This window comes from Serinus canaria, chromosome 15 (genome assembly GCF_022539315.1).
Source record: "Serinus canaria isolate serCan28SL12 chromosome 15, serCan2020, whole genome shotgun sequence".
NCBI classification, from domain to species: Eukaryota; Metazoa; Chordata; class Aves; order Passeriformes; family Fringillidae; genus Serinus; species Serinus canaria.
In genome coordinates this window covers 6,524,555-6,647,442 of record NC_066329.1, presented here as the reverse complement: position 1 = coordinate 6,647,442, position 122,888 = coordinate 6,524,555, and the positions used below count along the sequence as shown (strand labels likewise).

General features: G+C 45.7%; 2 protein-coding genes across 11 annotated transcripts; one reads left to right on the top strand and one right to left on the bottom strand.

The window, feature by feature from the left end:
• Positions 1-1,591: 1,591 nt before the first annotated feature.
• On the top strand, positions 1,592-53,237 carry GNB1L (G protein subunit beta 1 like). 8 transcript variants are annotated; one of them, XM_018916552.3, is made up of 8 exons: positions 2,380-2,487; positions 8,994-9,122; positions 28,622-28,749; positions 28,993-29,118; positions 31,106-31,268; positions 34,979-35,077; positions 39,797-40,012; positions 44,647-53,237. In XM_018916552.3, exons 2-8 carry the CDS (start codon positions 9,120-9,122, stop codon positions 44,911-44,913), a joined length of 1,002 nt encoding a protein of 333 aa, XP_018772097.1. In that variant the 5' UTR covers positions 2,380-2,487; positions 8,994-9,119; the 3' UTR covers positions 44,914-53,237. The 8 variants fall into 8 exon arrangements, with proteins under 8 accessions (XP_050836727.1, XP_018772099.2, XP_018772097.1 ...); XM_018916553.3 differs by having other exon boundaries at positions 2,381-2,487; positions 8,997-9,122; XM_050980770.1 differs by lacking the exon at positions 8,994-9,122 and having other exon boundaries at positions 1,592-2,487; positions 34,979-35,032.
• Positions 53,238-54,640: 1,403 nt separating this feature from the next.
• On the bottom strand, positions 54,641-68,721 carry TBX1 (T-box transcription factor 1). 3 transcript variants are annotated; one of them, XM_050980769.1, is made up of 9 exons: positions 66,869-68,721; positions 66,438-66,563; positions 64,807-65,272; positions 61,537-61,638; positions 59,981-60,152; positions 59,575-59,730; positions 58,115-58,182; positions 57,808-57,908; positions 54,641-57,062 (listed from the first exon to the last, which is right to left on the bottom strand). In XM_050980769.1, the coding sequence occupies exons 2-9, from the start codon at positions 66,469-66,471 to the stop codon at positions 56,626-56,628; spliced, it is 1,536 nt and encodes a 511-aa protein (XP_050836726.1). In that variant the 5' UTR covers positions 66,472-66,563; positions 66,869-68,721; the 3' UTR covers positions 54,641-56,625. The 3 variants fall into 3 exon arrangements, with proteins under 3 accessions (XP_050836726.1, XP_050836724.1, XP_050836725.1); XM_050980767.1 differs by having other exon boundaries at positions 66,438-68,721; XM_050980768.1 differs by having other exon boundaries at positions 64,807-65,221; positions 66,438-68,719.
• Between the last annotated feature and the right edge of the window lie 54,167 nt (positions 68,722-122,888).

Genomic DNA, 122,888 nt, shown 5'->3' with positions numbered 1-122,888 from the left:
ATGTTTTCTGGTATTTTGCCAAACACCTGTGAATCAGTGCACAACAAAAACTCCTGCCATTTAATTTAGCCTTGCACAGAAAGGCTATATTAGGCCTGATGCAGACCTAATCCCAAACCTCTAAAGAGGTTTAAGGCACTCTGGTTTCACCTAATCCCGAAACCTAAACCAGAATCATTGAAAACCTCCATAACACCGCAGGAATGGGCAAATAGTGAGTTTCCACTATTAATTTATTAAAAGGACACAGTGTATCTTTTGGATTTGAGACCTAAAGCTTTGCCTAAGGAGCTTGGACTGTCCACAATAAAAGTGTTTATTTTGAAGTTCGGAGGTTGAAAGGTTTATTTGACTAGAGGGCTGGTTTCACCCCTCCCACCCAAAAAACAAAGAGGGGTGATCACCCAGAAGACTGGAAAATAGGAAAAGGGATGAACAAGTAACAAGGGAGGGGCAGCCCAACAAAACAGTCAAAGATGAAACCCAGGTTTCTCTTTAAGCTCAGTCATGTCCCCTTGTGAGAAAGAGCAAGAGCACAGCCCCTTATGCACAACTGAGCTCTTGGGACCTGAAGTTCCTCACAGCAAACTTGTAAGGAAAGAGTTATTTATGATATATTAAACACATTGCTGCCGTTCAAAATAGAGGATTTGCTCTTTTGAGATCTCTTACTGATAGGAGATAACATGTAAAAACATGCTGTAATGGAACTTTCAATTCCAAACTGCATCCAACTGTAGTAAATTTGATCTTGCATTAACTCATGTTAAATTAATTGGATTTTGTCATTCCTGAATTCTGGTAACCACCTTATCTTGCAGTACAACTCATTATCTTTGCGTTGTGAAAGGGGTATTTCATTTTCAAGGCAACTGCAGGGAATAGTAACTGAATCATAGTCTAATAATCATTTAGCCCCTAACAAATTAAAGACCTGAAGTATACTGCACATGTGGTTCCATTATACATAGCAATTTATAGCAATGATCTGCTGCTCTAAATCTCTTAATTCAAATCATTTCAGCAAAACGTATCAGGAAATATGGGGCTGTACTTGTGCATTATACAATACAGAATGCATTTATCTGTGCTCGGGACATTCCTCCTAATGAGAGGCATAACCTCCTCAGTGTACTGTGTTCTCATAACCACCAAATGCCTTTTAAAGCCCTTTAGAGCAAGGATTTAGGAATCCGTGTTCCTACTGATGAGAAATTTGATATGGGTAGAAAAGCAAGCTCCAGATTTACCTTCCCAAATTCACAAGAAGTCTCCATGCCTTTGTCTGCATCAATAGAAGCAGAACATCATAGAACAGCACTCATGTAACAGCACTAGATTTAATTTAGCTTTGAAAGACTCTGGCTCCATGGGCACAAATGGTAGGAAAACTGAAAAGCATGTTTTATGAGGTACCAAGCTTTCTAGCTGGAACTAGAGGACAGCTTCCTGAAAAACTACATAAATGACACAGCTTTTAACTCCTAGACAGGTGACACAAGCAAATGATGGTTTATTTGCTTTCCTTGAGCAAGTCTTGGTGTGGCTGGAGAGTAACAGGGGCATGTAAAGGGGGATGAGTACATCTCTGTTCACACTGCTGTCATTGCACACGTCTGCACTGCACTCCCCAACGTCCTGCTGGGGATGCATGGGTACAGTAGCAGGGTACAATTCCAATCCCACAGCAGTTTTGTTCCAACAATACACACAGGGGTATTTAACTGTTGCCCTATTCAGTTCAGTTGTGACACCTAACCAGTAACTTCCATTGGGAACCATTTCAGGAGGCAACTTTTTTTCTCTAAGGAAGCTCTCCTGCAGGACCTGGAAAACTTTGTATGGCTGTGTTGAACTGAAATAACAGGGTCTTTATCCCGCAACAAATCCAAGTTCACAGTGGCTCCTAGAGGAGACAAATGACTTCAGGAATGCGCTAACCCCAAGCACGGCAGAGCACCTGATAAATGGATGCTGTGCAAGCAGAGAGCCCAGTGCGCACCCACTGATCCGCCTTCCCAACCAGCTGTGGGGAATCGTCCTAGTCACACACGGACTGGTGGCAGCGACAGCCCGGCACCACCGCCCGGCCCAGCCTCTGCCGGCTGCTTCAGAGCCCGTGGCGGGCTCCCGGGGAAGGCCGGGTTCTTCTGGTTACGGAGCGTGAGGAAGCGGACAGGCGCCAAGACCCTCGCAGGACCCTCGGAGCGGGGCTGCTCCGCGGGGGCTGCGCTGCCTGCCGGTGCCGCCGCCGGTGCTGCGGGCTGCCGCGAGCTGGAGGCCCTGACGGAGCCCCCCGAGCAGATCCGCGCCCGGTCCCTGCTCGCCGAAACCAGCGGCCACCGGGACCGACAGCGCGTGCGCGCCTTCCGCTGGCCCGTGACGTCACGCGCGGGGCTCGGCATTCCTCCGTATCCGCCTGGTTCCCGCGGGGATCGCCGAATAATCGCTACTACGCACCCGCCCCGCCGGGCGGAAGAGTTCTCGGTGAGCGGGGAAAGGGAGGACGGGGGAACCCCGCGCTCGGCCGCGGGGGTGCGGCGGGGTCGGATCAGGCTAGGAAGGCTCCGTTGTCACCGGCGCGGCACCGCCTTACGGGCCGGAGGAGGCGACGGTGCTGTGCGCATGCGTAGGGCGTCGCCAGGACAACGATGCGCTGTAGGCTCGGCCGCCGCGTGCGGGACGCGCGACGGAGGCAACGTCACCTGCCGCTCGCGGCGCGCGGCACCTGAGGGCCCTTCAGAGCCACTCACGGCCCCGCACGGCCCCTCAGAGCCACTCACGGCCCCTCAGAGGCACTTATGACCCCGCACGGCCCCTCAGAGCCACTCACGGCCCCTCAGAGGCACTTATGACCCCGCACGGCCCCTCAGAGCTACTTATGGCCCCTCACAGCCCCTCAGAGCCACTCTCGGCTCCAGATCCCCTCATGGCCCCAAAGCCCCTCACGGCCCCTCAGAGCCCCGCACGGCCTCTCAGAGCTCTGCACGGAGCCTCAGAGTCCCGCATGGCCCCGCATACCCACTCATGGCCTCACGGAGCCGCTCACGGCCCCTCAGAGCCTTGCACGGCCCTGCAGAGCACCACACAGCTCCATTCCAGCAGGGGTGGGAAGAAGCTCAAGCCAGCACAGTGAGGGAGGTGTCGCATCTGTAGCTGACGTGAGGCATCTGCTCGAAAAAAGTGATATTTCATTACGGTCTGCATCTCCTTGATGCTCTGCAGCAGTTTGCTTGGACAGTCCGTGCAGGAGCTCCTCTGGCAGCGGTCATAACAGTGTGTGTGCCTTGAGTTCAGGATACACCCCATCAGACATCAGTATTAGCGGTAATAGAGCTCACAGTTCTAGTCTACTGAATTTTACAACTCCCCATAATAATCCCAGTACTTTTATGACCAACAGAAATAGATATTTTTTAGGTATTTAAGCGACACTACACTGCTTGAGCAGACAGAGGTAAGGCAGGAGCAGCATTGGCTGAGTACTGAATGCGAATCTGTCGAAGGGAAGGCACAGCCTCAGGTGGGTCTCTCCTCACCATTTGCAAAAGAATCGTGGCAGTCCTCAGGAACACCTAAAATTGCTTTAGTACCTTTCAGTTGGAAGCATTTACAACAAAAAATATATTATTGTCAAGTGCAGTATGGTAATATGAAAAACAATGTTGTATTTATCAACTGGTCGGACTTCAGGCTCTGATGGGCCGGGTCTGGGCTCGGAGCTGGCTCTGCCGGCTCGCTCGCTGTCGCCCTCTGGCGGCAGCGCGAGCCCGCGGCGGGGCAGCGCCCGTCACCGGCGCGGGCAGCGCGGCCGCGTTGTGCCGAGCGCGTCCTGACCTCCGGCACTGACCTCCGGCATGGGCGTTCTTTTGCTGTGTTTTTCTCCTCAGTAGTGCTGGTTGTTTAAAATAGCGAAACTGCCTGGTACAACTCCTTTAAATGCCAGTTTAGAGTAGGAAACAATCCCGGTTCCAGATTCAGCACCTTCATTTTGTAATGAAAAAGGTAAAAAGCAAGCATGGTATGTGCTCTGGAAAGGACAGACCACACGGGATGGAAATATGTGTGTAACTTTTTCCTCTGGGAATTGTTTTGAGGAGCATTTTGCCACACTTTTTAGCACAGTCTCTTTCATCCTTTTGAAGCTCCTTCCAGTAACCCCCAAGTTTAGCAGCATTTCTGTGAAGCTTTTAGAAAGGGCTCCGTGACTGGGAAATGTCATAAAAAATGTGTCCCTAAGTGACAGGAAGTGCAAGGAATCCTTAAAATTTTTATTTGTAACTAAGTTGCTAGATTTTTTAAAAGCTACTGGAGCAACTTCTTGTTTTTTAATGAATCCTAATAATGTTTCCATCGATTTACAGGTAAACTAGTTTTTTCTTGTTTTAAAAATACCCTGCGATCAGCAAGTCTAACTCTGTTTATTCTGGCTTGGGTGTGTGATTATCAGTTATTAAGACTCTGCAGATGGAAATTATGTTGGTGCATGCACTGGAATAGATGCCTGTTTCTAAAATCAGATAGATTTTCTGATTTTGGTTAATTGGTGTAGAGACTTATTTTTAAGCACTGGAATTACAATGTTGGAATTGTAAGGTATTTGGGGAGCAGAGCTGTTGACTAAGTATGTTTATGCCTTTTCTGAGCATTTTAGAATACTGTGAGTTTCTTTTTGCAAAGAACTGCTGAATTACTGACCCATGTATGTTATTACATTCTAAAGAGACACATTTTTTGGCTCTCTACCACAAAGTACATCAGGCTGTATTATGCATTGTGTTTGTATAGGTCTTATTTTTAATTTGAGTACTATTTCTCTACAAGCTCAGCCATAACAATGTACTGTTTCATTGGATCAGTAGTAACTGTAAACCAGTCATTGCTAATTAGCTAAGATGGGAAAATTAACCCTGAAGATTCTGATTTTTTAAAATTATATTCTATGAAGCACTGTCTTCATTGGGAAAAAATAGCTACTATAACAGCTCTTCTGTAATAAATTGTCTTGTTGCAGCTGGATTATAGATGCATGCTAGTGCTATTTCTGGCTTTATGAAGACAAACTTGATTAAAAAAAGGGTTGAACTTTGCTTTTTGGACATCCTTTTCAAGTTGTAGTGCTGACACTTCTGTACAAACCTGGATTCTCAACACAGTACTACATGTTTGTTGTGTTTGTATGTTTTTATAAAGGAAAAAGGTAAGTCTAGTGGCAATAATAGTGTTTTCCTCCCCAGAATATCTGTGTGAATGCCTCTGTGCTCTCTTTGTAAGAATGCAGTTTGACTGCACTAAAATATACTTGGTAGTACAAAAGAAGGATTTCAAATTAGGTTGAAAACTCTTCAGCTACTGGAGTTTTAGTTTCCAAATTACTGTTCTCTGTGGAGCAGTGTAAATGATCACAAAACAATGAGAATGAAACAAATCTTCAATAAAAACCTGCACAATTTTTTGCCCAAGCAAGCCAGCTTCCTTTTGAGCACTGTGCTGACACAGTTGTATCATTAAAAGTGCACTTTTTTTTTTATTTTCATAAGCAATAAAATAATTTCACAACTGTAATGAATGCACTTCCTTTGGTACATTTTAATTATATGCAGCTAATGCTCGTCATTTCAAAAATTGTCTCACTGGCATTTATGACTTGGTGTAAACGCTCATAGATCATGGGATTATTTGAAAGAACTGAAACTTTGAGAGATGTCAGGTTTGCTGTGTTGAGGAAAGTGACTCATTAACCAAGAGGTGCTGGTTAGCAATGGGAGACTGTAGAACACATTTGATTCAGAAGCGTTTAAAATAGGAATCAGTCTCTTCTGCATCTCAAAAGTGAAAGTTCCAGAGGAAGTCACCTTTTCTGTAAATGGATTTACCAGCACAGGTCTTTAGAACCGTAACATGATACTGTGAGCAAATTAAGAGTTTTAGGAGAAAAAAAATCTTTTAGTCAGCAAATCTTCTTTCTCATGATTTATTTTTAAAGGTCATAAGGTGACCATTACAGTAAAAAAATAGTTGTTTGTACAGGATAACCTTCCCAGATGAGATGCAACCCTGTCCTAAACCTCTGGGTCTGCAGCCTGAGTTTCCCAGAGCCACTGGGTGATAGTTGAGTGTCAGGTAAAGCGGAGCAAGAACTATTTGAAAAATAAACTAATGTTTCAGACTAATGAAACAGACTAATGTTTAGCTTTTCTTTTTGTTTTAGTTATTCCATAGTTTTTCAGTAGATGCTAAATTTCTTTGATTTAGGGGAGGGAAGGATTTTGCTTTAAAACACCAGATAGAAATCTTAGGACAGACTTTTCACACTCAGACAGCTGGAGCAGCTGTAGATTCCCCACTGAAATGAAAATGCAACAATTCAAGATTTAGAAAGGCAAAAAGTGTGACCAGAGCATTAAATAGAAGGGCCATATGATACCAAAATTAAGCTCTGTGTTTATTATAAAGAAAATCCTTGTTTTAGAAGGGAAAAAAATGAACTTGTTCCACCACTTTCTTTTTTCCTCAGGAGAAAACACAGAATATATCCTAGGTAATAAATCTGTTTTATGGCTCACATGAGAAAGGGTGGAGAAACTCCCATTATTTTCTTCCCAGAAATTGAAATACACATGAGCTAACATGGGAGACACTGGGATTTTCATCCAACAAATGCACAGCTGGCTTCTGCTTTCATTATTTTTCTAAGCCTAATAATTTTTCATTTGATTAGCTGGTGGCTGACAAAACTATCACTTGCACAGTGTTTTGTATATTTAGTAGAGTAGGTGTGATGCGAAAAAGACACTGTAATGTGTGCCCAGAAGCATAGCACGATGTGTTCAGTTGATGAGAAATTTCTGCTTGCCTCTTCTTAAAATGCAATGACATTTGAGTTTGAATATCCAGAAAGGAGCTTCTTGACCTCTAGAAAAAGGAGAATTATGTACGATTTGAGGATTATTTTTTCTTAATTCACGTTGTAGAATTGTATGATGCTGTACACATAGAAATAAATTGTTAGGAGTCACTTGGCAGTCCACAGTGCCAGTTTTGCTGTGAGAAAGTAGTTAGACTATTTAGGAGAAGAACTGTCCTAATCAGTGTTAGGAGGTGGGTAAAATAGAGCTGCCAACAAAATTTGCCAAGGACTTTAAGTGTACACAGTGTGAGCTGTGGAGAGACCCATGGACACACTTAATGTGAAAAAAACAACAGCAGCCAACCACATACCCACCCAGACAATGAGATAAATTGAGCACAGACAAAAAAGGTGGGAGAATAGGACCCATCTAGGAATGAGGTTCCTCAGAGCCATGTCTGAGCAGATTTCTGTAAAGCCATGGATTCTCACTTTGAAATCAGGAGGGAGAATGGCATATCAGAACTCCTTCATGTGCCTTCTGCAGAATAAAGACATGTTCAAGAATCCAGTATCCTGTTTTGCATTGACCATTAATGCCAGGGACAAAGCAGGCTGTTTTTTCCTGTGTTGACTCTCCTGGTGTTTGAAGTGCTAATCTTTGTTGCTGTCTGTGTGTTCTGGGCAAAGCAATTATAACACCTTCCCTAAATAAGCAGCAGGGGAAGAAGACTGCAGTTTTATCCCAGACTGGTAGGTCTGTGTTGTTCTGTGTTGTTCTTGTTATTTTCAAAAATTCCAAAACAATTTGATGTGTTCTGGGGGCTGGAGAGAATGTGGGCTATCTGCTTCCACTTGAATATTGTGTGAGGTCATCTCTGGTTTTCATTTGTAGTCATTTACAAGTGATAGATACACAAAACCATGTAAGAAATTTCTAAGTGAAATTAGTTTGAAGCTACAGGTTCAGGTAGAGGTTTGCAGACCCAAACCTCTATCTTTAATGTTCTTTCACACTGGCTGCTGGAGAAGGAATGGTTTTGTAAGGACTAGTAGAATCATTGGATTGTGTATCTGCATTTTGACCTAGCTCCATTACACTCACTAAATAATTATTGACAAGTTCAAGCTCTGTAACTAGAAGGTTGTGACTTTGCTAAATGCCATGAGTCAATATATGTTCATGGACAAGGGAAATTACCCTAATGGAAAAATACAAGACTACCGTATTCAATACTGCGATCATTGTGGGAGCTCTCTTTTGGTTGTACCTGTTAGAGGCTTTATGCTGCTAGGGATCAGAATACTGTGGTGTATGGGACTGTTTCTTGGGGCATGGAAGTGCCATGAGCCTGTATGGATGGCTGTTCCAACTGAGTGTTGCCCAGTGCAGAGAGCCAGGAAGCAGTCTCTCCAAAGGACGTAAAATCAGCGTGGCCATCTTCACTGTCCACCTCCTTATTTCTCCGTCTGCCTTGTTTGAATTTGCATCTCTGTCCTGCCAGTGTTTAACTATTTGTTCTAATAAATCTGCTTTTCTGTAATGAGCCTGTTTCACCTTCTGAAGCTGTACTTGGAATTCTTGCCTCTGTGTGCCACACTGGTTCTGAGCTGGGTGAACCACGTTCCTGTGGTGACTATAGAACTTTTTTAATTTAAATTTTTTTCTAGTAGTGTGCTTAGGCCTCCCTGCTTTCACTTCAACAATTGAGGGTGTTGGTTGCTTCCTCATGTTTGTGTAAGAAAAGCTTTTTATAGTCCATTTTTCCAGTTGGCGTATGTACTTCCTCCACTGGAGTGTATCACATCATTCTTCCCACTCCCTCCCAGCCTCTGAAGCTAATGGAAGACCTTCAGGGTTGTTTTATTTGCAATAAAAATGGAACTGTGGGGCTGGGAATGGTCATTATTCTTGCTTTAAAATGTGTTCTTCAACAAGTTTTGTTTTGTTCTTGGTAAATGAGAAGGCGGTAAGGAAGCAAGGAATAATCAGCTGTATTTAGTTTATAGGACATTTAGTTTGAACTGGAAATCTCTAACTCAATTTTTGTTTTAGCTGAAAATCTATCAAGAAAAGCAAAAGTTTGTCAGAAACATGAATGGAAGTAGGCTGCATTCCTTTTTTTTTTTTTTTTTTTGACAGAAGAATTCTTAGTGTAATAACAAATATCAAGAATTTTTGAGTATCATCCATCCCAACTTCTGCAAGGTAACAGCTGGAGTGAAGGCAGCCCAGAAGCTCCACATCTGTCTGTTATTTTGCCCTGTAATGGTGAGTCTGGCACACTGACAGCACTTGAGCCTTGCAAATTTGGTGATGTGCTGGAGGTCTTTCCTTGGTTACACCAAAAAGAAAGGAAGGTAGCATGGCCACTTTCATATCACTGTCAGAGTCCTGTCCCTGGTCAGGACAGTGAGCACTGCATCCTGCTTGAGGATAGTACAGCACCTGGTTTGCCACAGCCTCATTCCTGCTTGCTGGTTGTTTTTATCACAAATTATCCAGGAGTGTTACTTAGCCCCAAAACAGAATTAATAATATTTAATGTGGAAGCCTTTTTTCTGCTGTCTATGACAGATAGATTATTGAGAATATCTACTGGGAATGCCCTTAATTTCTAGTGATTTGAATGCTATTTCTCAAGAAACATTATGTTTTGGAACTATATTTTAAATTTTATATATTTTTTAATATAATCTTCCAAGGTTTTCCAACACTAATGAACACAGCTTAGGTCCTTCAGTGGAGGGGCATGTGCAGACATTGCCCATGTGGATTGAACTGCCTCACTGCTTCAGATCTTCACTATTTTTAGCCTCTCTATATGCCTTTGTTTTTTCTGAGTGTCTAGTTCTAAGGTGATATGGTAACTAACCCAGGGGCAGGAATTCACTCTTTTCCCATATACTAGCTCTACTGTAAGCTTGTGCAAAAAAAAAATGGATCTGAGAATCCTTGCAGCTTAAATGTTACTATGGGATGTCTAATGTCCTAACAGGTAATTTTTTAGCTATTTTTGTATTCTGCGATTTGTCTATGAAAATGATGTTTTAAAGGTATTTGCTTATTTTATTGCTCCACTGCTAAATAATTGAAATCAGCACTTAGTATTTAATTATAGTGATTTTTTAATCATAAATATTGTATAGTGCCTCATGGTGTAATTGGGCATTTTTATAATAAGACCCTATTTTTTAAAGCAAGGGAGAAATCTCTGAAATTCATGCCTTCATGCTTGTGCCCATTAAATGTGGTTATCATTATCTAGTGACGACATATGTTCTTTCTAACTAGGATTCTCTTCTCTTTCATGCTGATGCTATCTCCATGCTAGATTATTTCTGTTCCTAGTAGCACCCCGGGGCAGCAGTGAGAAGTAAATGTGTCCCATATGGCTGCTTTAGACAGCAGTTTGGGTGTGGGGAGATGGGAGAGGAGAGGCACTGGGGTGAAGAGACAGTGGGGTCTGTGTGCCCTCACTATCCCAGAAGCAGGGCAAGCAGAGGGGAGCAGGGCTGTCTGTGCTGTCAGGCTGGTTGGCAGTAACGTGGGAGCGCTGCGGTGGGACAGGGTGCAGTTATTTGTTGTGCCATGCAGGAGGAAGGAGCCAGGGAGGAACTGCGACTGAGTCACCGGTTCTTCCTGGAGCGCCTCCTGGGGTGGTGCTGCTACAGGCAGCCCAGTGCAAGACTGAGCCTGAAGGCTCCAGCAAGCTGATTGCAAATATTTTGCAGAAGTCTTATTTTCTGGTAATTACTTTAACATGATTCAGTGTTTTCTCTTTTGTCTGATCTTGTTAATGAGCCTTCTTGCCTGATCCTTCGCCTGCTGTCGTGGGAGCAGGGCAAGTGTTCCCACACCACATGTTCCATTCCTGCCATCTTTGGCCTCTCAGGTTCAGTGGCTGGGAGTAGGTGCTATTCAGTACAACTGACCAGTGATATGCCCTTTTGGAACAAAGGCTGATCCTGGACCTGTTCCTATGAAGCCTTTGAAACTACTAAGTTGTTTCAGATAGTGGGGTTAGAGCAATTTGTAGAATTGGGGTCCAGGTACTGTTTGCCAGTTCATGTTTCTAGTGATTTGTGAAATTAGAGCTCCTGTGGAAACCTGGAACCTTGCTTCTGAGGCAAATGTTGTGTATGAACTGAGTCAGTCTTCAACGGATATATGAAGAATGGCTAGGATTTAGGTTCCAGTGGGTCACCAAGAGTGTTTATTAGAGACTAATAATAACAGTGAACAGACTCATTCCATTCCCAGTTCTCTAAGGCTTTAGAAATCCAGCAGAACCAGCAAAATACCTACAGCCCAGCCACTGAAACCCAGCCAAGTTTTGTAAAAATTACAATGGTAACTTCAAATAAATATAAATTGTCCTTTTTAAATGTACATTTATTTAAAAACAGTTATTTTGCCAAACCGTAAATGTACCCAATAACTAAACCAAGAAATAACCAAGGTTAAGAAACCTAAGGTTATAAGGTTTAGGAAAAACCTTTCTGATATATTTAGTTTAACCATGTGATTTACATTTAATTCTAGTTAGACTAACTAATACATACATATCTTTATAGCAGACTTCTCATAAGCAACTGACTGGTTTGTGTTATCACATTTGTTCAATGAGGTTGGAGGGAGAGAGGTATAGAGTATTACTCACTTGCATAATCTTTTGCAACTAGTAGAAAAAATATGTCTCACAATATAGCTACAAGAAATACATGGGTGCTCATAATTCATATTATCCCATAAAATTTAGAAGAGCATTCAGAGACTGCAAATGAAGGTAATTTATGTGTAAAACCTCATCCATGAAGAATTTATTGCCATAGTAGGTATAATATACTTTGGCACAGACTTCTTCCGTGAAACTAGTACTTGCAGATTTGAGAAAGGAACATACCAGAGACCTTGCAGGTTAAACTGTAGTCTGGTTTTATACAAAACACATTATAATGAAGACTTTTCTGAGAGAGCTGAAGTCAGTTGGTAAGTTAATATGCCATGGCCGTTGACAATGTGTTTGAACATCTTCACTGTGTGAGCAATCTCTTTAAAATCAATGTTAGTTTAGTGGTGCTACCTTTGCGTAAATAGTGATGTTTGTAAATATTTTGAACCTTAGAGGGAACTGAGGAAACTGCAGAAGGGCTTTCCTACAAAACATTTTAATTTGCAGTATCTAAAAATGAGTATATGCTTTGCAGAGGTTGCTTGCTAACCATGACATGAAGCCCAGACCTCATTCTTCTTGTGAGGACTGCACTGGGACACTGGGCCTCATCTTTCTCTCTGCTCTTGAGCAGAACTGCCAGTTAAAGGCCCTGGGATCCATTCATCTCATTGCCAGTTTGACTTGGGCATGTGGTGGCTGAAGTGAGGCCAAGGCAAGGTTGTGGTTATGTTGCAGTGCTGTTGTGCACAGTCTCAGGGAGATGTCAGCACTGTTCTCCTCAGTGCTTGGGTGGCTCATGCAGCTGGAACAAAGATATATTTCCTTTTGTTCCTGCTGCTGGATTCTGATTTCTGGTTTTTTTTGAGATTACATTGTGCACATATGCTTTTATAGTTGCTGCCTCTCTTTGACCCAAACACTTCCATGGAAGTTAATGACATTAAATGAAAATCAATGCAACCCATTGCCACTCCAAGATTTCTGCTTAATACAAAGTAAATTTAGAATAGGGGAGGATTTGTTATACCACAGAATATGCCATTTAAATCGATGTAGCTGGAAATGGAGAGAAGCAGCTCCTAGCATGATGTATAAGAGGGATTTTGGCCCACATCAGCAAGGGAAGCTACAGGGCATATAGCTATAAAAATGGACCAGAGTTCTCAAGCATTTTTGTAGAGTAGATAGGACCTTTAAAATTCTTCCCTGAAAGGTACACAGTGGTGTTGGGCAGCAGTCTGCTAGGCTTGGGTTGTCAAAGAATGTTATCAATTCTTCTGGGATTTTAACTGTTAATTCCAGGAAGTCTAGGTGTTTCAGGAAGTGCTATTCAAATATTATGCTATTTCTTCCGGATGTAGCTCCTTGGACAGTACACTTACACTTAGCCTTTTCTCTGTTGGCTTGCTCTGCAGGAGAAATCCCAAACTATTGAGAACAAAGATAACTTCCCGTGCCAGGTGTATTAGCTGGAATTATCTCTGTTGTACAAAGTAATAACTTTTCTCTTGAAAGTGACATGGGATTTTTGACATTAGTCAAGATTTATCTCATCAAGGATGTCACTGTGCTACTAAGAAAAGCTCATTGGACTCATATCAGAAGTACTGTGTTCAGTTCTCTGCTTTTCCAGATGGATTTAGTGAAGTTACAGATGGTGCAGAAAATGGCAACTGAAACAATGTGGGGAACTGGAACTGTCATATGAGGAGACATTGAAAAGTCTGGTATTCTTCAGTTTAGAGAAAGACAGATATTTATCGTTGAGATTTACAAAACCATGAAAGTGATGAAAAAGCCAGATGTGAAACTGCTGCCCTCCAGATCCTGCAATGTGAGAACTAGAGGGCACTCAGTGAAGGTAGGAGATCAGGTTTAAAACAAAGAAAAGAAGATAGTCCTTCATTTTTTGGAACTCCAGATAGTGAAATTTTTTGCCACAGTAGGTAGCAACTTCATGGACAGTGAAGTTGTGTGCCCTGTAACATCATTGTGCATGGGGGGGGGGGGTGCGTGGGGGGCAGGAGGAATGGACCCCCAAAGCATCCAGGTTTCTGTCTTTTCCCTAAGCAGTATCTCTAAATAGCATGGCACTGGTGGAAGTCAGGTACTAGGCCAGATGGGGCCAGTCATCTGACCTTGCAGGGCATTTTTTTCTGCCATAAAGTACCACACTATGTTCTGCTTTGAAAGGATTTTATTGTTAGTGCGTTGAATTCTCATAAGGATAATCCAGAAAAAAATGGTAGCATGTTAATACTCCATTGTTGATACCTGAAATATTAATGTGTTTTTAAGTCTGATCCATTGATAGTCAAATGCCTGCCTGTTACTGTGCATGTCACTAACATGGCATTTGTTTGGAAAATGTACAACTTGGAAAGTGAATTTTAAGTTTGTGTGTTTATTTTTCTTGGCACTGAGTTTTGGTTATCTCAGAAGGGAAAAGCTATCCAGGTGCAGTGAAGCTGTGTGGTGCCATGAGTGCTCTGGCAGGAAGGTATGCAGGACAAGTATGCAGGGAGCTGGATCTGAGTGGTTTCTTCATGCTCCAGTACTATGTGCTACTGAGCTGTCTTTGTGCTAGTTCCAGGTAGGGTGAACTGAACCAAGGGATCAACAGGGACTTAGGGCCAACCACATCCACAGATCGGGGTCCCAGAATTTGGGTCATGGTCCCTATTCCAGGCACTGGGCTTTAATGACACTCAGAGCTGGGATGGCATCCCTGCAGTTTGGAGCATCCTCCCCAAGCATCCAGTTCCGTGCCTGCCCAACTCTCCCATAGGCTTCAGGCTACTGCTTGCATAGCAGCTCACTCTTTTATTACATCTATAGCATTTGGAGGAGACCTGCAAAGCAAGTGCAGAAATCACTATTTAACTTTAAATAGGACACAGAAAAGTTCCTTAATATGTGTTTGGGTGGAGGTTTTTTATAAAAGATATATGTAAAAAGTCTTCTGTATGCTTTGCTTTTTTTTTTTTTTCCTGGTAACGTTAAGGATATTAACAAAAACATTCTTTGCTTTAATCAGACAATGTGGGCTTTGTTCATGTGGAGACTTTGGAATATTATGTGTAGCTCCTGTACTGCGGGAACAAGCTTTTAGCAGGAATACTTAGATGAGCCATAAACTGAGTGCAGCTCAGGTCGACTCGTGTCGGTGGAAACTGGTGGTACTCTGCCGTTGATGAGAAATCCACCATAAACAAATCCTCACTCCTGGTCTCAGGTGTCTAACTGGGAAACACATTTGGCTCTTAATCAAAAGAAATGGAGTGTTAGGTTCTTAGGAATATCTTTTCTCTTGTTTCAATGAAGTAAATGTTAATGCAAATAAAGAGCTTAAAGCAGTCTGACTAAAGCCTCAGCTAATTGAGCTTTGGTTCTGTGAGAATTTGGATGTCATCATCCTTTTGTTTTCCACTTCTCTGGGGAAGTACTTCAGCTATATGGCAAAAATAAACAAAAGAAACCTTTTAAATCTTCACACTTAAATACATTTATGAATATTTTTAGTAACTGTTTACTCCTTGCAAATTTATCTTGGTCTGAAAAAAAGTTTCAGATGTATTGTTTTCCTAACAAAGATTTGACCTTCATCTTTATACATGGTTTCACTATTCTTCCTATCAGCGTTTAGTTCAAAGGAGCACTTCGAAGCACGCAGGCAAAAACCAGTTCCATTGTGTAAAATAGAAATGTGTGTTTTATATCACAGGAGTTTAGAGAACAATGCAAAGGTCAATTGTGTTGCTTGCTCTCCTGTCACATGATGTGGGTGTGTATATGAATGCATCCCTGGAATTCCACTGTGGGATCTGCATCTTTGAAGCTGATGCTAAAATTACTGCGGAGGCTCTTCCAAAGGCGGATACTGATAGAAGATTCAATGAAATCGAAGGTCGCCAGTCTGGTAGGCGTTGAAAGATACCTGGCTATGATACTATTTCTGATTTAATAATGCGAATGGGAGGCTAGCCCTTTGTAATAATTAGGACTAATTACTGAAGAGGTGTTGACAGATGGGCTAAGAGGAAACAAACTGCCTTTATCCAGTGGCTTAGAGTCAGATTACTAGTCTTGTGTTATCTGTTTCTCAGAAAGTAGAAGCTTCAATCATTCACTAAGTCTTCAAAGGGAAAAGGGATCCTAACAATATACAGGATTTGGGATGAAGCTATGAAATAAGTCTTTGACTCAAAATGGCTAAATTAATCTCCTTTCCGTAAATTATCATACTTTTAAAGTTTGAGTTACAGATCGAGAATCTGATTGTAGCACTGAAAAATATGCAAAATCAGTATTGATGACTGTCCTGTCGCTGCTTCTGCTCATGGATTAGTCTAGATTGGTTCCTTGCTGTTAATTTTATTAATATGAATTCTTTGATTCCTTCTTATGCCATGCTTGTTGTCCAGCTGAAACTGAGGCAAGGGAAAGTAGTAAGTACGCTTTCGTTCAGTGTTTGGTTTATGCAGATGTCATATCTGATCAAGAAGCAGAAAATACATCTGCTGAAGTTAATTACAGTTATTTACCTTTTTAGGAGACAAGATCATGCATATTCCAGGAAGAAAACATGTATTACAATACAGTTGCATTTACTGAGAATGATGGATTTTCTTAGAGGATTTCTTCTCTCCTTTTGAATGTAGTGTCCATCCAGCAGATCTGCATGAAATAGATAAAGTTGTCCAATGTGAATGGAGTTAACAAAGACATTCAGGGATTAATGCTTTGTCACCAGAATGAGCACTCCATGTGACTTTCTTTAGGCAAATGATTTAAAAGTCTAGCCACCCTCCATCTTCTCAAATGATTTAAGTGCTTTTCTCCCCACTCTCCACCATTTATAGAACCTGGTTTTCTTAGAAATGTGATAAATGTGGTTTCATTTGATAGCACTTATAAGCAGAGGTAGCTTTCAGTTATTTATTTACTTTTAACAAAAGGGGCCATTTAATTAATGTTTAAATATTTATAACAGTTTTATTGTGCTGTAAAATCAGTTATACTTTGATCTAGATTTTCTGGTTTGAGATAATAGGGTTGGTAAAAGTTTTCCTAATGAATTTGGTCAGAACATGACATAATCTGATTATCTGACGAAAGATTGACACTTCAGTTCCTGCCAGCATAAAAGCGCGGTACAATGGGGGCTGTTCAGCACAAATTCAAAGGCTGGGAGTTCAAGTTCAGGTACGGCAGAATTGTTCAAAGTTTCAAATTAATGTGGTGAAACAGTGTTGCATTTTTCACTGTATTTTTGGTCAGAAGTAATTTATGGTGGATGAGAGGAGTGAAGCTTGAAGTTAAATATGTAAACTGCAATTCCAGTCTGTAACTTTGGGTTAATTTCCATCTGTTTGCTAAATAGTAGTTAGTGTTACTAGTTAGACCATAGAAGAATTAACTGGAAGGAACATCACAGACACAGGAAATATTTCCAGAAACTGGAAATTAAGCATCATCAGTATTCAACCTGTTAAATGTGGAACCAGTTTTTTATCAACATCCCTCACATTTTAACAGTTTAACTATTTAACATATGAGCAAATGCTCGTATGCTTGGAGGTGAGCATATTTAACTAATGCATCCTACACGCTTGTGTAAAATAGATGTAGATTTATGTGATCAAGCTGGCATTAAAGAACAGTTATGTCTAAAGTGTAAGCTTAGCCTAAACTGTTAAACATAATTTTTTTTTCATTTGATATTCAGATAGTATTTGCTTTGTAAATGTCGTTCCTCTTTGCAGTGGAATTAATAGTGATCCCTACTAGAGTTTTTGGACTGAGATGCTGTCCAGTAACTTGGCTTATCCAAATACTTAGGCTGTATGGAATAGGAATTCTAGTAGACAAATGATACATACTATTAGTATGTACATATTAATGATACATACTATTAGTAATTAAGCTTGCATTTTGGGGGATATTTCATAACATAAAAATACTTAATAATTGTCTATTTTGAGTCATATCTTTAAAAGTGGTGTACACAACACTAAGTCTTTTCTTTCTTTTTAATGCTGACGGGGTTCTTGGAGAAAGTAAAGTACTAAGTACAAAATGTGATGATGGTCTTTACTGAAATGCAGTTTGTTTCTGACCTTGAGAAGATTTTTTTCTGACCTGAATAAAAATTTAAAGCTTTAATCTAATGAATTGATACAGACCGTCCACATTGCTTTGTTTCTTAAAATACCACACGGTGCGTGAATCTCTGTGTCCCTGGGAAGGGACTGTCTGTGCCTGGAGTCAGTGAGTGGAGTTCTAATCCCAGTTCTGGGGACTGGGGCACCTTGGGAGGTCACTTATTGTCCCTGCCACAGCTTCTCCGTCTCTAGAGAACGATGTGGAATAACACTAGTCTCGGAGATGTGTTGTAGTTTACACAGAAGCAGAAATCTCCCAAGGAGAAAATGCTTTATGAAATACTGGTGTAATGAACAGACCCTGCAAACCCGCCCTTGTTTGAGCAGTCTCACCGATATCATCTGGTAGTTTGGACAGGCATAGATCAGATCCAAAATTTGGATTTCAAAATACAAGCTGGTCACAAACAGAAATTGCCCTTGGTTATTTAATATTTCTTCTGTGTTTATGTCAATTTATCTTGTTTGCTATTTGCAGTTTTAAAGTATATATTTTGGCTGTTGTGAAACAAATGACAATATAAACATGGGGTAGGAAATAGGTAAAATCTGATATAAATGCATCTCCCATCATATGCTGGTGAAGCACGTAACCTGTTCAGGTAATTGCAGAGTCTTTTTTCTTCTTTTAATGAATATGTATTTTGTGAATGTATTTTGTACCTGTCTTTTTAATTCTATGAAAAGTAAACTGTGTCATTAAAGTAAAAGAAATATTTTGGGAGGCACTGTCAGAGCTCAACTTGCAGTGTAGTTTAATTTAATTGCCTACCTCTGCACGGCATCTCTCCCATGGTGAGGTGTACACAGCACGGGGGTATTTCATAAGCAGAGGGAAGCATGCGGCCAGGAACACAAGCTGAAGTTTTAAAAGTACATGAAAAGCAGATTGCTTCATTGTGTCTTCATAAAGTGATACTTCTCACTGTCTCCTCCCATCAAATGAGTGAGAACTGGCAACTTCAGGGATGTTCATATTAAAAAAAAAAAAATTGCAGACTTCTGACTGTAAACAACAGTCATTTTTACCTCACGTATGGCCAAAGCAAAATAAAATACAACACAACTAATTCCATGTGTAATAAAGTATTTGTGTATATTTATTTTATTGCAGCCTAATTCAAATATAATATTTACAGAATAATAAAAGAATGTATAATTTTGTTTTAGTTGAATCAAAGGTGACTTGATGCAAAATTAAAATGGAGTGGCTTTTAAACTTAGGAAGATACTGAATTAATTTAATTTTAAGATTGGTATGAAAATGGGATTTGGTCACTTTTTCCCTTTTTGTTGACTGTATCAATCCAGATCCCGAGCAGACTTAAATGTTCATGGAAACAACTCCATTTCTAGCAGCTCTGGACATACTCCTGTACCTCAGGAATAAATTAATAAGTCATTAATAGTGGCATATTTTAGAAGTAGAAATTCATTTACTATTGGTGGTATTTGATTATGTAATATCATGTCACATATACTTTTCCTTAATTCTGAAAACTCTTGTTATACTTCACACTTCTTAGAAGAAAGTATAGAAGACAAAATATCATCTGATTTGTACTGTGTTTCATGTTCCTATGCCCTGTGGGAGGAAAGGAAAAGTAATAGAACAGACAAATAAATAAACATGGTGTTGAAACTGGCATGACAGTTTCTGCTCTTGCACAAAGGAACTGCAATCAATTTATTGTCTTCATTGGTCAAATGCCAGAATAACAGTATAATATTATACAAGAGTAGCTTAATTAAAGTGTAATTAGAATGGAATAAATTAAACAATCATAAAAGTTTGTCATGGGAAAAATATGTGTTTAGAATTAATTAGTTTTCAAATAAAGTGATATTTTAATTGCTCAGAGTTACAGAATCCTTAATTGCAGACATATAATTCTGGCCTAAATAACTTCAGTTGCTGTAACAACTTGATATATTTCTTCTCTGTCAATTCTTTTTAATAGTTTGTTACCAAACAAGATTATTGCCGGAATGTCTGCAAAAATGTCTGGAAGACGTTTAATTAAGCCCATGCTATCTGAGGACATTATTAGCTCTTGGAACCAAAAGATTTGTGGCTGATGCTGCTCTATGCAGCACCCCTAATTAAGGAGGATGGGCAGACAGAGCCCCGTGGCTGACAGATTGCTATGCATGGCTGAACTGGAGGCTACTCAAAACAGTCTTTTGATGGTCCTTGGCTCATCAATTTTCTGCTAGATTTCAATGATTTATCACATGTACAAACTTAAATTCATTCTAGGTCTGACGTTATGGTGAAGAGAGAATTATATAAATCCTTTTTTAAAAACTTATTTTGTGTATATATAAATGCCTATTCATATTCTTCAAGTGTTCAAAGTGATTAATCATTTATTGTCTTTTGTGTCCCCAGTAATTTTATGCAGGGTGTGTTGTAGAGCTGAACTCCTGTGGGCTTTTATGCTTTCTTTCTCCAAACAAGGCTGGCTGTAGTTACATCATTGCACTTTTCCAAGCAATTAATGGTTTCAGAAAGTAAAACAGATGGGTGTCTTTTCCCTCATCTGCAAATTGAACCTGTTTATGAAACACTAGAATTTCCTCTGTTTCAGCTGTATTTCACGCTGAATTTTAGGCTCCCTTATTAAAAGCTAGTGCAATAACATGAGAGGGAAGGGCTCTCATGTTTTCAGATCCCATATTTTTGGCATAAATGTATCCATGACATTTGTCTGTCTCCATAATGTTTACTTCTGTAAGATTTGCAATGCCCAAAATGTTTAATTGTGTTAAAAAAGGTCAAACAGCCGATAGCTGAAGGCACATATGTCAGAATGAAAGACTGAAAAAAAATTATCAATCTGACACAGGGGGAGTATTAGAATGATTAATGTTTTTGTTAATTTATGGCTTTTACATATTGATTAATAGCTTTTTGTTCCAGTGACCAAAATGTGTAAGTGGCAATGAGATCCATATGCTAACTCAGTGTCTTTCAAATGATTATAATCATTCTTAGTTTTGTTCCCATGCTGAAGCTATGTTTTCATATAGAAAGTAATTGTTGTACAGTGACTTTTTTAAAAATTGCAGATGGAAATATTTGAAATTGAACCTCAAGACACAAGCTTGGGTTTCAGTATTCTTGAAGGTTACACACTGACCTTTATATACATTTTTCTTGCAAACTTCATTACTTAAAATCTTAGTATATTGTGGTTTAGTTTTTTTTCAGGTAAGGAATGCTTACAGACAAAAAGGGTGCTAATGGTGGGAGGAGCCATTATCTGAGTGGAAATCATTAAAAATGCGTTGCGTTGCATGATGGTTATTAGTCATTTTCTCCCCTGCTCCCTTAAGATTTCTTGGCATATCACCAGTTGCTGATAAGCAGTTTTGTTTGCTATCTGTCCATTGACTAATACAATTAAAATGTGGAAACCTCCATCATTCATTGTCTAAATGTCAAGAGAGAAGGTAATTTTGGGGATCTCCTGAGAAAGGATGAACTCCTAACTTTCCTAGCAGTCAGTGGGAAATGGAAGTTCTCAGCACTTCTCAATGGAGACTTTTGAAGTGTTTTTTTGAGCAGGCAGTGATTGTTAGTTATTAGAACTTGATTTGGTGACTATTTAGAGTGAAAGCTCTGACAGTATTTAGTGTACCAACCTTTAAGAGGAAGGACTCTTGTCAGCTCTAATGTTGGCTGTGTGGCAACAGGTTTATGATATCAGCTAATGAAGGATTCTGTAACTAGGTCATATAAATCACTGCATTCTCTTTGACATTGATGTGTTGCTAACTAACAAGTTTTGCAAGCAAGATAGAAATCTGTCTACAGTATCTGGATATGGTATTTTCTAGTGCAAGCACAAAGTAATGAATGCCCTCAGTCCACTATTGTGGTTTTTTTTAAAATTAAATATTGTTATTATTATAATTAATTTAATTTTGAAGTCACAAATATACATCACTGTGCTTAATCACTAGTTTAGCAATCATAAGTAAATAGTAATATGAAAAAGAAGGAATTCAAAAGAAAGCATTTTGTTATCCTTACCTCTGAAAATTAAGAGTGTTTTATTAATACATTTACTGGTTAAATCAAAAATGTCCACTAATTTTCATTTCTGCTTGACATCAATTTCTTGGTTTAAAAATTTTGTACTGTTTTCTAATTTCCACTTGAAGTAAATTATTATTTAAATTTGCTTTAAAGAAACCCTAGAAGTATAATACAATTTCTATTTCAGTTTAGCACTGAAAATAGAAATGAGAGTTTTAAACTGAAAGCTGCATTGTTATGTGACTGACAAATGAATTTTCATTTCATTCTGACCTTTGCAACTGTTTGTGTAGTACTCCCTCATCTCTTGATCGAGCTTCTGCTGGTTTTACTTTTGCTAGTGCACATTTCTGTCTTTTCACACAGAAATGTGAAAAGACAGAAATGTGCACTAGCAGCTGGGGTAAGAATTGGAAAAGCAGGGTGCCTGGGTTTTAGTTTGGGATTTTCACTGTTCTCTAAGTGTTTTGTGGGTGTTGCCTTGCTGCAGGACCCAGAAAGGCATTTCTTTGTATCGCTGAGTTACTTTTCACCTCGGGTGCAAAGAGATTTCTTCAGTTTCACAACATCTCTTTGTATTGCTGACTTTTCTGTTTCACTGTGTTCTGATACTTTTTGGTTTGTACATGCAAAATGAAAAGCTGGGCTTAAAAATCTGTCACAACATGTCTGAAGAATTGTTTACCAAATCATATACCTGCTTTTAGACAATTTGTAGTCAATAACCTATAAAAATTTCACTTTTCCAATCAGTTGAGGTGAACTTCAGCTCGTTCAACTTGCGTGGATTTGTCTGGCGTCTCTTTTACTGATGTATGAAAATGTTACTGATGAAATGGGTTCTTGTAGTGCTAAATTCCCATTCTCTGCTTCTGAGAAGTTCCGTAGAACCAGGCAGCATTTTGTGGCAACCAGGGATGTGTAAGATATTTCCAAATGCTGCTGTGTTCTAGCACAATTCATTGAGGGGAATCAGGTGCTTTGAGACCCTCGGGTTCTGTTGAGGCTGTTGAGCCCCAAGGAAAGGCCACGGCACTCCCAGCAGCCCTGGCGCGGGGCGTTGCTTGGGCTGAGAGTAGTTTGTGGTTTCACCACTGAGAATCCTCATTGTTTGCAGTGGTTGGAGGCTGGAAATGTGGGAACATTGCTTTTGGAAAGCTCATACTGCAAGGGCTGCCCTCTGGATTTTAATGGTGGAGATTGCAAATGTAATGGAACAAATGAAATTGTTTGCATTGCACCTTTAACTTCAAGGAGTCTGTTATTTGCACTGAATGCCTCTGCAATTGCAGCTCAGGACCCACTTCCTAAACACTCTTGCACTAGAGCACAGAGTGCTGTGACACGGGGCTGAGTTTGTCAGGGGATGCAGGTAGGCACAGAACTGCAGGCTAAAAAAGGGCTTTTGTATGAATGAAAAAGCCTGGAAAGGGGGAAGAACAATTTATTCAAATCTTTCTCAACTCATTCTTTGCTCTGATTTTTCCGTTGGGAGGGTGTCACCTGGTTGACTGGGAATTGTCAAAAAATAACAGGGATTTCATGTATCTGTTTGTGAGCACACCTGGATGTGTTGGATATTTTGCAGTAGTAATTATGTCTGCACACCTGCTGGTTTCAGTCCCAAATCAGTTTGCCAGACATGCCTAGGGAGATTTATTTCTCATATACCTGAAAAAGCTCTTTTACCACTGAGGTTTTACTACTCTAAATAAGCCTAAAGAAAAATAGAAGAGGATTTTTTCCTGTCTTTGCTTGAGCTGTTGGTATCTCAAAGTGAACTGTGGAGTTTGTTAGGGGGAGGAGGGTGTTTGGATGATATTTTAATAGCAATTTGTTTTTGCTTCAATGTGTGATAGAAATATAAGTGACAGGAGTGGGAACAGGAGAATTGCTGAATTCTGCTGGAATTTTTCCTGTGGGAATCTGTTAATGTTTTTAATTCTCTGAGAGATTTTTCTAAGGTAATCCTTTTGACATTTACATATTTTAAAGGACTCTCATTAAATAAAAGCTTAACTTTTTTATATCAAATGCTGAAGTGATGATGCTGAAATACCACTGCATAGACATTCAAGTGGTTTGAGGATTATTCTAATTGCAACCTAAGCAAAGTAAGATTTGTGAGGGATATTAATAGTGAATTGTTCTTTAAAATAATGTGATTTTGAAGGAAATGTAATTGTGCAGGCATTTAGCAGATGCATTTTCTTAGACAAAACCCTTTTTGGTACCTCATGTGTGGTGCACTCAGCCATTCACTAATTGAAACCCTCATTTGAGCAGCTGGGTTTCCACTCCCCACTTGTGTAGCTTGTGCAGGAGCCCAAGGGTTTGCAGTGCACTCTGTGAAAAATCCTTCTCGTTGTCTGTGCCACAGCAGTGTAACTCAGCTCCTGAAGGACCATGCTGTTACCAGCACAGGGAAGGCTGGAAGAAATAAGAAGTGGAACATCTTTTTTAAAAAAAAAACAAAGAGCCTGATGGTGAGCTGTTGCCTCTCTTGCAGGTGATGCTGTCTTGCAAGCAAATACTGCCATGAGCAAAATGATTCATGTGTTCATGTCTTTTCACTCTTTTCACAGGAGGCAGGAGGACAATAACACAGGGACAAACATATAGTGTAGCCCAGAAATGCCTTTAAATGAACTTTATTCTGTAGGTTGCATTTTGTTTGTTCAAGCCCTTGAGCCAGAATTTGCTCTCAGACCAGACTAAATACTAAGCAAATTCATTTAATTAAATTTGTTGCAGATATCCCCAGTTAACAAGAACAGATTGGTCTCCCTGAGGCTAGATGGAATTAACAAGAAAATAAATGTTGTGCTAATTAGAGAATTCATTTTTAGACACCTGGGGTGAAACTTTAAAAAGTCCTAGAGATGTAGGATTGAAAATTCATTTGGAAATGAGTCTTAGGCTTCTAAATCACTTGTACTTTTGAAAAATTTCCCCAGAGGCTTTAACCATCTTACAGTCATCATATTTAGCAAGTTTGTAGCTGTCTGCTTAGCAAAGCACTGTATAACTATTATCTGTTTGAATCAGTACACCACAATGTACTTCATTATCCCTGTAAGGTAGAGACACTGAGCTACCCAGTGAGTTGAAGGTAGGCTAAGTGTCATTTTTTTGAGCATGCTTGTATGTCAATAGGAGCAGATTGATGCTTTCTTGGAGGTATTAAACTACCAGTACCCCAAATTTCCATCTCTTTGCAACCTCATGGGACTTTCTGTAGGTACCTAACAACTTTTATTAAATCTTAAGTCACTTGTCCAAGCTCATGGATAAAAAAGACAGCAAAGATGAAATTTTATAGTTCAGCACTTGCCAGAAGAAAAATGAGACATTAAATACTGTCACACTGCCATTCATCTGCCAAATCATGATAGGAAGTAATAAGGACTCAATAAACATTAGATTCAATATTAAGCCAAATTTCCAGATTCTCATATAGGATTAGCAGAAAAGCAAGGAAGGAACCAGGCTCTGAGGAGCAAAAATTCCCTTCAATAGCTTGCAGCTCAGAAGTATGTTTTCAGTAGGTTTTTTTTTTCCTGTAACTGGTCTGAGGATTTTTCTGAAATATCATCCTTGTAAAGACATGCATTAGTAGTGTCTGCTTCATGCCAGGTAAAACCCTTCCCACAGCCACGCACACACTTGCTGTCTGTCAGCAAAAACTTCTGTGTCAGTAATTAGAAAAATGCTATTAAAAACCTGCCTTGTAATCCCAGGTAGCCTCTGGGTTGCTTCAGTTCTATTTCCTCGCTCAGTGCAGTGAGCCAGAATTGCTCCTCTGTGAAGTGGGACCCTCTGACAAGCTCTTAGCTACTCTTTCATTTATCTGGTTCTATAAAGTGTGTTGAGGGCACCAGCACTCAGCTGTAGTGCCCCAAAGAGGTTTCACTTGGTGACAAAGTCCTTGGTCTGACAGGTTTATAACTCAGGTGGAGCATGTTGCAGGTGGGCACTTGGGAGCTTCATTTCGCCATGGGGATGAATGTGCACATCATGTACATCCATGAAAATTCACTCCAGCCTGCCATGAGTCTGGATCATCCAACAACTTCATAAAAGAGATGACTCAGGGCCCTAAAACACAGAGGGTATCCACTGAGCTCATTATTTTCATACCTAATTACACAGTGCTATTGAGAGAGAACTGCACATTACGCTGAAAAATCCTGTTTCATCACTAACCCTAAAAGATAATTGCATTTAATTAAAACCTATAGATACCATGGTGATAACTGATCTATAAACACTCAATGTAGACCTGCACATGAGGTGCATTAGCAGCGCATCCATTAAACACAGTTGGAAAGCTGGTGCTGAATTGAGATGGCAATGAAAAGTTGGGCTGTTTTGCCATGGAACGCGTAGCTCTCACTCTCCATTCTGATTCTGTGCAATTCCTCTGCTGTGTAGGCAAACACCTGCTGATCATCCCTTACTGAATTTTGAACACTTTTTGTTTAACCTGGGGTAATATACACATGAGTGGGAAAAAGTGATGACAGGTGACACTTGCAGTGGCAGAAGCTGACCTTTTCTTTGTGAAGTTAGGTCAGAAAGGAAGAAGCAAATATACAAGTGTGGCTAGTAATGCCACAGATCAGGGAGTAAACACTTCTTATGGTAAAATATTTCCTGTAATGGGCATTGTAATGCATTTTCCAATGAACTGCAAATTATATTTCCAGTTGAATCAGCTGCTGGTTGCCTTGTCTCAGCACAGGTCTGGAGGGTCATTTGCAACAAGTCAGAACACAAAATTTGTCCTCATCCTTCGCCAGTGTTTGTGCACAGCTGCCTGCAAAGCTGTTAATGTGAAGGGAAATACCTGGTGAGGGGCCAGAGCAGTGAGTGCCCGTGGGGATCACACTGGCTGTCCCTGTGAGCTCATCAGGAATTGTCCTCTGCCAGGAGTTTCCTGTGTGGGACAGGGCAGCCGCTCCCCCCATATACTGGTCCTGCTCTGTGCTGACTTGGACCACATTTGATAGGAAGCTGAAAACATCCGTCTCTTGATCCTTTAGGGAATACAAAACGCTTGGAATAAAATGTTTAGCACAGTAGTCATTCAATTAATATGAGGTACTGCATTTCTTTTTTCAAGAAACCATGCTTAGAACTAAAAATTAAAATACTCTGGAGTAATGAGATTCTTGTGTAGAAATGATCATCACTCCCATCTCATTGACATGGATGAGGCTGTTGAGTCTTTCATTAGCAAATTTGTGGACAACACTAAGCTGGGAGCATGTGTCCATCTGTTGGAAGGTAGGAGGGCTCTGCAGAGAGACCTGGAATGGTTGGATAGATGGGCAGAGTCCAATAAGATGACATTTAATAAGTCCAAGTGCCAAGTCCTTTGGCAAGTCCTTTGTAGTCTTTTGGCTACAATAGCCTCGGCAACGTTATAGGCTGGAGACAGTGTGGCTGGACAGTGCCCAGACAGAAAGGGACCTGGGGGCACTGGTCAACAACCAACTGAGCATGAGCCAGCAGTGTGCCCTGGTAGCCCAGAAGGCTGATGGCTCCTGGCCTGGATCAGGAATAGTGTGTCCAGCAGGAGCAGGGAGGTCATTATTCCCCTGTGCTTGGCCCTGGTGAGGCCAAACCTCGACTGCTGTGTGCAATTCTGGCCCCCTCAGTTTGGGAAGGACATTGAGATGCTAGAACGTGTCCAGAAAAGGCAACGAGGATGGTGAGGGGCTTGGAACACGAGCCCTGTGAGGAACAACTGAGGGAGCTGGGGCTGTTTAGTCTGGAGAAAAGGAGATTTAGGGGTCACCTTATCACTCTACAAGTTCCTGAAAGGTGGCTGTGCTCAGGTGGGGGTTGGTCTCTTTCTCCAGGCAGCAGCTGAAAGAAGGAGAGGACACAGTCTTAAGCTGCACCAAGGGAAATACAGGTGGGATGTTGCAGGGACAATGATTTTAACTACCTGGAGTTCCACCTCTGGCTCGGCCTCTAGTCAGCCTCCTTTACGTCCTTCAGATCTTCCTCCTCAAGGTAGTCTTTCTTCGTCCAGGCTCTCCCCATCCAGCCAAACCAACCTTTTATCACACACATATTTATTAGTCACAGCTGTGACCCATTAAGGACAAGACTGGTCTTTGGTAATTAGTACAACTGTGACTTACCAGGGGCAAGGACACTTGTAATCCCTTCTTCTACACCTACAGTTTGGATATTAGGAAAAATTTTTTTACAGAAAGAGTGATAAACTACTGGAATGGTCTGCCCGAGGAGGTGGTGGAGTAACCATCCCTGGATGTGTTTAAAAAAGACTGGATGTTGCACTTGGTGCCATGGTTTAGTTGAGGTGTGAGGGCGTGGGCTGAACTCAATGATCTTGAAGGTCTCTTCCAACATAGTGATTCTGTGATCTGAAATTCTTTCCAGTTGATATATTCACTACAATGCTTTTCTGAAAAAACACAGTAGTAGTATTTTTGTGGGGAGGAAGGGGAAAGACTTAGCCAGGGGGCTAAAGCAGAATGATAGATTGCTTGCCCACTCAAATTAGGGGTGTCAAGTTTCTTGTATTTATCTCCCTTTAGCACTGGGAGAGCAGCTGACCGATTTGGGATTTACAAGTGTGTGAGAGGTGCCTGTGCGTGACCAGCTCAGCACCTTGCTGAGAGAGGAATGCAGCAAAGAGCAGGTTGGACACCTGCTTCGTCAGCTCATCTCAGGACGAAATACTTCACCCTCAACTGGCTGGCAAATAGAAAGAACATACAACAAAGAAAATTCAGAGAGGAAAGAGCAGAAGCGAGTGTTCTGCTCAGAATATATTTAAAGTTGTCATTTCACTATAGGCTGCTTTACCATCTGTGATATCTGTGTCTGCTTCTCACCCCCCCAGTTCACTGCTCTGATGGCTCTGCCACCTCCGGATCCACAGTTTGTGCTCAGAGGTACCAGTGCTGCTGTCCACACTCTGCATTTTTCCTGTGGAGGTCCAGAACCTGATGCTCCCCTTCTTTTCTCTGGGTAAATACACCAGGATTTCTGGCTCTGCTGAATGTCATATGGTTGTTTCCTTTTGAATTGAAGTGTATTATTTTGGCAAAGTGTTTCTGGGGAAAACAGCAGCATTCATGGTTTTGCATGATGGGTGTGTTACTTGTGCATACAGCTTCAGTTTTGGAAACAAAACAAAACAAAGTGAAAAGCATCAGACTCTGATCACCTCCATGCAGTGCTCACACTAAAAGCATCTCTTCCTACTGCCAGGTCTGAGAATGGGTTTATCCATGTCTGGAACCTGAAAACACACAGAGTGGACACAGCATTGGATGGCCATGGAAGAAAATCTGTCTGCTTCGTGGAGACAATGGGTGGTAAAGACTGGCTTCTCAGGTTAGCAAAGCAGACAAAAACCAGTGAAATTTTTCTTGTCTCTTATCTGTGATTGAAGGAAAAAAAAGAGGGGTGGGGACACAAAGGATTCTCTTAATTCTGGAGTCACCTAAAGTTTCTCCAACACATATGGAAATGTACTGAAGTAAAAAAAAGATAGCAAAACTCTAGAATAAAAAGTATGGGGGTTAGAGGGGGAAAGATGCAATTAATTTATTTATGATGTGTGTTATGATATCATAACAACTTGGGACCTGTAATGTCTCTTTACTAAAAACAGGTGAGGTCTTTGGGTCAAGGAAATACACATGGATTTTAAGTTGATGAACTTTTCACTGCTGGTTCCTAGGGAAGATTGAAATAAAGAATTTATAAATAGAGGCAAGATGGAGAAAAGGGTAGGAAGAAAGAAAAGAATCAGAGATGGAGAGTAGAAGACTGAAAATGAGCAAGAATGCTGAGTTTCATGCTTTTGCTTTGTTGCAAAATACCTTCTGTTCTTGTTTAGCAAGGGAAGGTCAGGAAGATTTGTGTACTTTGGATTAGACAGGTGATCTAGAGTAGATGCCAAAGTGTCTGTATGATTAGGAGGTGTTCTGACATGTTTATCTAGAGAAGACATCTCATAATATGCAGGGGAACTCATTAGCATTTATATTTCTTATCTGCTTAAGTACAATTATCAACATTCTCCCCCATAAAATCATATTGAATGAGTATTGTTTGTATAGAGCTTTTCTGTACCTCTGTTTTTACCATAGAGTTCTAACACGTCACATAGCAGTGCAGTTTTAGGACAGCATTTATCTATATTTTATATATTTTCTCTCTTGTAAAGCTAAATCACAACAATTTCTTGCAGTATCACACTGTTTGTATCTTCAGTGCTATAAATGTTGTGTCAGTTTGTCACTCAGCTGAACAGCACTGATGTTGAAGAAGTCCCAACACCCTGTAGATTTACATCTCCTCTGTTTTGGTTTCATGCTTCTTCAGGTGATACTGCTAATTAAAGTAAGACATGGGTAAGGGATTTTAGATGACTCCTTGCCCAGGTGATAACATGAGGACATGTATGCTGTGCTGAGGTAGTTTATGGATTGGAAGTTTCTGCACAGTGCTACTTTGTTCCAGAGCCAGTGGGATCACATAAATCTGCAACAATTCCTGCTGTGCCCTTTGTGTGGCCTCCTCGCTCTGTCTGCCTGGGAGCAGCACAAAAGCACAAAAGCCTCTGGGACGGGGCTGTGCCGAGCAGTCCGTGGGAGCTGCGCTCGTACCTCGGGTGCAGCTGCTGCTGCTCTCTGGCCTTGGGTGTTGCAGCCACAGCGTTTCCTCGAGCAATCGCTGCCAGTCTCTCTCTGTTGTGTCTCCCCACGTGCACGGTCCTAGGAGCCCTCTGTGCCCGTGGCTGTGAGAAGTTGACCACTGAATAACTGTCACTTTTTATTTACCTCTGATGAGGTCTTGTCTTGCTGTTTGTCCTTCCGCTGTCAACACATGACATTTCCATTTCATTGCTAGTCTGAATGAGCGTTACATGTGTAAATCTTGGGATACTTTTGTTTCCTTTTAAATTAGATCTAATCAATTATAAAATGTAAGTATTTTTTTACTGTGTATATATTCAACTGCTCATAAGAATTTATAAATATATTCTCACATATAAATAGCACAACTCAGCCTGATCAAGTCTCTCTGCTCAACAAAACAAACCGCGATTGCAGTGTATCTGACTGGCTCCCAAGGTCTCCCCTTCCAGGGACAGTTGAACCTCTTGGCCTGTTCCACAACTGGCAGAAGGGTGGTGGTCTCGGGAACATTGAACTCCCCCACATTTCATAAAACACTCAATTAACGCCCCCACAGAAGCTGTTCGATGTTTGGTCCTTTACTGTCTGTTAAAGACCCAGTTCAAGTTACTGCCCTGCAGGCAGCCAGGCTTCCACAGACTGCAGCTCATGGATAACTTGTTTTACTGTAACAGTCAGGGGCGAGACCAGAGGATCTGCTTGTGGGATTTAGCAGAGGGACGGACTTCAGTGACGGATTCTGTCTTCACGGAGCATGTGGGATTCTGCAGATGCTCTCTGTTACAGGTGGCGCAGGGACGCTGGCTAATGGCCATGGCAGCCAGAAGCCTGGAGGAGGTAGGAAGTGTCTCTTTCTCTGTGCTTGAGAGGTTGCTTTTGGTACTGAAATGACATAGTTCAGAAGGGGAAACATCTGTGCCATTGAATTCTCTGCTCAAGAGCAGGCAGCACAATAAACTTTTGGGGGTTTTAATCACTAATTTTACTGCCACAAGGATGACTGAATTATATAACTCATGCTTTAATAACAAGGATACCACCCCAAGATTTGTCTAGCGTTTAAGTATTTGCAGCTGCTGGTGATCTTGACATGCAGGAGTTTTGAAAACTCTTCTGGTGCTGCTGAATACTGGGAACAAGAGTCCTTCTGGGGAACTAATGGTCCGCAGGTCTGTCCTCAGATGGAGGAGCTTATATTCCATCTGAAGCTGAATCGGGTTCGGCAAGAAGAGGGAGGTGCGGGTAATTTGTAATGCAATACGTGGTCTTTCACCCGAGGCTAATTCCTTACCTGGAACTGGGGCTGGAAATGGTTGAAGTACTATTACCAGCCAGAGGTTTGCTCTGTGTGAGATAATTGCCGGGTCCATTTCAGTTCCTGCTGGGTGCGTCCACATCTAATGCCACTATCGCAGCACTCACTGACTTGTTGCTTTGTTGGCAATGTCCAGTTCTGCTTTGTAGAAATTAGAGTTTTGTTTTCTACAACGGACTGTTCGAGGATATCACACAAAAATAATACCAAATACTTGACATCAAAATACCAAAATTATGAAGGAAGAAAAAAGTGGCATAAATATGAAATGAAATACAGTAGCTAAATGCAAATGGCTGATGAGCGTAAAACTTCACATGGTTTTCTGGACTATAGGTTGTGTATCTTAAAACTGAAATTTGCATATTTTATACATGAAATAATAAGTGCCTGTATTGCAAGAAAATGTGATCTTTTTATTAAACAGAAGTTAAGCATATTTTTAAGTACTTTGTTGACTCACAGCCAGAATGTTCACCCTTTTACAGAACTATATATGCCTGCGGACACAGACACTGCACCAGTAAATACAACCATTCTAAGTCCCATACCTTGTTCTGATCAAACAAAGAACTCCCTCCATTTTAAAGCAGTGCTCAATAATACTTAAGTTAAACAAAATTGACAAGTGCATTCTCATGTCAGTCAGAGAAGTCCTGCTAATGAAGAATTAAATAATCAACTGACCCAAACAGAAGACATTTACGCCGGTGTCGCTTACAACTCATCTCTGTTTTATTCTCATTTGTTTGCTTGGGCCCTGCAAGAGGAGAATGATTTGCAATCTCCTGAGGTAGAAGAGTTCCACACACTCTGTGTGTGAACCTTTGCATTAGAACTGTGTCATGTTTCAAAAAATTCACATAAGCTCCCATAATATATAGTGCTTCCAAACAGGCAGCACTGTGTGAGACACAGTACATTTGCAGCTTATGATTAAAATTAAGACTTAATAAGTGTTTATGCTTGGCTGGTGTCCAAAAAAAGACTAATTTTGTCTTGAAGGAGGTTCAGTCCATAAATAATGAGATCTGAACAGGCATTTATTTGTTCATGATTGCATTTAAATCACCAATTATGAGTTACATGCACTTTTCTTGCCAATTTGCCAGAAACATGTTAAAAGCTTTATTAATGTGAAAAAGAGAAAGGGTGTGTTTCCTTGTGGCCAGTTTTAGCCACCCAGGAACACTATTAACCTCAGGCAAAGGCAAATCTTTCTCCTATTAAGCAAAACCAGTATAAACACGGAACTTCAAGTTTTAGGTTACAGTTGTCAAAATATGTGAAATAGTATTTATTTCTAAGGCTCAGTTGCCTTTAATGCAGACAGTCTCTGGAACTGTCAATCCAGCTCAAGCAGCAGGTCATGCCTGCCTGCCTTCTGCACAAAGCTTTTCTCATTGTTTTTCTTTGGCCTTTGCAAGCCCAACTGTAGCCCTTGTACCAGTTCATCTGTTTTTAGTCAAGGTAAAGCAAAGAAGGTTTGGTTTTTTTCTTTTAACCTGCAGAAGTGAATTTATCACAGCACACTTACCCTTCTTTATTACATAAAAGTTGCAGTTTTGGTCTTGCCTAGGAGGCAATGCCCTTTGGAGAGACAGTGATGAAAGAGGCAAGATGAGGGCAGGTCATCTCCATATTTATAGCCTGTTTCCTGCCACAGCTAACTTGGTCATTATGTTGATAGCAAGAAAGTTGACAAGAGAAAAGCATCTTTTGTTAAGAGTGAAGCTCCAAAGAACCAGAATTCCCAGATGATCAAACTTTGGTCTGTTCCCAGGTTTGGTCTGCAGACTAGATGGCTCTTGGCTGTAGTCACTATTCCTCAAATCTGGAAAACAGTTTCCTGCTCTATTGCTCAGTGGCTTTTGAAAGTGTTCTGTATGTTATGTGCAGTACACTGTACTCACAATCTTAGAGTGCAGCTGGCTTTTGGCAGGCTGGCTGACAGCCTCTAGAAATAGGAAGATGTTCTGGCAAGCTTTGAACTAAAGGTATGGGATTAGAAAGCCATCACAGCTGCCGTGGTCTTGATTGATGGTTCCCAGAGGAGCCATATTTGTGTAATACCTCATCTCAGATGCTTAAGGAAATTCGCACGACTGGGGCTGTCCAACAGTTCTGTTGGGCTCTTGCACATTCTGGAAGAGCCTAGAGTGGCTGGTGATGCTGGATTTATCAAATGTTTCAAGTAGTTTAATTTTACCACATAATGCCAACCATTGTTTATTTAATTAGAAGAAAAGATCACCTTGTTGATTAAGTATGCATGTGAGAAACAGCAACGTTCCTGGCAGCAGGTTTTTGATACTCAAGAGCTTCTGTTTCTCTAGAGTTCCAGGCTTGAGAACCAGCCCAGGGCTGAGGCACTGCCATGTCAATCAAGAGTCTCAAAATCTTCCAGTACCAAAACTATAAAGGCAGACTCCCCTGATCTTGCCTGCCATCATCCTGAGGTGGAAATGAGCTACTTTCTTGGCAGAGGAACAACTTGCCCAATGTTAAAACAAAAGGAAAAAAAATGAAACCCACACAAACCAGGTCCATGATTCATTACCATCAGAGCAAGCAACAATGGAAGCTGCTCTGAAGAGAGAGCAGGTGTTTAACACAGTATATTCTGACCCTGCTTTAGACAGGGTCAGACAGGGTTGTGTTAGGAATACTTGTGTGCAGACGTGGCTGCAACTGGCCTTAGCTGGTAATTGTGGGGTTACGATTTGTTAGTGCAGTCAGCAGTAAATAAAAAATCCCCTTTGCATGTACACACTGCCTATATTTCCATGCAAGCTCTGTGTTACCACAGCAGCACAGAGGAGAGAGTGTGACTGTTCACAGGTGAATACAGCCAAAAAATTAGCAACAGAGCTGGAAAAAGGGGAAAGAAAGCAGGAGGGGAGTATTCAGATTAAGCAGTCTGCAGTATTATCTGCTGTGTGCACAATGTCATCCACTGTTTGAAAAGAAGGCTGTAATTAAATAGCAGAGTGGAAGAAGAGGATGTGTTCACTCTAGCAGTTTTGTCTGGTCTTTCCTAAAACAATGCATTTCTTTAGCTAGCTGTAGATTCCCCTTACAGCTCCAACTCAGCATGCATTCCTCCGTTTCCTCCAGACAGTTTTTACTGGAAGAGCTTATACTAACTTTAATCACCTTAAAAGACTTGTGTTTTTAACAGCAGAATTTTGACCTGGAGCCTGACCAACTCCTGTTGTTTTCCTGATGTCAGGTTCAGATTTTGGAGCTGCCATCCAAGACGTCAGTCTGTACCTTGAAACCAGAGGTGGGTGCCAAGCTGGGCATGCCCATGTGTCTGAAGTTATGGCAGGTAAGGCAAGAGCGCCTGCTAATTGTGAAATGTTTTCCCTGTGATTCATTTTATATGAAGCACATGAATCTTTCTTCACTTGGATTTTGATTTATAATCAAACCAATCAAGTAATTATACTATTAAAGGGGGGAAAGATTTGTGAACATCCTTAATGTAACTTTCAGAGCTTTCCAAGCTTTAATGGAAGATTTGCAAATGCTCAAGGAAAGCTTTGTATCCTTAGGATAGATACAGTTTTTGCATCAATCAAGAGGAAAATGAGTGACTTACCAAAGCCAGTTGTTTGATATGGTTTCTCACTGCATTAAGACTGATGAGAAATGTTTGGGTTGCTTAAAAACAGTGATTTTAATGGCAGATTCCATTCACTGCAGTGCCCTCAGGATGAGGAAACACTCTATGAACATTTCTATTCCAGACATACAATAGGAACAAAATATTTATGGTGGTACTGACTACAGACAAAAAGGTAAATAAGAGTAGTTAGTGAAAAAAACCACACATTTGCAAAATATATAGCAAATAATGTTTATGGGCTGCCAACAGTGAGCACAAGTAATACAGAAAGGTAGCAGTAGAGGGAGGAAGGAGTTCAGGTGATTGGCTTGAAATCTCCAGAGAATTGGTGGCAAAGCTGATTCCTATGTAAATCCCTGACAACACACTGCTACAGATCTACAGGACCAACTGAGCAGATGCCACGGGTGTAATTCCTGCAGGCTCCTTGAAACATTTGTGTTGGTTTTGGTTGAAAATATTATCAATCAAAGTGAGCCCTCAGTGTCTTCACCCAAGACCCTGAACTGACTGAAATCTAGAGAAATTCAGTTGCTGACTTCAGACAAAAGCCAAGAGAGGCCACAGTTGAAGTTCCATGTAATTAAAAACTAGGGAAAAAAAAAATTAAATAGGCTGATTGGGCTTTTGTTAAACAAAGTGCCTCCTAAAAATGCAATTAGTGTTTAGTGCTTGACTAAATAAATGGGTCTTTCTGTCTCCTCAAAAACTTTTATTAAGATGGTGATAACTGTGGAAATGTTCAGTGTTGAAAATTTTTCTTGCCTGTATAAGAAGTCCTCTGTCTTGCCATATTTTCTACATGCATTAATATTGATATTCCTCTAGGAAGCAGAGCAGGTGCAAAGTCTTAATTTTATATAGTTTTTTATTTTGTTGCCAGTGGGGATAAAGCAGAGGACTGGGAACTGGGAGAGCTAAATAATTCCATTCAAATTCTGACTTTGAGAACTCACCATAACTTCCTAGACTGCACCAGGCAAGTATAGATAATCTCTTAGAGTCTCACAGCTGTATTTGCTCTTTTACAAATATGTGCAACTTGGTTTAGAGGCATGAGGAAGAGGATACCCTTAGGGAAATAATTGCATGTGGTGTACCAAAGTGATGCTCTGCATTCTGTTCTGTGGTTGCACTGGAAGTGGCTCTCTGAGTAACCCTGTAACCATAAACCAGGAGAACACGAGCTCACCCAGCTGCACCCCTTCCTGAACAGAGGCCCTCCAGGATTTCTTTGTACACGGCCGTGTTGGGCAATACAGACATACCCGGCAGATGAGCACTCCCAGCCCAGCACTCAGGGGTTGCCTAAGAGACTATTTGATGTTGCTTATGGCACAGAAAATTAACAAGTTGAAACAGAAGCTGACAGGGAGAGCCCCATAAAGGTCTGAAGGAAGAGTGCTTGAGGTGGTTGGCCAGTGAGAGTTTGGGGGCTGCAGCCAGGTACCATCATATTTTTCTGCAGTTCAGGTAAACTGCCAGCAGCAGTGTGAATGAGAAACTTTATTATAGAGCAGAAAGCAACTGAGGTTAGGCTTGTAGATTAAGCCTCACTGGCTTCTCCTAAGCAGTCAAAAAGCTTGCAGCTATTTATTTTGTTCTTTTGAGCACTTTCCCCCCTTATTTTTCTAGGTTTGTCCTTAAAGATATTCTTTGTTTTGAAGATTCCTGTTCTTAAATACATTGTCCCTTCAGTTTCACACCTTCTTGCTATTACTAATTGGGTGGAGTAGGATTTGTAGGAGTAAGGATAGTCTTCCCTTAAATTTTTTGCACTCCTTGGGGAAGGCATCATATTGCATAATGGTGCAAACAAAATAATTCAACAAGAATAATACATGTCGAAACTGGAAATACCGAGTTATTACTTTATATAAACTATTGCAATTATTCCTGTTGAGTTGACAGCAGATCACCTTTTCTTCCTTCCTTGACAATTATCCAAATGCAACAACAAAATGTTCTGCTTAGGAAGAGCAATGATTTATAATTTAATTTTTCTACTGAAACAGAACATGAATGCTGAGACTTCTCTCCAGCAGTGTCTGTTATTGGGAATTGAAATAGGCCATTGTGAAGCACTGCTTGGTGAGTCCAGGCTCAGACCAAGAGCTCCAGTGATCTTTCAATAACTTCTATTGTTCTAGTTCATGTACCCATTGAAATATTACACTTCATATGGCTAGGAAACTTAGGAAGAAGTAGTGTGGGAGACCTACTTTTCATAGGAAACAGGACTTGGTTTTAAGCCATACCAATCGTAGGTCTCACTTACAAATTACTGTTTTTCACAGCTAAAGTGCAGTCCCCACAGCAAAAAAACAGAAAGGGTTTTGCTTGGCATTCCCAAAATGCTGAGCACTCACCTGCCTCTGCCATCTGCACAAGAGTGAGGAGCTCCTGTGGAAGCCACCATCCCGCTTGGAGGAGGGAGAGGAGCTGATGTGTTTTCACTGCCTGATGACAGCTACAACTTCTGTGAAAGCCCAGCTCTGAGGGAGTCTTGTGCTCATAGAAGAGCAGCACAAATAATTGTGGGGGCTTTTTATGCTTAAACTGAGGGTTTTCTTTAAACTTAAAAGTACCTATCAAATACTTAGTTTTGCTTTGAAGATTTTACCCTTTATTAAATACAAATAAAATCTGGAATGCTCATTCAGATTTTTTAAAACATTTTTTGATATCTGGTATCCAAAACCAGATATTCTTCATCCAAAATACCTGATGAGTTAACATCAATTCGCATGTATCTGATGCAATGTATGAATCAAGGTATTCATTGCTCTGATGTTATATTATTTTACCAAATCAAAATTTTGACAGAAAAATTGTTCGTAATTCTGGGCACTGTGAGAAACCTGCTTTGTGGGCCTTTCTAGCCAGAGCATGTCCCTACCTTTTCAAAGGAAAAAGGATCTTAAAGGAAGGAAGGCAGCTCCTCCAAGGTCCCAGGTGTGGACAGACCCATTCAGAAGGATGATATAGGGGATTTCCTAAAGTTACAAGGATTTCCCCTTGGTTTCCTTCTTTTAAGGAGCAGTGTTGTTCCCTGCTTATTGAGCTCTATTCCTCAGACACTTTTCTAGGCTGAGGAAGTACATGAGGCTGGTACTCAGAAGTTGTGTAGCTCAGACCACCCATCTCTTTTTAGTTTAACTCCCCCCAGAGCACAGAATAACCAGTGGGAGAAGAGTCTGGACCATTAGTAGAGGCAGTGAGCCTTTGGCCACTACAGGTTTGTATCATGACACTGACAGCTAGCGAGTTTGACCTCATTCAATAATTTGATACTGGTAAAAATTAGTTCTTTATGCCCTTTATCTAAATTGAATGCTGAGCAAACAAATCCTGTAGGAGCAGACAGTACTTGGAAATATCTGCATACCCTGTTGGATACATTTCTTAGATGTGCCTACATGAGGTGATAATAATCCCAGTGTCTATTTTAATATTTCTTCTCCTATTAAAGAAATAACTGGCATTAACAGATGCCGTTGTTTTCGTTGCTTTTCACTGGGGATTTGCATCTTCACTCTCGGAACCAGGTACTGCTTACAGGATCATTAGTCTTTTGGCTGGAGCAATGATGAATATTTTCCTTAAGTGTGACATGTAATCCAGTAATGTTCCCTTCTTTGAGTTATTTCAGAGGCTTAAATAAATTAGGTGTCTGCCCAGGGTGCCCTGCCCTTTGGCCTGTGACATCATTAATCAAAATAGCTTTCAATTGGTTACAGTGGGACTCGGCGCCCATTAACCCCTTGGTGACTGACCCAGCGGTTCCTGCTGGGAGGTTCAGTGTTTACCTTCAAGCACTGTGGGGTACTTGGGCAGGCAGTCCCTCTGTGCAGCCCTGCACCTGGCAGTGTGGAACTGGAATCCCCGAGCATGGCACTTCTCAATGCCCACACAGGCTTGTATTGCTTGAGAGTAACTCAGCTGCTCTGTGGAATTTTTTCTATGAAGTGCAAAGTTCAGACCTTGAAGTAAAGCTCCTGAAAATTTCAGTCAGGCTCTTTTCAGTTGTTATAGAGGGCAATAGTTTGGATTTTCAGAGAGAAATTTTCTCCCTCTATATGTGTGTGTGTGTGCGTGTGTGTGTGTGTATATATATATATGTGTGTGTGTGTGTGTGTGTGTGTATGTGTATGTATATGTTAAATATCTATAATATATATAACATTTAGAATTTGATATGTAGATATAAAACCTGTAAGTGCATATTACCTAGTAATGCTTTCTGTAAGTGGATGGAATATCAAAATTTGACATTCAGATATCTAAACTTCTTTTCACTTCTACACCAGCCAGCATTTTAATTTATTCTCTTGGTGCTTGGACTAAAACCTACACAGGGATGGTAATTTTCTTAACAGACTATTTACTTCTCAAACAATTTTATTTTTCCTTAATCAGCTCAGCTGTGGTTCACAGCCTGTGCTTCTGGCTGGCTATGAAGATGGATCAGTTGTCCTCTGGAATGTGTCAACGGGAAAAGCGTTGAGCCGACTCACTTGCCACCAGGAGCCAGTGATGAGCCTTGACTTTGACTCAGAGAAGGCCAAGGGGATCTCAGGCTCATCTGAAAAGGTGCTTAGCATCTGGAGCCTCAATGAGCAACAGAACCTCCAGGTCAGGATCACTGGCCCTCTAGTGTCATTTATCCCACTTTGCACTAACAGTTTGATAGACTAAAAAAATATTTAGTCATGAAGAGGAGTTGTTGCAGATCTCTAGCTAATTAATCACAGACTGGTTAGAATGTCTGTGCTATGTGACTAGACTTAGCAAAAGATGGTGAGGATTTAAAAAAAAAGGGAAAAACCCTCTCTCACATGTTTCTGGTTTTACCAAAGTTGCAACAGTCACACAGGCCTAGCATTACTCAAGCCATTGCCTCTGTATCTTCATTTATCACATTGGTGGTATCCAGCTCTCGGAATGTCCTAAACATTATAAATGAGTTATAAAAATGAGAAACAAAGGATTGCTTTTCCAAAGGTTCTGCTTGAATGGCTATAACGAGCTTTCCACTGTGGGAAAGACAGAAGTATTCCATTAAATACTTCTCAAACAGAAAGAGTAGGAGTAGCCCAGCTAGCACCAAGAGGACATGACGTTTAGGCACCCAGCTTCATTTGGCACCTACAGGGCCCAGCCAGAGACACAAAATCAAGCAATTGGCTGCCCCAGTTCATGTCTGAGCTGTGGTGCTGTGAATGGCTGAGTTAGAAGGAGGTTGTGTAATCCCCAGCTCAGGCTGTGCTAGGGAATGGCCATAAATAATGCTTTCATCTAGACAACTTTAGCAAGTGTTCCAACAGTGCCAAGGCGTTAAGTACAATCTGGAAATGTAGGTGTGGAAATAAAGTGCAAAAAGGCTCATGAAAATTAAAATGGCCCAGTCTCTCCACTGCTGGGTGCTTTAACCTTTCTAAAGTGGCAGCTGTCCCATGGACAATGGAGAGGGCCTGAATCAGCCCCTGTGTGCCCATGTCATCCTTGAGAAGAATCTCCTGGATACACCAGTTCAAGGGACAACAATAATTGCTGTTCCACCTTGCAGCTTTTAAGGAGTTACTTTTTTAAGTAGTACAGCAAGTTGATGCTGTTTTCTGAATGGTGCTACAGGAAGAAAAGGACATGCTGGGACATCCTGTGGTAACTTCTCACCTGGGGACATTGTAAATGTGTGAAATCTATGAGGCATCACCACAGCACCTGCATGTCTGGGGTGACAGGGCAGGGCAAACACATCCAATCCCGGTGAAGTTTGGAGGACATGGCACTCACTGAGGAGGCGGCTGAACCTTCATACACAATACAACACAACTTGAAAGAGGCACTCTACACTCTGAATTGTCTTGGTTTGGGTTTGCTTGGTTTTTGGTCCTGTTTCCCCTGCCCTTGCCCAGCCTCCCCCTGCTTGTCTCCATCTGCACCAGGTGTCCTTAACTCGGACAAGGGGAGGGAAGGTGAGCAATCCCAGTAAGAAACTTGGTATTGAGACTCTTTCTCTAAGGTAAAGGTGACAGAAACCTGACATCATGACAGGCTTCTTAAATTTTCAGATACTCTGGTGGTGGAGAGAAAGCTGTTCTTTCATATTAATTATAGCAAAACTTTTTTTCCTAAAATAAAATATTGTTCTTTACAGCACATTTCACTTAGGAGTTAATGGTATGCAGGGCTACAGGTACAACTTGCAGGAGAAACAGTTGTTCACCTGAAATATTGCAAGTATTGTTTTTCACAAGATATTCCCATTCCCAGGGGATGTAAGATTAGCTACACCTTCAGCACCTCACACTGAGAGATAGAAGGTTGCCTCAGAAGAAATTTAAATGCCAAGTATTATAAGCTACAAGCAATGTTCCTGTGCTTCATGGGAGCACGAATGCCCTAAAAACATGCATCCTTCATATGAGCACTAGAGATTGTCAAAGACATAGATTAGGTTTTTTTCCACTATTGCATTAATAATATGAACCAGATGGGGATTTTTTTCCCTGACATTCCAGGTACCTGAGGTAATGGTAGATGTTGGAAAGCCACTCAGTGGCACATTATTTTTATTCTAAAAGGTTTTAATAAGTAACTGTGGTGCACAGCTATCTGCCGTTGGAGAGGGAGTGATGCAATGATGGTACTGAGCTCTGTTTTAAGTGGCAGTGTTCCAGTGTGTCAATGAATAGATGATGAAGGTAACTGCAGAGTTTATTGCTATGAGGAAAGTTTGTATTGTCTCCTACAGGAAAGTTGCTGAATTCATCACTGTCAGCAAATGATAGGATTGGTTGTGAGCCTTTTGATTTGGATGAGATAGTGTAATTATGTGATGATGTTTGTGGCAGAATGTAGGAGGTAAACAGCTTCTGCAGGTGAATAAACAAAGCAGAACTAAGAAATCTGATAACCACAGAATCTTCTTTTTATATGACAAGAGAAAAAATCCTGTAAGCTGTACTGTAAGTTTTGTTGGTTTGGTTGCTGAGGCTTTTCCCCCACATGCTGAAGCATAGTCTGCTGCTATTTTGGTTATTTTCCTAATAAGCAGAGGTCTTAAAGACATGCTTTGGTTGTAGATGCAAGTGTCCTTGAATGTGACTGGCTGAAAGCAGCTCACCTGTTTTTACCTCTTTGTTTTCTTAATTACAAGCTGGTTTTCTGGTTAGGAAATTTTGTTGGTATTGGACTGCTGTAGTTATTGACTTACTGTAGTAAGTCCTGGGATGGTACAAATCCTGGCAGTAGGATTACACCTGGTTGCATATACCTTGAGCAAGTTTTCTCCTTTGTGTTGTTTTTCTCTCTCACTCTTGTATTTGCAGATCATGCATAAATGCCCACTGTTCCCTCATGTTCCATAGCCAACAGGCATCACCATTGCAGGCTTCCTTTTCAAGTTGTAGCTTGCTGAGGACATGCCATTTCTCCAGTCACCCTGCTTGTGCTGTATGCATCTTGCCCACATAATTGACATTAATGATGGGAGCACCACGCCTGGGATTGGTTATAGCCATTAGCCAATAATCTCAGATGGGAGTAAGACCCATCCTACATTTGCCAGGCTGGTGATGTAAGGAATAAATCTTTCCCTTGCCAGGAAATTTACACCAACAAAAATTCCACTGAGGCCATGCTGCATTAGGCCTACCCTGGGGAGTTTGGAGCACATGTACTAACAAAAAGCACAGGTTGTACAGTAGCAGCCCCACCAAGAGGCCCCCATTTAGCCTGCTATTTCTCATTTGGCTTTAGCTGTTCTCTGTTCTGAATTCGTTGCAGACACATTCTTCAGGTCATCTTTGAAAAAGAAATGTACAGAGCATGTAAGAAGCATGTCACGTTTCATTCAGCCTTTTGTCTATGAACTGCACAGCTCTTGCTGTTTGAGTAGGTAGCTGGGTAGTTCTTACATAGTTGCAAAATAATTGCTTGCGGCTTTGTGCCTGTAAGGTTCCAAGATGTGTTCAGCTGCATCTGAAACCAACTTTGACCAACATTTCTGGAGTTTTCTACATCCAGTATAAAGGTTAAAATTATCTGCAATAACATCTCTTTATAACCCTGCATCATGGAATGTCCTTCAAGGAGGAAACCTCCTCAGGTGTGATGTACTTGGCAGTCCCTTCCTGCCTCAGACAAACAGGAAACACCACACAGTGAATTAAAACAGGCACTGGATGATATTAAGCTTTGGTACAGGATAGCTACAGACTCAGGCTTAAGGAGACAGTGGCATTAACGTGTTGTTTCCAGTGGTACTTCTAAATAACAGCAGTTCAGGGCCAGCTTTATAAGCCAAATGTGTTTTCCCCATTTTGACAGAAGCTGAGCTGTTCCTGTACAAACACACACACACACTCTTGTGTGCATATTTCACAGGTGTTTCAGAGGCAGATTGCTCACTCACACAGGTACCTGAGGTGAGAACAGCAAAGGTGTGTTACTTTAAGCTTTGTGCCTCAACAAACATGTCAGTGAAGCAAAAACTTTTCACTCCAGGGGCTAAGTCCTGTGCAGCCCCAGTGCCTTCTGAAGGAAGCCAAATGCCTCCCAATTGAATTGTGCTCCTCTGTGCCCCAGTAGTCTCCAAACAGTAACAAAAGGCTTCCAAGACTGAAATCAATAACTTGGCCATAATCCCCTCCTTGGATTTGGTGTAAATAGAAGTCTCTTGGGAAGGAGTACTAGAAATACAGATTTCCTGACACTGTAACCCAATTCCTGGAAGCATTCCTTTCTCAAGACTGAGGTAAATGCTACAACAGCTTATTGGGGGTTTTGTGAGGGGCCACAGTAGTAGAAATGAGTAGCAGGTAGCTTAAGCATCAGCTCAGAAGGGTCTCAGCCTGGGAATTCTTCTGCAAAGAAGCAGAGAAAATATATGGCCTTAGCTCTGAACGTTTTAGCTCATACAAGAATAGCTGGAAGAAAAGGGCAAAGCTGTACTCAAAACCTCAATTCAGAGCTTCACTTGTGACAGAATATATATAGCTTTAAATGCAAAATAAACTAAAAGCATACAAGAGTTTGGTTTATTTTGTGAAAATTGCTCTGGAAATGGGAGGCTCAAGTTAAGGTGTTTTCTGTCTCTGTCTATTGTTGCTCTCACCAAGCACCATCCACCACATGGTGAAAAGCTCCACGGTCCCTGTGTGACACTGGTGTGTTGGGTGGGCACAACACCTGCTAAAGTACCGAAAGATCCCTTTTTCTTCTGTTTTGAACAACTTGAGCTCATTTGTAACTTTTTCCCAAAGGTTTACAAAACACACGAACTTGTCAATGCTGGCATATCTGATATCACCATCCGTCCAGACAAGAAGATTTTGGCAACAGCAGGGTGGGATCATCGCATCAGGATCTTTGGGTGGAAAAAGCTGAAGCCCTTAGCAGTGCTGGACTATCACACAGCAACCGTCCACTGCGTGTCCTTCTCAGATCACAGCAGCCCCCCGGACAGACTGCTGGCAGCTGGCTCCAAAGATCAGCGCATCAGTGTCTGGTCCATATATGCTCAGACATGACACATCCTGCACTGCCATGGACTAGGAAAACAGGACTGATGAAGCAATTCCTAGCGCTGTAATTCAAACGTGCATGTGGGGAACTGGTAGAATCTGTCTCAAGGCTGAAGTGAGAGTCCTAGGTTAATTCTTATGCTGCTTGTTTAAGCTATAAATTTTTTCTTACATAGAGGAAAATGGATTTTTAAAGTTCATAACAAGCAGAGCAAGGTCAGTCACAAACAGAGACCAAAGTTGCTTTGGGTTCTGCTACAGGTTTTGCAACACCTTTCCTTTGGCAGGTTGCTGACAAAACTTGTGCCAATATCTTTTGTAAAAATGGACTGGAATCCCTCAAACTGCAGTGGGGGCAGAATATGTCTGTTTGTAAGTCATTTATGTATCCAAGAATCTGAATCAGTGTAAAACATCACTCTTCCTTGAAAATTTATACCCATTAAACCACCTCCAGTGGTTTCTCATTGTCAGTTACTTTTTCTTCCCCGCAACTGAAAGGCTATCAGAACACCCTTGATTTGTTCACACTTCTGTCAGTTTCTAACTTAAACCAACAGCCAGGAATGTGACTAGGGATGGCCTTCGGCATTTATGAATTTCATTATGTCTCCTGTCACCTCAAGCCTCACAATTAATCACAAGAAAGAAAGGAAAAAAAACTTCCCCAACATTGCACTGCAAAGCTATGTAAAGCCTTTTACAGAGCCAGTGCTAAATCCTTTCCATAGACTGATGAGCTGAAGGATTTAAACTCGACAATCCAATTAGCGCCCTTCTCCTTGGAGAGTCAGGGCTGAGTTTTCAGCGTGGAAAGTCGGGAATTCAGCTGCACAGCTCCCATTAACATTTAGGGGAATCACATGGGTAAATCCTTATCCACCCAGTGCAAATGGTTCCATTAACTTGTCATTTCTACAGTCATGGAAACTGAAATTCATTCATGAAAGTTTTTTTGTTTGCCTCACAAAGCAGCATTTGCATTCTTCTAAAGCATATTAGACACACACCAGTGTGCTGAGAGCCAGGGTACTGCTGGATTCCATCACAAAGCTGCAGTGACAACTGTGTCCAGGCTGTACACTGTTGATACTTTATTGGAAATAATTGTTTCTGCTCTGTAGAGAGGTGGAAATCAAAGAAAAAGTGACCAAAAGTGAACAGCAACATCAAAGACTTTGAAAATTATTTCAAGAAAAACACACATGCAAATTAAGGTTTGGGTCTGTTATCCAGCTGTGCCTTGCAGACAGAGAATATTGCTGGATTGAAAGCCTTAAGCACCCAGCCTGACGTTCTTTACATTAAAACACAGAACCAGGATACTTGTGCTGCCAGGCTTTTCTAACTAAAACGTGGCCATACACATTTTAGAGTGTAGTGACACTTTAAATAATGCATTTCTTTGATTATTTCTTTACTACTCAGTAGCTGCTTGGAGGATCACATTGCAGTTGAAAGTTAAAGCCTAATTTTGAGTGATCCCGAGTCAAGGGGAGGTGATGGTGTTCATTACATCTACCAGACAGAGTTGCACTTCTCCACCCATTATCCACCTCCCACACAGAAGAGGAGCTGCCCCCACTGTGCAAGCAGCTCCAGCCTCAGCCTTGTGGAACGAGATGCAGTCACCTTCCACAAACCTGCTGCTGGAAGAAATCTTTTCTTTTGCTCTTTTTTCCCTTTCTCAAAGTAGGTCAGAATTGACACAAAGAAACAAATAAATAAAGAGAGAATGTGTTGTTGCATGTGGTTTGGGGGCCTGTCCTAGGGAGTTTGCACAGAGATTTCCTTTTGCCTGTGCTGTCTGGTACAACACCACACGTGGCCCAGAAGGTGGCCCAGCATTCCTCCTCCATGGCAGCAAACAGCAGCCTGCACTGTTGGGCAGTTTCCACAGAAGTGAGCTGAGGGTTTAATGCTCATCCAGCAGGAAAGGAAATCCAGGGCTCACCCATCTTGGGCAAATGGTTAAGTGTAAGAAACAATTTTTGATGCAAATACTCTGGCACTGGAACAGTGGCACCCCTCTGGAATGAAGGATTAATGCCCCATGCCTCACTGAGAGCATTATTAGATCAGAGGCTGAAAGTTAGGAATTAAGTGTATTTTCTCTGAAAATTGCCATTTACTGTCAGCATCTGTATCTAAAGATTACTGGGTGCTTTCATCTAAATTACTACCTTTTGCTGAGAGTTAAATATTTATGTTTGTCTGATTAGGTAGATTTAAAAACAAACTTAGTCATGCAAGTACAAATTGAAAATGAGGATGTGAACTGCATCTCAGACACACAAGTGAGAGTTTCATCAGCTTCAGGAGGAAGGACACAGATTGCAGGGCTGCTTGCAGGAACAGACCCATCCTTTATTTCCCATTACCAAGGCACTATCTATGTCATGCCTTTTCACAATACAATTAATTCATTAACACTACTGATTTTATCTAAACACCCAGAAAAAAGATTTTTCTTTCACATTATAGTTTCCTTGAAATGAGCAACCAGACTACACTAGTTTGATTTAGAGCTGAGCCTAAATGCTATAGTTTGATTGTGAATTACAGTCTTCTAACAGTTTACTTGCCTAAGGAACTAACCTGGACTTCCCCAAAGAAGAATGGTTTCCAACAGGAAAGACAGTCTGTATCAGTATAGGCTGTAAAACACAATTGTCTGATTATAACTGTAAAATACAGCTGATTACATCTAAGAAATTAACTTTTTTAAATTAAAAAAATAATTACAATTGTGCCATGAGCATGGTTGTCACTCAAGATTTCCACTGACTTACTAGCAGAAGGTTGTGAGCGAGGAGCCACCTTAAGGTGCTGGAGTTAGCTCTGAAATCTCACCTGCCAGAAAGGAACAGGGCTAGCCTGTACCTGGCCTAGAGGATTCAGGAGTGAAGGTGATGACAGCTAAATTATTACAAAAGGCTTTCCTCCCAAGAATCACTGTCTTTGGCACCATGAGAGGGAAGAAAGCAACCAGTAATAGAAATAAATCCCAAACACCAGCATTTGTGCAGCAATTACATGGAATATTTATCACCACTGGAATGAATGGGATCTCTGACCCTCTTAAGATTATTTGCAAATGAATCCATTAGTTACAACCCCTTTCTCTTATCAGTACACGAGCCATAAAGCACTGCAGTCCTTAGCACAGATGAACAAGGAAAGAAGAGATTGTGTTTGTATTAATGAGTGAAAAAGGAAGTAAACTGGGGGCAGGTAATGAGACAGTTGTTAAATTTAGTCCTTTAGAATGCAATAGCTACAGCAAGCCAAAGAATTACTCTGTAGCTTGACTTGAACTGTTGCAAAGGTTTCAGTTTAAAAGAGCAGATTTTTATAGTTAAGCCAATACTGGCTTCTGGACTGCTTTTCTTTTTAACATACTTAAGATGCATCTACAAAGCCAACTTGCAAATTAATAAATCTTTCCTTTAATTCAGTCTGTCAAGAACAAAGATAGAACACTGACTACTGCAGGAGCCATGTTAGTGATGTAAACCAAAGGACTGGGGATTAAACAAGGATTACTGAGTGCTAAATCAATGTGTTTCCTTTTCTGGCTGTGTGTCTGTGGTGTGAAAGTGTGGATCATTACATAAAACATGGCACATGACTGCCTGGATTGATACCAGGCGATGCTACGGCAGCGTTGAACACAAAGTTTGATGTTTAAGCATGACCATTGTGCTACCAGGAAAGTAACAGCCATGACTAAGGAGAAAGGCAAGGAGGTTTCTGCTAATCCATAATATACTGAAATTCCAGCCTGGATCCCCCTGCTATAGCTTTTCCAAGTAAACTTGGCTGTGTTCATCTATGTCCTACTCTTCTGGGGCATCCTGGAAGTTTCTTTTATAATGTGAAGGAAGCTATCCAGAATCAAGATCATACTGCAGGGTGGGGGGGAAGATGGCAATTCATGTAAGGATCTCACAGTATCAAATTAAATGAAAACAGAATCTCTCAGTTGGGAAATTTTTGTTCGCCTGATTAGTGGTCTGAACCTCAGCTGTACCTCCTATCAGCAGTGCTGTGTACTGCTTTATTCTGACCTCAGAGGAATTTGATTTGCAGTTTGGTTTGTAAGAGAAAGAGGAAGTGAGGGGGTAAATCAAAACAAAGGAGAAACTTGTTCCTCTGAGTTAGGTGATAGGAAGACTGTGGAAGGTATGAAGGGCCTTGGAGCAAACCACCAGCAGTGGCCAGATTGTTCCTGGGAGAGGGACAAGGATGGCAGGAAGAGTACCTGGCAGAACCATACAGTGATAGGTCTGACCTCGAAAACTCATACACTAACTTATTTTTGTCTCAGACATATTTCCTTTTACTTCCCCAGCATCCTTTTTTAAAGGTGTCAGCACACTAGGAAATCCTGTAGACCACAATCTACACTTCTAAATAAGCCTGTGTTCACCCAGAGGAGAGTGTATTTATTTCTGTGCTCTGAAGAGTCATAAAACCAGAAGCTGCAGTGCCACAGGGGATAGCAGTAGGAAGGACTGAGGACCTGAAGCAGCCACGTGAGAAGCAGCCAGAAGAACCACCCTGAAGTATTAAAAATTTCCTCACAGGAGAGTGACATGGCAGTGAAAAATAAATTAATTCTCAGAATTCTCTGTTACAATTTGAAGTTCTAAAAAATAAAAGGGAATAAAAAAGACTGTTTAATTTACTTGAGATTGCAGCTGTTTCCTTCTAATTCTTATTCTCAGTATACATAAACTAGGGCAGCAAAAAAACACTGAAATCCTCAGATGCTTTCTGGACCAGCTCTCTTTCCAATCAGCGGCAGGATTGATTGATCCTGATTATGTCCAGATCTCGAAATTTAGTGAGGATGTTCAGTGCTGAGCCATTACTCTGCTCCACAGCTCTGGCATCTCACACATGCAAAAGTATATTTTCCAAGCCCCTATGGCACTGCTTGCTATAAACATGTTCTGACATAGGTAGGAAGGCAGTGGGTGTGCTGGGCCTATGGAATAATTTTTAACATGACAGAGAATGTGGCTGTGGCATTTGTCCTGATGGTAATTTTAAAAATTGCTGATACTCAGTGATTCATGGATGCATTGTTTGCGTTCATAGAAAAACATCTAGGCTGCTCTTAACATAACACTTAGAGTAAGCAGTGTCTGTTCAGATTTTTTTGCCTCAGATATTTTGATGGCATGCACACCTGGCATCCTGCTAAATAAAGACATTGAGTTTTTATAGTTTTATCTCTTGAGCCCATCTGGTTTGAAGTCGTTGGCAACAAGCAGGAAAGGGAATAGAATGAAAGACAAAGATTCACTTAGTGTTTGCTGAAATAAAAGAAATGTGCAAGGCAGTGCTCAAATAGAACCAGCCTGGGAGAAGGGCTGCCTCTTCCCTTTCCAGATGATGGCTTTGTCTGCAGCCCCTCCACTCTCATGCTGGTTCTTGCTGCCCACGGTAGGAGCTCACACCCCAGACAAAGGGCAGCTGAAGCAGCCAGGCCAGAGCATCATGAAAAGGGACACCATTGCCCCCTGGAACAAGGAACAGTGAGAGCATGAAGCAAGTGGAGCAAAACGCAAACACCCACCATCCAAACTAAAACCAGTGACAAAAGCAACAGTGCTAACACCTCACACCAAGGTGCCTCTGTAAGTTTTACATGTTGTTTATTCTGGTTTTCTCTTCTTTTTTTTTCAATTTAAAGCCCAAGGACATCAGTCTGAGTCCCTGGGCACCAGTGAGGTCACTCCTGTGAAGGCAGGCACTGAGCACAGCAGGGGCACCTCAGGTGTCCTGCCCTGCCCACTGAAGCACCCACTGGTGTCCAGAAGGAGCATCAGGGAGGAGGAGGACACTGCAGGAACATATTCCCTTTCCTTCTCCATCTCCCAGAGAACACGAAAAGCTGTTCACAGCAGTGTAGAACCCAGGCTGGAGTGGATGTTGCAGTCACTCGCTCTCACAGTGCCTCTCTCACAGAGGGGGTGGGAGGCTGTCCTTTGGCAGTTCCAGTTGCACTGGGAGCAGGAGATGGAAGCTGCTCTACAACCTGGCAGATGTCACAACATGGAGCAGTGAGCCTTGAAAATGTGTAGGGCCTCTTCTATCTATGCTGCTCCACCTCCTTATAGAATTCAGTCCTAAATGAGACTTTTCTGGCTCTTGTTCTTAATCACTTTGTTCAAATTTATAATTTTAACCTAAATAGAAGTGAGTGATTTATTGTAATTATTTTGTATAGGCTGCTCTCAATAAACTTTTTTTTTTTAATCTGGAAAAACATTTAATTTCCCATATGGAAAGAACACATTTATCATACTTTACTTGGATATACTTGGCCAACTATTGCACATATATGCAAAACATATGTGACAAATTCAAGGCTGAATTTCATAAAACAGAAATGCTGTGAAATGTGATATAATAAATATATTACACAGACATATGTGGCCAATTTATAAAACTATGGTATCTTTGGTAAATTTATAATAGGTCATTTCTACTAATGGGAGGGAATGAGGGCACATTTTCTGGCATATGCAGCACACATAATACTTTGTACAGCCCTCCTGAAGGACAGTGGGCCTTTGGAGAGCAGACTTGTACATGTATATACATTGTGTATATGGGACATGTCTGTGTTTTTCAAAATTAATGTGTGTCTTCAAATCAGCTCTTCCTTTTTGCATTGATTGTGTGTGCAACATACTAGGCAGGAAAAAAAGTATCAAATACTATTCTTTGAGATTTCCAACCTTTTATACACTATCTAGATTCCCACCGACAATGGGTGTCCCACTGTAACTGCACATTTTATATGCACATGCTGAGCTCACAATAATGGCAATAACAGAAATCTTTGGGTACAGTCAGTTTCACCTAGTTTTGTCAAACACCTGTGTAAATTATATATCTGAGCAATCAATTGAATTGGAATAATTAAATGAAGAACAAAATGCTTATGTTTAGAAAAACGTTGCATCCATACACAAGTACTTGCCCCTACACATGCAGAACGGATTCTTAATAACACCAGCTTAAAGCAACGGCTGAGCCATTGCTGGCTGAGTATCCTCAAATTGTAACTCACAGGAGAATGCTCCTTCTTATTTATGCCAGAGTGTTTCAAAGGCGAAATCTTTCCTTTAACCTCCTAATCTATATTTTCCTCTCGTCGCGTATTTCCCAGCTCCGGAAGATGAAGCCCCTCTCGTTTTCCGGGCGTGCCGAATCCACCGCGTGCCATGCCCGCCTCTTCCCTCTGGAGGGAGCCGGCTCTTCATGGAGGGCCGGCCGAGGTGCACGCAGCATCTTCCTTCTCTTCCTCCTCCTCCACCGCGGCCACCGGGCAGCGATACTTGCGGGGACCCTCTGAGGTGACCCTCGGGGCACACCGGAGGTGTCCACACAAACGGCGGGGGAGGCCGAAGAACCCGCGGTCTCAACGCGCAGCAGAATTTGGTTTCACTCCATCAGGAAACCGAACAACAGAAGGCAAAGCAACCAACATATGTATGTGCACACAAACGCTCTTCTCCCACCCCCACCTTCCAGCCCAGCCGTGTTCAACAGGCTCACGGCAGCTTTTTGAGCTCTTTGGGTAATGATGCTGAAACCTGCTTTGCAGGTACTGCTGCGTTTGCTCTTCCAGCCTTCTTCAGGCAGCAGGGCTCAGCTTCTGCCCCCCAGCCCAAACCTGTGGGTGCCTGACTTGTTTCTAGCAGCTACAGAGATACCTTTACACAGGCAGAACATTACACAACCTGCTTTTCTTATTCCACACAAATCAAGGTACAACAGCTCTTTGGTGAGGGATCCAGCACCATAGGCTGAAATCCACTTGCTGGAGAGAAGGAGGAATGCTTGGCAGGAAAGGACAGTGCCCCAGCTGAGGTAGCCCTGACCCATGTAGCTCCACTAGCCATGGCTCCATGTAGAGATGCACTAGAAGCCCACAGCTCATGGGAGACCCACACTGTCCCCCAGCAGCCTGCTGCACACAGAACACCTTTCTATACCTGCTACAATCCTTGGGTCACTCTCCATCCTGCAAGCCACTGTTACACAAACTGTAGCAGGAAGCCAAAGTAATTGCTCCCCTGGCCATGCCCATGTGTACATCTGCTGGAGATTGACTGAAGAGATGCCAACACCTCAGGATGCTGAGAGGCAGCTGCTGAGGACTACCTGCACAGTTCCAGCCAGAGAGTTATAGGGGCTCCCTGAAGAGAAGGAAAGACTAAAAAACACCTATGAAATGTGTAAAGAGTGTGCATGAACACTGCAAACACACAGGAGTTTCATCCTGATGCTTCTATCCTACACTGAATTTAGTCAATTTCCTTAGCAAGGACAGGATAAAATGAACTGCAAAAAGCCATTTCTGAAAACTGGAGCTATCCCCAGTGTTTGGGTTAAGTGATTAAGCAAAGGCCACCCTTGTTCCACCTGTGTGGAACAAGGAACTAATCCTGGATTTATCCACTGAGCTAGGTGATGTGGTTTACAGACCTCAGAAGCAATCACTGAACTCAGACTGTACCTCTTGAAAGTAGAGCTAGATGGCTAATTTATAGAATATAAATATATATTTTCCCTATTTGGAAAAGACAAATGATGCTTGTAACCTCCACACTTCGGCCTGTTTTACAGACACTTCATGTGTAAGTGCTTTGTGTAACTTGAGGTAACCACAAGTAGAAGTATCACCTGGAAATGCAGCCACCTTCTTTCCTAGTGTGTGCCATGGGCCTTGGTCACAGCGTGGGCTGAGCGAAGTTTAACCAGACACGTAATCAAATCATCCAAAGTCATTTGTTAAATCAATCTACAATACACAGATAATGCATGGCCTATACATGATATGTCCTGACTAACAGGCTGACAGGTAATATGACATTAAAGGGTTACAAATTTTCTGTGATTTTCAAAAGGCTTCTACTGGTCAATATGCAGCATCCTGGGGTTTTGTTTATTTGAAGTGTATTTTTTACTGGGATAGAAAAATGACCCTTTTTGTTTTCCATATCTGTAACACTCCCATCCAGTGAGAGAGACATTGTTATGGAAGGAGGGACACCAGTCAAAGCCCTGAAGAATCTTGATTTAAAGATTAAAACACAACACAAACTGGACTGCTAACATGCTTCAATGTGAACATGTCTAAGCACCTTGCATGCTGATGGACTAAATGCATGGTTAGAAATACCATTTTCAGACTGTAGGCTTGACACAGCTGCATGGTCTCCTTCCCATTCAGCCTCAGGATCTCTGCAGCGGTTCTTAAGCACAGAACACAGACTGGTGATCCTGAGGGCCCTACCCACAGCTATAGTTTGAAGTTATGTGATTTTCTCTTCTTCTAACAAATATAAAATTGAAATTCCTACAGTCAAGGCAAGGAGCCTTGAGCCACTTTCATTAAGGGCACGGTTTAGTCCTGACACCCTGGGTCATTCTATGTGTGCTTAAAGAGAACAGGTGTTTAGCAATACAAACAGATCTATTTTCACCTGGGAACCCCAACCTTGCACACTGATGTATTGTGATAGATTACCACAACTATGAGCACCTGCAGCTACCAGGGACAGAAGGGAAGGAGCAATCACCTATGGAGAGCCACTGTTTGCTCAGACTAAGAACTCTCCTTATTTAAATAACTGCATTTTGTAGGGGAGGCTTAGACTTCAGGGCAGACAAACTGACAAATATACACAAATAATCAAACAAGAAATAAAGGAAAGAAAGAAGAGGAAAAATATTTATAAATGTCACTGTCCAATATCTTTTCAATTGAAATGAAATAAGATTATCTACATATATCTACAAATATCTACATGTATCTACATTTTGCAGATATGATTCTTTGGTTGTCTTCACTTTTTTTCCTACACTGAAACTATCAAGAAAAAAAAGGGTTTGTATAATCTTTGAAGGAAATAATAAATATAACAACTTCATTAAACATTTGACCAAAGCTTTGGCACTAATCAGTTTACAGATAACAAATCATACTGAAAACTCTGAAAGCGGCAAAGCAATAGCAATAGAGCACATCCGAGAGCCATTTCCCACTGACTAATAATAAGCACAAGGCCATTTTACATCAACCTTTCTGAGAACATTATGCTTTAGTCAGACATTAAGAATCTCACAATTCACTGCAAATGTCAAATAAAATACATATTTCTTGCACAAGTCTTTTTTTATGGATCCAGATATATTTTTTTAACAGAAAAAAAACCATAAAATATTCATGGTAGCCTGTATCCCTTCTTAAACCTTTCCAAAAAGGTTCTGGAAGCCCAAAGCCCACTGCCAGAGACAAAATAAACATTGCTATTAACACTGCCACCTGCACAAGGGAAAGAACATGTTTTAAAGAGTTTGTAATGAAAATGCACAAACATGGACGAATAGATAACTTTAAAAGAAATAGCCTCCATCTTTTAATTGAGTCATGTGGAAGAATCAGGAAAGTGTTCATAATACTGTATACCAACACAGCTGAGGAGCTGCTCAATACCTTCTCTGAACACAAAGGGACTGCCTTCGGTGAGAATCTGACAAAAACACAAGCCAACTATTCAAAACACATCACTGGAGAACTCTGATGAAAAGGGCCATCTTTTCAGCAGGAAGGAATGACTACTGAATGAAGACACTAAAGGAAAAAGTACTTACCAGCATTAAGAGGGAAGATGCAGCAAGCAGGAAATGCAGAATAGATGCTTTAGAACTATTGCAGTTTGGGTCAGCCAAATATAAGGGGTGAACTAGTCAGAAAAAAACCCTGAAGTCCCTTTAAAAGGCACCTCCATGAGAGAGTATTCAAGAGCTCAGGAAAGGATGCAGGAAGGCAGAACTGTGTGAGCCTGCCTGGGAAGTGGGTGGGATACACACAGCCTGAAATCTGCAGATATTCCCCCACCCCTCAGGCTGCTTTTTAAAACTTTGCAGGTATCGTTGGGAAAACACAGCTGCACGTGTCTGTGCTCTTTGCCATAGGCCCTTCTCAACAGCTCCAGAAAATGCTGCTATGGGTAAGGCATACCAGTGAACCCCAAAACTTAAAAATGGGTCAGGGCCGGAGAAGTGGGAAATTTGTTCTGGCAGTGAGGATTCAAAGCACTCTCTTAAACTAAACTCTGCTTCCCCAAGAATTTCCTCAAAGAACCACCTGAGCCACGTGTGAAGCAGCCCCCGGTGTGCCCCGGGTTGGGAAAGACTGACACCGACAAGTGCAGGACGACGCACGGCTCACGGCCGGCCCCAGAGCCCCTGCTCGGTGCTCACGTACAGGCCCCGTGGGCACCGCCAACACCGGCGCTAACACCAAACCTCCATCAGAAGACCAGGCGGGCGAGTGAGAGGGGACAAGTCACTTCACCGCTGCCGCCTCACCGTCCTCCCACAGCATCCCAGCCGCCCGACGGTCCTCGGTGCCCGGCACGAACGGAGGCGCAGGAGAACAGAGAGATAAGGACATATGGCTTCATTTATCAAAGTGCAGCCGCGGGTCACACCGCGATGGAGCTCCCGGCACAGCCGCCCTCACAGCCCCCACAGGGCGGGGCGCGGAGCGGGGCCCGGCTGCCGGCGATTGGGCTGTCTGGCTGTCGATCAGGTCAAGCTGGCCAATCAGCTCACTCGTAAGGCGGGAGGTGGGGGAAAGGCGGGAAGGGGGAGGGCGGTGTCTCTCGTGCCGCCGGTGCCCCGTTACCGGGGCCCGTAGTCGTAGCCGGCGGGTGCTCCGGCCGGCGAGTACATGTTGGCGGCCGCCGCCGCCGCAGCCGCCGCGTTCATGTGGTGGTGATGATGGTGGTGGTAGCTGTGCCCGCGGATGCTGGGGAGGGGGTAGGGGGCGGGCCGGCTCTTCGCCCCCAGGTAGTGGTCGTAGGCGGCGGCCGCCGCCGGCGGGTACTTGTAGGGATGGTGGTGCAGTGGCTCCGACGCGGCGGGCTCCAGGCGCAGTTCGTGGTGCGGCGGGCTGGGCCGGCCGCCGCCCGCCCCGGCCAGCGGCACCAGCCCGCCGCCTCCGCCCGGCAGCGCCGGGCTGAGCACGCGGGACATGAGCTGCTGGTGCGCGGCCTCGGCCTGGTGCAGCGCCGTCCCGCCTGCCTCCCGCTCGAACTCCCGCCGGCTCTCGGCAGCATCTACGGGGGCAACAGAGTCAGTGCGGCCGCGCCCGCGGGAGCGCATCCGCACACACGGAGAAGAGGCGCGCGAAGGGAAGAGCGGGGCGTGCAGCAGCGGCATGCGGCAGGAACGGGGCTGGCGGGACGGGACCTTCTGACTGCGATAAATGGAGTTGAGTTGACTGACAAGCTGGTACACGCCTGACATTTTTGCAATTGTGTAACACTAAACAAATACAGACTTCCCTTTATTTTGCAGGCCCGGTGTGCGTTGGAAGAAAGGCCTTCGGTTGTCTTTGCAGTTGTTTGCTCTGGGTAATGGAAAAGCAGTCAATGGGCAGAGGTGCTGTTCGACCTGACTGCAGCTCCTGAATGGAGTGGGTTGGCCCCAAGCACACTGCCGAGGCGCATTAAAAGGGCAATGCGAGAAGGAACCTGCGGCCAGCACTGCATCTCTGCCTGAAAAGCTGAGTTTGTTGCTAAAAAGTCGAAAATGGGATACTAAAGGCAAGGGGCAGTGCTTTTTTTTTAAAGCAGCAAATTTTCTTAAGCACACAACAGCAAATGTTGAAGTCCAAGGAAGAATGAATTAGGCTATGAAGGCAGGTATTTTTCTTTAAAAAATAAGCGATAGGAAAAGCTCATTAGCAATGGGGCTGTGCACCAGCCTGGCAAGTAAGGCTGGCCCCAAGCATGCATGCACAGGCTGTGCAGGCCAACAGGGCCTGGGAGATGGGCTGGCCTGGCCACTGGGGGCTCTCACCTTTCTCTGTCCCATTCTGGTGGGCTGGGGAAGAGACTGGATTCCGGGATCTGGCAAAAGCGCTCATGAGCGGAAGAGGCCCTGGCCTGTGGTTCCTGGGCCTGGAAGAGGAAGGGGAGAAGTGATACAGAGCTGATGGTCCAACAGAATGAGCAATTTGGGTATTACCTCTCTGAGCTGCAGCTGGCAAATGGGGCCCAATGCAGTGTCCCCCTCCATGAAATCCTTGTGCAAATGTAAGCTGGGCAGATACACATGAAATAGGGTGAGTGGCATATTGCCATAACCAATAAAAGCATATCCTTACCAGTCCTCAGGGTCACAGTCTCTGAATCCCTTGGCAAAAGGGTTGCTTGCAATCTTCAACTGCGTGATCTGTAAAAAGAAGTGGCAAAATGTCTCAAAGCAGCACACAGGGCTCCCTGGCCAAACAGTGAGTGTATCTCTGAGCAGGCTTTGGGACTCAGCAGTGCTTGGTGTAACAGAGAGGATCCAGGTGGTTGGTGGAGCCAGGGTGTTCACTGCCACAGAGCACAAACATGTGCTTTCCCTCTGTTAGAAAATGCAGGCTAACGTGCTACCTAATATGAGTTCAAGGTGAAGGGAGAGGCAGTCTGAGTCTGCTGCAAAATCTAAATAAATGCACTTGTAAGAAAATGCCACATTATATGGGTCACCACTGGAGCAGTTAAGACAAATCACTGGATAAATCATACTTATGTATTTATTTAGTTCGCCAGGGAGAAGGCAGGACATTTTCTATATTTAAGCAAATCCATGGATAAAGTATGTGATTGTGAGTTTCCGGAATGGGTTGAAAAACAAACTTTAAGCCCCTCAGTGACAGTTCCAGCCTTAGAGGTCAAACTGATAGAAAGCAGGAGAGAAAGAGCAGCTGTCCGGAGCCATCAGGCAAATGCCAGCCGGGGAGGGACTCCAGAGCCCCTTAAAGGCACAGCCTTTCTCTGGCCTCGCCGCCTCCACCGGGGTGAGGTGCGGCCCGACCACAGCATCCCGTAGAGAACTCAGGTCAATTTGTTTGGAGCCACTGCAGAGGGTGGCACTTGCGCCTGTTCCTCAGGGACAGCCCCGGGACACAGCCCTCCGCGGCATCGTAGCGGAGCGGGGCCATTCGGAGCAGCGCTGGAAAGACCCCGCTATGAAATCGTATTTCCACTCGCTGCTGGGATTCCGGCTCTTTACATTATACTGATGCGATTTAAAGGAGCAATTGGATTAACTGCTTCTCAGAGATCTGCGTTAGATTGGAGTGGGGGTGTTGTGTTTCGTTTTGTTTCGTTTTTAACGTATAGTTGTATTCTGAGGAGAGACAGACCGCTACGAACTTAAAGCAGTAAAATCGCAGATTTATCCAAACAAATTGTGAGTGACATTTCGCAGCGGGAAGCCTGTAGTTTCCGCACTAGCCCCGGTCTCGACTTTACATAGGTAATGAAGTCCCCCGGGCGGGGGGAAGCTGGCGATGGGGCTAGAGCCCACGTCGCTTCCTCGGCATACACCGATGCAGTTCTGCGCAGCTCCCCGGCTATCGGGTTCCTACCGCTGCCCTGAATGGGTTTAGCAGATGGGGAGAAGGCGGGAATACCCCCAGCCATCCCCGCCGCCGCCGGACACCCGCAGCCCGGCCTCCAACCCCGGAGCCAGACGAAGGGGCTGAGCCAGCATCGGATGCACCCGCACCCATGATACCTCCGGGGCTACCCCAACCCCCGTTTTCTGCTGCCCCGAGCTCCGCTGCTGCCTCACCCGGTGGTTCTGGTAGGCGGTCACTGCCGTGAAGCGCGTCTCCTCGAAGACGAAAGTTTTGAAGTTCTCCTCCGCGTACTTCTCGCTGTCTTTCCGGGGGTCCACGTAGACCACGTGAAAACGCGGCTGGTATCTGTGCATGGAGTTCAAAATGATCTGAATGATAAAACGAGCAAGGAGACAATAACTGATCCAGGCGGAGCATGGAGAGAGGATAGCGCAGCCCCGGCCCTGTCGGCGGCCCGCGGCTGTCCCCGGCCTCTCCTCCACTGCCCGGGACAGCCGCGGGGCTGGGGCAGAGCCCCCGGGGAGGGGCGCGGGCAGGGTCACCCCACGGGAATCACAGCGCGGGGAGTTCCCACCCCGTGCAGCCCCGTGTTTGACATGTTTTCCCGGGAACACTTACATGCCCGTTGTCATCCAGCAAATTGTTGGTCAGTTTGAGTTTATCGAAGGAAACGATCTGCTTCATCCACTGCGCCCCTTTGGCCGGGGAGTCCGGGTGGTAATGGACTCTCCCGGGGGTGGCGGGGTCGGCTTTGCCAGCCACCAGCCAGGAGGAACTGTGGAAGGCGTACCTGCGGGAGGGAAATGCACCCTCAGCCGCGGCCCGCGGGGGCTCCCGCCCGAGTCCCTGCAGCACCGCTCCGAACGAGAGCAGCACCGCGCCCCGCAGAACCCGGCCCGGGACGGTTCCCCTGGCCCACAGAGGGGGAAGCACCGCCTCTCCATCATTCCCGCTTCCCACGAGAGGAACGAGCTCTTTTCCGCAGCCAGAATTGCTGCGGAGGGGATATACTATTTTATCACGTCAGCGATGGAACTGTCGTGAGAGAAATCTGCAGGATGGAGGAAATTTATGGCTACTCGTGTAGATTTGGGAGAGAAGCCACAAAAGCCTCCCCCTTCCTCTAAAAAAAAGGGGTGAAAAAAAGCCCTCTTTGCAGTAATACTCTCGCTTTAAGTGAAGAGTGGAAAGTTGTGTGTAGATTAATAGCAGGTTCTGAATTTAGCAGCCTCGTTTCATATTTTCAAAGTACATATTCAACAGTAACATTTAAAACAGAGAAACCAATCTTCTATACACGTGTTTACTTTAAAAGCCAGTGTTTGCATAGGGGGAATTAGACACCATTGGACCTGAGCAGAAACATTACTTTTTAAAGATATACTCAATTGGATGTTATATATCCTACTTCCCTTGACAAGCAAACATTTCTAGGACGCCCTGAGAATTTGGATATCTGTCTAAATATTTATATATCGGACCCTGCGATTCCTATGCGGGCTGCCTGCTTGGCGTCTTGATCTGAAGCTAAATACATAATGCGCTTTTCACTGTCTTAAAGGGGCTCCAAACCAGACCACATCACTGCCTTGTGAGTCGACAGTTTCCAAGGTCTTCCTACACTGACACTGGAAACAAGAGCAGGGTTTTGTGGCTTGGGTGGCTGGTGCCTTTCCTGAGCACAAAACTCACTGTCTTCACCCAAGCACCCAGGAAGCTCCCCAGCTTCGGAACATGTGCTGAGGGGCTACAGCATTCAAAGAGCATCGAGGGGATTTTCATTAAGCAGCAAAGGCTGTTTGCTGGTGGAGATGTGTAGCAGTACGACAAGGAGAGCTTTTCTGGGCAGGACACGGCAGCTCTTGCCCTGTGCCCTGTGGAAACCTGCCCTTCTGCCCATGCTGGACTGGTCCTGGCCACCTGAGAGCCTGGTGTGGAGGCTGAGGGGGCCCTGCGGTCTCACACAGCTGCTCCTGGCCCCAGACTCGTTGCAAGGGTGTGAAAGAGACCCCAGGTCAGCCACATCCCATGTCTGCTCCCTGTTTCACACCGACAGGTGTCACGCCCAGGGGCACATCCCTGAACCCCAGAGGACAGGAGCAGAGGGTGGGCAGCGACCCACCAGCCCCTACAGCTCCATGTACCGCGAGACAAGCCAGGCATTTGTTACTTGCCGGTATCTCTTGTCATCCACCGGGACGAAATCCATGAGGAGCATGTAGTCAGCCATAGGGTCCATCCCAAATATCTTCACCTGGAAGGTGGGGAACATGCGCCTGGCACAGAGAGGAGAGAGAAGTGCTACATTGAGGAGCAGCAGGGAGCCCCGAGTGGCCGGCACGGGTCTCTTGCCCTCCAGCTGCTCCAATACCCTCCTAGTTGTGATGATAAGCCCCCTCGCAGAAACCGCTGGTCGTAGGAAGAGGCAGATACGCCCAAGCTGTGTGGGGAGACTGGCTGCCGTGTTCCCCAGACCTCGGCAACATCCCTAAAGTCAAGCTGGAGGTCCTGCCTCTCCTACTGGCTCCGGGACCGTTCATGTCACACATTCGAAATGCCCCAACGAGGTGGAAAGGAGAGGACAGGGGAAATAAGAGCATCCTCAACCTTTGCTATGGGGAGATCAAGTGAAAATAATTTCTTCCCTGTAGTTTCCCCATCATTTTAGCTGACCTGACTGGAGGCAAATGCAAGGCATTACCCCGTCTGCGGACCCGCACTCAAGCTCGAGAGTCTCAGGCAGCCCGTGGGGGTCAAATCTAAAAACTTCAGCAAACGACACGAAGTGATCGAGTTCCCACCTGTGCAGCTTCTGTACCCACCAAACTGCGCCCGTTTGAAAGCAGTAGTTACAGCAACAGCCCCTCGGGCCAGAGGGAGACCTCTCCCAGCCCGGAGGGGCAAACGCTCCCTCTCGGCGGGCAAGGGCTAGAGGGCAACGGGGATGTCCCAGAAAGCCCCGTCCCGGATCCACTTCATTGCATGAGCCCGGTCGGGCTCCCGCTCCCCGCACCTTTGCGGAACGAAAAGGGGAGCGGAAAGGAGCCCAGGGCTCCGGAGTTGGGCAGGCCAGCCCCCGCTGCTGCTCCCCCGCTTCTTCTCCGTGTAGGCCCCCGGGGACCCAAAGCTAAGCCGAAACGTGGATCCCACGCTCAGGGAGGGCACGATTCCTTCGGGGGCCTGCAGTACAAATGCGATCGGCGGTGGGCTAAGGGAAGGGGCCGGGACGGTCCACCCGTCCCTCCCTTCTGCATCTGCACACACAGGGACCAGGGCCTCGCCCGCAGCTCCCCGGCGGGACACGCCGAAGAAGTGCCCTGGTGTCGGAGCTCGTTATGGCTTTGTTTTGTTTTAAAGAATAGTAGACAAAGCGAGCAATATAGGCAATATTTCGGGAAGGGTGTTTGCAGTCGTTGAACAACCAAAGCCCCAGTCGCCCCCTGAACAAACAGCCCGATCAAACCCGGACACAGAGAGCCCCCCCCGGCTCGTTCTCAGGGCACACGGCCGGACCTGTTCTGTGCCCCTTCTCCCCTCTGAGGGGCGATGGGTCAGCGCGCCTCTGGCTCCGCAGCTCTTCCACATCGGGCCCGGCACTGCCGGGCTGCATAGGGATCGGGCAGCTACGTCTCCTTCTCCGTAAGGCTTCAGCAAACTCTGGAGGACGTTTTCAGTCGCTCCCTCTGTTATTATTATTTTTAAACATGTAAAAGCCCCCATTAGCTCCAATTCCGGTGTTTCTTGTTCTAAACTTTGTTTTAAAACAAACAACCTGATGATAAGACCCATCTAGACAAACAGCAGGGCCAGCCCAGCTTTGCAGCGCCTTCCCCGAGCCTTTTCCTGCTGGTTGTACCTCGTTTTCTCCTGTTTTTACTCGCTTGTCTGGAGTTTCGACTGTGTCATAAAGTAAACGAAGAAAAGGGTGGGAGAAAAGCCCCCGATTCAATTCAAATTGGTTAATTTCCGAAACCTTTTGAAACGGAATATTTGCAATCTTTTCGCTCTTCTTGGAGAGCTAAGAAAGCCAGATCGAAGAACTCCTGTTTGCAGAGAGCCTCCGCCTGGAGCCTGAACGACCTTTTCCGCTAAGGAAAGCAACGCCGAGCCCGGCGCCGGGCTGAGGGGCCGCGGCCGGAGACAGCGGGCTGTGCGACCCGGCGTCGGGGCAGGCACCGTCTGCGGGAAATTCCGCCCGGGTCCCGCAACGCAGTGCCGGCTGCTTTTGCACCGGGAACCACGGTGATTTTTTTATTTTAGGAAATTGCTACTATTAAAAAAAAAAAAAAAAAAAAAAAAAGAGCCACTGCGTACATGTAAGTATGTTTCTTTTTTTTCTTTTGCACTTTCGGGACCCTCAAAGTCGCTGCCGGGAGAGCGGGAGCGCACGGCCGCGGCCACAGTTCTTGCCAGACCGTACGGAGCGGAGTCCGACCCTCTCCCCCGTCCGGCCACACCGCCGCAGTCAGCCCCGGGGCGAACTGAGAGCAAGCAACGGGGGATTCCTTAATTTGTTTGTTTTTCTTTTCTCCCCCCCTCCGCCGAATCGCTTTAAACCAAGGGAAGACTCAGAACCTGGACAATTCGCAGCTCTGCCGGAGCCTGGCGGGGAAAGCCTCGTAGCTCTGCCCGAGCCGCCGCGGCCGCGGCGCTTCCCGGGGATCTCCATTAAATGCAGTAACTAACAACCGTAATTGGGACTCCTCTTCCCCCCATATGTTTTGCTCGTTCCTAACGCGATCGCATCAGCCGATTTTTTTGTTTCCTGCCCAGGAGCAGGGTCCTGGCCTCGGAACCGCGCCGCGGCGGTCGGAGCAGAGCTGAGAGGAGCCGCGTTCAGCCGGGCTCGTTACTCGATAATCGGGAAATGCAACAGCCCTGGAACACGTTTCAAGGTGCAGAATTAGGGTCTGTTCGCGTCTCCGCCGGAAGGAAAACATCTGCCCGTGCTAAGAATGTATTTAGCAGGTTTTGCACGGTTTGCGTGTTGTTTTTTTCCCTTCCCCCGAATCGTTGCTGTCAGCCCCGGGAACACACACCGTCCTCCGTAAACACGGATCAAAGTCCCGTGTAGGGTCACAGCCGAAGGCGCCCGGAGGAGCACAGCGCCCTTTTAAGCAGGAGCGAAACCCAGTGCCCTGCCTGCCGTCCTCCGCACGCCTTCGCCGTCAGCCCGCAGCAGCAGCCGCGCGTTCTTCCGCAGCACCGAGGCCTTCGGGCCGCAAGAGCTCGCAGATTTCGCCCCAGGAGAAGCGCAAGGATCAAATGACGGCGACCGCCGGGCCGGGTCGCTCCGCGACTCGCCCTTGGGCAGCAGCTTCAATCTCCCCCCAAACTGCGAATTCAACCACTCGCACCGAATTCTCCCGCCCCGACTGGCCTGGGTGCCCGGGTCCGGAGGGAGCGGCTGGAGAGCCGGGGCCGCTCGGGAGCTCCGCACTGACCTGCCTGCTTTGGTGACGATCATCTCGGTGCCCAGCTGATTGAACTCGTCCCACAACGCCTTCATCTCTAGTTGGACGCTCACGTTGGCCACCTTCGGGTTCTTCTTCACCGGCGCCTTGGCCGCTGCGGCCGCCCCCGCAGAGCAGCCCGAGACTGCGGCCGGCCCCGTAGCGGCTCCACCGGCGCCCTCGGGCTGCTCGGGGCCTGGGGGCGGCGGGTTTGTCCCGGCCGCGGCCGCCGCCGCCCCGCTGAAAGGGTAGCCGTGCTGGGGCTGGGGCGGCGGGTGCGGGTGCTGCTGAGCCGTGCAGGGCTCGTAGTGCGGCGGCTCATGCTGTCCGTACGGGTCCCCCGGGGAGGGGGAGAGGTGGTACCCCCCGGAGGCGTTCAGGCTGCTCAGGCTGTTGGCCGTGAAAGCTGCAACATCGCAAAAATGGGACAGCTGGGTGAGCCAGGGGCTGGAGATAGCTGAAATCATTCCAAAAACAAGCGGTCAGGGCTCCGCTCCGGCTCCCGCTTTCCCCCCAGCTCCGCACCGGCTCCGCGCGGCCCCCGCCTCCGCACCGGCTCCGCGGGGTGCCCTCCGCCTCCTCTCCTGCCCCGCGCCCAGCCCAGCGGGGCGCCTCCCCCTTTCCGCTTTGCTTGGCCCCAGCCCCGCTCCCCCCGGGGCAGGCGGGGAGCTCGCTGCTCCCGCTGCCTGCCTGCCTAGGCTTCTTTTTTTTTTTTTTTTCCCTTTTTTTTTTTTTTTTTTTTTTTTTTTTTTTTTTTTTTTTGCAAACCCGAGAGGTCTGCCAAGAGCCTCGGCGGTGCAAAGCCCGTGCTATCTCTGCAGGCCTCCCTCGCCACACACCACACCACTTGGGACAAAGCAAACTCCCTCCTTTCGCCCCCTCTCCAAAAAAGGGGGGGAAAAAATAGAGGAGTGGGAAAACTCAGAGAAAGAAATCGGCTCTTATTTCCGTGTAGCTACGCCGCTGCAGGTAACGTCCTTCACTCTGGAGCCGCGGGGCTGCGGCCGACAGGGGAAGTCTGATCTGGTTTGGCAATGTCCCATTCCTTCCATCCCCGGACGAGAAAGTGGAAGAGGCCGGGACCAGAGCAAACCTCCGGGTCCGCGCCGAGGAGCACTGGGACGAACCCGGCTGTGCAGCCCTCGGCTGCCGGCCCGAGAGGGTCCTGAGGTGCATGAAAGGCCGCCCGGGGGAGCGGCCGGCTCCTTCGGTCCCCCTCCGATGCTGAAAGGCTTCTCGAGGTCCCGGGGGTCTTTTGCGTTATTTCCGACGCAGCCCCCAAGGCCGGACAGGGGCTGCAGAGCCGGTGGAAGCCGAGCCCCGGCCTGCCAGTGCCTCAGGCACGGCCGGCGCTTTCGGGGGATGCTTTCAGCACCTCTGAGAAGACGCGAGTCCCAGCGGCGGAGCCGTCGAAAGCTGCTACCGGGCCACGGGCAATGCCTTTCTCTAAGGGAGGGCTACAGGGGCCCCGGCGTGCCGGGAGAAACCGGCTCCGCGGGCAGGCCGCATTCTGTGCGCTGCCCCTGGCCCGGCCGCCGGCACGGGCCGCGTGAAAGCCCTCGGATACGCGGTGGCCGGTGGTCCCGTCCCCGCAGCCCTGCCGGGCCGAGTGCGGCACTCACCTTCCATGTCCCTGGTGACGGTGCTGAAGTGCATCTTCTGAGGGCGGCAGCCGGGGCGGGCGGGCGCGCTGCGGCCGCCGCGGCGCTCCTCCAGCTCTCCTTTCCCTGCTTGCTCGGCGGCGGCGACTGAAATCAGAGAGGCGATACTGAAAGCATTTGCCTTGGGAGACAGAGGGCTGTTTTCGTCCATAGGGGAGACACCAATGCAGGAGCAGCAGGCGCGGCAGCCTCCCACCACGAGCCCCCCCCCTCCCACCCCCTTACTCCCCTCCTTTCTACCGCACCATCCAGGGAGGTGCGAACGAGACCCCCTCCTTCCAGACGGGGGGGGAGGCGTGGGGAAGGGAAACTTAAAAAAAAAATAAATCCAACAGAAAACAACCTAAACCCTCGCCCCCCCGGGAAGGGCGTTGGGGAGCAAGAAACTTTACCGGGTCTTTTTGTAGCTAGCGCCGAGCACCGCAACGGTGGACCGAGCTCTGTCAGCGAGACGGGACCGGGGGGCAACAAATAAATAATCCCACGAATTTCTTTCTCGGGGTGTCCATTTCTCACCACCCTACCCCTCCCCAATTCGTTCCCTACGATTTATTAATTCATTTTCTGTCTTCCCTTTCCCTCAACCACCACCTCCTGCTTCTGCCCCCCTCGTCCCCTCCTTTTCTCCTGCACGAAGGGAAAGTGTCTCCCTTATAGGCGCTTTCCCCATTCAGTGGCTGGGAGGCGTCACATGGAAGCCGAGGGTGTTTGCCTGCAGAAGTGGCGGCGACGGCGGCGAAAGCGAAGTGAAACTCCTGCCGAGACGGTGTCAAAGGGCTGGGGAGGCCCTTCCCCGCCTCCCGGGCACGGCAAGCGGCCGCCGGGGAAGGATGGGATGTGCTGCGGGGCGGGCGGAGGGGCCGGCGGTGTCAATCACGGCGCCGGGAGCCGGCCGACGGGAAGGGAAGAGCCGAGCTGAGCCGAGCCGAGCCCGGCGTCACGCTGCGGATGTCCGGCACCGAGAGAAGGGATAGCTCTTTTCCTCCAGCTCGCATGCACTTCGGGGCTGCGGGCGACCCTCGGGGCTCGGTAGCCGTAGGGACCCGCAGTCTGAGTCGCCTCAACAGGCGGGGTCTGGGCACGTCAGGGTGAGCAGCGAGTGCAGGTACTACCGGCCACTTCGCTCGGATGGGACCCCCGCCTAGCCCTGGGCCACCAAACTCCCAAAGCGCCCGCCAGCATTCCAGCATTTCCTTCGCCAATAAAAAAAACCAAAAAGCGGAGAAAACGGAAAGCAACTAACGAGGCGGCAGGCGAGCTCCTGCTTAGCCCAGCGTGAGAGGCCGCTTCGTCGGCAGCACCTGCACGGCCCGGCTGGGCCGGGAGCCGCGCCCGGTTCCCGTCCCTGCCCCGGAGAGGACGAGGCGCTACTCACCGCCCGCTCCCGGCCCCTCGGAGCGACGCAGCGTTCCCCGGGCCCTTCTTTCGCATCGGCGCGGGGCAAGGCGACGCGCCCGCCCCGCCGGGTCCGGCCCAGCCCGGGTACCAGTACCAGTCTCGGTCCGCGCCCTGGTGCTGGTCCCTCTGGGCGGGTAGCTGCACCGAGGTCCTGGGGAATTGCCCCGACGGGGCGGGCGGAGCTGTGGGGCGCGCCGGTGGCTACCGTCGCGATGGGGGTTGCATAACCCGAGCGATGCGCGGAGAGCCGGAGTGAGCAAGCGGGTTATATATAGCTGCCCTGTCTGTAGCCTGCGGGGCTTGATTCTTCTGTTGAAATATTATCTTTGGATGTGGTAAAAATATTTGCAGAGAAAAATCTAGACTACTCTTACATATTTGAGCATATGTTCCTGCAGCTAACGGCATAAGGGCAGAGCGTGACATGATCGGTGTTTTGTTTCTTTGCTGCTGCTGGCAGCGCGGTTCCTGGCCGGGGTAGCTTCTGTCGCGAGCTCAGGGACACGTCACGGAGAAGACAGTCCCGGTACTGACCCGTGCTGCTCACCTGGCGGCAATACAAGAAGGAGGGGAAGGGATTTCGTTTGGGCACCCCGGGGCAATATCGGAGGAAAGCGAGGAGCCGCGGGTGAGAACTCCAAGCCGCCTCCGGGAACTCAAGGGCTGATGTGAGCGGGACGCTGATGCCCCGTCCCCGCGGCATGCTTGGCTTTGGACAGCCTCTGCTCCAGGAGGAAAGAAAATATTCCCCCTGGAAATTTAGAAAAAACCTGAAATCAATGCCCCAGCAGAGTTTGGGGTGGCAGCCCCTGCCTTAGTTGCCCGCACCGTTTCCCAGGTTAATTCCTTTCTCCTTTCCTGCTCCTTACATAAAACTCCAGCTGTAAGGGACGCCAGGTCGGGGACAGCCCGGGCGTGGACCGGTCCCTCGGCCTGTCCACCCGGCCGGCGGAGTCGGGGTTGAGTGGTGTCTACCAGGAACAGAGGACCCGCCGGGAATCGTTGTCACCTGGGCGGCAGCGGAGAGGGTCCTCGCCAAATGGTGGGGCTGAAGCCTCGAAACCCCAAATCCCTGAGAGTAGATCCCGCCGCCCCGCTCCCACATCCCCTGCCTGGCTGGCCTCGCAGACACGCGGGATTCCCACACGCGTGAGCGGCGCGTGAGCGGCGCTGAGACAATGTACGGGGAGACCAACCCTGTCTGCCCTGCAACAGGGACCCCGCAGGGACAGAACCCACCCGAGGGAGAGGGTGGCACGGCGCTGTGCAGCGAGCGGAGTCGACCCCTTTCCTGCACCCCGAACAGGGCCCAGAGGTCCCATTTGACAGAAGTCCCGAGGACGCATGTCCGCGTTCCTCGTCCGCCCCTCATCAGCGGAGCGCCGCAAAGCGCATCCACTCTCGACGCAGGGTTGCTAAGCCCGCCGTTAGCCATTACTGCTATGCCCCTGGCTCTGAACTCGTCTAGAGGACGGGTGTGTCTGTTAGGATCGAGTCCAGAGGTTCTGCTCCCCGCAGCTCACACTTCGCCCGGGCAGGTGGGAGGAGAGGTCGAGGCTGTCCCGCCGCCTCTCCTCCGGTACGGCTCCGCGGTGAGAAAACGCCAACTGCTCGATGCGGAATAAGGGTTGGGGCACCTCTCCCCCTTCTTCCTCATCCTCCGTGGACACACATCTGCTTCGTCCCGGAGAGATGTAGCCTGATGGCTCAAAAGCCTGTGGTAGCACCGAGGAATGCAACGCGCGGCAACGACTCGCGCATTCCCCACGACGGCAACCCCCAGTCCCGTGACGGCCCCGAAGCCGAGCATCGCCGTGTCCCTCTCCCGACGCCCCCGCGATAAACATCCGCTGGAACACCCTTCCCTGTCTGGGCCCCGCACCCCATCATCCCCCAGACCTTTCAGGCGAGGCGGACACCAGTGGCTGCTGCCTTCGTCGTCCCTCGCAGGGGACTCCCTGCCGGCACCGTTCCCCACGGGCCGGGATATGTGTCCCTGGTCACAGACACTCACACCGAGCCATGGCCCCGCTGCTGCAAAGGTGCCCAGGTCCCCCAAGCCGGGTTCCTCCGCGCACCCTGAGCCCAGGCTGTGATACAGGAGCGTCGCGGACCCGATGGGCTGTCCCCGCGCCCCCGAGGCCTGGCTGGGACACAGCCCCACTGTCCGCCCTCCGCACTCACCCCTCCGCCAGCATCTCTCCACTCGTCCCTCCCGCGATCCCTCCTTTCTGCCCGCTCCCCCGGCCCTTGCCCGGCCCCGCCGTCTCTCCCGCCCCCAACCTCTGCACCCCGGCTGGCCCCTGGCGAGCCCGGGCTTTCGGAAAGGGTGGGGGGGTGGGGGGGCGCAGACTCTGCAGGGGAGCTGGGGCCGGCCTCGCACGGCTCGGCTCGGCTCGGCTCGGCCTTGGCACGACAGCCCCGGCTGCCCGCTGAGCCGTGGGGCAGCAAATAACTATCGGGAGGACAATAGCAACGAGCCGGGGCCGGGACCCGGTGGGGCCGGGAGGCGCCCCCGGATTCCGCTCGCACCAGCGCACGGGCCGTGCCTCCGCACGCTGCTCGTATGAACAGCCCAGCGGCGCAGCCCCGGGCGGCCTCCGACGGCCGGCCCGGGAGAGAGAACCCCGCGGCCCCGCCGCAGCAGCACCGCCCGTGCAGCACGGGAAAGGCTGAGGCTGCCTCGCTGGTGGTGCTTGTGCAGGAGAAAAAAAAGATTCGTAGGGGTTCAACTAACGGGAACCGCGGACGTTTACGGATTCGTTGTAAGGGTGGAAATAAAGAGGACACCGGGGACATTTCGGCAGGTGAAAAAAGTCTGAAGTTCCTGCGAGTCCTGGGAAAAAACGGGGATTTTCTGGCGTTTAATTTGAGACCGTTATCGATGAGTACTTTTCTTATATTTACAGTTACCCTCGTTATTACTCCGACTACGGCGACTATCATAATGATTTTGCAACTGACGTTTGTACCGAAATAAACGAATCTCTTTAAAAGAAATCAAACGCGTGAACCACGTCTCACCGAAAAAGACAGACAGTAAAATAGAAAATAAGGCAAAACAGACGAAAGAAAGAAAGAAAGAAAGAAAGAAAGAAAGAAAGAAAAGAAGAAAGAAAGCAACAGAAAGAAAGAAAGAAAGAAGAAAGGAAAGAAAGAAAGAAAGAAAGAAAGAAAGCAAGAGAGAAGACGAGAGAGAGCAAGAAGAAGATGGAAAGGAAAGCGAAAAGAAAGGAAAGGAAAGGAAAGGAAAGGAAAGGAAAGGAAAGGAAAGGAAAGGAAAGGAAGGAAGGAAAGGAAAGGAAAGGGAAAGGAACGGAAGGAAAGGAAAGAAAGGAAAGGAAAGGAAAGGAAGGAAAGGAACAGGAAAGGAAAACGGAAAGGAAAGGAAAGGAAAGGAAAGGAAAGGAAAGGAAAGGAAAGGAAAGGAAAGGAAAGGAAAGGAAAGGAAAGGAAATGAAGGAAAGGAAGGAATAGGGAAAGGAAAAAGGAAAGGAACAGAAGAGGAAGGAAGAGACAGAAGAGAAAGCAAGAGAAGAGAAAGAGAAGAGAAGAGCAAGAGAGAGAGAAGAGGAAGAAGAGAAGACGAGAGAAGAGAGAGAAGCAAGAAGAGACAGAGAAGAGAAGAGAAGAGAAGAGAAGAGAAGAGAAGAGAAGAGAAGAGAAGAGAAGAGAAGAGAAGAGAAGAGACGAGACAACGGAAAGACAGCCAAACGGATAAAGACGAACGAACGAAAAGTCAGGCAGGGAGAGCCCGAGCTCCTCGGCAGCCACTTTGCCCACCGGAGCGGTTTGGGCTGGGGGCATTGCCACCCACGGCCCGGCGCCAGTCGCCGTCCCTGCACGGGGCCCCGCGGGGTCCGCCGGGGTTCACTGCCCCTCCGCAGCTCCCTGGTTTCTCCAGGCCGCCGGATGCCGAGCGGGGGTTTCACCCGCCTGGCCCGTCCGGCGGCAGCGCGGCAGGTGCGCGGCTCCGCGCAGCGCGGCTCGGCCCCCGGCGGCGGCAGCCGCGGGCGGCACCGGGCACCTGAGAGTGCAGGGCAGCGGCGTCTGCACAGCAACCGTGCTGTGCTCCGCCGGTGGGCGTCTGAGAGAGGAGAAAAGAGAAAAGAGAAAAGAGAAAAGAGAAAAGAGAAAAGAGAAAAGAGAAGCAAGAAAAGAAAAGAAAAGAAAAGAAAAGAAAAGAAAAGAAAGAAAAGAAAGAAAGAAAAGAAAGAAAAGAAAAGAAAAGAAAAGAAAAGAAAAGAAAGAAAAGAAAAGAAAAGAAAGAAAAGAGAAAGAAAAGAAAAGAAAAGAAAGAAAAGAAAAGAAAAGAAAAGAAAAGGAGATATTCAGATGGAATAATTGTTTTATAACCAGCTCAATCCTCATGAACAACGGTGGTTTTCATGCTACTACACAGAGATGTGTCAGTGAAAACTGGGACTTGTGGGACCCCATGGGCTGCCTGACTGATGGGCATGGTGGGAGTCAGTGGGGCTCCATAGAGTCCAGGGCAATGGGACTGGGCTCCTATATCTCTCACTCTCCCCACACCTCCCACTGGCTCCTGCTTGCCAGCCTTGGCTCCATGTTATTTGCCATGGGGATTTCAGGCTGCTTTTACAGGGTCACTTGCCTGCAGATCCCAATGTAGAGATCACGCACGGGGAAATTCTCAGAAATAAAACTGTCAGCCACTCTCTCCCAGCACACAGCCGGTGGAGTTTCTCCCTTTCCCCTCTTTTTTCTTTTACTTCTCCTGCCCCACCCCCAGGCCCCCACCCTGACAACTGCTCGTACTTCTCTAGTGAGATATCCATGCTCTCCTGCTGTGCAGCTGCCTTGTGTGGTCCACGGTTTGGGGCTATAAAGTTTTTGGGACCCTCGCCCAGCCCCAGAATGCAGAGCTCCATTGAGAGCTCCTGGGGTGGCCAGGGCAAGGGGACCTGACAGTTGGGGTCATTGCTTGGAGCTCTGCCAGGAGCAACCCTTGCTTATCTGGTTTTGAGTGCACCAGGAACTACCTCTAAAACCACTCACTCTCTGTCACTCCTGTCCTCATTATTGTTCATTAATGCTGTCAAAAAGCTCTGCATGGGGATGCTACTCTGCTGCCTCGGGCTGACGCACACATCTGCTGCTAAGAGGTGTGAGAGAATTAGTGCCCATCCCCTCCTGTCTGGGGAAGCTCTTGTCCAGCTGCCTGTGCTCCCTGGGTGCAGGGAAATGGGGCTGCAGATACAGGGTAATGAGGTGCTATTAGTTTGAAAGAAGGATTCTCCCCATGCCCCAGAGTATGCATTATTATGTATGCATTATCACAGCATAAATTTGGGGAAGAGGGGGTGAGAAGTCCCAAAAAGAAGAGAAGGACACTGTTGCTATCTGCATGCAAAGGGAAAGCAGCTGCCTTATTGCTTCTTGCTAGATCCCTTCTGTGGAGCCAGAGTCAATTTCAAGCCATCCACTTGCAGCCCTGTTGCTAGAGGGAAGGTCAGGCATTTATCCACAACTCGCTTGTGGTTGTTGCATTGAAGGTTTATAATTCACTCAGTGCCACTGCAGCATCCTGTGCAGACATTTATTTTGGCTAAAGGCAGCCTGGTTCTCACTTGGATGCAGTCTCTGAGTCCTGACCCACACAGGCACTGTGTGCCAGCAGAGCCACTGTGGCTGTGCAGGTTGTCTGTGTGTGCCTTCATTTCCACACAGGGAGGCCCAGATGGTTCCATCCCACAAGAGGCTTCAGTTAGATGAGGACTGTCCTTGCATGGACGGGAGGCCATTGCAGAGCTCAGTCACTGTCAGGACATATGGTGTCCTGCACAGCTCCCTGTTTGCAGCTGCTGTAGACTGTCCTGTAAGGATTTTTTCCTTGAAAGAACTTTTCTACTTTTCTGTTAGGCCATTAAAATAGCCTGGACATTCCTTGTTGTTCTACCTTGTCTCGTGGCACAGCAAAGAACAGATTGACATCACTTGTTCTGGAGCTCAGATGTTTTCATGGGGTTTGGTGTGGCAGATGATGATATATATTAATCACTAACATAACACAGCATGTTAGCATAAACAAATGAACACAAACAACAAACCACAGGGCTCAGCATGCTAATGGGAGGCTGCACAATCCACAAGAGATCTCACTGGGATAAATCTTGTCCCTGCATTGCTGGGTGTTACATCAGACCTGTTGCAAACTTAACCCAAAGGCCATAAGGAGTGGATGCTTCAGCCAATGTCAGCTGCTTCTTCAAATCCAATCCAGCATAAAAACTGGCTACATCATGGAGATTTTTCTTCTTGCGTCAGTGCTGGAGCTGAACCCTCTGGATCGCGTCCAGCTGAGAGGCAGCAGGCTCTGCACTGCCACTGAGGGCAGATCACACATGTTAAAGTCATATGGGAAAGTGCAGTCTATGAGAGCAGAGACTAGACTTGAAGATAAGCCCAGGACCCTTCCTGGAGCCCATTTTGTCTGAAAAAAGCAGAGGTGCTTCTATCAGCCTAGTCCTTTCTCCTTCGCCTCTTTGTCACTTTACCCACTTGTGGATGAGCCTGTTCCTAAGGGATTTTGTGATCTGTCCATAGTTCTCAGCTCCACTTGCTATTTCCTCATGCCCTGTGGGACACCTTGTCCCTTTTGAGAGTTCTGTGGTGGGGCAGGTGAGACAGGAGTGGTGATCCCTTCTGCCTGCCTGCAAAGCCCCACCAGTATTACTGACAGCACATTCCTCTCCCCAGGCAGAAGGATTTTGAGGATTTCAGACCATTGCTCTGACTCCTGCTTCCACCACCCCAGCACCCAGACAGATGCCCTGCTGAGGGTGCTGAGGACAGGCAGGTTGTCTCTGCTGGAGGCCAAGGCTGATGCAAAAGGCAGGCACTGTAATCACAGCCTGCCAAGCACACAGATCAGCTGGACGGGTGAACCAGCCCTGCCTGAAATGTGATGTACCCTCCACCCTCTGTTCTCCTGCCTGCAGAGACCTGCACAGAGAACTGGCACCCCTTAAGAGGCATCTTGGGGAAAGGAAGGGGCAGGGACTTCAGCAACCCTTAAGGTAAACCCTTCCAATACACTTTGCAATCCCTGCACAAGCCCTGTGAAGGGCAATGGTGTGTTACTGAATAAGTACAGTGATGCAGAGCAGAGCAAGCCTCAGAGCTCCCAATCCTGCCACTGTGATGTCTCAAACAAGTTCAGTATAGGGTATCCAGGACTGCTTGGCACATTGAAATCCCTTTGCTGTTTAACTCTCAATGTCCTTCTGTGCAAACAACAGTGATTATGTTTAGTCATCTTCAGAGAGCTGTCTGTTTGGCATTGAAAGGGATCCAGGATAATCTTGGCTTAGGTTTTGTATAATTTATTTATTGTATTTTTAGGTTTTGTCGTACAAAGCAACACAGCACCATTTCTAGCTCTTTTCTCACGACATCTTGTCATCAGAGAGTCATCTCTTCTTCTTCCTACTCGTTAATTCCATTCCCCCTTTTTAGTTGAAATTCCAGACCAAAGCCATTCAGGAATGCACATTGATTAGGATTTTTTACATTCGTTGTGATTTTCTCTTATAAAATTTTTAATGTAAAAGGCTGTTCAAATCTAACCAGTTCTCACACAAGTGGCTGCTGCGTAAGGAACATCCTCCTTCTTGTCCTGCTGGGCTCGGAGACAGGGTTTGGAAAAGACATTTGAAGATGCACTGTCAGGCTCCCCAGAGGTGAAAAGCAGCAGAGCTCTTTCCTTCCTCATGGCTTTTGCTGGGGAAAACCCAGCCCTGGTGAAGCCAGCAGTGGGATCCCCATGACCTGAGTAAGGCACATGTGTAAGGGGACCCATAGCACACCCGGGGCCGTCCTGGCAATTGTCCCTGTGGAGCCACTGGCCCTGGAGGCGAGGGCTCTCCACCTCCCCCATGCACGACTCGCTGCGGTCCCCAGGCGCTTCCCTGGGAAACGCCGCCATCCCTGCAAATAGCACCAAGCAACTGGCACTGAGGGCTGGTTCAGTTTCAGGAACTGCCAATGCTCACGCCTTCCTCTGCGGAATTAGCACAAGGACAGATTAAAGAAAGCCAATTTCCTTTCTCATCAAATCAATTCCTTCTGGGGCAAACAAAGCCACGAGCACAGCGCTCTTGTCCTCCCGTGATCTTGTGGTTTGCTCTGGTTGGAAGAGGCAGCTTTGGAAAACCCAAGCCCATTTCCTGCTCTGCGTGCTGCGGTGTATATCCTCGCCTCAGCCCTGGAAATGCTTTGATGGATATTATTAGGCCCGGAAAGCATTTGGAGCTCCTTTCTTCCGTACGAGCTGAACAAACTGCTATGGGATGAAAGAGGGGCAAATTGGAACGGTCTGTGGATGCTGCAGGCAGGCTGCCTCACTAAGGGAGCCCATGTTGTGCTGCTCTCTGTGATAGGGACAAAGCAGCCTTGGGGCCACGGTTGTTGCCAGCCCCTGGGGAGGGGGGACATCTCTTTCATACTCTCCTGCCAAAAGGCAGAGCTGTAGTGGGGCACCACCAAACTGACAGTAGTAAAGCCTGACCCCTCCTAATTGCATCCAGCCATACCGAAGACTTTGGCCTCTTCTTAAATCCATATACCAGGTCCAGCAAATCCCATTGCCTACCTCAACATGCCCTCATCAAATCCTGCAAGTAAGGGGAACCAGCTTTTCTCCCCTCTCACAATGACCATTGCCCACCCCAGGACAGACTTGCTCATTCTTTCTCAGCCTTCCAGACACTGGGTGCAGGAGTCTCTCACTGCTGTGAAAAGGAAAGCACATGAAAAGCAAAGCCAAGCCAAACCTTTGCTTTCTGAGGGACCAGAGTTCTGAGTAGTGTTTTGCCATTAACACAGTCAAGAAATGACAGTGAGGAAATCTTAGGGAGTGAACAGCACTTGTGGTTATTGGTGAAATCCCATATTAGTAGAAAGGTCTGGTAAATGGAAGCAGGAGTCGCTCTGACTATAGCATCTGTTGGATGTGGAGAGTGGTTATGACTCTCTCCAAATACAATGCACATGTACTGGGGAAAATGACTGCTACAATAACAGGAATAAATCTTAATAGAGACTTGGGTGATAACAGACACCATAGGGGAGTTATCAAAATGAAAAACATATGGCAGCGTCTCTGCCAGACCTGCATGGAAACCCCTTGGAAAGACTAAGCAGAGCTTGTACCTGAAAACAAAAAAAGAGCAGAAGACACAGTGACAGGGGATCAGGGCTGAGGGAACCACATAAATTCTGTCATCATGCCCTCCTCAGAAGAGCAATGGGGGTTTGGTGTCAGCGTCCTATGGCCCATCTCCTTGCTGGACAAGTCCAGGTTTAAAAGCAGCCTGGCCTGACAAATTCTTTCCCACTTCTCTCAGGTTTGGCAAGGCAGAAGGCTGCTAGTCAGGCTGGACAGGGGCCATTTTTGATTGTGTTCAAACAAGACCTTGACCTGCATTGCTTATTAGCATTAGATCCCATTTTCTCTGCCTTTTGGCAGCAAGTAAGGGCAAGAATGGCAGAAAAGGAAGAGTGGAGGAGCAAACTCAGGGCCCTGGAAAGTTCAGGCACAGCCTCAGCTGCAAGGGCAGGATGGATTTGCTTGCCTGCAGTTATAGGAGCTCAAACTGAGCCCAGACTTCATGGTATGGCAAAGAACAAGCAAACGGGAAGATCGGCTGGAACCGACAGTTTCTTGGCAGGAAGCAGCAGGAGACAGGACACAGCAACGTTAAATGAAATTGCACCTTCTCCCCAGCACTTCAATGTTTTCAGCAGAGGTGAAAGCACAGATTAGCTAGAGTACAGAAACCCAGCTTCGTTTTGCTCTCCTCAGGAGCAGCCTGGCAGGTGATGGACAAACAAAAGCACAGCAGATACAGAGCAGGTTGATGTGAGATGTAGGTACTGTTTGTCTCATTGGTCTGCAAGAAGGGAGCAGGAGGCATTCCCAAGATCCCTAGAGCAAGGGGAGGTGTCCAGCTTCTGCTGATCCCATACTTTGGGTTCAGGAGCAGGATATGAAGATTGCTTCCTGGGTACCAGCCACGGCTCCTTGGTTCTGTTAAAAGGTTGGTCCCACACCAAACCCTGACTGCACTGACTCCTGTGGCCATCCAGTACTAAGGCAGAACCCAGGGGCAGAAGGAGAGCCTTGAGCAGGGACCATCACATCCTCTTCTCTCTCAGAGGTGACTGTGTAGGCTACCATCATCCCATCCAGTGCCAACTTGAAAACTGGGGATTAAATAGTGGAAAATTCAAAAGACAGCTGATGATGGGGCTTATATTAGTCAAGACACTTGGGCAGCTAGCTTTGGATGACCAGGGTCACCAGCAATAAATAGAGATATTGTTATGGTAATGGAAACAGGATGGAGGGCAGGAGGACCACGGAGCAGACCCTAAGTGCTAAATGCCTCTAAACTGTCAGGGACTTTGCCCCTGGCTGTCATTATTTTAATTGCATCCTAAATCTGCAGCCACTGGCCAGAGCAGGTGTCTGAGGACAGGGGATGGTTCTACTTTGGTGCCTGCCACAGCCAAGACTGAGCTGAAAAGAGAGCTGGATGTGACATTTGTTACACCAAGCAGCCACGTTTATATAATCTAGGGTTAGTAACCCTGAATGTCTTGTTTGCTTACAATCAAAAATCTTCCCTGCCCAGGGGATGAGCAAAGAGGAGCCTGAAGCTCTGAGTGGTCTATTCCAGCATCAGAGGGGCAGATCCTGTTTGTTTCCCCAGGCTGAGACTCACTCATGCCCATGGCCGGTATAGCCACTGGGACAAGACCCAGGGAAAGGCAGAGACTGTCTGACCCCAGACGGGCTGCAGATGCCTTGTTCTGGCTCAAGCAAATGTACATCAGGCAAATCAATTCAGAGATCAAACAGCATCTTTATGCTAGTCCTGAGCAGAAGGGCTGTTTTATTCTGTGCTTAGTCACAATAAACAAAACAATAAAGTAGTAATAAATGGTCACCAAAAATTATTTCAGAGTCCATAAAACAAAAACAGAGTTTAACAAGGACAAATGAATTGTTAACACTCCTCCTCTTGCCTGTCCCATAAAACATGTCAGGTTTTACAGGCGATGGGGTGAATGCCAAGCTCCCCTGGCCTTGTGAGACTGGCAGCGTGATCATTGCTGCCTTTTGCTGTGAGCAAGGTGACAACCTCAAAATCCCATCACCACTATAGCCCCAATTCCCACTTCTGCTGCTGGCTGGGGACCCTGCACAACGCTGTGGGCTGCCCATGGCTGTGCCCACACCCCATATTTCCCCTCCATTGAGGCAGGGAGTGCTGTGGTGCTGTCAGAAGCCTGACACTAAAACCACGGGATGCTGTGCTGAGCTCTCGCACTGAGCAAACAAGGCTTTCTAAAGGTTTAGAGGACCACCTTCACGTGCAGAATGACCCCCCATGTTTAAACCAAACAATCTTGACCTCTCTATGAGTCTTAGCCACATAAAAGCTCACCTCTTGGACTCTCCATTAGGTTTTATGATGTGCTTCCATATTTAAATGGACATGACTCACACCAGGGTTTCTGCCGTGCATGTGAAGGAAAGAGAAGATGAATGCCAGATGTTACGTATGAGTTACTTCAGGGAAAAAAAAAAAAAACAAAAAGAGAAAAGGAAATGTTGGGCTGGGCTTTCCTAGCTTGCCCTGCTCAGGTGAGCATCAGACTAGGATTTGACTTTTCTTTAAAAATGCAGCCTCCTCAGCCTGGCCACACTCCTGGCTGCTCTGCAAGCACACAGCCCCCCCAGTTCGCCCTCCTCACAGCAGGGGCTTCAATTTTCTGTCTAAAGTCTTCTGGCCAAACCTGGCAGCTGTCAGCACCTCCCTGTTTATTTGTGGAGCAGGAGGGGGCAGGAGGAGGAATGGAGAAGGGGTGGAGGGCAGCCCCTCTTTGGGGTGACACATTCCTTCACCCAGAAAACTTTGGGTAAGGCAGGCAGAACAGCCGGGTGATGCAGAGGAGCAGCACAGGTGGGTGGTGAGGGGAGAATTCTACCCACTGCAACTGGAAAAGCACCTGACAAGCTGCCTGCCATCCCCATGGGCTTATGGCTGCTTTCCTTTAGGCTCCTGTGACATGGGTAGGTAGGAAGGGCTGAGCAGCAGATTCCCTTTACAGCCTTGCTCCTGCCTCTCTGAAAGGACTTTCTGTCCCCACACAGACCCCTCGCATGTCATTGCCTTGTCCACTCTGCTCTCAGTGTGCTCATCTGGCACATTCTCCCATTCCCACCTCCGAGGGACAATGGCAGAGCCTCCACCCAGGCAAGCATGGAACTGGCAGGCTTGTGCCATAGGTCAGCCCTTTCCTGCACTTGGTGCTGTACACACATAGAGCATGAAGCACAGCCATGACCACACTGAAGTCACGGCCAACAGGTCCTGCTTTCAGACTCTCAGCACCACCCATGGTGAAAGAAGGATAACTCCACCCATTGCATCTATTCCAGAATAGGGAGACACAGCCTTAAAAACATAATTAGCCCTTCTCAGGAGGCTCCTCCTGGGGGGCCTGATGCTCCATGTGGCCTCTTCTCCCTGCAGCAGGCTGGGGGACTGACATTGACATGAAAGGGGTCCTGCTGCTCCCAGCCAGGGCAGGCTGTACCACTGCAAACAGATGAGGTTGAAACTCCACACTAAGCATATGCAAGGACATTAAGCTGTTGGAACTAAAGGATAATTTGAAAAGTATTTTTCTTAATACTGGCATTAGATTTCCCCAGCTTTGCAGTTGGTAAACAGAAAAAGAATGTCCTTACTAAGGAAAAGCAAGTGAAAGCTGAACCAGAGGGGAATTAGGGGGTGGTGGATGCTTGAAGCTGGGTCCCATTGCTTAGCTCAGGGTGCTGATCTTTCTTGGTGCAAGAACATCTGCTCCCACCCAGACCTGCAGAAACAACCTAGGGATCACTGGCTTTCCCTCACTGGCAAACTACAACATGGCAAGAGGGAACTAACATGGTCACACTGTCCTGGGAGCAAGAGCACCCATGCTGCATCCTGCCTGCACCAAGGGTAGGGCTGCACTCCCACTGAGGCCCTGCAAATATTCATCTTAAGCAAAACATCTGTTTTTTCTGAAGTGATGAACTGAGAGACTTTTCATCTTTATATCACACAGAAAGTCCCCTTGGGTACCTGCTGAACTCCTCAACTTCTTTATACAGCTGCTGAGTGACTCAGTCATGAATAGAGAACACAGAACTCTGCAACCTTTACTTCCCATTTTAGGTGTCTGTCTTTAGCTGGGTAGATTAGTGCAGAGTTTATGAAAACAGGAGATCTGCAGCTACAGCAGCTGCAAGTGGTGTCTGGTGAGTTATGGTAGTTCTCAGCACTATCCTGTTCCCCAGCCCTGCAGGGATGGCAGCCCTTCCTGAAGCTCTGGGCCTGGTGAGTCACAGCCTTATGGTGCAGCCTCTCTGCAACCTCTGCATTCCCACCTCTGCCCCTGCAAAGGTCCTGGGGCTGCAGGCTCTGCTCTTCTGCTTCCTCTCCCTGCCTCTGGCACCACAGGCCAGTGTGCACAGCAAGTGGGACGTGTGGCCCAGTGCTGCATCCCGAGCTCCTGAGGGCAGGAAACTGGGAAGCTGGCAGCTCAGGGACCACAGGGAGGCATCAGAAGAGCCCATGTCCCCCACAGAGGAATTCCTGTGCCCTTGCAAAATGCCCATGTGAATGGAGGCAGGAAAATTAGCTGCAATATGGCTTTTTGTGATCACAGAGATATTGCAAAAGGAAGGAAAATAAAAAAAGGTTCCGTTTTCCTCTCATTCCCCTTCCCCACCTCACTGGAAAGACTCAGGAAGTACCCAGCCATCAGGAACAATGTGAAAATAACCCGGTACCATTTTCCCTGGTGAACCTGGCAGGAGCCCAAGCAGGGACCATAACAGCCAGTGGGAGTGAGGCTCCCTCATGCCTCTCCTGGAGAAACAAGTGTTGGGCTTCTTCATTTCACTTTCCTCCTCATCCTTTGTGGAGTCCTGCTGCCATGCCCCCAGCATGACAAGGAGGGATGTCTCCCTCTGCCTGGACATTCAGAGTGCACGTGTAGCAGATAGGGCTGGCAGGGGGTCCCCAATGAGCTCCCTGCCTCTGGCCTGAGTGAGGAGCCGTGGCTTGCTGAAGGACACAAGCTGGTCACTCCATCAGCCTCTTTATTTTCCAACTCTTCCCCAAAATGCCTTTTAATTGAGCATCAAGGCTGCCCAAAAGTTTTCTCATCCCAAACCACTAGCGTAGATGCAGCCCGTGACAAAGGCCAGGACATGTCCCTGGGAACATTAATCAAATTTTGCAAGAGCTGCAACCACAAGAGTGTCTGGGCAGAACCAAATTTACCACAAGCCACGTTCCTTCCCTTCCTGTCCTGCCCTGCCCATCTGGCACAGCTGGGGGAGAGCACAGGCAGAACCGGATGCCCAGGGTCACAGCTCTTGTACATCCCAAGCAATGGGGTGAGGGAGAGGTCTATGGCCCAACATATACCCATGCTGGGTGTGGGGAAAGCCCAGGATACTGAGGAGCATCTGTGCTTCCAGAGAGCACATTCCTAGGAAAAGATACCATGGCCTGTCCTCCTCCAGGGCCTCATGCATCCCCTGGGCTTGTGTGCAAATGCTGTGCTTCCCCAAATAGACACTTTTCTGGGAATGTCCCATGGCCCTGAGGAGGCTCGGCTGGTTGGCATCAGATGACCAAAGCCATTGCGTGCTCCCATTGTTCCCCAAGGCAGTTATTAATAGAGCACTGTAATAATAGGGGATATTTATAAAACACCTCTGTGCCTGGGAATCCAGAACAATTTGCAAACCTGTGCAGGTCTGTGTGCCAGCCCTGAGCCCCTCTGGTGAATGTTACAAACAAAAAATAAACCCTACACTCCACAGAATTGTATGAGAAATGCAGGGGCTGGAGGGGACACTGCAAAAGTCTGGTGTAAGATGTGACACAAGCACTGTGATCCTGCAAGGGTGCATTGCCCAGGCCCAATAACCTCCCTGGCAGCAGAGCAAAGCAGGGAAAGAACAGGAGTCATAGGTGCTCTTTCTCTGGTCCCAGCTTGTGGGGAAGAGAGATGTCATTGAAGAAATAAAGGCTGATATGGTCCATGCCCAAGCTCCCCAGGACTACCCAGGGGGTAAGGGTGCAGCTGGCAAGGGGGCTGCACTGGTGCAATTGCCTTTTATGCTGAGTTTGATTTGTTGCCCTTCCTGACATCTAGGCTGCAGAGACCAAGACCAAACTATGGTGACAGGGTTGAGGATCTGTGCTTAAATAGTGGAGATTCACACTTGCAGAAACCTTTGCAAACCTACCAGTCCCTCTACAGGAGAATGCACACTTTTGATTAGTTTTATAGATGGAAAAATCAAAATGAGGTGTGGGATTCAGTTAGAGCATGGCCAGGCATCATGGGCTGGGGCGAGGTGCGGAGCCTCACACTGGCACCACACAGGGGCTCCACACACAGCCAGGATGGGGATGAGAGGGAAAGGAATGCAGATAGCCTTGCTGTTGGGCTGCTCCATCAGGATCATAAAACCAAACAAATCCAGTCCTCCCCCCAGCCTTGCTTGAGGAATTAGAGAAATGAGGCCATTTATGTCTTCACACGGGCGACTGAGCCTGGCAATGACCTCTGGTCACTTCGAAGCAGGGCTGGATTTGAAATGTGAACCAGAGACCAGGAGGTGAAAACCTCCATATCCCATTACAAATCGCTGGGGATGCTGAGGGCTTGTCAAGCCACAGTGCTTTGCTCTTATTTATGACTATTTGTCTGTGATTGTAGCCATTGCCAGGGCTGGCCTTACTGCTTGGGCAGTGGTCAGCTGCTGAGTGGCCTCCAGGGCCAGCCTGTCTCCCAGCAAAGCTAGAGGCTGGGACCCTGGGGCTGGAGTGGTCAAGGTGTCACTCCTTGCTGTTGGAAAAACACATTGGTCCTTCTGTGGCAGCAAGCACAAGCACAAGCATCACAGTGGGTGACACAGTCCCCCAGCTGGTGACAGCCATGAGAAGGTGAATTCAGTCTTTAAAGTAATGAAGTATACAGCCCTACACAGTGAGGATCCAGGAAAAAAAATCCCTGAGCCACAATGTAGTGAAATTAATTCTATATATTGTATATTCAATCTTGTAAACTGGCTTATTCACCACCAGACAGCACTTGCTGTTTGATTATTAGTGCTCTAAGACAGGAAAATCCTCTGTCCGGCTTGAGCTTGTACTCTGAAATGACTGCACAAGATCTGCTTTATTCACAAGTGGTTTAAGTGACTCAAGTTTTCTTTTATCCAAACAGATCTCTAACTCATCAAGCAACCATGGCTTCATGAGAAAAGCAAGTTGGAGACAGTATGCATTTCTTAAAAAAATATCCTATCTCTCTATAAACAGAGAATTTCCTTCCATCTCTTTTAAGCCTGCTTCACCTACTCCTCTCCACTAATCATCTTATTTCTATTTTTGTGGTCTAAGAGGCATCAGATAATTTTGCAGATCAGAAGCTAAGGCAGGTCCCTGGTTGGTCAGAGAGAGCCTCCCCAGAATGGCTTTGCTGGCTCTGCCCTCCAGACAAAAGGGCAGGTTCCCACAGCTCAACAATGGGATTTGGAAGAAGATGTTTCATAGAAGAAGTTTTAGCACCCCTGTGTGGTATCACTCTGCTATGTGAGAGCAGAGCAGCAAAGGAAAATTCTGCCTGAAACTTTGATGAGTCCACAGCAGCCTGGGTCTGCTGATGGAAATGTGACTGTTGGGAGGCCAAGCCCAAGCAATTTCCAAATCACCGGTTCAGCCTCTGGGGAAAGCCACAAACTCACCTCAAGGCAGGGATGGGCACCACAGGGCTCTCTCTGGTGGAGTTACTTAGAGGCACAGAAACAGGAGAGAGAGCAGTGTGTAGAGAGCATGCAGAGATAAACTCCATAGATCCATGTGTCTGGCTGTGACATTAAATGCTTTACAGCAGAAGTGCTGATAATTAATTTACTTACGATGTGGGACAGCTGATGGATGTGTTGATGCTGTCAGGATTCAGTGAAGCTGCACTGATTCTCATGCAGACTCAGGGGCTCTGTTTAGGAGACATGATGGGTTACCTCCCAACAGGACCACGGTGATTTAGGAGATGGAGCTCCATTTTCAAAGGTGAGAAAGTATTGTTTGCTGAGTACCCACATGTTTGCCATCTGAAAGTATCCAGATACTGGCTGGGGATGGAGAGAGAGACAACAAAAACCAGTGAAAATTAATAAATCAGGGTAATACTGGTCCTGACCTGCTGACTGGTTTACTAGGTTCACCAGGCACTATCTGCATTTTATAGGAATGCTTACACACTCCTGCAGATGTGATGCAGGCTGTCAAAACGCTTGCACTCTCTTAAAAATGCACCAAGAGTGCATTTCTCCCAGAATCTTGGTGGGATTTATGCTGTTAAGTCTGTTCTGGAAACACCAACCAAGAAGCTGCATTTCTCCAGTGTCCAGCTGAAGTGCATTCAGTCCAGGTGCAGGTAGAAATGTGAAAAGCAGCTCAGCTGATGGGAGGGAAGGTGTGTGTTGATGGTGCCAGATGCCATGTCCATTCTCAGCCCTTTGCTATGGGGAAGCTCCTTTCCCCTCAAGGCTGTCCTGCTTGGTGCTGCAGCATGTCCTGGGAACAGTCCTGTCACTCTGAGCAGCTCTCCCAGTCCCTGCTGCCAGCAGAAAGGACCTGTGGGGGGTGAAGCAGTGCCAAGTGCCTGCTGCTCAATAGAGCAAATATATTCTGAGGGTTATTCATCAAGAATAAAACTACAACAAGAGAAATATAGGACTGTAAGGAAGTGCAGTGCAGGTCTAGAGCTGAATAATGGAAATTCCCAAGAACGAGGCTTGCTGGTGGCTCTTCAGACACAAAGTTAATCCAATAAAGTGAATTGTCCTGTGCAACCTTTGCAGTACAGCAGCCTTTCCTTCAGCAATAGGATTAACTTTAGGCTCAACCAATGTATGCAATACTGAATTATTCTGCCTTGGTGCACTATCAGAGTCTGAATTTCCTATTTTCCATTTGCTTTCTTTAGCAGAGCATTTTGTTGCCAGTCTGAAATGACAACCTTAGTGAACACACAACAAAAAAGTCTTAGGTTCCACTGAAACACAAGTTAGTCAAGTATAAATAATGTGTATGCTGTTTATGGTCCTAAAACTTAGATTGGCTTCTAGTTAAAATTACATATGTGTTCCTAGTGTTTGTTTTTATTACTTGTGTCAGAACTAGAATCCAAAATACCTAGGACTACATAACAGCTTTGGGAATATCACATTTTCAACCCAATGGCTGGGTTTTGCTGTAGTGATTTTAGGCTTCTTGAAAACATGGCAAAGAATAAATTGGCTAAGTAGAAAAAAATTAAATGTAAAATCTCTTTGAAACAATACAGTGATTGCAAAAATAATCCAACAAAACCTCTTTTCTTGGTGTTCCTGTGCTGAGAGCATTTCTTTTTCAATGCCAGGTTTAGAAATTTCCACCTTTTTTCATGCTATGATGAATCTACAAGAGTTTTGTCTGCTCTGGCGTGAAGCACTGTGCTGTGCCAGAAGAGGCAAGAGCTCTACAACAGAGTAGAGGCAGGAAAACATGCTCAGCTCTTACTGCAGCTCTCTGTTGTTCAAAAAGAGGAGATCTTGGCATGTGACAGGTTTCCTCTATGGCTACTCTGAATCCAAAGGCTTGTCCAGACCTTGGCTTTGGCATGGCACCTGAATCAGCTTTGGGCTCCTTTACTGAAAATCCCAGTCTTTGCAAAATCTTTTGTCCAAGACCCCAGGTTGCTGCAAAGCACCTCTGGGTCCCTGGGGCAGCCTGGGCATCAGCCTGACTTGCCCAGTTTGTGGAGAGAGTGGAGCTTTTGCAGGTGGCCAGACTGATGCTATCAAATCCAAGTGTCAGATTCCAGGGGGAGCAGCCTGCCCTGGCAAGGGCAGCAGGCTGGGCCGGGTGCTGCTGTCACTGAGAGCAGGTTTTTGGCTTAGCAAGTTCAGCAGGCATCCAGAAGGTATTCACAGAGTCTGTGGGGGATTGACCCAGACAAATTTGACCTCTAGCATGTAGAGAGCATCAGGGAAGGGTTCTGGTTTTACTGTCATATCCAGTAGGAAAAGCTTAGCAGTTTTGGGGAGTGATGCACTGTGTCCCTGTGAGCAGGAGTTTGGCAGGGAGGGCATGGCAAAGAGCTGGTCAGCTGTCCCTATAGCTTTACCTAAAGAGTTTTTAATTAAAAGAAATCTAGGGGGACAATAAAAGCAATAAAAAAATCAATGCTGGCTGTGGCTGAAGAAAACAAGACTTTGTGGAAGTAATCTGAGGCCCCAAATAAGGAGTTTCATGCTGGTTTTATGTGGGGTGTAACTTTCCCAGGGCAGGTTTCATCACAGCTCCCACAGTGTTTTCCCCACAAGACCCTCCCTGCAGATGATAGGAGAATAGGTACAATGTGGGCTAATGACAGATTTTCAATGTATTTCTGAAAGTCTTGTTTTTACTTCTGCCTGGTATTGTCAGGGCATCATTGGACATGTGACTCTTCATCTCAAGTGTCTGCACTGCCTCCAACAGGCACAGTGAGTGCTCACAGAGACATCAGATTCCATTTGAAGGCCAAACTGAAGTGTGGGTAATTACATTTCCCCATTTAAACTGCTGGCCAGTCTCAGCTGGATAAAATGTTCCCTTCCTAGCTGGAACTGTTGCCATGTCCTGGGAAACAGCTGCTGTGACAAAGCGAGGGGGCAGCTGCTGCGTGAACAGGACTGACGTATCCATGGCACACAGCCGCCCAAGCCCAGGTACCCAATGGCAGGAGCCACTGCTGCCCAGGGCTTGTCTGCACACTGGGAGCCCCAAGAGCCTTTCTGGGTTTTGGTACAGCTTGAACCAGTGCCTGGCCAGTGAGAGAGCAGAGGGATAGAGAAAGGATCAAAGCCAAGTGCAAGTGGGATTTGCAAGGCTGAGTAAGGGGCCGCTGTTGCCCAAAGCACTGCCTGCAGTGTTTGATTTGGGACAGTGACACCGGTCGGGGTGCCCATGCTGTTCAGAGCACGCTGCCCCCACAGAGTGATTCTGACATGGCTAAGTCTGCAAATGAAAGCAAGTCCAACGACATCTGAGCCAATGGCCCAGCTAAGGAAAAGCTGGTGAAATACAGACTTGGCCCTTTTCCTTCCCTGCAGCACTGGAGAAGTGTACAGTCTCTCAAGTAGGTCTTTATAGCTGATCAAAGCGTCTGTGTGGCTTTTGAGGGGGTTGAGCTTCCACTCACAACCCAAGGTCCAGTTTAATAATGTAGCTTGTTAAATAAACAAGTGGATATGCAGAGCCCCAGCACTGTGACGATGGAGAAGATCCGGTGTTCTCTTCCCACTCCAGAGCCAGCTGTTGATGGACATCTGTCTGTAAAACATTGGGCCTTTTATTGTTTTTAATGCAAGAAATGCCTTTTCCTGGAGACCACCACTGAATACTGCTTTGCTAGAAAGACTCCTTCACAATCCAAACAGAGAGCAAGTGAGCATAGAGGATCCATTACCCAAAAACTCAACAAAATCTTCCTCACCCATGAAAAGTGTATGCACAGCGGAGGACGATCTCGGGGATGGAGCTTGGAAGAGGGGGGAGCTGTTCCTGAAGGGTGGCGTTCTGGGACCCACCAGAGGAAAATACTTCCATTTTTCTATCCGATAACTCTGCTGCCTGGCTAACAAAAATAATCCCTTATTAAAGATAACAGGAATCTGGCTTGTATAATGCATTCATTGAGATTGATGTGCTTCCAGTTTTCAGAGTTTCTATACCTTCAGAAAGACTAAAAGCCACAATATCAGCATGATGGTGGGGACAAGCTTTTTTGCAGACACAGTTTGGGTTTATGATTTTGTGTGTACTTTTGAATTGCAGACTTAAACTTGATCTCAGCCATCAAAATAGAGTTGTCAAGGTCTTAACATGCCTGAACAGGTTACCCATTCAGCCTAGCATTGCAGTCAAGGGCTGCCTAAGTGTAATCACCTCTTTTTACCAGGGACATGGAGCCACCTATCTGAATTCTCATCCTTTTATTAGACCAGAGATTTGTTTTATTAGGAAAATATGGAAAATGCAAATTCCAGTAATATATTCCTTTAACTGAGCCAAATTCTACATTCTCTTCTGCTCTCAGATGCCTTTACCAGCAGCAGTATTTTGTCTAGTGTGCAAAAAGCACAGTGGGTTCTTGGAGAAAGCAAGCTCAGCTGAGCCACTGCCACTGTTCCCCAGGGGGCTGCCCCGGAGCCCCCTGCTGTAGGACAGAGGAAGCCAGAGGGTTACAAAAGCACCGATTCTGCCACAAGTCACCCAGAGTCCCCTCCACACTGGCACACAGCCCTCACATCTGTTTTGTGTGGGAAGAAGTGATTTCAGCCTGACAGGTAAAATCAGGTGTTCTTACAGATCAGTCCTGGAGGAGACAACAGTGGCAAGATAGATCTTAATTTCTGATGAGAAATGGTCCACCAGAACTGGCAAAGGCCCCAGTTCTGACGTGGTAAATAACCCCAGCACTTTTCTGGCAGTAAAGCGAAAATCTGCTTTTGTGCAATGGTCAGCAGAGGAGAACTCAACCAGAGCAGCCTGGGCTAAGCAGAGGGACTCCCAGGGAGAAGGTTAATGTAGGGGCTGTTTTACAGATCCACAGGATTGTGATCCATTTTTGTGCCCAGAAAAGGTCTACTTCAGCAGAGGAAAGTTCCACCACCCATCTCAGAATAGCTTTGGTTTTCTGAACACAATTTGATGTCATCAAAGATGATTTCACCCTTTGTCTCTTCATGGGTGAAATTGCAGCTGAGTGACATTCTCACATTAAGCAGGGACAAGTGCTATAGAAATTCCTCCAGCTGAGGAGCACTTAATTGCAGGGTCACCTGTCAGTGTGGTGAGGAGATCCCCTTTTGGTTCCCACCAAAGGCAGGTTTGAGAGGCCTCAACTCACGTGGTTGCTTCCCAGGTCTTGGCTCTTCCCACTGAGCTTCCTGCAAACAGCAGGACCATGAAAGCACAGAACCCGGATGTCCATCTCCGGGCTCCTTTCATTCCTGTTTTCCATAGATGAAAAGCATGGTTTCATCCTGCTAACACCCAGGAGCTGGCACGTTTCAGCCTGGAGTTATTTCTTTTTTTTTTTCTCTAAAGAGCAGTGATAAAAATAACCCCTGTGAAAAAAAAAATCAACCCTGAAGGCCTGACGCAACCTTCACCCACAGGAGCACTAGGGCCGACAATACCATAATAAAGATCTGAGGTATCACCAAGAAAAATAGGAAGCAGCCAAAGAAAAAAAGGTCACCACAAGCTCACTGTAAACACCCTTGGTTTGCACATATCTTGGCTATGCTGATGTGATTGCTAGCAGGCCAGTGTGATGCTGCATTTTCACTGCTACAGGTATTTATTTTACACTCTGGCTCTGAATCCGAGCCTCTGAATGTAAAAACAATCAGAAGGCTGAAGTGTAAATTCTCCCTGCTGATTTATTTACTGTTGTGTTTTTATAGCACCACATGGCTCTAAGTTTGCACTGGGTCCATTCAACCAAAACCCATGTCATACACTTCCAGAGAAATGAATGACTTTATAAATTCTCTACAATAATAATCCCACGTACAGGAATGCATGCAGAGAACACCCAGACGGGGCTGGAATGTTTTAAGAATATAATATTGTGCTTTTTTGGTCAGGGAAACACATTTCTCTCAGGAATATGTGGTGTGGCCCAGGCTCCAGCCCTGTCTGCCTACCACCTGTAATAAGCCCTTTGGGAGATTTTAGTTCAGGCCACCCAAACTGTGAGCTGGGCAAAGAGACATCAGCACTACGAAGTTAACAGCCTTAATGAAGCCCGGCCCAGAGGAGACTCAAAACATCCACAGTAGGGGAAAAAAAAGGAAAGAAAGAAAAGGCTTTGATAGGAAAAACATCTGATCCATGTTCTCTAATCTTTGCTTTGTTAGCTAAAGCATCTTTAAAGGGCTTAATACCACTGGAACAGGGATCTCTTTCTCTCCCCTTCAGAAATACCAATTAGAAGAGCAGGAAACTGCTTCCAGTATGGGGGGGACTCTAAAAGAAATTAACTTCAGCTTGAGCAATCTGATTGTCTTTTTTTCACAAGCAATTTTCCCCCTGTTGTGTGGGTGAGCAACAGTTTTCTCCAGGGAGAGAAACCAGCTCCACGTGCCAATACTGCTAATGGAAAGGGAAAGCAGTGAGGCAAGGAGAGGGGAAAATTTATCCAATAAAGGGACAAGAAAACAAGAGGGTTTACATTTTAAATATAACAGGAATGACACCCTTCTGGTGTGGCAGCCTGAGGAGTGAGTGTGCTGTATACACTGGCAAGAGGGAAGCAGCAGGGTGGGTACCAGCATCCAGTCACCAGCTGTGAGCAGGATCAGTGAACAGCCCCTCCAGCCCTGGCAGCAAGGGATCAGCTGGGCAGAGGTGGTGCTGATGGCAGCAGATTGCATTGTCTTTGCACTGCTCCAGTCTCCTCAGGAAGGGAAAAGCTTCCCCAGAGTCTCAGTGTGGGGAGTGTGTGGGCAGGCACAGTCCCTGTCTGTGCAGCACAGCTGATGGCCAAGGGATGGCAGCTCAGTAGGGCCAGCCCAGTTTTGCTGCCAGCAAACCTGGTCACGGAACTCCTGGTGACACGCTGGGCACAGTGGGCCACACTTGCTCCTGTCCCAGGCTTTGGTGGTGGGAGCAGAGGTGCCTCTGCAGCCTCTGGGGCTTGGCCAAGGAGCACTCACCTGGACAGTGTGGTTGCTGCTGCCATGGCAGTCTGTGCAGCCAGGCTGGAGCTGTGATGGCCATGGCTGCCCTCCCTCAGGGTAGCCCTCCCTGCCGGGCCATCCTGCAGCCCCACTCCAGTCACAGCTGTTCCAAATGATAAACTCTCTCATCTCCACAGACCCAGCTAACGCAGAGCCTAGAAGGGAAACATCTGAATAAGCTCCTGGCTCTGTTCATAAAATTCCTGGACATAGTCCATGCTAAGATCTTTTTCTCTGTAGCTGAGTATTTTCTTTTGCACCTCAGGGATGTTACAACAGCTGTTTGTAAACAGTTTGCATCCAAAGTTAGCAGAAGGGTGAGTAGGGGAATCATATATCAACTCTGTCCTCTTGAACATCTAAAAACTGTTGCACTACAATGGCAGTGCCATGGCAGATTTAAGAAGTCAGTTGAAAAGGCCAGTAACCACCCATGCCTACTCACACACAACCAGGCTGGAGCAGGACTGTGGAATGCAGCCCTGTGGGATGCAGCCCTGACAGTGCCTGCCTGCTGGAGGCACACGCTGCCTCTGCTTGGGATGAAATTTATCTCAGAGCCTGTGGTCAGCCAGAATCCAGGAGAAGGAGGTTTTCTGGGAAAGGAAGGAGCCAGAAGCTGGTAGGGACTGCTGGAGCCAAGAAGCTGCAGGGCAAGTGTGTGCTGAGTGTTGAGCACTTTGGAAAACCTGGGGTACCTCTACAAAACACTAAGGTGGCTGTGGGGTGGCATACAGCTGGGCTTGAACCTAAACCCTGACACCACTGTCCATGCTCCCTAGTCCCTCACAGTATCCAGCCTTGGAAACAAGATAATCCTTCCCTGTTCTCATTTCCTCCAGGAGTCCCTGCTCTGAGCCAGCTGAGTTTTGTACTGAAAAGAGAAAACTTGCAAAAAAAAAAAAAACCCAAAACCATAAATACCCTGCATCATAATAGGGGAAGGATAAAATCTTGTCATTATTGCATATAGGGTATCTAGGTTTCTAGAAGGTTTTTGCTTTCCTATACAGCCTGAAATGGGCTGGCCCCTATGAGAGTTCAGTACTGCTGCAGGAAGCTGTTGCCACAGTGATCCCTGGAGACCTCAGCTGGTGTAAAAGGGGGCTCTGCAAGTCTCAGTAGCCTGATGCAAGACCTTGGATTTAGGACAGCTGAGCTTGTCACCCTCAGGAAGAGCCACAGGGGCCACAGCACTGGGCACAAGAAGCCTGGGGGGCATCTGCTGGCCATCTGTGTTGGCAAAGCTTTTTCTCTCTCTTTTTCTTCTCAGATTGTGTTACCTGTCATCATTTCTGGGAACAAGTGTATTTTAAGAGACATCTTTAGAACTGCCCAGCGACAGGCTCCCATTCGTACACCGCTCACAGTGCACTGGAATAAATTGAACCCCAGCTTTTCCCAGGGGCTGTGTTTGCTCCCTCAGGCTTTTCTCTCGGGAGATGCCTCAGCTGTCTGACTTGGGCCGTTGTTGCAGGTGGCATAATGCCTCTGTGCTTATCCCTGCCAGCCCTGACTGACTGGTACTGTGTGCTGGCACACCCCAGCTGTCCTGAAAGGTCCTTGAGTGTTTTTCTGGATGGGATGGATTGGCACAGGCCATCAGCAGAACCCAGAATTTTTCTTTCCATCCTTTACTGGCAGTCTTTCAGCTGATGTTGGGAGTACCTTATTTGCTTTCTTCTTCAACTAACACTTTCCCTTGGCATTAAATGATCAGAAATTACACTGACACTGGCAACAATTCCAGAGTATTTTTTTCCAGCTCCAGTGAAAGGTGAGTTATGACTCATTGTGCTCAGTCTAGCACCAAATAATTCTGAGTGTAGGTGTGTGTAGGATATGAAAATGTTTTTTGTGTGTGGCTTCTGAGGCTTCTGCTCATTTTCTGATGCTATTGAAGGCAGCCTGAACTGAAACAGAAAAATGAAGTATATGACCTCTGCAGACCTCTGGCATACAACCAGCAGCAGGAGCTACCTGAGATGGGGCAAGAGGCTTTGTGGATTACTGCCCTGGTGTCAGGTTAGTGCCAGGCATTTGCTGTGGAGGGTCACTGCAGTTTTTTCAAGTGCCAGATGCTTAGCTAAAGAACAAGCCCACATGGTACCAGGTACAGCCCTGGATGCTTGAGCTAGGTTAGGACATCAGCACGGGCAGAGATGCTTATGGATGTCACACCCTGAAGCAACCTGAACAAAATGCACATTGCAAATAATTGCTCAAAAAGAGAGGAGAAGCAGAGGGTGGGATGAACCCTTGGGCTTTCCCACAGCACAAGGCAGAGGCAGGGAATTATTTTTACTTGCAGTTGACCATGTCCAGCTCTTGTTTCCTCCTCTCCCAGCCAAGGACTCTGCTCGGTACCAGATGCACTCTCTCCACTTGATGCTGCCTTGCTTTTGCAGCCTGACCCGTCAAACTGAAACAATACAGGACATGTTTTACAAGGTACTTCTGCAGTGGGGAGGGAGAATTTGTAATTTTATGGAGCTTGTAAATTGAACTTGTAAAGTCCTTTAAAGCCCATAGCTTGGGCATTTCATCCTACTGATGTTTAGGGATAAAGGCCAGCAAGGGCAGAGGTGAAAGGGGCCAGATTCATTGCTGAGATGACTGCAGGCATTGAAGCTTACAGAGGGAAGGAGTTTGGTATAGTTTAACCACTAGCTTTACAAAATTAGCCTTGACCATCTCCCTTGCAGCTCTTGGGAGTCTTTCTGAGCTAGTTCTAGCCTTGTGTGAATATGGGAGTACAAAAAACTCCAAATCAGTGCAGCTGAGCCCGGACCCAAATGAAGTGCTTTTGGCTTGCACTTTACCCTATATGGCAGCATCTGGGGAGACAGCTTACACATCTCTGCCAAATTTGGTTTGTGTGTCTCAAAGGTTGGGGTGAGCATCCCTGGCCTGCAATACCACAGCAGTATAAGGTACCTGCTGAAACAACCCCAAAAAGGAATAAACAGCCATCTATTGCAAAACACCAGGCATTGTAATTGAAGGCAAATTATAATATCAGTGAGTATAACAGCAGGGCTCCTAATAAAGCCTGCTCTGTGTCCTGAGCCAAGGGCTTTACCTGCCACTGTGGCTCTGCAAGGTAATTATTCCATGGGCAGCCGAGATGATTGATGGAGATATTCATTAAACACAAACCTGACACTTTGCTCTCTAAGCCCAAATAATCCAACCAGGCTGTCCCTGAACAGGGCACTCTCCCCTTGGCATGTTTTTCATGGGGAGGTTTCAAAAGAAAGTCAGCAGTCAAGTACCAGAGCCCAGACCCAACAGGGGGATCCTGGCTTGCTTCTGAGGGCCGAGGGCAGGTGCTCAGGCTGGAGCCAGCTGTGCACACACGGACCCTAAGCAGCGAGTATTAGGCTGTGACAGCTGCAGCTGGCTCTGAAATAAGCACCAAGCATGAAGAGATTATGATAGATTTTAGTTGTATTATGAAACTGATTTTACATCACATATGAGGCAAAAAATGTCTGTCTCTCAAAGGGATGGAAATCCTTTTGCAGAGCCAGAACCATCAATAGAGCAAAGCTGAGGGTTGCTGGTGGGGGTCAGGCTAATGGAGCATCTTCTCTGCACAGTGGCTGGTCCATAGCATATGGCACAGAAAAAAAAATCTGAATCTGATAGTCTGACTTCAGTTTGGGGAAAAAACAGACTTCTATTCTTTCTCTCTTCTCTTCCCAAAAACAATTTTCAAATTTCTTTTCTATTTTTGACCAAGAACCAGGCTGCTTTGGTCCAGCTGTTTTTGTGTGCACCAAAAGTAAGGGACAAGCTAGGGAGGAAGGACTCATCTCTCCCTACATCGTCATCAACAAGAGTCATAATTCCCATCTGAGACAATCATGTTGTGTTTGATACACTTCTAGGATGAAGTGCTCATCACATCCTTCCACATACTTCTGGGCTGCTGGAAGGACTTGCCCATCTGTTTGAAACAGACTTGGAAAGAAATGGCCTCAGAGCTGCAGGCAGGGAAAGTGATGGGTCCCCAGGGCAGCCCAGCCCAGGGCACTTTCTGTCACTCCTCTACAAGTGGGGAAGTTTGGCCTGCAGTCAGCAATTCCTTGTGCCATCCAGATGTAAGTACTAATTCATAAGAGATCAATCTTACAGTGTTGAATAATACTAATGGCACAACCAGCACCACCTCATTAGTCCTCTAGTACCTGCCCCCCAGGACAACAGCATGTAGGAGAATAAAAACCCCAGCTTTAAAAAACAACTCTCTTACTCTTTTGCTACTATCTCTGCAGCTATAAACATGTCAAAGCTGCTAGTAAGGGCCTCTGCTACTGGTGAGAGGCTGTATAGCTGGTTGTGAACTTTTATGAATATATTGAACTATGTAATTTGGAAGCAAAAGAGTTATGTGCTCATTTCTGAAGCAGATCATTTTTGTGTGACTGAAATAGAACCTAATTCCTCTTCAGTTAATACCACAAAACTACTTCCATGTCAAAACTAAAGGAAAGTATTAGCATATGATTAAAGTAACAGATTATAACTTCAGACCTTTTAAAACTTTGGTTCATATGTCTTAACAAAAATTCCAATTTTGGAAACCATAAAGTCCCTGCAAAAATGCTACCAATGTCTGCTACCTTCAACTGAAATTGGTTTTTAAAAAAATTCCTCTGCTGAGAATTGCCATGTCTCGGGCAGTGACCAGGACCCAGGACAGCTTAGCAACAGCTCTCTAAGCAGGCTGAGGCCTGCCAGGAGCAGGTGAAGGGCTTGTTATAGGCACTTGGGGAATCTCAGTTGAGCACATTGGCAGGTTTGTCTAAGGATGGATGGTGCACCAGTACCGAGTCACTGCTGGAAGCAAGGGACAGGCTTTGGCAGAGCTGTGGTTGAACTCAGTGCTGTGTCCCTGCACCATGACAAGGCTCTGACAGTGGGTAGGAACCAGGGTCTCCAGACCATTTTGAAGGGCAAATACTCCCAAAAGTGGATGTTTTTACTCTTTCAAAGCCAGTGAAAGGCTTGTGGTTCCCAGGGCACATCTGATCCCCCTGGGATGGTTCCTCATTTCCTGCAAACCAGGTGTCAGCATGGGGAAGCAGGATGCACCACAGCTTCAGGCTCTCCTCACGGCACTATTTAGTCACTGGGGTTATGGGAAATAGCCTGAACCATCCAGGAACTGACAGTGGACCCCATCCTGTTATCATGCTCTATGATGGCCTATCAGGAAATGACATAAATACCCTCATTACTCTCTTTTTTATTTTTCATCATTGTGAAGCATCTTTTTTGTTTTGTTTCAGCTGGCAGTAGGCAACCAATCACAGTGCCCTGGCTCCCCACATCCTGCTGGGCAAGGTCTGCCTCTGTCCCTCTGAGAATCAGGCAAAGGATGTGTCTGTTTGCTGGTGTTTTTTCTTGCTGCCCCAGTGATGTTGCCTAGGTCAGGAAATAAACCTTTTGGGAAGGGGCAGGAAGACAGGCTTTTATAATCAGACAGGCTGAATGTCCACAGCGAGATGGGCACCGTGTGTCAGCTGGGCCAATGCTGGGAGAATGAATTTGTGCAGGTCTGGCTGTTTTGATCCAGAGTGACTCCAGGTCACTGACCCTTTCCCTCTTGGAAGCCTGCATCTGTCTGGAGTGACCTTTACAGCAACATTTTAAATTTAACTTTTGCACTCTGCATCCTGCCTATGCTGAGAGGGGAAGGTCCCTTCCCAAAGAAAGCTTTCCATCCTTGGAAATACATGAAATAGTACTGCCAGTGAATTGCCTTCTGAGAGTAACACATTGAACTGCTAACCAGGGGAGAACCAGTGAATACAGGGAGCCATTCACCAGCTCAGTGCCATTGTCTTTCCCTGCTGTGGTCACAAGTTCTTTGAGGACAGCAATATGGGTATCATGGATACCATGGGTCCGACCAGCATCTGGCATTGAGCAGGCACCAGCCTGATACCTAGGAGGAACCCTCTTACTCTTGTCTGCTTTTCCTGCTCTGAACTGCCCAACAAACAGCCAGAGAGATCTGTCACAGGGTGATTTTCTGATTTACAATGGGACTGTGCTAGAGTATTTCTAGCTCAGTTAACAGCTGTTTTGTTAACTCCTAATTTCTCCCATAATCTGTATATTTTTGTCGTAGCTAGGGCATGGTCTGTGATATATGATGGAGAGCTTTGCCATTAATCATGTGCAAGCGAAAGTATAAACTGGTTTTATTAGTTTTTGGTGTGCCAGGTCATATAAATTAACTGGAGCATGTGTTTAATGTGTCCTGAGCAGGGTCTCCTACCTTTTCTGGTAAGTCAATATGTCACCCAGGAACTTCCTCTATCTGCACCAGCAGTAGAACCACAAACACTCTTGTGCTACCCTTGGGGTGACATTTGCCTATGCTGCATTTAGGGCCTGCCTATCCCTGTGGAAGGGGTTTTTACTGTGACTGAAGTTTATAGATGGGCAAAGTGAGGTGACACAGAGGGTGTGCTGCCACTGTGTGCAGCAGCAGAAGACCAGCCTGTATAACTGGAGTGAGACTCATGGGGCAGAAGTGTGAGGCCAATGAAAACTCCCTGAAACTATTTCACTGCAACCCAGGATGCTCCTCTATCTAAAACTCACCTGCTTAGGACAAAGCTATGAAAAAAAAAAAGTGACAGCTCTTTATGGCTTGAGTGCACTTGCACTTCCTATGGTGCATTGTCAGTATCACTCCAAAGGCTTGGTTTTTCTTGGGAGGAAAGGGTGTAACCAATTCATTAGCTGACCCTTGGCATCCTGATTTGCATAGGATGCTTCTGCTGACTCTAGAATAATAGTGGTGATTATAAACACATGATGGAGAGGGGCGAGGGCGGTGAAAACCATTGTAGTCACACATGGGGCGGTGTGCTGACTGACGGGCTGCGGTTCAGGATCCCGGGCTCTGGGCAGCCTGCTGAGCTCCCACACAGTGCAGGAAATCCCCCAGAGCAGCTCAGCAGCTCTCCTGCAGGAATTCAGCTGTCCCCACCAGGGCCCTCCCGACATCGAGCTGCTGCCATTGAGCAAGAGAGAAAATATAATATTGCCTCTATGAAATGCTGTCATCCAACTCCCGGATCAGAGCCTGTGATCCTGCACGTGCAGTCTAGACAGCCTGCGTCTGTCCCACAGCTCAGAGCCCCTGGACTGGCAAAGCCAGGGCAGCTGGAGCACAACGTGCCTGTACTGTTTTTGTGTACTTCTGGCCCTCAAAGGATGCTCAAATGATCAGGTTCTCACACAGACTCATTTGGGCTGATCTGACCCAGAGCTGCAATGACCCTGAGCTTGATCTGGTATCGTAGGTGGGCTCACACTCCCTTCTAACCTTAAATATCCTCTCTTGATCTTATTTGGATACTCAAGTTGTGCTCAAAATACCTTCCATTCTTCTTAGGGCTATCAGAAGAACCTTGGAAGATGTGATACCTGCTCTCCTGGCACCCATTCACTTATACACAGGATGTATTAATGTGCAGGAGTGTGTTATAAATTATTTGATATGTATGTAAATCCCAGAGCCAGAGTGTAGTTTTTGGCACCCTCTTCCACAAGCTGATATGTAAACTCTTTTACTTGAAGACTGAAAATTATTTGCTGGGTCTCACACTTTCCACATGAACTTGTGGGGACTCTGTGTGAAAGAGATGGACAACACAGGCTAACCTGCCCCTTGTTTTGGGGAGCTGTCAGATCTTTCTCGTCCCTTGTTCCACATGAATGCAATTTTCTGGCTTGTTCCCATCACTCTGATGTTTTCAAAGTAGCTGCAGATAAGAGTCCAGTGACTTGGCATGGTTGTCATGCTTTTTTGAAGAGTTTTCACCATGATTTTTTTGTTATTCCTTCATTTTATTTTGGTTTTGTCTTCTGATTTTACTTGCTCAGAGAAGCAAAGTGAGAGGGGATAGATAGCTTTGAGGGAAGAGAGAATGGTCTTAAACTCAAGACTCCTCAGTGCATTTGGACTTTTCCCTTCTGACTTACAAACACAAAAATAATTTACGTTTAGGTTACTAATGCTCAATGCATCAGCAAGAAAAAGACTCAGAATCTGAATATACTTACAAAGCCAGCACTTATTTAGACAGGATGAATTAGACCACTTACTTTCTAATTGAAAGCTTTTGCTTTCTAACTTTATTTCTGATGCAGACTAGGATCTCCCATCAAAGGAGAAGCTAAAAAACCTGAATAGTTCATATGGAAAGGAAGATGTCTTTCCTAACACTGGCAATTAGCAGTTAAGTTTGAGGCACCAGTGTTCCTAGCATCAATCCATACATGGTACATCCTGTCTAATGGTCTTGGCCCTAACTCAATAAGAACCCTTCTCATAGATAAAAATGTTTGTGTTCTTGATAAAAAAATGACCATTTACTATCCTCTGGAAGTCTGGTTTCCAGTGTATCTTTCAGAAATTATTCCTGTGATCAAATTGTCTCAATGAAAAAAGGTTTCTTCTTACCATCTCCTTCTTCCTTTTGCTAATAGAAATAACCAACCTTTCATGTCCTTAATAGGTCTCATGTAGGCCCTTTGGTAACTGGTTTGGGAATTATTCTTGCAATTTCCTAGCTAGCTACTGACTTGGCACTGCTGGATATTTTCCTGGTGCAGAAAATAAGGAGGGGACGGGATGTCCCTTTCAGCAGGTAGAAGGGACTGAAGAGACATTTGAATAGTTACTTGGCACTTGCTCCAGTGCTTAAAAACACTCATGTTTCCCAACTGGGCCCTTTTTTTCTCCTAAAAACATTCGCTGATTTGTGACCTGTCTGCAGGTGCCTGGGTTTTTGTTGGCTGTGTCCACATCCAGAAATGACATTGACTATTTGAGGATTTGCTTCTCGTCTTGCAAAAACATTTGGATTTCCAGAGCCAGAGTCCCCATGACCATGGGCTGGTGATTTGGTTTGTTTTCACACACAGAGAGGGGATGTTGCAGAATGACTGTTGCTGGAGGCTCACCCAAATCTGGCAGGTGCCTGGGTTGAGATCATGCTGGGAACTTGAATTGTTGCCAAGTTGGTGTGAGAGAGGATCATCTCATTTGTTCTTTTTCCACCCAGCTGTTGTCTGTCAGGTGTTTGTCCTATCAGCTCACACAGAGCTCTGAGCACTGAAGCCATCTCCCAAATACATCCTTCCCATATTGGAGGCTCTTATTTTCACTTTCACAAGTTGCTGTGTATACTGGGACTTTTCTCAAGTTTTAAGTCCATTCATGACTGAGCAAGACCACGGTTTAAGCTTAAAAATACCTCAAGGCCCTCTCAGGACTTACTTTGTGTCTATCATAGTCTTAATGGTCTGGGTATGGGGTGACTTTGTGCCAGCTCTCCTAGTGATTTCCTGGCTGCCACTCTACCATTTTACCTGTGGAGGGGATTTTGCAGCAGTAATGTCTATTAACTTCTTTTTCCTTTCATAAATCTGCAAGGAGACATAGTCAACAAAGGACAGTCTCTCACTGTTTGCACCAGGTTTTAGATGAGCTGCACACTCCTCAGTCATGGGGAACCCAGGGCCCACCCAGACCGGTCTATGTTCAAAAATTAGGGCTGAATCCCTTCTGTTCAGTGTTGTGTCAATCCACCCAAATTCCCTCTAAAAGCCAGGCCAGAAACACTGATATGTCTAAATAATTCATGTCAAAATTTTCCCCAAACCTGGAAACCTAAATGAGACAGAGGCTCCCTCTAGGAAGGATGTTAACATGTGAAAGTGTGACACACAATGAAAAAGAGATTACTGGAGAAAGAGTTCTGTTATCTTATTGCTTTGCAGTAAATATGGATTATGTGTTTAACAGATTTGTATTCTACTGTCCTATAACTCCCTCCAACAGGAAGACTTATTTAACCAAATGGATCACACTTTCATTTGTTTTTCTAAGAGCAAACCATCTGTGCACCGGGAAAGTTTTTATGGCCTATGAAAGAGTACTTATAGGTGCAAAATATCAACATTCCTGTAAAATTAAATTAATTACCTGTTTGGGAACAAGGATTCCTTTCTCCCTTGTTTAACTGGAATTCCCAGGTCTGCCCTCCAGTTCCCTTCAAAACTGGGAACTCAATCAGATTAATCAAGGCGAAAGGCATTTCCGCTCGCTATTCAAAACATTGCAGCTCCCCTTTGTCCTTATCATGAAGCTGTTCAATCACTCACTGCCATAGAGGAATGGGATTGGTTGGGGATGGGGACAATGCATGTGCTTCCTTTGACTCAGATCTACCTTCCTTCCCTTTAGAGTCACTGTAGCACCTTCTATTGCTTGGAGCCCAAAAGTAAGAGCTGCTCCAGAGGGATGCAGTGAGATGGTCTGAGCAAATTTACTTGCTGAGGTGAAGGAGTCTAGATTATAATTTCACTGGCTCATCTTTCCTGTAAGAGGTCTGTGCTTCATTTTTTGCTCTTTTTCTCTGAGAATGATTACATGACTCTGTTATCCTTCCCTTATATTTCATGTGGTATCAGCTATGCCGCATAGTTTGCCATCACATCTTTTCCTTTTGTTTTAAAAGAGTGTATAATCTATCCCAGCAGATAGCTATACTTTGGCAGGAATATGCTTAAAATTCAGTGATGAAGCATAAAGGGTAATGGATAGCATGATATGGAAAGAAGAGATTCAAAACAGACATAGCTCTGCAGGAAACTGCATAAAGTCAAGAAGCCACTTTAGTATAGATCTGGGGAGAACTTTCTTTACAAAAATCAAATGATTCCTCCAAAAATAAACTCTCCCACTTCTGAAAGCAGGACACTCTAAAATGCCCAGTTGGCATTTACCCTTCTGAAAACCATTTTAAAGTCAGAGGATTTTCAGAAGCAGCCTATCTGTCAATTATTTTAATCCTCTAACTATGAATATGGAGAAATCACAAACACAATGGTGGAATCCCTAGCAAAAGTCTTCCTAGCTGCTAAAACAGTTTAGGGATCAGGAAGCAAAAACTTCTCCAGTTTAGATATGTAGTGCCTTTCTAGTTATAGCCTTCACAAGTGTCTCTAGAAAACCTGCATGTGAGAATATCAACTGCAAAGATGGGCTGATATGTCCCATGTCCTGGGATAACACACTCCTCCACACTGTAGCCTTAGTCACTGGAGAAAACTCTCCATGCTCCTCTCAGCAATTGGGATTTAAAAACATTAGAAACAGCAGAGGCACAACAGATAGAGCTAGAAGTTATAAATTATTACATTCTTACAGTTGGCTCTGAAGACTTTATGTAGTTGATTCAGGAAAACACTTGCATTAGAGATGGAGAAGATTCACTGTGCACCCCAGAACCCTTCCGTACAATCCTGTGCACCACTGGGGCCAGCAGAGTTTTTAATGTCTTGGACAATAGACTTCTTTCTCTCACTTCTCTTGGAAGATGATTAGAACCCATCAGCTGAATGTCCTTTAGTTTTAGGTTATCATTTAGCTTGAGCATACTCATAGTGTTTGGTATCAGTGCAAGTCCACAGCCAGATGTACACATGGATCTGAGCTGGCTGAGCAGGAATTCCCTGCTGGAATGGTGTGACTGGGAGAGGACAGTGTATGGTGGCATGTAGCTCACAGGAACTCGGCACCTTTAAGACAATTCTGTGGCTGTGGTCATGCAGGAGGAGGAGTTTCCCCCTTTCTTTTTGTCCATGTGACACACAGTGAAGGATGCCTGAAATATTAAAATAAACAGAAAGCTTGACTTGCAGAACCTGTCTGCTAAGCCAGGAATCACATTTCTTGCTGCAGTTTCAAACTGCCATCCAGAGACTTGTAAAACATTGACGAAACCCCTTTGCCCCCAGAGCTTTCAACAAAAACAACAGCCAGTACTCGCACCCATCCCTGAAAGAGCAAATATATTAAAGTCAGTTTCTGCTTCACTCTCCTCGCTTTCAGCCCCACAAAAGGAGAATCTCTGAGCATATTCTCCTTTGTAATTACAATTTCTTTTCCATTTCTGCTATTATAGCTGATTTAAGGATTAGAAGGCCCCAACGTGCCAGATGTGAGGGAAGCAGGCTTAGTGGATGTTGTAAAAGAAAGGTGAAGAAACACCCTGATCTAAAGGCCCATTTCCCGCTCACTCTCATCACTGCCTGCTTTCATTGGGGAATGAGTAATCCTGTGTTCCACAGAGCAGTGCCAGCTTGTAAGTGGGACTGCTCTGAGGCTGCCTTACTACTGCAAGGTGTAGTAAAGCACAGGGTACCCATGAGATAGAGACCTCCAAGCAGATTATTGATGGATCTAAGCAGATGTTACATAGATGCTGGCTCTGTAAGCTCCATTCCTCAGAGACACGATGGACTCAATAGTCACCACAGATACACACACAAGGACAGGGCAGGGTTAGTTTGTGACTCACCCAGGAAGTCTGTGGCACTGCCAGGAACTGCACACCGGTCTGAAGGATGAGTGGTTATATTCTCCATGGTAGATCTGCCTGGTTTTCCAGCTACATTTTAATAAACTGCCTGTTGCCATCTCTATTGTGAAGAGAGGGACTTCCCTAAATTACTTTGTTTGAAAAAAATCTCAGTGAATAGAAATAATGAAGAATATTCATGACTGAGGTTTGAGCTTCATAATAACTGAACAATTTTTTATCCCCTGACACTTCTTGGTACTAAATACAAACTCAGAAGGATGCTGGGAATTTGACTGAGATGCTTGTGAATTTATGAAGTGTTTTCAGGTGATGATGTTTTATGGAATATATCCCAGAGCCCTCTGTCCTTGTGCTTGGAGAGAAGGTTCAGCTTATATGCCACCCACAGGATGCACCAACTCTTCAGCTGAAAAAAAGAACTGAGGCATTGCCAAAGATTCCTGGTGTTCTTGCCTACCCTTTGCCCCTCTACAATCATAGTGGGATTTGAGAAGATATGAGAAGTGAAAAAGAAATTTAATTCTACATCCAAGCAAGACAACTAATACTATCCCACTCTTAGGATTAACATATTTCATAGTAGCTGCTGGCAGAGTATTCCAGGTTAGGTGTCCAGTACTCCTAGGAATCCACAGTCAGCAGCCAGTTTTGAACTGGGTTTTTTTGGTGAATATCAGTCCTACAGACAGATGGGCCTTTTCCTCCTCTGGTTTTCTTAGGAAATACTCTTTCAGCTGTTTGGACACACAGATCTTGCTCATCTCAGAGTAAGGACAGCAGAGACAGAGAGCATCCTCCTCTCACCTATCCACCCAGCAGGACTCAGCTGGGGTTGCTGAGCAGAAGCAGTGCCCAAAATAAGATCCCTCCATCCTGTCAGCCAAGGTCAAGTTTGAGAGCAAAGCTGGAAAGTTTTATACATGCAGAGGAGACCCCCAGTCCTTCTGGTGAGAGAAAAGACAAAAAGGTGCCAGACAAGGGATAAAGCCTTTCTAAAGCAGCAGAGAGGAAAGGGGAAGCTGTCTGAGGTGCTGTGCTCTAGGTGATGGGAGACAAAACCATCCAAAACCCAAAACACCATCCCAGGGATGAATAGGGAACCTTGGGGATGTTCACATTCAGTTTAAGAGAGAGGTTTGATCATATAAGCCCCAAGGACCAAAGAAGCCAGCAAAGTAGAGACTTAACATCTCAACAACTCACAGAGGAGGTGATAGAGAGATGGTGCAACAGAGGGAGGCATAAAATTGTAAGCTTTTATTAGGTGTGGATGATAACAAACTCACTAAGCAACCACTGTGTGTTTGGCATCCCAGGAACTCTCACTCCAGAACTGGTATCCAGGGAAATGAGCTCTCCAAACTGTAAAGCTCAAGAGCTTTGCTGAAAATATATGTCAGCTCTTCCTTTATCAAATGCTGCAGGAGATCAAGTGAGAGAATTTGTTTCACCTGAATCTGCAAATCATTGCTAAGTCATTGGGCTCATCTACACACACAGCAAGAGCATCTGGCCGGCCGGCCTCCCTAAGTGCTGGCTGAGTGCTTTGCAGCTCTTCAGCCACAAGTGCTGGGAGCAAGGTGTGAGGTGCTGAAGTGAAATCGCCAGCTGACAACTTCCAGGAGAGCTTGGGAAGCTCCCTGCAGCCTGTTCCCTCTTACACTCTCTGACTTCCATGACCTCTCCACAGATGTGAAAATGGCATCTGAGAGGCCTGTGTGCAGAGCTAGTAATTTGTCCTCACCCAGTCTATTCCAGTATGCAGAAACATGCGTGGTGTGAGAAATGTGTCCATGGCATAAAGCCAGAGCCAAAACAGACAAAGAAATAATGTTTACCCCCAGGGCCTTTCTGACAAACAATAAAAAAGCAATAGAGTCAAGATAGATTACGCGTCAGCTAAAATATTACCTCTTCCTGCCAATTCTTATAAAAGGAGGCAAAGCTGCTCTTCATGCTGAACTAAAACTTCTGTTAAAATACTCAAGGAAAACAATCATTTAGACAGCATCTTTCTTTCTAGCCAATGACAATAATATTCCTGTTAAATCTTTACTGTGGCAGGCTGCTTTACGGGATGCAGCAGGCAATTTGCTTTCAGAGCCTGAGATGAACACTCTGGTGACAATATCTTTGCAAGCAGAGAAATGAACTAATTCCACCTTCATCACATACAGAAAGCAGCTTTAGGTTGGTTGTTGATTATCTTCTGCCCTGTGCAAAACCCACTTCCAAAGGCATCAAGGAAATGATTGCCACTTGGGCCTCAGAGGGAATGACAAGCAGGAATGGCAGCCTGCCTCACCTGAGCCAGCAAACAGCAGCCAGCTCCTGACTGGATGCCTGTGCTCACCTGAATGGGTCTGAACAACATGGAGATGAATAGGCACCTTGTGAATATTTTATTCAATAAACTTGGCTCTGCTGTTGTGTGGTGGGTGAGGCATGTGATTTATTACTTACAAGAATTTGGACAGCCCCTGGCTTAATGTGAAAACACTGGCAAGTGTCAGGAAATTCATGAACTTTGCACACATGATTATCAATGACTTGTATTAGCAAACAATTCTGGATATCCTCCCTTTTGCAACAATGCCAGTGGCCAAGCAGAGCAAAACACCTATGAGGGCCCGAGGTGGCAAATCACACCATCATCTGCAAATGACCCACAGTCAGAGATTTGTCTGTGTGACATCGGCAAGAGGAAAAGGCTCTGCTTAGGAATAGATTAAGAAAGAAGAGTTTACCCACTTCTGCAAAGCCTGGGTAAGTTTCCAACAGGCACCACCCGTAGCAGTGTACAAGACATAGGAAGCCTTACCTCTCTCCATTAAATTTGATGGGCATTTGCTCAGAGTCTCTGGGGATATTTATGCCATAACATAAAGGAGCTAATAAAGGAGACCCACGCCTTTTTCAGTGAAAGATATGATCAGACAGATGAGATAAGCTTCAGACAGCTTTCTTGGCTTGGCAAAACTAAAACTTCCTGTTACAGAAAACTACTCTCTGCACTCAACAGAAACAAATTTTGAATACTGGGCTTCCATGTTGGTTATTGGGTGAAAGTACATGTTTCCATGAGTCAGACGGATCCTACTCACACCTACCCATACTTGTCTAAACCCACAAATCTGGCAGTGGGACAAGTTGTTTATGCACAAGCACCTATACCTGAAATGAAGAGTGCAAAGTGGCATATATAAGTACTTAATTTATAAAGTAAGATCTGTTTCAATAAAGGTAATTGAAGCATGCAGTCCAGGGGAGATCAGGTAATACAACATCATGCTATGCACAGACACTGAATATGAAGCTCTTCAGAAAGGACTTGTTCTGCTGAGAAAATTCACCACTTGTCCCACTTTGGAGTTAGGAGATTGTTCAGATTTTAATTAAGTACTTAAACATATGCTTAATCAAAATTATTCAAGGACAAACTGTAATGGAAACCAAGCCCCTCCAGTATAATGGTGCTTAAGAGTGAAGTTAAATGGGATTATTAATATAACTACTCTTCCCTGGGTGAAAGGGAAAGGAAAGCTAAGAATGGCCTTTCAAGTAAGAATAGTAGGAAAACCAAGAAACATATCCAGAAGTCATGAACCCCATTAGAGCCAAGAACGATGAGTCCCTCAGTCAGGAAGCACTCATAAATACCTATTTCTGCTCTGATTTTTTTAAAAAAAGAAGGCATATTCCTGTCTTTCAGTGATAATGGCATCCTCTCTGGTCCATCAGAAGCCAGGGAAAACTTTCAATAGAAACCAGTCCGCTGGTTTAAAATCAGCAGAAGTGGAGCTGTATGACCTGTTACTGTTAGATTTAAGGAATTTTTGGAATTTGAGGGAAATTCCACAAGACTGAAGAGAATTGCAAAAAGTGCCAACATTTGAACTGGGATAGATGGAAAATCCCAGGGGGTATTAACTCAGTTAAACAGATGTTGATTCTGGGTTCAATTGTGAAAAGACTGATATTGGATACAAGCATTGAAGAATTTAAAGGCAGCATATTTTTTTCCAGTCAGCACAATGGTATGGAAAACAGGTTTTGCCAAACTAACTTTTTTGATGAAATCATAAGCTTCATTAATAAAAATGCCTCTTATATAATATAGAGATTTTCCTATAAGGCATAAGGTTTATTTGCACAACACTGACAAAAAGACTGAGCACTCTACAAAGCAGTGTAACATTTCTTGAGTTGAATACAATTAGAGAACTGACAGAACACAAAATATTTGTAAATTAGAAACTGTGATGAAAGGGGGCTGTTTCTGATAGCATCCTACCCTTGACCAAACACCATCCAGTTTCTTTCTTAAGGATATTGAACAAAATGCAGATTTAAGTAGGGGTAACACTGGAAGTGGATCAAAAAGGGAATGTGGTACTGTACCAAGAATGAAGCTCTGGCTTCTTTCATTAATATGCACTCAAAGTTGATCAAATGAGAAACCAAACAGCCAGTGTGAAGACTGGAGGTCCCATTTCCAAGATGGGAAGTTCTAAAAACATTAGGAGGGCATTGGGGAACACAAAACAATCAGTACAAAACTGTGGCTAAGAGTTTTTGAACTCCAAAAGAACAGACTATCAAGGAAGATGAAAATTGTATTATCTTTCCCTGAAGAATTAGTGATACCACTTCCAAAATATCTGTCCTGCCTTGGATCTACTCTTCAAAAGGATGTGGAAAAATTTGGGATACACTCAAAAATTTATATCTAAATGAGACAAGATTTGGAAACTATGCCAGAAAACAAAGGGCTTGTAGAACATAACCTATGTAATTTATTGAGGAGAAACCTAGAAGAGACTTTGAGGAAAGCTGCAACTTTTTCTATGTTCATTTTTGCTTGAAGGGAAACCAAATTTTAAAGCCGGACATCTTTCATGAAATGGATCTCCTGGTCTCTGAGCTGTTCTCATCCCAATAATCCTAAACTCTAACAAATCTTATGCCAAGGGTAATACAAAGCTGAATTTTAACTGGAGTTTGGTTACATTTCTTTCTAGACAAATCATTTGCTGGTGTGTGTAGCTCCAGAATTACACACCCCGATGGCATGAACAAGTTTTTCTTGCACCCAGTGAGGCCTTATGGCTGAGAAATGGTTATGAAGGCAAGGACTGAACTGTAAGCACCCTGGGCCCTAATCTCACCTAAGCCCCTGCCTGATACTTTTAACCTGAGCAAGCATTTCACCCCCTCAGCCTCCAGTCCAGCTGTAGAAATGGGAAAAATCAAGATCTTGCTGAAAACCAGATGTTGCATCTCAGCTAAGATTTATCTCCAAGAAGTAACTCAGTGAAAAGATCTGCTGGGGAATGCAGGCAAGTGGATGGATGGAGACTGTTGCAAATACTGTAAATTCACACTATTCACATGGATACTTGGGAGTAAATGGGAAGAGGCCTTTCCCTGATGATCAGTTTATAGGAGTAGCATTTCCAGCCTCAAATTCACTGTGATAGCACATGCAGTGCTGCCAGCAGGCAGCTTTGAATTTTGTGGATTGACAGCCTGGAAAGCCCCCCTGCCTCAAGGAGAGGTGGTGGGTTGTAGGCATTTTCTTGCTCCCATGGTTTGGAGGAGGCCAGTGAACCCTGCCACTGGAAAGCTGTCAGTTTCAGTTGATATTTATTCATGTGCTCGTTTTTCTTGTTTGGTGAATGTTGCATGTCAATATTTAGTCACTGCTGTGGAAACAGCAAAACACATGCAAAGGGAAAGGGGGGAAAAAAGGAAGGAAAGAATAAAAACCAGGGTTTTAAGGCGCAACCAATTTGGCTGGTTTTGCCCTCTTGTTTCAAGAATATGAGTTTGTGTTGCCCATGTGCCTGCAAAGGGAAACAGGAATTGAAAAGGGAAGTGTATCAAACTGTTTACTTGAAATTGTGGGCAAGAGTGGGAGCCAGAACGTCTGGGAATCCCATCAGGCATCCTCTGTGCGTGCACAGCTCCCTGGAATTGCTGCCTGGGGCCCATGATGCAACATTGTGTTGCTGTGAGCTGTTGTGTTTGCAACCACCTCCTCTTCTCACCAAACCTTGTGGGGGTACCCTGAGCTCCTCTTTGGAGTTTTGTTTCTGATCCTGGAGCACTGGGCAGGCTGGATCAGAGCTGGAGGTGGGCAAGAAGGACCAGAGACAGAGCATCCAGCCATCCATCCCACAGCAGCTAAGGGGCAATGGAGCTCTGGGGCTCCTTCCTTCCTGCTCATAAGCAACTTGCCTTGAAAAAGCAGCAACAACAAAAGGATAATACTCAAAGGCCTTTTGTTGGTAAGACATATGAAACACCGATTACAAATAAAGTTTTGCCAAGTAATATTACAAATTGCCCAGCATTTTAAAAACTACATTTAAATTGTTGCTGATGATATGTATCTGCTGTGTAGTAAAACCAAAATGACATGGGAAAATTCTGGATTTTAATTAGAAGAAAGACAAAGTCCTTAGGTTATATATTTCAGTTACATTCAATTTGAAAGCAAAAAAAGGAAAATGGGGTGACTGTGATCTCCAGAGAATATTATTTTCTCCATATTTACCCACAAATTAAGGGAAACCTTCTTTGTTTCTGTTGTTGGAAGTGGAAGAAGGGTATCTAGTTTTGATTTGGAGGAAGTGTCATCAATACAGTGAAAAGTAGTTATTATATGTTGCACTTGGCAATGGGAACATCCTGAATAAAGATACAGGGATGTGCATGCAGAAACCTGAGGAAAAGCCTAACCTGGAAGGAAGGTCATCTGGAGCTGCCAGTTAGGGCTGCAGGGTTTGTTCTTCTCAGGCTCTAGTCTTTCAGTATGACATTGCCTGTTGTCAAAAAATGGCAAGTCTCAGTGAAACCCTGGAGAAAGGGGAGACTGGAACACCCCCAGGCTTTGGCAATTGTTATAGAAAATTTGTGTGTGTGTTTAGATCCTTGATTGCAAAAGAAAAATGGCATTAAGTTGGCACCAGCAGGGAATTTTATACCTGTCAGTTTTTGCACAGGTCTGTAAATGGCAGAAACTTTCAACTTCTGCCAGGAAAGCATCAGGGTTCCCACATACAAAGCCAAAGAAATGATATATCTATACCAAATACAAGAAATTTATTTTGATTTCAATACAGTCATTCTGATATAAGAGCTGAATAGGTTTGTAGAGGCTTGATATAACCTAAAATGGAAATAGTTCTTGGTGTGGAGAGTCACATCTCCCATTTTTGCAGTCAGACCAGCCTGTAGCATAAAAGATACATCTCCTCAGGAGATATATCTAAAAGCTACATTAACTTATAATAAAAGTCTAATTTGACCTCTCAGGAGCTAGAATATTGGAATTTCAGATCAAGCGTCATTAAGTACAAAGCAAAAGTTGACCTTTAGTTTTGTCCCCACTATGCCAGTGCTCTCCAGATTCATACAATGGTGATTGTGTGTTTTCTGCCCTCTCACCTGGGCAGGGACTGGTGTCCCTGTTTGGGCCAAGTGAACAAGAGACCCTCAGCTGTTGGCTCCAGCCCTGCAGTGCACGGGACCTTTGATGCCAGGTCCTGGAGTGGCCTAGTGCCAAAGAGAAAAGACACAAAACTGCCCTGCAGCAGATGTGTGGTGAGATGCCTTTTACATGGACCTCCATTGTGAATCTCATTCTAATAACTCCTGGTTGGTCCAAACCTTTGTGTCCATCCACAATTCAACACTTGTAAGTAATTAAAGATAATCTTTACACAGGTGCCAAGCAGCTCACAGGTCTTTCTAGACTTAAGACTATTGTTGCTGGGTCCAAGGTCTGAGGTGATGTGTGGGTCAGGCTCCAGACATGTATGTGTGGTCACTGGTCCCCTTGTCTGCTTTCCCCTGTGGCTTTCCAATTTTCATGAAGAAAGTGCAGAATGCAGCTTTTTGGTTGCTTTGCCATGTTCCCATCCAGACCAACAGTATCCTTTCTTGAAGAGGGTGTGTATCTTGTGCCAGGTCCACACCATGAATGTTGAGTACATGCAGTCCCTTTTGAATCACAGGAAGTATGTAGGCTTTGGAGATTATCAGCCCATTATTAACATTTCAGAAAAATATAAAGTGGTTTCCGCTTTATCTGTTTACTCTGTGGCTGATAAAATATTAACATTTTTCAGCCTCCACTGAATAATCCCTGGTCCCCAAATTCCCAGACAATACGGTGTGTGGCTTAAATGGATCACCCCAAATGAAGCTGTTTCTCTTGGCTACTGTCATACAGGAAGCTGGTGAGAAAAAGGTTGTTTGCACAGGATTTAAGCATTTAAAAAAAATTATGAAAAAGTGATGCTGAGGAAAACATCAGGCAAGTAGTAAAAGTGCTTTGCATGTGTGCAGCTGTTTCCTGGACATTTCTTTCTATTGCAGAGGCACTTGGTTCACAGGAAATTCCAGCTCACATACAATGCCAGTCTTCCCAGAAAATGGGCTCTGGGCTCAGCCGTATTGATCTGCTTTGTGCAACTGCTGGTGCTGGCAATTAACACCATGTGCACACTCACAGACAGTAGAGACTGTTTTGATTTGATTCTAAATGGGTTGTAGGAAATAATAGTAAACTTGCCTCCATCTGTTTTATAGTAGGGCTGTTTTTTCTCATGGTTAGTTTTGGACCTGCCCAGATTAGATATTGGTACAGATATTCTTACCACGTAAGCTCTGTGGGCCAGCAGCTGGCTCTGGACTTGTGCTGAGCACCACGTGGAGTTGTGCTTTTTGGTGAGAGGTCCAGCAGAAAGAAGCAAAACTGCAAATTCACAGGCTGATGCACAGACTGAGGGTCTCACATCAGCCTTCTCTACCCATCTAGAATTTGCACCAAGTTTAGAGGTCCTGAGAAATTTTTTGTTTCTACCAGCTACTCTTTCTAGACTGTTTTTCCAAGTTTAGAACAGTGACAACACAAGATGGGTACAGATTCCAGCAAGCCCAGATAAACTCTACATGTTTAGCATTTTCTGTTGGATAGAAACCCCAACATGTTGCAAGCACTGGTATGGCTCATCTCATGGCAGACCCAGCAATGTTTAGTTCTCATCCGGAGGTGCTGGGAGCAAGACAAGTGCGAGCAGGGTTAGCTGGAGTTCCCATTCTGCTGAGTTGGCAGAAAGCCTCATGGCAGCAGATGCAGGGGACCTGAGATGATAAATGGACTTTGGAAAGCAACCCAAACATGTACATACAAATTAGTATTTAACATACAGTTGCTATTTGCAAATTATGCCCTTGTGATTTAGCTCTTGAATGAAAGCAACTGTGTTAGCTGAACAAACAGTAGCAGAGGAGGCTGCAAAAACCCAACTCCACTCCCACCCCCAGCTGTACCCTGGCGAGCCCCTAGGCCAACCTGCCTCTGCATTCCCATGAGGCACACACACCCCTTCCCAAACAAGCCGTGAGAGCCACCCAGGTTTGGTCTCTTTTCCCACTCTACCAGGCACTTTGAGCCACCCTTAACCAGGCACTAGCCCTGAGTAAGGACCTGAGACTGTGAGGAAGGGGCTGGTGGCCACGTGCACTGTGAGCATGCAGGTTGCTGGTGAAGGGGAGCAGGGGCTGGGCCGTTTGCCAGGCGCTTTGGCAGAAGACAAGCTGGGTCACTATCCCATGTTTTTAACGGGAAGTGATGTTATGGCAACACATGAATCACAAACAGCTTGACACCAAAAGGAATAACAGTGGCCCAACACCTGAGCACCCGCCCCGACATCCGGAGTGACACAGAGGGCTTGACGCAATGGGCCAAGCTCTGACGTGTGCTGTGAATGCTCCAAATCCCAGAACTCCTCCAAAGCTCAACAATCCAAACCAGACCTTCCCAGTGTGAGTCCCAGTGCTGAGAGCCTGCTCTGGTCCTGGGGTTCTTGGAAGGTCCCAGGGCAGAGGGGAGGAAACCAAGGCTGAGGAGCATAGAGCATCCTTGGGGTGCAGTCAGCTAGTTAGTCTGCGAGGTGTTGGGACAGCACATCCCAGCTAAGGAGACTGCTTGCCTCCAGCAAATATGAGGAACTGGTGGGCAGCTGCCTCCTGCCATTGTTCCTGGCACAGCATGCTCAGGGCGGGCAGCCTGAGCGCCTGCCCAGATGAGCTGTGCACATGTGCTCTGCAGGACCTACCAGGAGCAGCACAATGCACCAGCCTCCCCCTGACCCCACAGCAGGGCTGGAGTTTGGAGGTACCAAAAAGGTGGTGTTACTCAGTGGCCTACATTTTGGAGGTCAGGTCTTTCCCAGCCAAAAAAAAAGAGGAAAAGGATTACATTTCAAAATAGTTTTCCTTCCCTTTGGAGGGAGAAGTCAGAGGTAGAGCCAAACAGCTGCTACTATGCATGATTTAAGGAGATAAGAAGCAGCAGCAAGAGGGAGAGACTGGGATTTATAGTATCAACCCTAAAAATAGTTGTTAAGAGAAAGCCTAAGCCTGGCAAAGCCTCCCTGGGAGTTGCCCCGTACACAATTGCTAAGCTCAGCAGATGGCATCTCAGCAGGGAAGATTTGCCTTTGAAGAGTTTGTCTCCACCATCACCACTTTCACCCAAGATACTCCTTCACATCTGAGGTCCAAGTGGCTCAACCCTTTGTATGGGTGTCCCTGGGAGACAGGTCACACTGAAATAGTCTGAAACAGAGCTGTCAACACAGCAGCACACAGGCTTATAAAAATAAAGTACAACTGAAGCCAATACAACTTCCTCTTCAAGCATCTCTGAGCAAGGAAATGACTTGCCCAAGCAGGTTGGTGGCAGACACTAATGTGGAGAGGGGCTCTCTAGGCTGCATTCGAGCCAAACTCGAATGACATACCCAAGTTGGCAACCAGACCTGGAAAGATCGTCTGCGTGTCGAGTCTAGCCCTCTGCAATCGCAGACAACCGTGTCATATAAAACCATTTAACTTTGTAACTATGCTGCTCATCCCTCCAAACCAACCAGGAGCGTTTTCAGACCCTCTCTTGTCTACAGGAGTCGTCTTTGCTTTCCTTGCTACAGTCCCTAGGGCAGTGGGACCGATAAATACACATTCCACACTCAATCAGGAAAGCCCATCTGCCCGGAGAAAAGAAATAAACACAAAGACAAACCCTAATGAGGCTGAGATCAGTAAGTATCAGAGCTGTCAACTCTTCTGCTGGAAATGAGCTTTCTACTTGAAGTTGCACTGAATGTCACCCACATACAAAAAGAGACACTGGGGCTGTTGCACAGGTATGTATTACGTATTCCACACTTTGAGGAAAAACATGACATGGCTTTTTAAAGTATCTGGTTTGGAAGTTGTTGGGAATTTGATTTGCTGCCCAAGAAAAATACTTTTCTGGTTTAGCTTTTTAAAAAATCAAATTTAATTTACTTTTAGTGATGGGAGAGGAGCAGATACTTTTTAAGGGAAAGGTTAAAATAAAAAGATGCTGTTTCTGGGGATTTCCAGCTAGATGCAAAAAATATTTTTTCCACTAAAAGGTAAAATGTTTGATCTATTCCTTTTTTGGTTGTCTCTCCCTCTCCACTCACTCAGGATGCTGAGCACCACGTAAGCCCAGTCTGTGCCCTGACCTGGCCTGGCTCTGCAGAGCCTGCGACAGTGTGCCTGACATGGCTGCACACCTCATCCTCCCTGGCAGAGGAACTCACAACACTGGTTTTGCTCAGAATGCCCACATGCTGTTTCTAATAAAACCTGGTCTCCTTCCTTTTGATGCAGATGACAGGAACTGGTCCTGGTTTAAGTCACCCAGCCCGAGAGCACACACCACAACTGGCCCATGATAACTCTGGAACTGGAGAGAGGGACTCAGGAAGCAATAAATCAACTCTGCTGAGTTATGACATTGGTGACAAAGAATGGTTTCTCCTCCAGCAAGCCCTGCTGAAGGTCCTTGGTCTCTGAAGTCACTGTAGGGGCTGGGCTGGCAGGCCCCACAGTGGAGCAGACAGTGTTTATTTGTCCTATATGCACTCTAGAAACAACCAGTGCTGCTGTGGATGGTTCACATACAAGCCTAACAAACAGCATCAATAACACCGAAAAATTATTACTTTGATAACATTTTGAGGCCCCACTGAAAGTTTGTATGTCACTACACTAGGAATATACAGCTTCCTAATAGCAACTGGTTCACTCCTAAACAGGGAAGATCAATGAAAAGTAATGGAGGCAGCTAGGGCAGAGAATGGTGGAAAGATGTCCAAGGTCACACAGCACCTTGTTGGTTCACCAGTCCTGGTTCAGTGTGTTATTTGCTGCTCCTAATTAATCCCTCTATCATTATTCATACTAGAAAAGTATCTTTGAATCCTCTAAAATACTATTTGACCATTAAATCATGTGATGGAGCAAAGGTAGGACCAGTGAGACTCAGGGAAGCCAGGACCTGTGTCTCGAAAAGCTACATCTGGTAGAAGCAGCCCCTCTTGCAAATGTGTTCCCAGAGGAGGTGCAAGCCTGGTGCTGGCTGGGAAACATCTGAACTTCTAATACACTTTGAGCAACCACATCCAACAAACATAATTTTTCACTACAGCCCCACAGTACTCCCAGGAAGGAAGCACTGTGACAGCAGTAACTCGTCACCCATTCACTGGGCAGGGAAAGGAGCTAGGACTCCAGGCTGCCAGGCATGTTTTCTACTTGAATTACCTTCCTACCCTGATCAAGTAACAAGAAGCCCATATAGTGCTGTGTGGCATCAGAGGCTTATCCACACGGGGGGTCTGCAACCAGAATGAGGAATCTGACTGGGTGGAAACACTACAGAAGGGGGGCTGCACACAAGCACAGAGCTGAGTGGCTTCCAGAACTCAGGGGGATCCCCTCTGCACTCCCCTTACTGAAAACCTGAAGGTTACCTGGTCTGGGCCAGTGTAACACACCCTGGCCAAGCTGTGCAGAACATGGCTTCCTCAAGGGGCAAAGGCAAACAGACCATTTGTTCAACTTTGTCTAGATTGTCTACAGACTCCAAAGCAAATAGCTAAGCATGCATCTTGTAAAAATGTCATGTCCCCCTGTTTACAAGAGATTTCTCTGTGATATTTGCTCAGACCAAAGGTAAAGTCACGCCAGCGAAACAAACAAGAAAGGAGAAGGAAGTCACACAAAGCAGTGAAGATTAAGGACCAAATCTGCACTGGCAAATGGAGGTTGTTGGATATGGTCACGTCACCTCCCTCCCTCTCTTCATGCATCAAGTTATTTGTGGCTGAGGAAAGAGACCATTTTAACAAGAGCCTCCCAGGGAAGCCTGGTCTCAGCCTGCAGTGTGTGATGTGATCTCTCTTGGCCACACAGGATTCTCTTGTGGGGCAAGGAGGTTAGAATGTGTCTTGTCTGCTCTGGAAGAGGCTATGGTGTGCAAATCCATGCACAGCACACCAGAGCTGGGAGTCCCTCTTATGTCCTGAACAGCTTTTAGAGGGGGGATGGATGGTGCTGATCTCCTGGGAAAGGTGGCAGCATCTGCAAGGGGGAGCTGACCACAGGCTCTGCAGAACAGGACTGCTTTCCATTCCTGCTGCTCCCATTATAAAGATTCTTCTGCCACTGGGAAGTGAGTTGTGGATTTCCCCTTCAATCCTGTCTGCTCCACAGACAGTAGAGGATAAATTGAAGAAATTTGACACCACAGAGAAATTTCCAAGGTGCCATAAACTCCAGTGTGGGTTACATGTTGGGTGAATGTAGGTGAGAAAAGAGGTGTAAGGGGAAAGCACTGTGATGCTGCAAATGGCAGATACACAATGTGCAACTGACCCCAGACAGAAGCAGTTCCATCAGTTCAGGAACTGTTTTATAAATAATTTTAAAGGCAAGCACATGGGCAGATACAGATGTAGAAGAGGCACCTCTATCCCTCAGGAACTGCTGGCTCCTGTCCATGGGATTTTCACAGAGCACTTCTATCTCATTAAAATCGTTTCTTCATGGGCCATGAAATGATTTTCCATGCATGGAAAAGGTTCGTAATGCTCTCAAGCTCTGAGCTAAGGAACACACTGAGGATGGATGGCTTGGAGAAGTTGACATTATACCTGGCCCCAAACAGAAAAATGGGAGCAAGCTCAAAGCCATCAACTCTGTGATACCCTGAAGGAAGATGCTGAAAAAAACCAACCTCAGTGGCAGCATTTGGGATCACCAGGCAGGCATCACTTATCCAGCTCTGGCTGACACAGTCCAGAGAGCAGCTGCAGCTTGTTTCCCACAACAGAAGCCCCTCCCTTGCCTCGCCTTTACCAGCATTTTAGGGTGAGCCCTCTCCAAGGAGGGAGCACACCCAGCTGCCTCAGCAGGGTGACAGCCTTCCCCTTGGGGTGCACCTGGCTCTGAGCCCTCTGTGTGTCCTCTTGGGCTGGGGGCTGGCATTGTTGGACACAATCTGGGGCAAAAGGGAGGGAGATGCTCCACACTCAGAGTTTCTCTCTGCCCCTTTCAGCCATCTCCACTGCAGAGCTAAAGGCTGCTTTGCAGTGCCCTGGGGCTGCAAAGCTCTTAAGGCCAGAGCCTGGGCCTGGTCTTCAGCTGCTGAGGCTCCAGGAGTCTTCAGCCACCTGGAAGAAGGAGTATAAATGCTGCTTATTTGGAGAAGGCACAGGTTGGAGGAGTGTCTCTACCCCATCCCCTACACAAAAGGAGGGTGCTGATGTTCACTCCCTTGTGCTGTTTGCCAACCCCTTTCTCTTCCCTTCCAGCTCTTTGCTCCTCCTTCTGACTTTTCCTTTTTGAGAGGGTTGGATCAAGAAACACAAACACTTCTGGACAGCTTATAGTAAAAGAAGTACAGTATTTTAGCTTCAAGAAACTTTGGAGAGGCTCACACAAGGCTACAATTTGGCTTGCATTTGAAAAGCCAGGCTACAGAAAACCCCCCTTGAGATAATTTTACTGATACCTGGGTTACTTCTTCTCCCTTTCTGGCAGGAGGCTACAGCACCAGAAAGTGTCAATTTACTCTCTCTGTTGGGCCAAGAACATCCCTGGTACAAATTTATTGCTCTTAATAGGGCTGGGCCTTTAATTCCTAGCACATACTTGTGAAGAATTTTGGCTTGTCACTGAGGGGTAGGAATTATTTTCCTCTCTACAGGTACAGGCAGGTCCTCCTTTTGCTGAGGGCTCTGCACATCCCAAGAAGAGCATTACTGCAGTGCTCCTATAAAGAGAATATGAAAACCACATAAGCACCTGCTTGTGCTGAAAGCCAGCAGCAGAATGGCTGCTGTTCAGTACATGGGATTTTTTTCTTCTTTGTTTCCCCCTTTTTATTGTTCTGCTACTTGTTGAAGTGCTACTGTGGGATCAATCTGCTCCCAGTCCCTTAGGGAATTAGACAAAGGAGTAAAAGGTTCCTATAATGAAGATAGGGCACTTTTGCCATTAAAGTCACTAGCAGCTGAAGCTAGGACTGTTTCACAGCAGATTTTATGATTTCTTCCCATTTGTAAAGGAATGTGGTTGAAATGCTTGTCATGCTCAGCTGACTGGGGTTCCTGTCATGCTCCTCTGTGGACAGTGCTGATGTTCTCACGGCTCCAAAAGCTGCTGCTGGTGGCTCCTCATCACTGATGGGGCAAGTGGCCACCAACAATGGCAGCCCATTAAATGTTATTCCCTGCTTGCTGATGACTGGAAGGAATCTCCCTCCTGCATTCCAGCTCACTCAGTGTCTGTAGGGCAAATCTGGGCTGATTGCAGATCTTTTAGCAAAAATCAGCCCACAGGAAAGCAAAGAGCAGAAATGAGCACAGTGCCAGCCTGTGCCAAAAGTCCAGACTGCTGGCATGTCCCTTGCAGTGCATGTGGGAGAGATGAAGAGACCTCTCTGAGCAAATGTCCCTCTGCAGCCCAGAGGGCAGCCAGGCTGGCCAGGCCAGTAGCTCTGCTCACTGCTCTAACAAACAACACCTGAGAGCACAAACAACAGGGATCACTGAGAGACGCAATTCCCATAAGTACATCAGGCTACAGCTTCCCATGGAAATGACACGGGTTCAACCAGCAGCAAAAGGCTCTGATACTGCAGTTCCTTCTGCCCACTTCCAAGGGGGCCTCTGCACCCAGCCTGGCAGCAGATGCAGTTGCACATTACCACTAAGGCACCTTGAAGGCTGTGTCCAGTTCTGGCCCCTCAGTTTAGGAAGGATGTTGAGATGCTTGAGCGCATCCAGAGGTGTCAACGAGGCTGGTGAGGGGCTTGGAACACGAGCCCTGTGAGGAACAACTGAGGGAGCTGGGCTTGTTTAGCCTGGAGAAAAGGAGATTTAGGAGATTTACCTTATCACTCTACAAGTTCCTGAAAGGTGGCTGTGCTCAGGTGGGGGTTGGTCTCTTTCTCCAGGCAGCAGCTGACAGAAGGAGAGGACACAGTCTCAAGCTGAGCCAAGGGAAATACAGGTTGGATATTAGGAAAAAAGTTTTTTATGGAAAGGGTGATAAAGTGATAAAGTAATGGAATGATCTGCCATTCCAGGCAGGTGGTGGAGTCACCATCCCTGGATGTTTCAAATAAGACTGGATGTGGCACTTGGTGCCATGGTTTAGTTGAGGTGTTAGGGCATAGGTTGGACTCGATCTTGAAGGTCTCTTCTGAGCCAGTGATCCTGTGATTCTGTGTGATTCTGTAAACTTCATCCCAGTTTGAGCAGATTCCCATTTTGACATCTTTCTCAATAATACTAGTAACTTTCTCGTTATTCTGAAATCAGCACCATGAGCATACAGTGGCTTGCAAAGTCAGGTGAAAGAGGGGATATTGTTTCAGTCCCTCACATTTCTGAAATGTGAACAGGAGATGCAGATTGCTTTTTTTCTCCAAGGAATAAAACCCAGACTCCATGATGAAAAATCCTCTTTGGATTTCAGCTAATGAGTGCCTAAGCTTCATCAAAGCTACAAAGGAGGACATGTGATGGTTGGAAAAGCCCAAGTAAGAACCTATGGAAGAATGAAAAATTATGAAAATTTAAATGTCTGTCTTTACCCTCCTATAAAACTCTTCTGCACTTGACCATCATGGGTCACTTGTGGGTAAGTATAATAAAAATGGTCACTATTCTTACAAAAGAAAATTATACTTACTGGAGGTCCCCAGTCCCCAGATCTGGGGGCTTGGCAGATCTGCTCCTTACTTTAAAAATCCATTTCTGCTTTTTGTGACTCTGCATGCCTAATGATGTTTTGTGTACATCTGAGAGTCTACACAGACACTCAACAAACCATTTGCCTGAGGCCTTCATTTCATGGGTACTATGTGAACTGGTCTCCAGATAGATGAGGTTGCAGAGGTTAAATAGCTAGTTACAGCACATAAAGTTTATAGCCACTGTGACTAGATGAAGCTTTTCTCTTCTTTTAAGTGCTTTTCTCTTTATGGAAAAGATGACTGCAGCCACATCCCAACTTTATAGCATAATCCTATTTTAATGGTAATAACATACAAAATCCTTCCTACTTTACATCCAAACACCTGCACTGCACTTCTGTGGCAGTGAGAGATGCTGCTCAGCACGCAAAGGAGACTTGGTGCCTGCGACTTGGCAGTCTGTCTGACCTAACAGTCTTCTATTTCAGACTGCTAGTGAGATGAGCAAGGCTAAATGCAGTGGAGATCCAGAACCTGGCCCAAGAAATTGAGTTCTACAGGTAATTTTTCCTTTATTTTATCAATTGTGTACAGCAACAATGTCCTTCCTGCTGTGACTTAGTTTTCTACCAAATTTCAAAGAGAAGGTATTTGGAAGATGGTTGATTGCATATTTCATTTAATAAAGTTAAGAATACTTCATCAAATAAAGAAAATACCATTACCAGATGCTCCATGCTGGCCCTAATGGAGCTAAATAGTCCCAGGCAGGTAGTGCCATCATTTCTTTCTCCATCATGCCAGGAAACGCTGTCTCTAATGCAAGTTGGGGACATCCCAGGAGGAATGATTTCTCCAGGGGCTCACTAGTTTGGTGACCTATTCCTACCCACCATCTTGTCCTTATGTGCTCTGGGGCAGAAAGTGAGGAATTTTTAAATAACTCATGAAATAGTCAAATCTAATTTCAACCTTGATGCAGTCTGGAATTCTTACGAACCATCTTCAGCCATCTCCTCCATGAAAAGTGGGGGTTTTTTGATCATGATCCCTCTGTGCTCTGCCACAGGCATGTCCCAAAGCAGTGGCTGTGCACTGGACCATCACATGCTCTCCTCTGTAAATAGATGTGAGGAAGCAAAGAATTGTGAGGCAGGAAATGGCCACTTGGGCCAACGAGCCTGGCCCTTTAAGTTTATCTCCAACGCACCTCCTTGCTTTGTCTTTGCATCTGCAAATCTCCTTTCTCCTCATAAAAATGTCTAGCTGTCTCTTAAACCCATTCAAACTATTTGCTTAAGTGACCTAACTTGGCAGCAACTCTACAGCACTTGGGCAGGCCTGAGTGACATAATGCTGCCAGAATCCCCTGTTTATTTTTCATGTTGCCTGCAATCCTGCCATACTGGGCTAGGCTGTAGCAGATAAACAAGTCCTGTACAGCCCACAGGAGCCATACATGGAAAACTCAAAGCTACCACAAGTGGCAATGCTGATTCAGCATCCAAAATGCTTCCCATGAAATAACTCAGGAGGTGGCCTCTTTGGAGCTTGTGCTCATGGAAGAGCCATCTCTGGGTAGAGTTCTGAATTGGCTTCAGCCT

Excerpts from the sequence above, each read along its gene's own strand:
- GNB1L (XM_018916554.3), top strand. The coding sequence starts at position 1,972 with ATGCTGTGCAAGCAGAGAGCCCAGTGCGCACCCACTGATCCGCCTTCC. Across the intron at positions 28,750-28,992 it reads GCTCCCCTTCTTTTCTCTGG|GTCTGAGAATGGGTTTATCC; the intron begins GTAAATACACCA and ends TCCTACTGCCAG. Across the intron at positions 40,013-44,646 it reads ATGAGCAACAGAACCTCCAG|GTTTACAAAACACACGAACT; the intron begins GTCAGGATCACT and ends TTTTTCCCAAAG.
- TBX1 (XM_050980767.1), bottom strand. The coding sequence starts at position 66,627 with ATGGACGAAAACAGCCCTCTGTCTCCCAAGGCAAATGCTTTCAGTATC. Across the intron at positions 65,273-66,437 it reads CGTCACCAGGGACATGGAAG|CTATCTCCAGCCCCTGGCTC; the intron begins GTGAGTGCCGCA and ends GAATGATTTCAG. Across the intron at positions 58,183-59,574 it reads CCGCCTACCAGAACCACCGG|ATCACGCAGTTGAAGATTGC; the intron begins GTGAGGCAGCAG and ends TTCTTTTTACAG.